This window comes from Pteronotus mesoamericanus, unplaced genomic scaffold (assembly GCF_021234165.1).
Source record: "Pteronotus mesoamericanus isolate MK-2021 breed Mesoamerican mustached bat unplaced genomic scaffold, CSHL_Meso_final contig_164, whole genome shotgun sequence".
Lineage (NCBI taxonomy): Eukaryota > Metazoa > Chordata > Mammalia > Chiroptera > Mormoopidae > Pteronotus > Pteronotus mesoamericanus.
In genome coordinates this window covers 414,724-558,191 of record NW_026555065.1, presented here as the reverse complement: position 1 = coordinate 558,191, position 143,468 = coordinate 414,724, and the positions used below count along the sequence as shown (strand labels likewise).

Below are 143,468 nucleotides of genomic sequence, written 5' to 3'. Positions count from 1 at the left end.
CGTGAGGGTGTGTCCAGGGTCGGCGCACTGGTGGCAGAGCTGAGACGAAACCGGGTCTCCGGACTTGAAGCGCTGCCTTCACACCGTGTGTGGGAGTGTAGAAAGGGGTCCCCAGAGACGGCGCTGCCTGGTGTGGACAGAGCAGGGCCTTGTCCTGTCTCCTGCGGCCCAAAGCTTGGCATAAAAGGGGCGTGGAGGACCCCTCGCTCTTGGTTTCTTTCTCCTGGTTATCAGTCCAGCTGTGTCTCATCACATCTAAGCTCTCCTGACTGTCCAGAAGGAAGGGACCCAGAAAACCACCCAAAGGTCTACCTGCATGTTTCCCAGTCACCATGTTTAAAGCTAGCATTTTACCTAATGAAAACACATTTTAGGAGGGAAAAAACACCGTATCTTAAGAAGCCGATTGCTTCATAAACTTGAAGGAAGATAGTTTTATTTTGTTCCCCACGGAAAACCCAGGGTGAGTCTTCACCGCTGCGTGGCTCCCCAGCCTTCCGCTTACACGCAGCCTGGAGAAGGGTGAAGACCTCTGCTCACGGCTGGGGGAGGGGCAGCCATTGCCTCCCCTCTCCACGCCTCCTCGGCGACTGCTCTGGCTGTGTGCACATGGGACTGCAGGGGCACAAGTGGGAATAGAGTGATCACTGCAGGGACTCCGTGAGAGGGCAGGTGGCCAGGGCTGGGGTGAGGTGGTGCGATGTGGTCGCATGAAGGATACGTGGCAGAGCTACTGGGCTGGCTGTGCAGGGCGAGGGAATAACAAGGAGTCAAGGGCAGAAGGGCCACTGGCTGAGATGGGAAGTCTGGATGATCAAATGGGTCTTCTAAAGACTGAGTCCCCTCCTGGGCCTAAGAGCAATGTCTTTTCCCAGGGTATTGGAAGGTCTAAGGAAGAAGCGGAATGGCGGGGGGGGGGGGGGGGGGGGGGCCGGCGGAGGGGGTGGTGCGTGTGTGTGTGCGTGTGCGCGCGTGTGTGTGTTGCGTCTCTTTATCCACCAATGGGATTTCACTCTTGCCTCTGTAATCCTGGGTTCACATAGCCAGCAGAGACACTGTTTTAGAATAAAAATCAGATGCTTAAAACTTTCCAATGTCTTTCCATTGCCCCAAAACAGAATTCAAACTCCTCACCAGCCAGCTGGCAGCTCCTGGAGAGCCAGCTCTGCCTCGCCCTGGACTGGCCCTGCTTCCAGCCTCTCCCCATCACTCACTGGGCTCAGCACTGAGGACTTCTTAAACTGCCAGGCCCCACCGTGGGACTTTGCACTGCCTCTCCCTCTGCCTGGGACTCTGTTTCCCGATTTTTCATGGCTTCTTATTCAGTCATTACCTCCAATGTCAGCTCCTTGGTGAGATCCCTCAGGCCACCCAGCTAAGGCAGCCTCCTGTGTGCCCTTGCTTCCTCCGTTTGCTTAGCCTTTCTCCCCTACAGAAATGGACTTGTTCCCATGCGGGTTCCCCTGTGCACAACCCTGCCTCCCCCACAGAACACAACCTCCTTGAGAGCAAGAGCTTGGCTCCGGTCTCCGCCTTATTCCTAGGACCTAGCAAAGAGCTCCGCCCATAGAATGAGCTCCATAGATGGTGGATGTTTTATTAATTGGTTAATGAAAGCTTCCAAAGAAAGAAGGGGACTGGGAGCTAGCCCTCTCCTCGCAGCACTCTGATGGTGTTCTTTATGCCCTCCAGCACCAGCATGAGCATCAGCCAGGAGCTTCCTGGAAATGAAGGATCTGAGGCTCCATCCCAAATCTACTGAATGGAGGTCAGCACTATATCAATGTCCCCAGGTACCCGTTGTGCACATTGAAATTTCAGAAGCACTTCCTAGAGCGCGGATCTCAGGCTTGCCTGCCCACTGGAATCCCCTGGAGAGTTGTACTAACCACTGATGCCTGAGCCACTGTCTGCAGGGATTCTCCTCTCATCTGTCTTGGTGTGGGCTGGACTGTGCAGCTGGTAATCATGTGCAATCAAGGTGGAGGAATAGCTTGTGTCTGGTGTTGTTTCCAAAGCTCAAGGAACAGACAGGGGTAAGGCTTGAATCACACGGGGTTGGAAAGGAAGGGAAATGTATGGTTGCCTCTCTGTCTTTGGCTCAGCCTTTGCCAGGGCACTTGTTGGCCTCGTTAGTTGTATTTGTGCACCATTCTCTCTGTTCCTAAGTTGCTCTGGGCCCTGCTTTCTTCCTCCTCAAGGGGTTCCCTGAATAGAGGGCTGTGGCTACCCCATCTGACTAGGGCATCACCCAGGGTGCGGCTGAGCCCCAATCAGACAGGCACCTCGCTAAGGCTTTCATTTTCTGCATCCCCCCAAAACAAGCCAGTTCCCCAGAGATCTCAGCACGGAGTCCCATGGTGGGGGTCAGGAGCAGGGCGAGCCCCAGACGCGTGTGTGATTGTACGTGCGTGTGCGCTCCAGCACACAGCGTGTGCTCTGCCAATCCCCTTGGGGAACCGAGAGCGCCGCCTGCAGACCCTCCGGTCAAAAGTTTCCAGGAGGCTGCATTTATAGAAAACTGGGAGAAGTCAGGAAAATCCCACCCACCTGCGGTCACTTTAATGGAAAGAAGAGCCTGTGCCCATGCTAGGACCACCCAGAAAAAGTGCCGGGCTGTGCGTGGGTCTCAGAGAACCATTTCATTCTCAGGTGAAGAAAAGGGATATGGTTTTGAGAACAGGACCTCTGCCCCTCCCCCAAATCCACCTCACAGACCACATTCCAAAGTTGTCCTCCACCCTTTCCTCAGCCCCAGCAAGCCAGCGATTGGGACTCGGCCTTGTGACTGAACTAGGATTCCAGTCAAAATGCAGAGGTAACTGTTTCCAACGCTTACACCTGGTGTAAATGGAGTAACTAGGTCCTTTTGAAAGAGTCGTTTGCTGGGAGGCAGCACGGCCAGGGGCCCCTGGGGCTAGGGTGCAAGAGACCCAGTGCGGCCCTCACCACCTGGCCCAGTGCCCTCCCTGGCTGACTGCGGCCTCCAACCTGCAAAGCTTGTCTCCCTCCCAGGCTCTGTGTCCTTCAAAGCAGCCTCTTCATGGGGGGAGGAAGTCATTAACTGAAGGCTTTCTCTCTGGTTCACAAAGTCACTTACTTTGCCTGGCTGCCTTAAATCAATGCGCCCAGCCCTCTGGTGACAGACGCAGCGCCTGCCTGTGCTCTAAGCAGATCTCACAGTGCATTAATATTTTTAATTACCAGCTGAATTAAAACAGACTGAGAGGAAAAGGTGAGCAGAACTTGGCCCTGGGTCTCTCCTTTGCTAATTGCACAAAATTTCTCCAGGGACCAGCAGAGACACCACCCCCCCCACCCCCAACCCGCACTCCCTACCTAGTGAGGCCTCTTTCAGGAAAGAGGGGGAGACCCTTTGGAGAACTCTGACAGCCAGGGACTCTCTCACCAGAAAAATGCTCAGAGAATCTTAATACATTTCAGGCCTCGTGGTTCCTGTCCATAATTGTGAAGCCCCCCAGGGCCCGGAATTTTATTCAAAGATCTGGAGAGGGTCCATGAAACCCAACTGGGAAATCAGTGCATTTTTTTATATTTAAAAATATAAACTCACAAGCCTTCAGAAACCTGGCAGTTAAAATATTGTAAATGAATAACTGGATCAGTGTGTGATAAGGAATGGCGGGAACTATGGCTAAAATTAAGCATTTAAAATTTCAAGTTTAATTTCAAAAGTTAAATTTTTACTAAATGGACCAAACAAAATACATCTTTATACTAGATTTAATTCAAGGGTAACCTTTGTATTGTTTTAGGATTTTTCAGGTGTTTATACCTACCCTCACCCTCCAACTGATAATGAAATTGACCAATCATCTAAGCCTCTTTCCCCTCAGTCTTACCGGGTGAGAATTCTCTCAACTGTTTCCTCTGTGCTGTTGCCAGTTCTTCCAGGGCTCTGCTCAGCTCCAAGACGCTGCTCAGCTCCAAGATCCAAGTTCAACAGCACCTCGGCCGTGAAGCATCCTGAGAGCCAGGGCTACAGTGTGTTTCCTGAGCTCTGTCTGACTCGGTGGTCAACATCCATTCCCTAAGCCAGTGGTCCTCAACCAGGCAAAATTTTGTCCTCTGGGAGGCATTTGGCAATGTCTGAAGGCATTTTCCACGGTCGCAGTTTGGGGGAGAGGTACTACTGGCACCTAGTAGGGAAAGGCCAGGGATGTTGCTAAACATTCTACGATGCACAGGACAGCCCTACAACAAAGAATGGTCTGACCCAAGTGTCACTGGTGCTGAGGGTGAGAAACCCTGTCGTGAACGGCCCTGAATGAGCTCCTTAAGGGCAGGGCTATGTCTTGGTTAGTGCCATGCTCCCAGCGTCTGGCACACGGTAAGAACTCAACTCAGGCCTGCTGATGAGATGGAATGGCTAGAGGATGGGCCTGAAAAAGAGAAAGATCCCGTCTCAGCCCAAATACCAGACGGCTGAGTCAGGAAGGCGAGCACCCCACTCACACGCTCTCCTCTACACAGACACCTCAACCAAGGCTGACGACTGTGAAGTGGGTCGGCTGAGAGCGCTTCATGTGTTTGGGGAAGGAGCATTAGAACTGTGTGTTTAGTTCGGCACTTTAAGTTGTGAGAACAGATTACACCCAGGGCTTGTTGAGAAGTGGAGCACGCACTGCGGAGAGAGATGTGAACAGGAGAGAGATGTGAACGGAAACGCAGGCCTTGGGAAAAGCCGCGCGGCCGCAGGAAGGCTGGGCTGGGAGCCCTCTCCCTGGAACCCTCCATTCAGAAGATGCAGGTAAAGCTGGGTCTGTGCTCTCCACACCGCCCCACCCCTTCCCAGCTTCCGACGGTCCTGCTCACCTCGACCTGCACTCTTACCAGGGCCAGCTGCTTTGGTAGTCAACGTGCCTAGGGCCCACAAAAATGTTTAATTTTCATTTCTTTTAAGATCAGAAGAACAAAAAAATATTATAATAATGAAATAAAATAATGAATCTAGCCTGGATTATATTCATCTTTATACCAATGCAGTCACATTATATTTAATACTATATTTTAATAAAAAGAGGGGGCCCCCCCAAAGACACTGCCTGTCACCCCCTCCCAGTGTCTCTGCACTATGACCTCTCAGGTGTAACTCCTGCCACTGGCCACTGCCCCTTGTTTCTTAATGAAAGTCCCACAGAGAATCCACTGGGGACACCCTGAGTACAAACATGTAACTAGAGAGTATGTTGACTTTGATGAATTTTCCTTGGGAAAGGGTTTTCCGGAATGGACTCCATTAAGTCAATTTAATTCCCTGATCAATTTTCTATAAAGCTCAGTTAAGCTATTTCCAATTTTTTCGCTTTTTCATTTCGAGTTCACTGATGCTATTTTCACTGGGACCAATTCTTTTTTTCACTTAAATTTTATATCAGAAATTTGGTTTATAGATCGAACTTTTGTCAATATCAGATTTCACTGATGATAGCTTCTGTCACAGCAGGTTTTCTCTTGTAACTTTTACTGCTACCAAGTCCATTTTCTGGGGTCACATTTTATTCTAAACCTTGTCATGAGCATTTGATTCTTTAATGAATTCTAGTAGATAACAGCCTAATTGAGCCCTCTAAGTTTTTCTATGCATTGGATAAAAGATTTTAGAGTTTATAACTATTTCTTAGCTTACACCACAAGAAAATTTTGACTCCATCTATGAGACAGAGAGAAAGGGCGATGCGGAAGGGGAGGCAGAGTGACCAGAGGTCTTGGGCTACGGGCAGAACAGTTTCCTCCTGGACAGTTCTCTCTCTGTGTCATGGAGCGTTTACTCATGGTTATTTTACATGATTTCTAAACAGCACCATGGGGCAGGCAGCATCGGCTTTGATTTACAGATGACAAAGGAAAATTAGGCAAGTAAGGTGGGCCCTCTTGTTTCAAACCCAGGATTCCCCATGAGGCCTCACAGCCTGTGGAAAGGCAGCCAGGGAGGCTTCTCCATAACACATCACAATCCACAAAGGTCTTCAGGCTGGCCCCTGACATTTCTGGGGCCTGAAGAGTGCAACTAGAGGCCTCCTACCCTATGTCTAAATATTTAAAAGGTATTAATAAGGCTCACAACCCCTTTAAAAAATTTTGTTTTTCTTCTCTTACCTTGACAAATAATACCTTAATAATGACACAATTGAAAAATAGTGTTTTTCGGCCCCGGCTGGGTGGCTCAAAGTGGTTGGAGCATTGTCCTGTGCACCTAAAGTTGGCAGGTTCAATCCCCAATCAAGACACACGCCTGGGTTGCAGGTTCAATCCCCAGTCAGGGCACATGCAGGAGACAACTAGTTGATGTTTCTCTCTCACACTGATGCTTCTCTCTCTCTGTCTCTTCCCCCCTTCCTTTCTCTCTAAAATCAATAAAAATGTGTCCTCAGTTGAGAATTTTAAAAAAGTTAAAGAAAAATGGTGTTTTTTGTATGACTGGAGACTGGTTTTTATATGGCTGAAACTTAGTAAAATATCAAAGATGACAGCATTTAATCAGCACCAGGTATGTCTGAGCGTTCTGTTGATGAGCTAGCAATGTTTGAAAGAAAAATAAAATAGAAACACATAAGTTATACATTATTTCTTTATTTCATAAAATTTGTCTCTTTATTCCCACAAAATTACTAATTATGTTGTTGTAATAAGGCTTTTTACAAAAGTTTTGTTCTATTGTCAGAAAGGCGAAATTAGACAATCTTTCTTGAGTTCTTAGGCAGTTTTGCTTTAAATTCTGTATGGAGATGCTTCAGTTCTCTAAAACTATAGAAACTGGAATTATCAATATACTCCTTAAAGCAATACTTAGATTCTGAAGTGAACCATAAATTGTACAAATCTTGTTCAAACGTTATAATGGGCTTTTATATGATAACTTATTATTACAGGAAACATTACATAATATTCTAATGTTTCCATACAAATTTCTATCACTTACAGATTCAGCCTCCCTTGAAGCAGGGCCTAGCTTGGAGCTACATGGAATCCATTCCTGGATATGCTTGTTGCTGGTCTCTGACAAGATTAGAAGGCTGTGCGAGACTGTTCCTGTAGGCATGCTCCTTAATTCAGCTGGATTTTTCCACAGCAAGACTTTCTTGATGAAGAAAGCAGCATGTTGATTTACATTTCTTAATTAGCATGAAGATTCCATGTGGCATTTCTGAAGTTCTTTCACATTTTTCAACAGTGAATATTATAAAGAAAACCAAAAATGCCAGTACTTTGTTCATTTGTGCAAGTCTCTCCTCAACTGAGGCTCTGCCTTCATCTATAAAGACTGGAAAATAGTCTCTATATGTGGGTTATTTGAATGTGAACCTTCTTTATAGTCATATGAGTATTTTATTTGTGTTTCCTAATGTCCTTATATTTTATTAGTATATCACTTTTATTGCATATTTTATATGAAGTTTTATTCTATTTACTTAAAAAATTTCTCTAAATATTAAAATCTATTTTCAGTCCTTTAAGACAATTTAGATCTGGTTTGTTTGTTTTTTTAAATCTTTTGCTAATATTATTGACAAACAACAGTTTATACCAAATAACTATGGGCAGCACAAATTTTAAAATTAATTTCATTTTCTCTTGAGCACCGTGATTTGCTCTTTGAGGATCTTCTGCTTTTTCACTGAACTCTCCTAATCATATTGTATCTTGTCCAAATTACTTCTGATTCCTTTAAGAGCATTTGCTGGCCTTCCAATCAAGTGTCTGTGAGCGACTGTAAGGTCGAATTTGATACGTGTTTCATCAAGATATTCTGCCTTGGGACCGATCCAGAAAATATCACATGTAATTGCTGGATGTCCAAAGAGTGCCGTTGCACCGGCACCGCCGAACTGAGGCCGTGAGCCGTGCCCAGCACAGAGGACGCTTCTTCATTTTCATTACATTAGTAGCATCATCAGAGGTTTACCCTTGAACATTTTTTAAAAGTAATGCCTGTAATTGAAAGCTGTTATTCAGTTTGTCACTTTAATCAAAGCCTATCTTTTCATAAAAGGCATAAAACAAAAAAAATAAATCCCTTAATTTTAACTCTTTTGGTAGCTCAAAACTCATAGAATAAATATTAGTCATTCAATGTATTTTTTTGTCCCTGATACAACCTAATTGATCAGAGTAATATTTGTTTTTTAAAAATTTTATCTTCAATTTCTTTTCTCACTATTTACCCTTCAAATTAATAATCTTATCCTGAATTCTGCATCCTAGATAATTATTTGTTTCACTTCTTAAAATTCCATCTTATATGTTTGCCTATTTTAGCATCAAAATTTAGAGTCGTTTCTACTCAACCTCGCCTTTATCATTTTGCTTTCTGTGTTGTGTCAACGGTGCCTCTCCCCCTGCCCCCGAATACAACATTGTTTGGCTGAATACAGGGCACATCGTTTTACTCTTTAAGAACATCCCATCGATGTTCCTTATTGGTGTTTACTTTTTTCCTTGAAAACTGTCCACACTTGGTTGTTTAGTCAGCTCCTTTTCTATTTCTAGTAATCGTATGAGTGTTTTTTAGGGGTATAGGTAAAATCTGCTCACCTCTGTTGGCAGTTTTAAACGTTTTAAGCAGAAATAGAAATAGAAAATTCTTTTGCCTCTTTTGGCTCAGCTCCACATTCATAATTGCTCTCTCTATCCTGATCTCTAGTTGTACTCATTCTCAATGATCCATGGGATTAACAATAGAATCAATTACCTCATGAATATAAAATCTGAATATGTTTTTACCATAGTAATGTAAATTAAATCAATTGTAAAAAATGAAATTTTTTGAAAAAATATGTAAAAAATAACTTTTTTCTAACATATTAAAAAGCTTCTATTAAATTTTAAGGGCCAAATACAAATTATAAGTAATACTATCAAAACTCAAAATCAAAATGACCCAAATTTGGAATTCTCTATTTAATTTTTAAAAATTATATCTTAACTAGTTTAGAAAAATAAAACCACTAGTGATTCTAGCATTCAATGTCCACTTCATTGACAATATATCCTTTCCTGATTTTGATACATCCTGTGTGCTGAGTAACAAGAAACGCTAACATTTATTAAGTAAGTGCTTTTTGTGTGTCCTGACAGCACAATGAAGTAGGAAGAGTTATTCACATTTTTAGGGAGGGAAACAGAAAAACTAAGGACTTGTCCAGTGTCATCAGACAGTGAGGGGCAGCATCAGGAACTGACTCACCACAAACTGAGTAAGTACCACGCTTGGGAAAGCCCACAGAACAGGACCCCCGAACTGTTTGGGGCAGGTGGGCAGCCCCCAAACCGAATTTTCTCTGTCTTCACCCTAATGCCACAGCAGCTACTTCTGACCCCTTCGGGCCTGAGGCCTGGGGTCCTGCAGCCCTTAGCTTAAGGCTCTGTGCGGTGCAGCTTAGGGATCAGACATCTGGCCACAGGTCCCAGCTGCTGCAGAGCAGGACCAAATCCATACCATCTCTTGAGCTGGCATGAAGGCGCCACCTGCAGGGCAGCCGGAGCCCTTCCTGAGCAAGCCAGCTCGCATCAGAGCAAGACCTGGGCATGAAGAGGCCTGGCCGGGTCAGGCCCACGGTGGACCCTGTGAGAAGGAAGGAAGTTCGGATGAATGCAGCCAGGCAAGACTCACACTACTCTCCCCATCGTTAACTGTTATCCCTTTTCACTTCTTTCTAATGTCTAACTTCGATCCCTAGCAAAGGAACCCCTTTCACAGCAAAGAAACATAGTAAGACCAAGCAGTCTTTACAGATGCTTCCTAGGGTTTCAGGAGATAGACCTCTGTGGAAATGCATCAGGAGTTCCTGTCCTGCCCTGGCTGGTGTGGCTCAGTAGATTGAGTGCTGGCCTGCTAACCAAAGGGTCTCCGGTTCAATTCCCAGTCAGGGCATATGCCTGGGTTAAGGGCCAGGTCCTAAGTAGGGAGCACTCAAGAGGCAACCACACATTAGTGTTTCTCTCCCTCTTTCTCATTCTCTTCCCCTCTCTTAAAAATAAACAAAATCTTAAGGTAGGAAGGAAGGAAGAGAGAGAGAGAAAGAAAGGCAGGGAGGGAGGGAGAGAGCAACAAAGGGAGGAAGGAAGGAAGGAAGGAAGGAAGGAAGGAAGGAAGGAAGGAAGGAAGGAAGGAAGGAAGGAAGGAAGGAGGGAGGGAGGGAGGGAGGGAGGGAGGGAGGAAGGAAGGAAGGGAGGAAGGAAGGAAGGAAGGAAGGAAGGAAGGAAAAGAAAGGAAGGAAGAAAGGATAAGGAGTCCCTGTCCCACTCAAGCCAACCTGGTCTCTCCTCCTACAACTCCACATCAGGCCCATCTTCTTGCCTTAGGAAACCTCCTCAGTTTGTGTGTGTACTTAGAATTCTGCTACCAGATGTCACCTCCGTAGCCCTCAGGACACCCAAGCAAGATCAGGATGGTTACTGGTTACAGATGATGAAACTGAGGCCTGGAGAGATGGCATGACTTGTTCTAGAGAATCAGGGACAGGCCGGAAACAAGCAGAGGTCCGATCCCAAGCTTAGAGCACACCTCCCCCTGTGGGAAAGGAGTATGGTGTAAAGGTGAACTCCTCCATCTCCTCTGTGTGTAAATGGCGATGTGCGCTCATGAGCATCCAGCCCCAGGGTGTAGATTCATGAGCTTTGCACAAGTGCATGAGTGACTGGGACAACTAGACCTGTATTTGCAAAACAACAAAAAAAAAATGACCTCCCACCTACCCTGCATCTTATACAAAAATTAACCCCAAAATAGATTATAGGGTGTTTTTTTTTAAAGATTTTGTTCATTTATTTTTAGAGAGAGGAGAAGGGAGGAAGAAAGAAAGGAAGAGAAACATGGATATGAGAGAGAAACATTAATTGGTTGCCTCCCAAATGTACCCAGACCAGGGACCGAACCCACAACCTAGGCATGTACCCAGACTGGGAGATGAACCAGAGACCTTTCACGTTGAGGACAACACCCAACCAACAGAGTCACACCGGTGAGGATTAGATCATAGTCTTAAGTGTACGATGCAAGTCTATTAAAAATTCCAGAAGATACAGGAGAAAATACTTGTGACTTCAGGTTCAGCAAAAAGTTCTTAGATACCAAAAACATAACCTGTAAAAAAAAAAGTTGATAATAAATTGGACTTCATCAATGTTAAAAACTTTTGCTTTGCAAAAGACACTGAAAAGGAAGACAGCCTGGGAAAATACTTACAGATATTTCTGACACAAATTGAATATATTTTAAAAGTCAGCAATAAGAAATAACCGAATTAAAAATAGGTAAAGGATTTCAAATGATATTTTACCAAAGAAGAAATAAGAATGGCACATGAAAAATGCTGAACATCATTCGTCTGAATGTAATGTAAACCAAAACCACAGGGAAAGAACTCAAATGCTCAAAGATACCGTAGTCTCCCCCCTTATAAGCCGGGGATACTTTCCAATGCCCCCAGTGGATGCCTAAAACCACAGATAGTACCTGGACAATGTACATACTGTGCTATGTTTTGTCCTATACATGCATACTTATGGTAAAGTTTAATTTATAAAGTAGGCACAGTAAGAGATTAACAACAATAACTGAAAATAAAGTAGAACAATGATAACAACATACTGTAGTAAAGTTACGTGAGTGTGGTCTCTCTCTGATAACTGAGCAGGCTACTAAGTGACTGACAGGAGCCTATGCGTAACAGGAAGGTGGGAGATTTTATCACGTTACTTAAAACAGAGCATCATTTTTAACTTTTGAATTGTTTATTTCTGGAATTTTCCATTTAATATTTTTGGACTGAGGTTGAACACAGGTAACTGAAACCACAGAAAGCAAAGCTATAGATAAGGGGAGATAGCTGTAAGAGTATAGTTAAATTATGGCACATTTCTACAAAAGTATATTATCCGCCTTTCAAAAATTATATTTTGCTCTTCAAAATAACATAAAAATACTTACAGAAGAATATATGAAGTAAAAGAAATAAGATCTAAAGATGAAAAACAAGCATTACCTCAATCTGAAGGAAAATCGTGTGTGTGTGTGTGTGTTAAATAGTTGTATTAAATAAAGACTGAAATACATAAAAATATAAATACGGCTTGTTTCTGAGTGTGGCAGTTATAGGAGACTTCCGTTTTCTTCCTTATACTTCTCAGAATTCTCCAAAATGTTTCCCAACATACACATATTGCTTTTACCAATTGTCTAATGAAGTCGAGAGAGAAAAAAGTGGCTGCATGTCTATACCCCTAAGCTATCCCTAATCGTCCAGTTCTTCACAAAGGAGATGCCACCCAGCTCCCTACAACCTAATCCAGAGGTCCCTCTTGACACTCTGCCCTGGCGCTGCTGGCTTCCGGTCCTCCTGAAACAGCCCCTCCCCAGCATTGTCCTTGCTCTCCGCTCTCCTCCACCTGCTCCCCTTTTGTGGATACTCCTGCTGCCCCCCTCTACTGCCTTTTCCTTCCTGATCTTCATTCTGTTCCTGTAGGATTTCATTCACTCTGTGGCATCAGCAAGGGCACCCAGGACACCCACATCACCACGTCCCACCTAAACAGTTCCGCCAGCTCCAAACCCCTGCTCACTCACCCATCCATTCAGCATATGTTCGTTGCAAATCTATTGCCAGGCGCTGCTCCAGCAACAACAGCAAAGGTACAGCTTTCACAGCCCTGACATTGTAGCAGAGAGTTCAGGCAAATAAACACAGCAACAAATAAATGAGCGAATAACTGCAGAACCTGTGTGTTAACAAGATCCCCGGGACACTGAATACACATAAAACGTTGGAGACCCCGCTCTACACTAGCGGTTCTCAAAGTGTAGCCCCCCCAGACAGCAGCCTTAGCAGCTCCTGGGAGCTCATTAGAATGCGAATTCTCAGCTCAGACCTGCTGAATCCGAAAGTCTGTGGATGGGGCCCTTGGTGTTTAACAGCCCTTCCAGAGATCTTACAGGGCCCCATAAAAGGCTCCTTAAGGTTAGGGACCACATCCCATTTATCCTGGCATCATACTGGTTTCCCATTGCAGCTCTAACACATGACAACAAAGTGGCTTAAAACAACACAAATGTTTTATCTTTTGGTTCGGCAGATCAGAAGTCCAAAATCGGAGACTCTGGGCTAAAAGCAAGGTGTTGGTGGGGCTGCGTTCCTTCCGAAGGCTCTCAGGGAGAATCCATTTCCTTGCCTTTATCAGGTTACAGAGGCTGCTCACCACACGGCTTGTGGCTGCATCGCTCTGCCCTCTGTTTCCATCGTCACTCTTCTTTCTCTGACCTCTGACCCTCCTGCCTTTCTCTTACAAGAATCTTTATGACTGCAAAGGGCCCACCCTGATAATCCAAGATAATCATCCCATCTCAAGATCCTTCATTTAATGACATCCGCAAAATCCTGTTCACCAGGTAAGTAACATAGTCACAGGATCTGGAATCAGCCTGTGGCATTTCCCAGCTAACCCCAGCATCTGCCACAGAGCAGGTGCTCAGCAAGGATCTCTATAAAGCATGACTGAGTGAGCAACGGAAGAAAGAAATCAGGGGCCAGCTGAAGCCTGCCCTTCCCCACTCTATGAGCCCAAGCTCACCTGTGAGCTTCTGACTTGGTCCTGAGGCCATGAGACCCCACAATGCTCCTGGGCACATTGGTCCTTCAGTTCAAGTGGACAGGTGCCATGTGCACTGGGAAGGTGAGGCCCAAAATTGAGGCTCTACCAGCCAGGACGGAGCCCTTCAGGGGGCACTCGCCACACGCTGGGGCAGGCTGAGGGGTGAGCCAAAGGTTGGCTGTCAAGGGAATACTAGGGTGCCAGCTGGGCAAGCTGGGTGTCTGGGGTCAAGAGAATATGCACTTGGGTTCAAGTCCTAACTCTGCCATTTTCCAAGTACATGAGCTTGACTAAGGCATTTAACCACTCTGCCACTCTTGCTCTTCAGCGGCTTCATCTGCCAAGTGGGGTGATAATACCAGCCTTACCAGGGTGTCATGAGCACTAGAGAAAAGCAATGAAATCCAGACCCTGGGGTGGGGGGTGGGGGCAGGGATGCTCCTGCTGATGAAGAGGCGACACAGGGAGCTGGAACCCGGTCCTGAGCTGGCAGGGTGGGGCCGGTACTCCCTGTAACTCTGGGTATCCAGGAATTAGGTCCCACCCTGGCCACCAGCCCTGACAGTTACGGCCGTGAATTAGGCTTTAGGTCTTACATGGCCTTGTCTCTGTGCAACTTGCTGACTCCCTTTAGTGGTTCATTACAGGGGAACTGGACTCCAAGAAGAGGGGAGTCATAGGGACCTGTGATCTGGCGGCGGCCCCCGCCAGATCTCTTTGTGAACCCCAAGGTGGCATGGAAATGCTCAGAATCTGGATGGAAAAAACCTGAGCTCAGCACTTAGCAGCTTCCCTAACTCTTTAAGCTTCAGTTTCCTTCCCCATAAGCGGCGATGACATAATCTGTCCTACCTCTCCCTTGCCCCTTGGTGATGAGGATGTGCCAGGGATGGGAAGGGTAACATGGGTGTGGGCTGGGAAGAGGGAGGGAACAGAGCATTCAAGTAATAGAAAGAGGCTCTGTCGGGAGTCTTCTGACCAGGGGTTTGATGTGAGTCTGAGAAAAGCTGTTTGCCGTTAGTTGGAGTCAGGAATATTATGATAAAAACATTAATGTTCTGTAATTAAGGATACCAGCTTGGGGCTAAATTAAATATTTACACAGCCTTCAACTATCTTCTCCCTCTCTTTAGCAACTCCCTCTCCATGCTAAAATATTTAGCAGAGATTTCAGAAGTATTGTCAAACGCAGCTATGGGTCCGACGGGAACTTGACAGTGAGGGAGATGGTGACCACCGTTTTTAGCCGACGCCCAGCCGCTGCGGCTGCTATCGGAGGCCAGGACAACCCACCGGGCTCGCTCAGAACTATGTGTTGGAAGAAAGTCCTTGCACTTGGATCTTTTAAAGGCTAACTAAATAAACCGTGTAGGCTGATATAACACAGACTGGACCCGAAGGGACTTGCTAGTGTCAGAACCCACCCCAAAAATAGTTACACAAGAATTTTTGAGGAGGAAGAAAGCCCAGCAAAACAGCTGGCAATATAAGGCAATTTCAGCCTTTAATTCATGGAATGGCCTCAGAGAAGTCACTGGCCCTTTTAGGATCTTACCTTTCCTGAAATAGCTGATAGATCTCTACCGCCCTATATTCTAATGTATGAAATTGACTATAAGTTCTCCATATTTCCCGTAAGCAGACAATTTCTCAAAGGCTTGACCCTGTGAAAAGCTCAAGATTGGCTGGCTAATGTGAACTGAAGTCATATTTTGACTGTTAGCTATAGAACATATGTTGTGGTGAAGACATGTTCCAGGAAAAATTATATACATATTTTAAAGTTTGGACTTCGAAATGTACCCTCTGATTAATAAGAAAGGCAGTACCGCAGCAATTGAAAGCACGAACTTTGGGCCAGTTTGAGTTGAGTCCCCGTTGTGTACCTTGTACAAGTCACCACCTCAACTCTCCATCTCTGAAATGGGGATAATGACAGGCACGGGGATTGGTGAGCCTTCAGTGAGATACTGTGTCTGGCCTGTAATAATAAGAGCTTGGTAAACGCTGGTTGTGACTATCCCTTTAAATCCTCTTGTTAAAATGAAGCCTCCCTGCCCGGCTAAATGTTTTGTGTAAATCTGGGTTTCCACACCGTAGCAGCCTGGGCAGGCCGGCGTGTTCGTCGGGGCCGGGGCCAGGGCCAGGGCCGGGGCTGCGGCTGCCGCCACTGCCGCCGCCGCCCTGCCAGGCCCCAGGAGAGCAGCAGGGAGCACTCCTGCCTCCCACCGCTAACAGCTCCTGAGCTGGGTGTGGACAAAGAGCACTGCGAGGCTTCCTATGTCCCTTCCTGAGAACACAACTTCAAAAGGCCCACACCCAGACTATAAGGGAGCCTTGGGCCCAGCGCCAGCCCCCCTCTTCCTAGGGTTAGCACTCTGTCTCGGCCCTATTTCTAGAAGTGTCCTTGGCCATCCAGGCCGCCACCGAGGAGGCTCTGGAGAGCACTGGGTCACCCCTCTACCCCAGGGGGAAGCCCCAAAAGCAGAGGGCAGGAGGCCCTTGCCCCTGACCGAGTCCCACCTGGGTTCAGATCTCAGCCCTGCCTACACTAGCTGTGGACCCTCAGCTCCTATCTTACCTAGTCCATGTCCCTGCCTGACTCCACAGATATTCTTATTAATGAACAAAATAATGTCTGGTGGGGCTCAGGGGCTGGTACCTGTGAGCTCTGTCTCTGCTGCCCCCACGAGGTGGGCACACTGAGCCCGGAGGCCTGGGGGCGGGGCAGCAGGGAGAAGAGGGCTCACCCACAGGTGGGGACCGCAGGGCCTACCCCACCTGTAAAGTAGCGCTGCCACCCAGGCCTGAGCACCACAGTGTGTCTGAAACTTCAGCTTCTTACACACGCAAACACTCCACAGAGGCAGCCCGCAGGGGGACCCGTGCTCGTTCACACCTGAGCTTGAGCAGGCACATTCAGGAGCCTTTCCTGAGTGCAAGGTTAATAATAATTACTATGACACGCACATACAAATATGTATTTATTGCAAACGTGTTACCATAATACCAGAAATCAGAAAAAGAATCACTCACAATTCCAGACCTAGTCAATGAGAATTGTTGTTTTCCTTTTTCCCCCAATTCCCCTCCGGCCCTTGTACATGCACATATACAACTTTTTCACAACTGGACTCCTGCCCGATGCAATTTTGCACTCAATACCATATCATCAGCGTTTTCCCTTGTTGCAACAGTCTTCACAATTAGCTTTTAAAATGGGTGGGCTGCTACATATCAGCACTCCGGAGCTGGACTTTTAGGTTGCTTCAAGTTCCCTGCTGTTAGGTATAATGCTGGAACTTTGTTCAAAGAGCTTTTCCATTGTTTGAGGATTATTCCCTCAGGATACATTCTTAGGTGTGGGATTGCTGGGCAAAAGGTGATGAATGTTTGCGTGGCTCTTGAAAGAGAGCTGAGTCCAGGTTTTGTCTAGAGCTTGCAGACAGCTGGTACCTGGGGACTGGGAGAGAGCTAGGGGTCAAAGAGGGGATCTCTGGGTCCCCTGGGGCCATAAGGATTTTTCAGGGGCAATCCTTAAAGGCCACAGCCCTGGAGGAGAAGCAGCAGCCTCAGAGGTTGGGCAGATACCAGAGACTGCCCAGAGGAGCTCCCTCCTTCCCACTCCCCCAGCATGTGCGGCGTCCACAGAGGGGGATAAGGAGGCTGCGAGGGGAAGAAACCCAGGGAAGTGGTGAGCCACGTGCACGGGATGGCCCAGAATTCAGGCAGGAAGTGCAACTGCAATTGCTGCTGAGAAAACCCACCACCGCGGCGCTGGGCTGAAGTGGCCAAGGCAGGCTCCCCGTGCCACGCACACACTTCTTTGCATATACAGTATATTTGCTGTGTGCTGAGTCCAACCCAGGGCACTGTGGGGCAGGAGGATGAGGACACAGACGTGGTCGCGGCTCTCTAGGCGCCCCAAGAATCAGGCAGCTGAGGGAGGGGGACTGCCTTGGGGTCTCCATGCTCGCTTCACATCAGAATCACCTGGGGGACTTTAAAAAGATCTGTTCCCACCTGCAGAGGTTCAGATTGAATTGGTGGCTGATGCTGACATCTGCCAGGACTGAGGACCACTGGATAGATCAGGTATTACATTTTCTTGTTAGAGCATTTTTGGGTGCCTGGACAGAGACCCTCGGAGGCTAGTAGGAGAAAACAGGCGTTGTTGCGGGGCAGCGATGGTGCATGCAGGGGGAGGGCGAGTTAAACCCCCTTCGTAATCTCTGTGTGTACCCCTTCCCTAGCCACCCAAATAAACCCTCCACCCAAGTAAAACTTCTCTGTGCCTCTCTGAAATGTGGCTTCAAGACCAGTCCCCTACAACTCCCCCTGCAAGCAGAGGGCTGCCCAAGCCCCTTGTATGGAGGGTTGCAAGCCTTGGGCAGCTGTGAAGATACTCCTCGGGGCTGGGAAGCTGGCATCTGCGACAGAGGCGGCCCTTGGACACCACATTTCAGCTGGCCCCCCTCCCGGCAGCGCTGCTTCTTGCTGAGCATCTTTACGACTTAGGTCAAATGACTCTGAAGGCCTTTTGGAGTCTCCGGCGCTCGATGGACACTGGCACTGGGCAAGCCCGGGGCTTCCTTTAGGGACCTGAGATGTCGGGCCCTCGTGGTCTCTCCCTAGGGAGGCAAGGGTTCAAGCCTAAGCATGGTCCTTTGGCCAGGCTCTGGCCAATGTGAGCCCCAGTCAAGGTAGGTCACCCTGCTCTCCTCCTAGCCTCTCCCTTCCCCACACACACTCTTCAAGGGCCAGCCTCTCATGCTCCGCCTCCCTGGACACTACCCTGAGAACAGGATCCACACCTGGGGAGGGACTGCTGTGCCCCCCACTCCAGGGGGCTTTGCCTGGCAGGCTATGCTCTCTGCACAGAATGCAAGGCTTTGTTGCTCCCTGGCAAAGGGCTGTCAGCACCTGGGCATCAGAAGAAGAGTTGGGGCAAAGAGTTGGGTGAGCACATTCTCCAAAAGGAGCGAGAGGGCAAGATGCCTTCCACAGATACCTCACGATGGAAAGATGTTAGAGGAAGGGGCGCAAAGTGTGCTATTGAAACAGCCATGGTCAGACAGTGAGATGGTGGCAGAGGAAGTCAAAGGGGGGGTGAGTCCTCTCACTCAGTGCCCCCAGCAACGTCCCCACATGGCTCTTGTCTCCTTTCTCCTCTGTAACAGGACCAGATGGGAAAAGATGCTATAGGAGGCTCTCTCCAGGCAGGTGAGATGAGGTGAGAGGTTGAGGGAAGAAGGAAAGGAGGAGACTGACCTTGAAGGACCACCAGGTCCTGCCATTAGGAGGAAAGACACTGCAGTGGCCAGTGTCCCCTTAAAAGATAAGTCCATGTTCTAACCTCCAGTCCCTGTGACTTTATTTGGAAAAAGGATCTTTGCAGATGTAATTAAGTTAAGGGTCTCGAGATGAGATCATCCTGAACCCAATGACTGGTGTCTTTATACAAATAGGAAAGGACACAAAGACACAGAGGCAGAGCCCGGAGTCATGCTGCCACAAACCAGGACACTCCCAGAGCCACCAGAAACTGGAAGAAATAAGGCACATTCTCCTACGGAAACTTCAAAGGGAGTGTGGCCCTGCTGACACCAGGTTGGGGACTTCGAGCACGCAGGACTGTGAGAGAGCACGTTTCTATTTAAGCTACTGCATCTGTGCTAATTGGTTATGGCAGCCCGAGGAAACTAATTACAGCAGTGACCGCTTGTCTGAGCGCTGGGGCTGAAAGGAGCTCCCGTCGGCCACGTACGCGCCCTGAGCAGCCCTGTCTTCCTCTGTACGGTGAGGCTAATACCCCCCGGGCCTGAAGGGACGATGGCCGGGAAAGGGCCTCGCCAGCGGGGCAGTCCCGACGGTGCAGGCGAGGTGATGGTTCTAGACCAGCCCTGGCACCTCCCCCAGCCTCAGTCTTCTCATCTACCAAGGGGAGCAGTAAACCCTGCCCCGGTGACTCCTTCACAGAGGAGACAACAAGAGGGAGAGGGCTTACACGTTGAATTAGGGTTGGGTGCTAGATGGCCAAGAATGCATGAGGGACGGAGTCCTGCTATTAAGTGAGATGATGGTCCCTCCCACACCTTTCCTGCTGTGAGACGAGGCATTTTGAACGAAGAGGACAGACCGTCTGGGCACACCCGGGAGGTGCTGGTGAGCCTCATGGGGAGCAGGCGCCTGGTTAGGAAAGTAACTTCTGATTCTGTGCACCCCGAACGCCTCGGTGCCAGGAGGGGCAGATGCAGAGATGGGAGACTCTGAGTCATATGGATGGGGCGTGACTATTTCCCCCAAAAGGGTATTTGAGTTACAGCAAAGGTGTGCCAAGGAGATGTGACATTTATGGCTGGCATTCTCCTTTCTTCCCGCCCTCCAGGGGTCCCTCTGACCATTTGCAGATCCCCTCCTTTTGTGGTCCAGGCACCCACTGCCATGAAGAGACACGCACAGCTGTACCCAGCGTGGGTCCGTTCCACAAACGTTTACTGAGGCCCTTGAAGGAAACAACCAAACCCCAAATGTTAAGGTCACTCAGCACTCTGCAGTTTATGGAGCACTTCCAAATGCATCCTGCGGTCCCCGTGAGAACCCTAAAAGAAAAGATGTTATGATCCTGACTCTATAGATAAAGAAACCGAGGGTCAGAGAAGAGAAACAACTGCTCAAAGCCATTTGAATACAGGTTGCCTGACTCCTGGTGCTTTTTCCATGTCACCTTAGTAACTTCCTGACATGTCATCTGCTGCCGCATTGGGTAATGCGGGGCCTGTGCCTCTCCGGGAATATCCCATGCCCACATCGCCCCAATGACTATGGCCTCAAAAACCCTGCAAGCGCCCCCCCTTCGGCTCATTCCCACCTCTGTGCCTTGGCTCAGCTCCTTCTCCAACTGGAATGCTTCTCCCAGTCACTGGTACACATCCCAGTCCTGCCTGTGCCTCACATTGCCTTGGGCTGCACAGAGGGCCCCAGACCACCCCCTCCTTGCAGGCTCCCTCCCTTCCCATTCTGCTCAGCCTTCCCTGTGTGCTCACCATCCACAACAGCCTCGCCTTGCTCCATATCTTTCTCCAAAGCGTTCCTGTTTAGTCATCCAGCTAGATTTTAATCTCTTTAGGAGCAGAGCTGGGAATCTGTGGCACCTACCAACCAGGTGTGCAGCCAGGACATGCTGATAGGTTGGTTCATTGGTAATCCACGGACCACCTCCCTTTAGGTTGGGAGCTTGTTGATCTTCCCTCTTTAGCTTCCCAAGGTGCACACAGGGGCCTGCAGGGGGCTGGAGTCCGGCGAGGCACTGTGCTCTGTTCACATTGCCAGTGCGGGGAGTAGTGGTGAGTACACGCCTGTGCTGTGCATGCTGCAGCTTCTATAGGGTGGGAACAAGGCCAGCACTAGGCTTTGAGCACCTTGGCTCCTCTCTGCCTCCTTAGTCCATCACTGTCACAGGCATCAAATGATGACATCAGAAAACACATAACCTCTTGCCTTGCCCATTCAAAGGGCTTCATATCTAATATCTCAGTTAGCCCCCAACACCTTTGGGAAGGCAAAGGGAGGATTATTAATGAAGGACTTGCCTGAGGCCACTCTGAATTCAGCATAAGCTGGAACCAAGATTTACTTCCCCAGTGCCAGCCATTCTTGTCAAGCTCTGCTTCGCACAAGAAGACCTCCCTGTTCGTATGCCCTCAGTCACTTTCCCTTCAAGAACTTAAGTCTGAGCCCTGGCCAGGCGGCTCAGTTTGTTGGAATGTCATCCCGTATACCAGAAAGTGGTGGGTTCGATCCTAGGTCAGGGCACATACCCAGGTTGCAGATTTGATCCCTGGTCAACTGATCAATATTTCTCTTTCTCTCTCCCTTCCTCTTTCTCTAAAACCAATAAACATACCCTTGGGTGAGGATTAAAATAAATAAATAAATAAATAAATAAGTGAAAGTAGGTTTAAAACATGCTTCAGTTAAAAAAAGAATTTAAGTCTGAAAGGACAAGCTAATCTGAACTGAGGGTCACACACACAATGCACACACAGAGATGCCTTTACAAGATGTGCAGCCACAGAAAAACTTGCAAAGCAATATGCCCCATAGCACAATTCAGAATCCATAAAAAGGGCCTTACAGAAAATCAGTTGAAACCCACTCACTGCAAATAGGAAACTGAAGCCCAGAAAGGGACAGAAACTTGTCCAAGTTCCCAGAGCTGAATGGAGGCCTCTGGACTCCAGATACAGTGCTCCTTCCACTCCCTGTGCACTTAGCAAACAAGGCAAGGCAGGGAGCAGAAGGAGCTCAGACAGCCCGGGGCCCCAGGGGGAAATGACCCCCCCACCCCACTTCAGTCAGGGAGTTTTGTCTAAGGGGTGGATTTTCCAGAAAGGCAGGGTCGAGGGGGCCAGAAAGTAGCTGCAACCTGTTCCTTCTGCACCTGGGAGCAACCACAAAGTCTAGGTCTTAGGGACCAAATGTTTCTTTGTCCTCTGTGTCCCTTCAGCTCTTATCTCTGTGTCCACTGAGTGGCAGAGGCCCAGGCCCAGCACCTTCCAGACCTGGGAAATAGAAACCTGGGAGACAGGGTGAGGGGGAGCCAAGCAACACCTCCCTCACCACCTCGACCGACTTCTTGGCCACTCCGAAGAGAGCCAGGTGTATCTGACAACAGGGCCAGAACAGCCAGCAGCCTCTCCCACTGGAGAAGAACAGCACAGGAGGGGTGTGGCTGCGGGTACCCAGTTTTGTTTTGTTCTTCTTTTTTTTTTCTTCCCTGTGCTCCACCCCGCGCATTCTTCTGAAGGGCATGCTCAGGGGCCTGGCCCTCAAGGAGACTGCAGGCTCCCGATCCTGCACCCTTGAAGTGGGGGTGAGCAGAGGATTACGGAGTGAGGGGGCCTATGCGCACCCCCTGGGCCCAGGGTTTTGGTCGCACCTCAGCCTGGCGAGTGGTGGGGGCGACCCTTTGGAGGTCACCGAGTCCAGCGTCAGTGGCTGGCTGGTTGTTAAGTGCGAGCCCCGAGAGGGGAGGGTGCCCCCCGCCAGCGGCTCCTCCCCCGGCCTCCCCGCCCCGCCCCGCGCGGCAGGAGATCGCGGGCGGGACCGGAGGGGTAGGCGCGCGGACCGGCCGGGCCAGGTGCAGCGCCCGCGTGTCTAGGGGTCGCTACGCCCAGAGGAGCGCCCGGGTCCACGCGCCCTTTCTGCTGGACGCCCGTGACCCTTGGAACCCAGGTAACCGAGGGCGGGACTCCTCGCCGGTGCCTCCGCGTGTCCCCGTACGCGCCCTCCTTGTTCCCTGTCCACACGCACCCAACTCCGCGGCCTCCCGCAGCCCCCTTGGAGCCCGCCCGCCGCTCCGAGGGCGGGTCTCCGAAAGTTCGCGCCGGACGGCTGCGCGCCGGGCGTCAGGGAAATGCAGCCCGGTTCCCCGCACGCGCTCCGCCCGCCTCCTGCTGCGGGGAGCCGGGGCCACGGTAGGGCGGCTGCCGCGAGTGCACAGGGTCCCCGCTGAAATAGGTTGAGTTTTGCCTTCTCACTTTTCCGATCTCTCACTCTTCAGAGCCTTTGCTGCCCTCCCCGTACTACCCAATCCCTTGAAAAAAATTTGGGATGGGGACTGAAGAGTTGGTGATGTCTTAAAGGGTGTTTACATTTACGCTTCCCTCCTCCTGGGGCCGAATACACGCTAGGACACTTGGCTGAGCGAGCAGAGGTGTGGGTGAGGTGGCAGCCCTTAGGCCAGGGAGGTCCGTTTGGGCGCCGTTGAAAGTGGGTGTCCAGCCCAGGTGTGTCCTGGCTTCTGTCCTGTCTTGTGGCAGGCCACAGCCCTGGCTGGGCATCCTTGGCTCCCCTAGTCCTTTCCAAGCCCCAGAGAGATGAGCCAGGAGAAAGGGTGGCCTGGGGCGCCGCAGGGACATAGACCTAGGGCTCAATAATCCTTGCTGATTGGAGCAGAATGGGCTTCCTTCAGCCAAGAGTGTAAGGGGGCTCAGGGTGGAGCAGGGGGTGAAAGATGCCCCTTTGCACGCAGAACCAGAGAGAACAGGTTGGGGAAGGTCAGTGGATCAGAGAGGAACTACCAAGGACACATCTCTGATTCATTTTACCCCCAGCAAGAAACCAGTGCCCTAAGGAGGTCTTATTCCATTGGCAGATGAGGAAAAAGAAGTTAAACAGTTTGGTCTTGAAAAGTGGTGGCCGTGGACCGCAAACCACAGTCTCCTAGAGCCAGATGGTTGCTTCTGGACATTTTTGCTGGGCCCCCAACTCAGCAGGGGTATGTTTCTTCTCTCTCTCCCTTGAGGTTCCTCCCCTGGCAGGGGTAAGCCAGGAAAGGGGACCTCCAAGAAGAATTAAAATCTGGCTAGGAAGCTCATCCAAGAGAGTCTGCTCCTTGCTCAGCTAAGAACTGCAGGAGGGCAGGGCCCTGTTTTGTTTCCGGTTGCAGCCAGAGTACCTGGAACAAAGGTGCTCAACAAGAGCTGAATGAATTAACCTGAAACAGCAGCAGTTCTTTCCCAGCTGACTGCTCCCTGCCCTTGGTGAGCAGAAGAAAGGGCACTCTGAAAAGCTGGGCCAGAAAGGGGCCACCACCACCAAAGGCCTTTGACATCCTTACCCACTTGGAGGCATTTTGGCATTTTTTTAAACCGTGCGCACATCCGCAGTCCCATGTAGTCTCCCAGACAGGCTTTTTCTTTACCCCCAGTCCACTTTTTGTCGGGGGGGGGGGGGGGGGCGGGGAGTGGAGGAAGCTGGGCTACAAGCCCAGCGTGGCCTGCCCTGGGTTGGAGGCAGAGGACTGTTGTCCCACCTACACCCAAGCCTTACCTGTCCCTCCAGAAAATCTTATTTGGAAATGTTGATCTTCATTGCCTCCTCTCTCTCATTACCTCTCCATGGGGCAACCATGGACCGAGGGAAGAGAGCTTGGTGTTCTGGGCCTTCATCTCCTCACCTGTAAAATGGGGACGACAGAATGTGCATGGTTTTATGGGCGAGTGAGTGGCCCAAAGGGCCCCGCAAGCTTCAGAGCAACCACAGCCATCCCCTCATGTGTGTGAGTGCCAGCCTGACTGCCCAGGTGCGCTGCGGCTTCCTCTAGGAAGTGACCCTGCGCCTTAGAATTCCTCAGAGAGCCGACGTCATCCTGAGCACACAGGAGGTTCACAGGAAGTATTTATTCATCAAAAAACAGTCTTCTACAGGATGAGAAATTGCTAAAATTCATAGTAAAAGGGAGAGTTTTTAATCCCTCTTCCCCCTCCCCATGTGAGATAGGGGACAGGCTACCACATAGAGAGGGTCCGGGCGGAGGGACAAGAGTGGTGTGAGAGCCGCTTCAGGTGGCAGTGGTCATTGTCTTCTTGTTTATCCAAAGCCAGGGTCCAGTGGGGTGGCTACGGAAGAGGGCCCTAGAAGATTTTCCGTGGCTGTGCCCTGGAGACCGAGGCCCTGCCAGGAACCCATAACCCCCTGGGCTCCTCAGCAGAACCCAGTGGCTGCTTTGGCCCACGGACACATCAGGACACCCAGAGGTGGCCAGTTCTGTTCCCTAGAGGAGGCCGCTGTGAGCTGCACCAGCGTGCTCCCCCCACCCCCCAGCTGCCCCTGCGCAGTTCCCCACGGCCGGCTCCTGGGCCTTAGCAGGAGCTTTAGACTCAGGATTGCAGCTGCAATCAGCCTTAGAGGTTATATCCCTACACCCCTTCTGGCTTTGTTTTCCATAGTTCTTATTACCGTGTGACATCCTGCATATTTCGCTTTTTAGAAAAAATCTTGTTTATTGTCTGTCATCCGTGTAAGAACATCAGCTCTTTGTGGGCAGGGCTTTTTGTCTGTTTTATTCACTGCTCTAGCCCCAGGGATCAGAGCAGTGCCTGGTGTGTGTAGTGGGTGCCTGGTGATACACGCTGAATAAGTGGTGCATCCAGCCTGCCCAGCGTCATTGTACAGGTGGGAGATGGAGGTCCAGAGATGGGTGGTGTTGGAGGCAGCACTGGAGCTTTTCTTGATTGGACTCCAGCGAATCCAAAGCTGGGTCTCTGTCGCCTTGGCCAGGTTGCTAGGGGTGCTTCTAGCCAGCTGCCTCCAGTCACCCAGAGGTGCAGCTCCTGGGCTGAACAGAAGGCCACCCACGCAGGGCGGTTTGAGAAGGGGAGGGTTGCTCCGGGTCAGACCCCCATTCTGAAAAGGACCCTCCCCATGCTGCCCTCCAATGTGGGCAGTTCCTGTTAGTGGTGAGAGTTGCACCCTCTCCAGGTCTCCTTTTAAAGTCCTCCAGGGCACTGGAGAACCCAGGAAGACCAAAGCCAAGTCCCCGCAGTCCTGGGACGAGGGTGGAGCTTCATGTCTCCTGGGCCAGGGACAGCAAACCTGTCTGAGAAGGTGTAGCCAGACATGTGGGCCAGGGAGAGGGAGGACATTCTTCTCCCCTAGGCCCTGGGAAGGCTTGGGGCTCTGAGGCCTCACTTAGGAATCTGATAAGGTGGTTCCCTTGGGGGCCTCAGGAGCTTGAATGTCTGAGACACTGTGTATAGAGACAAGCAGGATGGAGAAGCTCGAGTGTAGGGTGTGGAGGTGGAAGTCCGAGAACTAGGCCTGGGTAGAAGCTGGAGCTTTCTATGGGATAGGAAATATGGGAGACACATCCACACACATCAAGCAACTTTTCCCTCCCCTCCCCCTCATTCTTTCAGCCAACCTTGTATCAGCAGAGGAATATGATCTGTGTTCTAAGGCAAAACTCTGGGCCGTGTGGAGTTGATCGGAGGGGAAGAGGCTGGTGGCGAGGAGACTTCCCGAGGACACTATCGCAGGAGCATAGACAGCAGACGGGGTCCCTGGAGGCATCTCTCCTCCTCTGCTCCCAGGAAATATAGACCCTGTCTTTCCTGATTGCTTGGGGGGCTACATTTTTAATAAGAGTAAAAACCTTCACCAACTGTGCGCTGGGTGTTAGGCCCTGTTCTAAGCACTTTCCATGTATTAGTTAATCTTTACAATTACTCCACGAGGTTGAAACTATATCATCTCCGTTTTATCGATGGGGAAACTGAGCCTCAGAAAGGAGGTATAACTTTGCCCAAGATGACACTCGTAGGGCCAGGGGGGCACCAGAACTAGCCCGGACAGTCTGGCACTGGACCCTGCAGCCTTAGCTTCCATGCCATGCTGCCTCAGTCAGCCAGGCTGCCCATGCCCATGGGCCAGAGGGCCTGGGGGCCAGGGCGGTGGGCTCACCCCTCACAGGGGAAGCGGGTCCCATGCAAGCCCACACAATACATCCATGGGAGCTTTGGTTTTCCCAAGCCCTGCTGTTGACCCCCACATCCTTCTCCACTGTCACTGTGGCTGGCCACGTTAAGAGTTGGGATGCACCTGAGACTTGGTTTTGGGGAAGAGGCTCAGAAGTTGGGCCTTGAAGGGTTCGTTGGAGTTGATCAGTTTGTTGGAAAAACAGGAGAGGAAGGGGACAGGACAGGTGGCAGGAACCATAATGATTCTTAGCCTGAAGAGATGAATTCGTAATGGTGACTCCTTCTGTCTCTGAAGCCACTGTAAGTTTCCCGTCCCAATCCTTGCCACCCCCTCCCCGGGTTCCCTTCCCCTGAAGAGGCTGAGGCCTTGGTCTGAGACATAGCTCATGCGTTTCTGTCCCCTGACCTTCCCTTTATCACCACCATCACTACAAGTCTGGTGGCTTTCAGCAACAGTGGATGGAAAAGTACGGCTGTTGTGACATGATGTGAGTCAGTCCTTCATAAATAATGGGGTTGCACTGTCAGCTTCGATGCCTGGCCCTGTGCCCTAGTGTCTGGCCCAAGGCTGATGTTGGCTCCTGGGGGAAAGGACAAGGGTGACTTGAGATGTTACTGGAAAATTATGCAGGATGGCAGTGAGGAGCCAACAGGTGTCAGAGATACATTCATTTTTGGCATCTAGGAAAAAAAGACAGCGTTCCCCAAAGCAGTAATCTAAGGTATAATTCCCACACATGCCCTGTCCTCTAAGCCAAGGTTTATCTTAAAGAGTTGTGCTTACTTCTGGCTTTGACACCAGGCTGGGATCACCCCTACTATGTTCTGTGCGGACTTGAGCGGCAACTTTTTCCTAAGCCTCGTACAGGCATTTTTTTTTTTTTTTTAATTCTCATGCAAGGACATTGTTTCATTGCTTTAGAGAGAGGAAAGGAGAGAGGAAGGGAGAGAGAGAAACATCGATTGGTTGCCTCCCATCCTCACCCATACTGGGAATCGTACTTGCCCAGACCAAGGATCAGGGATTGAACCTTCAGCCCAAGCATGCGTCCTGACTGGGAATCAAACCGTAACCGTTCAGGTACAAGATGATGCTCCAGCCAACTGAGTCACATCAGCCAGGGCTCAAACAGGCATTTTGCCTAGACACACTATAGACCCTTAAGACACTCTTTCTCTGTGGTTGTTTGGGAGCCCCAGAAGCACAGAGCCTAGCCATCATGGGCTTCTAGATTACGTGGTCCCAAATTCAGCCACTCCACCAACTTGCCACCGGTCTTTGAGTTGGTCACTCTTTTTTTTTTTTAAATCCTTGCCCAAGGATATGTTCTTTGATTTTAGAGAGAGAGGAAAGGAGGAGAGAAAGAAACATTGAAATGAGAGAGAAACATCAATTGATTACCTCCCATACACTCCCCAGCAGAGAATCGAACCCACAACCTAGGTATATGCCCTGACTGGGATCAAGCCTTTAACCAACTGGGCCAGGGTTCTGTGCACTCGTGGGAGCTGAAGGCTGATGTGGCTGGTGGGAGCCTTGGATTCTAATTCTGACACTAACTCAGTTAACTTTGGCTCTGTCCCTTTCTGGGCCTCAGTTTTCCCATCTGTGAAAGAGACAGCTTGGCTTAGATCGAGGACTGGGTGCGGCTCTGTCGTGGGGCTGTCCTGAGCACTGCCGGACGTGAGGCAGCATCCCTGCCTCTACTCAACAGATGTCTGCTCACCGCCTCTCACTTCCTCCTTTACAACCAAAAATGTCTCCAGACAATGCCAGATGTCCCCTGGGGGCAAAATTGTCTCTGGTTGGGAACCACTGAGTTAGATGATGTCTAAATTCCCTCCCAAGAATTACTCTCAGGACCCAGGATGCAGTTGTCTCCTGCCAGCCCCTGTTTCATAAACGTGGACTGTGCATAACTCTGTGGGTAGGGGCTCCAGGGCCTAGAGGGCGGGGTGTGAGGAAAGGGAAGGCTCTGGGCTTGCCGGGCCTCTTGCTGAGAGCCAAGACCAAGTTCTCTTTGCTTTCCAGACCTTGGGTTAGTTACATAAGAAGGTAGGGGGCAGGGGGGAGGCCTGTGGCCGGCCCACGCACTAAGGTCAGCAGCCTTCCAGCTGGTGACTAATCAACCCTGTGTTCAAAGGACTCGGCTTCTCCATGGGCCTCACTCTCTGTCCTAGAAGAGAAGGAAGAGGACAGAACATGGCGATGTTAGATACAAGGGCCATGCACGCTTGCCCCCACCCAGCCCTGGTTTTATTTTGTTTATTCCTCCCAAGTTAGCTGTTTATTATCTTTGTCCACGGAAGCCCCTTCTGACCCTGTTGCTTAGTGGAAGGGTGAAGATTTATCTTTTCCAGGCGTGGGAGGGATTTGTCGATGAATCTTGGAAGTATTCAATAAATCACTGTTCTCAGGACAACAGGCTGTGAGATTTGGAGTAGTATTAACCCAAAGTGATTGATTTGGGTTATTTATTCTTAGAGTCCCCATTGAAGGACTATAGACTGCTCTAGACCCACCGAGGGCGCATTGTAGGGAATTGGGGTGCGTGGACGGGGTTTGGTGAGGTGGTGGTAGCATGTAGAGGTTTTCAACACAAAGAAGTGGGTTTAGGTTTTGTTTTTGCCTTTTTTTAAAAAATTGTGGTAAAATAGACATAACATAAAATATACTATTTTTATTATTTTAAAGTATACACTTCAGTGTTTTTAAGTACATTCACATCATTATACAACCATCGCCACCACCCAGCTGTGGAACTCGTCACTTTACGAAACTGAAACTCTAAACACTAACTCCCCTGCCTTTCTCCCCCAAGTCCCTAGCGACCAGCATTCTTCTCCGTCTCCATGAATTTGACTTCTCTAGGTACCTCATGTAAGTAGAATCATACAACGTGTGACCTTTAGTGCCTGGCTTCCTTCACTTAGCATCATGTTTTAAGGTTCATCTGCATTGTAGTGTGTATCACAATGACCTTCCTTTTTAAGGCTGAATAATCTTCCATTATGTGGATAGACCACACTTTTTTTTTTTTTTTGCACACTTTTTAAAAAATTTTATTATATTTTTTAATTTTTATGCTATTATAGTTGTTTCCGCTTTTTTTCTGCTTTTCCCGCCTTCACCCAGCCCTACCCTCGCCCTCCCTCAGCCAATCCCCAGGTCGCTGTCCAGGAGTCAAGCGTAAATGTTCTTTGGTTAATCCCTTTACCATCTTTCCTCCAGTTCCCCTCCCTCTCCTCTGCTCCTCTGTCGGTAGACACTTGGGTTGCTTCCACCTCCTGGCTGTGTGAGTAGCGCTGCTATGAACATTTGTGTGCAAATACCTCTATGAGTCCCTGCTTTTAACTCTTTGGGGCATAGAGCTAGCAGTGGAAACACAGATCCTATGGTAGTCTATGTTTAAGTCTTTGAGGATCCACCACGCTGTTGAGGAAGAAGTGTTTGAACTAGACTTTCAGGATGAACATGGGGTCTCCAGGGATCTAAGTAGAGGATGGGGAAGGGAAGAGAAAGGGGGAGGGTGTTAAGAGGACAGGAAAGAAGGGAGAAGGGAGGGCCCAAACTGTGGCATGACGCTGGTGGCACGGTGCTTGGGACTGAAGCAGGGGTGTGACTGGTGATGAGGCCTTGGAGGGGAGAGTATGAAGGGTCTTGGGCCGGGCTTGGGAACTTGGCCGCCACGCGGTAGGCAGTGAGAAGCGTCGAAGAGTTTTTTTTAATCAGGAAGTTATATGTGCCATTTGCAACCTTAGGAGGACATGGCTGAGAGTGATGTCACAGGTGGACCGGGGGGCAAAGAGGCTTAAGGCAAGAACCAAGTGGGAGAAAACTGGATAACACTGAAGCCATGTCACTGGGGTGGACGGAGGGAGCAGGTCCAAAGGGCGGATGTGCCACACAGGGGCGCCCAGGTTTCGGGCTTGGCGGCTGGGTGAATGGGGGATAAACTAACAGGAGGAGCGGCCAGTCTGACAAAATGATGAGGCAGTAGGCTCGGGCCCAGTTCGTTTGGAGGGGCCCTGGAACCACCTGCGTGGAGAGGAGGGTTTGTGGGGTGTCTGTGTAGAGCTAAGTGCTGCAGCACAGAGAGGAAAGCTGGTCAAGGGCAAGGTAAGGACTGCTGCCGGCCAGCAGAGGACCCTGTGGAGCTGGAGGCCAGGACCCAGGGCGGCACCTGCTCAGGACAGATCAGCCCCTGCCTTGAGCATCTCACGTCAGCCCATACCTTTTCACTGCCAAGGTCAAGGTTCTAAGTGTGAGGCTAGTCATTAGAGGATGGAGAGAGAAAAACATGAGCCAGTGACTTTAATCCACTTATTTACCCCATAAAGCTTAGAAAATGGAACTTGGCCAGTACCTTTGCACAGTTAAATATTTAATCACGATCATGATAAGTGATATACAAGAGAAATAGCATGTTAGAAAAGTGTGTCAGGGGACATAATTTAGTCTAGGTCAGTGCTTCTCACCGCTGCACTGTGGACATTTTGGGTCAGGCCATTCTTTGCTGTGGGGTATCCTGTGCATTATAGGATGTTTAGTAACATCCCTGGCTTCTACCTGCTAAATGCTAGTAGCCACAGACAGGTCCACGCCCGCTGTGCAAACAGTGTCTCCAGACATTGTCAAATGTTCCCTGGGGGCAAAGGCATCCTCAGTGGAGATCCACTGGTCTAGAAGTTTAGGGAAAGTCTCTTGAGTCAATGATGTTCATCTGATTTTTTAGAAGACAGATAAGCATTAAGATAAAGCTGATGTGGAGAGTGGAGGAGAGTGTTCAGGGCACAGCTGTGTGCAAAGGCCCTGAGACAGGAAAGAGCCGGGGGAGTGGGTGGGGCCCCTGAGGAGGCGCTCAGTAGGTGAGCGGTGGCGGAGGGGGAAAGTGGGCAGACAGGGGGCACTCTAACAGGAACACAGGCAAGGAGGCCTCCCAGGGGTGCAAGGTGCAACGGGCTGGAAGCTGGTGAGTTACATTTTGATTATGTCGGGTTGGAGATCCCTGGGAGACACCCAGACAGGGCCTTGAGCTGAGAAACGAGGTCTGGCTAGAGCTGTGGATTTGTGAGTGACCTGCACATAGAAGGTGAGTGAAGCCCCCGGGTGGAGGAGCCGTGAGCACATGTGGATCAGGAAGGGAAGACGGGAGGCCTAGGAGTGAGCTCCAGGGGCATCCTGGAGAGTGAGGATGAGCTTGCAGAGATCGGAGGAGTCCCAGAGAACAAGCAGAGGAACCCAGATTGTGTGGTCCCCCGGAAGAGTGTCCGAGGGACAGGGCCTGGCCCGCTGTGATGTCTTGGGAGCTCCAGCTCTTCAAGTAAGATGAGGACTGGGAAGCAGCCACTGGACTTAGAGACCAGTAAATGCCATGAGGGAGATCAGACAAAGGTAGCTGAGGAATAGGGCAAGAGGGAAGCTGGATGCCAGGAAGGGAAGTGGGTCAGAGAGGGTTTTGTTTCATTTTTTTAATCTTGGATGCCCTCTTCCCTCCCCCAGAACACACACTTTTTCTTTTTTCCTTAGAAAAGAAATGTACATGGTTCAGAATTCAAAAACAGTAGAGATTTTAATGTGAAAAGTCTTCACCCCCATTTCCCTTGGCCTCCCAATTCCACCTCCCCTTGAGAGGCAACTTCACGAGTTTCATCCAGATTCTTCCAGGGGTACTTCATGCATGAATTGGTAAATGTGTAGATTGAGTCTTGCCCTCTCATGGTAGTGCGCTGCATGTGGCCTCCTGCCCCTGATTCGTTCTCTTCCCAGTTAGCTACCTTGAGATGCTTCCAGATCAGTGCATAGCTTCTTCATTCTTGTTTACAGCTATATAATATTCCCCTAGAACATGGATAGCATATAATTTAACCTGTCTCCTATTTTTTGGACATCAAAAACAACATCCCATTGTACTACCTGTGCTTTAGTTATTTTGCAATGTAGGTAGATGCATGTGGAATAAGGTCCCAGAAGTAGAATTGATGGGTCTGAATTATTTAAATTTGTATTTTGAAAGATATCAGTAAATTGCTCTCCAAAGAATTGCTAAGAATGTGTAACCCTACCAGCCTTGTCTGAGGATGCTCATTTTTCCACACCCTCTGGCATACAGTGTTACCAAACTTACTGATATTTGCCTGTCTGGAAGACAAAAATGATTTCTCAATATAATTTTAATTTGCATTTTTCTTGCTGTGAATCAAGTTGAACATGCTTTGGCAGACATAAGATCCATTTCTGTTTCCTTTACTATGAACTACCTATGCATATGTTTTCTGTCATTTTCTATCAGGCTCTTGGCCTTTTTTTTTTCCCTTATTGGAAGGGAGGTGATCTTTAGTCTTTCATTTAGAATATAAATTATAAGTGGTTTCCCCTCAAGTTTATCAAGGAGTTTTTGCTGTTGCTACTTTTTTTTTTTTTTTTTTTTTTTTTGAAGACTTGTGAATGCTGGTGGGAGAGGTCCACCAGGTCCCTGAGGAAGCACGGGGGTACGTTCCAGACTGGAAAGTCCGGGAAACACCTCTGCTGTTGTAACAGGCAGAAGCAGGGGAAGAGCGTGCTGATGCTGGGGGCTGGTGGCCACAAGCTGAGGGGGAGAAGGCTGACAGTTGAGCTCACCCAGGGATGGGGTTATGTTAAGGAAGCACCAGACAGTTTGAGGGGCAGGAGAATTACTATACTGGCAAGAGAGTGACTGGATTAAAGAAGCCTGGAAGCTGAGCTAGTTGAGGGGAAGTGAGTGGATAGGAGTTATACGTCTGCATTGCTTCTGTCTGTCTGGCACCCATTAATCACAGGTCCAAACTAACGGCCAAAGTTGTTTACACCTCCCTTGTGATTCAGAGTCCACGCTCTGAACCACCTCTTTATCTCACTCTTGCACACCAAGCCAGTATTTCCCCTGCCCTCAACCAACCCACGGCAGGTACCAGACAACCCGTGACAGCTCCTGTGCCCCAAAGGCCCCTGGAAGTATTCAAATGAGCCGGTCCTGAGCTGTGTAACCTGCCTGCCTTGCCTTTTCTATGGAAACCTAGTAACATCTGGCCTAGGCCTTCCTTCCCTCTTACTTCTGCCTCTTAACTAAAACCTAGTGCCCCCGCACCGGCCCCTTGTGCGCCTGTGCGGTGTGATGCATCCCCTTCCTGTGAGAACTGTACATAAGTAGTAAGTTCTTCTTTCAATGGCATTAGCCTCTCCAGGCGTCATTCAGTCAACTCCATGAATTAAAATCCTGCAGGTACAATTGAGACATCAGCGACCCTTGCACAGGCACAGAGTATGAGGGTCAGTAAACCTCAGGTCTCAGCCAAGCTCCTGAACTATCACAGTGTGGGTGGTTGAATAAGCTGCTCTTGGGGCAGGCTTCCTAGAGGAATGGGGCTGGAGATGAGGCAAGGCCTCAGGGGGAAGTACAAGACCACAGGCCAGAAGGCACAGGGGTGTATGTTGGGAGACGTCAGTGATCAGAACAGAATCTTTTTGGGAGCCAGGAGAGAATTTGCCTATTCTAATAATATTGGCCTAGATTCCAGTCCTATGTGCTGTAAGTCAATAAATCCACCAAAAGTTCACAAACGCATGAACACAATTGGCAATGACTCATGCTACCTTGTTATTTTTATTGTTGCCTGGAGAGTTATTTACCTTCTTGAGAGTGGAATTTGGGGGGAAATATTCTCACACTCAGCAAGTGCTTACCCATTTCTTATGATCTCTGACTTGGGCCCGGTGCTGTGGGTCTCACAGGTTTGTGGCAGGGAAGACAGTGAGGAGCGACCCTCCAATGCAGCCCCAGGTGCCAGTGCAGGGCAGCAGGGGAGGCCAGCTGGGCCGTGGTTGGCAGAGAAGACTTCTTGAAAGAGGAGGAACCGAAGCAGACAGTGGGTCTGGAACAGGTGGTGAAGGGGAGGGGAGGGGAGGAGAAATGAGGTCCAGTGAGGAGGTCCCTTGTTTCAGGCGTTCCCCTGGCCAGATGTCTCTAGGGGAGATTGAGCATCGGGCCTCCTAGTGACAGGAGGAGGACGATGGTCACCCTGGGGCAACGCTTGAGCCATGTGAGCCTCTAGAACGGAGGCGGTGGAGTACCTGGGGGCTCTGCCATCGGGGAGATCGCGGCTGGCTAGGCCGGGAGTTCCGGAGTGGAGGGCCCCCCCACCCCCGAGCTAGATGGGAGAGGTTGGACCCAGTGGCCTTGCTTCTCTCCGAGGGACTGTGAGGCTTTGGAAACTTCCACTGGGGGTTTTTTGCCTCCTGAAGGGTCCCTCTGCTGTCCCCAGGGCAGGGAACACGTGTTTCCCTAGATCAGGGCTCCGTACTGCTCTTCTGAGAGTGTCCTTGTGAAAGGCGGGTGGGTGGGGGTGGGGAGCAGCAGCCGTGAGAAGTGCGCCAAGAGGGGAGGGCTTCTACTTCTGAAATATGGGGCCTCAAGACTTTATTTCTTGAATGTTTTTGGTATACATCCTCTCTGGAACCTGACCGATGGGTTAAAAAAAAATTAAGTGATCAACAAAAAGGAAATTGTGTGAAGGAGGATGAAAATTTGGCTTAACCATGAGGTTGGGGGGAGGAGGCGGAGGAAGGGAACGTGGCTGCCTCTACTGCCTCCGCCCTCCTTCCCAGCCTGCTTGGGTTTAGTCCTCACCATCCTCCCAGGGACAGTTCCTCCAAGTCCCACAGATGCCCAGAGAATGGAATGTTGCTTTTGAAGAGTGGGGGCATCGGGACTTACCCTAGGCCCAGCCCGCCTGGGAGCCTGAGCAAGCTGCCCGACGGCCCTGGGCCTCAGCTTCCCACCTGGCTTCTCTTCTGGAAGCATCAGTTTTGTCTTTTAGGTGCCTTTAAGGCTCCTCCAAACAATCAAGTCTTTGCTTGTCATCCTCAAGATTTCCTTCAGGGCCTGAAATGAGCAGAAGAGAAGGCTAAAGAAGTTAATTCCAGGGGTCAAGCTCTTGCAGGCCCGGGCGGGCGGGGAAGGGACTCCGCCTCTGGCTGGCCTCCGCCCAGCTGCCTGGGTGCTCTGTGAACGCCCCTCGTTATCTGAAGGCTTCAGGTTTGACTTTCAAAGGGAAGGCTCCTCTCCTGATAAAGTGGGCCTTATTCCATCAAAGGCGGCTTTGTCTGGGCTCCCCGCTTGTTTTAGACCCAGTGTCCCATCGGAGTGAGGAAGACAGAGCTGACCTGGGTCTCTCGAGGGTTAAGTGATTCCTGCTCTGGGTGAGCTAAAGGGTTTCTCACACCTGGCGGGGCCCAGCCATGCCTTCAGCATTGTTTATGAGTGCCTGTGGGTGCTGGGCAGCTATTGCCATCTCCATTTTCTCAGGCTGGGGTGGGGAAACTGAGGCACAGGAAGGTCGTGTAGCTTGTGCACTCGCTTGGGCCTCTCAGGGACTGCTCAGTCAGACTTGAGCCAGGTCTTTGGACTCCCTGCCCAGTGCTCTCCTCCCACAAACTGTTCATGACGCACCCTAACACAGTGGGCTTCCCTCCCCTCCGCTTCACCTATTCTGACTGACTTCCCGCAGTGCCAGCTGCCGCCAGTTAGTGTGGGAATGAACGCACTTTGCTCAGGTAGGAAGATCTGGGCTCCTGTATGAAAGATGAGAGGAAACTAACTTCCTCTAATTTCAGGGAATCATCATGACATCCCCGCTTCTCATTGAAAGTACCAGCATGTTCCTGAGGGCCCTTCCTTGAAGGCCCAAAGAAATGAATATGTAATGGTGAAATTTCCAGCTTCAAGGTGTGGGGGTGGCCCTTGATTCATACTACTGAGGTGACCACTTTTCCGCCTCCTGGTACAGATGCCAAGCACAGTGGGACATTCCTGGAGCCAAGAAATAGAGACCTCCATTCTAGCGTGTTTCCACCTTCACAGTGCTCCCTAACACAGCGCTCTGTGGGACACTACAGGGACACAGATCTGGGAGGGCTGTTTTAAGCATGAAAATGTTTTTTTTTTCCCCTTCTCATTTTTCATATAAGGTTTGGTTTTCCCTCCCTGGACAAAAATGAATCATTTTCCACAATAACCAGTGACTATTGGGCCTTTGTGGGGCAGGAAGGTATGACCAAGACAGCTTCAGCCAGAATACCCACCCCTCCCACGCTACTGCCTCTGGGGCCAGCCCTCTTGGGTCTGGGTGGACCCCAGAGCAGGGGGAGGTGCAGGGGGGACCAGCCTGGAGCCCAAGGGGCGCATGGAAGGCAGGCAGGGGTTACTATTTCCACCTTCCCAAGCTCTGGCTGTATGTTCTTGGGGCTGATTCTGAAGGACCCATTATTCCCATTCTTCATGGGTTTTTGAATAATGCATTTGCCCCAGCCCTTTAAAAAAGCCTGTGCTTAATAATGCTAGAATAATGACCTTGTGTCACATTTCAGCCACTGGGGCTCTTAATCCACTGCTGCATTCAAATGTGAAATGTGTTTCTTGTGACACAAGGTTAGCAGGAAAAATACCATCCTCACGAGGAGGAAGGAGAATCAGTCCGCGGTTTACCGTGGAGCCTGTGGCAGGCCTGAGGAGGGTCCTTCCTCTTATCATCGCGCAGGTGCCCTGTTGAACACCCACTGTGCCCCCAGCCCTCGCACGTAAGTTCTTGTTAATGTTCCGGACAGATGAAAGAGGTAGTCTCCCTGGGGATTATAAACATGCTCGCCCAGAGGCATCTTGTGAAAATTCAGTAGAGTGTAAAATGCCCATACAGGGCTTGGAATAGACTTCCATAAATGGGATTCCAAATCAATACCATCATCCCCATTTTGCAGCAGAAGAAAGTGAGGCCTGGAGAGACTTCAGGACTCAAAACCAGGTTGCCCTGACCCTGGGCCCAGATTCGCACACCACCGATGGGCATGATTGTATGGCAGGGAGGCTCCGTCTGTCTGAGCTCCTCATTGGCTGTGGGGCTGTTTGCCAGTCAAACCTATTCCCACCTGGGCCTTCTGTCCTTCTCTGAAGTATCCTCTACTCTGCAGGTTAGGGCATATTCCAGTCCCCTGTCTGGTCGACATGACCTTCCTTCTGCCCTGACCATTTCCCCCTCACCTGCAGGGTGTGTTTTTTGGGTAATAATTATGTGAAATGGGTCACCCAGTAATTTGATCAGTTACCAATCCCTCCATTCCTGCTGGGGGGAAGTTCGGGTTAATTTTTGCCAAGGAGAGCTTCTGAGGAGTGTCAGTCCTCTGAAGAGGGAGGCTGCCCTGGACACCCTGGCCCGGGGGACAGACCCACCAGGCGGCACCGTGTCCTGGCCAGCTCCCTGTGCCCCTCCCATCTGCTGTCTCTCGGAGTTTGGCACCAGCAGGCCTCCCTGCTCACCCTCTGCCAGCCCTCTTCTCCGCTCTGGCCTTTGCTCTAGAATTCCTCTCCATGCGGGCCCCTTCCCCTCCTCTCTGCCAAGGCAAGTCTTCCCCGCCTTTTGGGGTCCACCTCAAGCGCTGTCGCCTCCAGAAGCCTTCCCTTGACTGCCCCAGCATCCTTGCTCTGGGTCCCTTCTCTGCGCTCCTCCAGGATGCTGGGCAAGGGTTTGATCACTCACAGTGTGTCAGACGCCACGCTTGGGCCCTGGGACCCCACAGTGAGCAGGGTGCCAGCCTGTGGTCCAGGAGGGGGAGAGATGTGCTCCAGGGGCATGCGTGCAGCCTGAGGTGCGGCAGGGGTGCTGTAGGAGTTCCCGATGACCCAGGGGCGGGTGGGAGGTGAGGGGCACTGGAGTCTGATGTGCGGGTTGGGTGTACACGGAAGGGTAAGTGGAATTTTCCAGGCAGACGAGCAATGAGGGTCAGGACGCCTCGAAGCAGAGGGGGTCAAATAAGGATTTGGGATTCAGGCTCAAGGCACCTGTGAAGCACCCAGTGGGCCCGTCCAGAAGGCAGGTGGCCTCTCAGAGAGGTCTGTGTCCTTCCCTTCTGTTGACACCTTGCGGTTTTATTACTAAGTGTGTCTGTCTCCTCAGAAAGATGGGATTCTCCTTGAGGGCAGCCGCGTTTCCTTATTCCGCTCACCAAGGACCTGAGCACGGAGCACGGAGATATGGAACTGTAGCTGACACTCACCCCCTTCGGTACCTGTCACTACCAGACTCCCATTTTCCCCCCGCCCCCGCTCCCGTGCCCCCCGCACCCAGCTTTTTCGCCTCCCTGCTGGTTCAGGTCCCTAGCTCCTGTGGCTCTGTGCACCTTGGGCCCTGAGCACCGCATCCGCCAAGTAGATTCTAGGCCACGGGAAGATGCACAGTCACCGAAGCTCAGGGCAGCTGTTCCAGAACTGGGCCATGTGTGGGAGTCACCGTGAGAGCTTGATAACCAGGCTGCCCCTTTGGATTCTCATCCAGAAAGCCTGAGGGGGGCTCACCTGGTTGGTCTGTTTGCAGTAAGACTGTGGAGTGATATGGATACGTGGTTGGGTTGGGGACCTACTGATAGAGAGCTTTTCCAGGCCCCGACCTCTACCCCTAACTTTGCCCCCTTCCCAGGAGTCAGCACCCCAGACCCTACCAGGACATTTTCTGGGTAGAGCAGCCCTCCCTCACTGTCGGGGGCAGGGCCTCTGTGGTTCCCATCTGGGGGTCTTGGCTCTGTCCTCAGGGACTGCGTGGCCTCCTCCAGCTTTCTAAGCCGGCATCCCCAGGATGTGGGGAGGTATCTGCTGCCCCATCTTCACTGGGTCCCCCTCCTTTTCCTCCTTCTGTGGTCTGGGCTCTCACAGGCTGCCAGCCTTATCTCAGACTTGAAGTTCCTGATCAGGTTAAAAGCTTGGGACGGGAGGTGGAGACAGGGGTGGAGATAAGATCGTGCCTACCCCAGCAGCCTGACATTTCCCTGCTGGGGGAGGGGAACCCCAAGAGTCAGAGCCTGCATTCACCCTCCAACAACCTGGCAGGGACTTCACCCTTTCCCACCCTCGGGGGAGGGACCTGCCCGCTGTAACCACCCTGGAGGCCAGCAAACCGTCGCATAGTCTCCCTAGTCCTCCTGCTGCTGGGCTCAGTGGCAGGCCCGCTCTGAGGAGGGTCTGCCCTCACCTTGGCCTAGACTCCCAGCAGTCTCAACCCTGGCTGTGAGTTACAGTCCCCTGGGCTCCTCCTCCCTCCCTGACCTTTGGAGAGCCTAACTTACCTGAGCTATAGTGGGCCTGAGGATACAGTATGTTCTAAGGTTCCTCAGGTGGTTCTAAGGTACATCAGAGTTGAGGACCCTAGGCTGGATGCCCAACACCCACCTGTCCAGCTCTGGCGATGTGTAGAAATAGTTATACTGGAGTCAAATAATCTGGACCGTCTTACTCTGTATATCACATGGTACGAGAGTAAATCTTTGTATTTATGAAAAAAGGTATTTAAAAATTTACATCAGTAAAAACAATTATTAAACAATTTTTAAATACAAAAATATATAACAGTTTAGAATATCAAGTAAATATAAATTTATGAAAATAGACACTATAATTCTGGTATATATTAGATAAACAAAAACAAAGTATTCAAAACATTAAAATATACACACTTCAAAAAAACAAATTGAGTCATGAAAAATTGAAGATGAACTATTATATCCCTTTTAAAGTAGAATCTTAAATTCCGAGGACATTGGCAGTATCATTATGCCACAAGCATGTTTTTTCCTGTACTTTTTCTAGGAAAAGCTTTTCCTCACTCTACACCAGCAAGGGAATGATGAGAAGATAAATCTGTGAGATATCTTTGAATATTTTCTGCTGACAAGGCCGTTTGACTTTTTTTTTTTTTTTTTTTTAATCAGAAACTGCAGTCTTTTATTTATCAGGAGCCATAGTTTTTATTTCTAAAGCATTTCCAGTTTGTGCTTAAGTTCTTTAGTTTCATCTTGTTCATACAGAGATTCTGAGGCAGTCTTTCTTGTATCAGTTTTAAAACTGTGTTGATATTTCATATGTTAGGGAAGTTTGTGAATAGAGTAATAATTATTCATGCAACAGACTTTTGCATTGTCTACTGCCATGTCTGTCAAGAACTCAAGACATATTTCACATTTCAGGGGTATTTTTTTTTTTGACATTGTGATGGTCTCCTTTTAAAAATATATACAAAAATTGAGAGATTCTTATAATGAGCTTCTATGCCTGGCCTCGACATCAGCTCATGGCCAACCTTCTTCACACCGCTCCTCACCTACCAGTCCCTCTCCCAAGCAGATTCTGTTGAAGCAGGTTTAAGACTCCTATCATTTCCTCTGTAATTTCTTCAGTACACTTCTCTACATGAAAGGGCCCTTTAAAAAATGTAACCGTAGTGCTGTTATCGCACTTTAAGAACTGATCATTCTCATTTTTATGAAATAGCCAGTGTTCAGATTTCCCCAATTGTCTGGCACATTCATTTTTTTTTTATAGTTGGCTTGAGATTTCAGATCATAAAAATTCTGAAATAAAAATTTTGAACCAAGCAAAATACACCATTTTGTGGCACTGAAGTGCAAGAGTCATGAACAGAGCTTGGCCACCCATGGGTTGAAGGTCTACAGAAACGGGCCACACACTGCCTCTAGGGGTCAGAGCGGGGTGGGTGGCAGAGGCCATTCAGCTGCTCCGCGAACAGGCCCTCGTTCAGCAGGAGCACTGCGCCCAGCGAACCAGACAGACTCGGCCAGTCTTCACCTGCGGGGAACCAGGGCGCTGGTATTACACTGTGAAGTTGGCACATGGGCTGAGGTAGTCCTTGCAACTGATGCATGAGTTTAGGCATGAATGGGTAGAATTTCTTCAAGAAGAGAAAGTGGAGGAAGAGGTGTCTCACCTGAGTAAACAGCAAGTGCGAAAGCATGGAGGTGTGAAAGCTCTCTGTGTTCAAGGACAGAGAGCAGTGATGGTGTGTGGCATATGGCAGGGCTGGTGGGAAGTGAGGCTGGGGCTGGGTGGGCTATGGAAAGCTTGAGGATATGCTAAGGAGCGGGGCCTTCTGGGACCTTCTGGAGAGGACCCACCAATTTTGCTGTAGGAGCATGAAGTATGGACCCCGAGTCAGGAGAGCAGGGTCTTTCAGGAACTCTGAGGAGATGGGATTTCTAAGCCCTTCCTCGAGTCCTGTATATACCAGGCCAGGAGTCCCGAGGGGGCGGCCTCCGTTTACCTCCATTCCCATGTGTCTCCAAGGCTAGCATGGAGCCTGGCACACCAAACGTGCTCAATATCTGTCTATTCACTGACTGATGACCTTCAGGGCTCCCAGTGCAGGGCACTCCTGCACACCTCTGCCTTCACCGTGGTTATGACAGAGGGGTAGTACCCTTAGGCCTTTGGCTTGGGAAAGGTGGTAGCTCACACATTTCCAAAATGTGTGAGCTATTTGGCTTTAGGACCTGGGTCCCAGTTACTCTGAATGGAGGATTACAAGGCTATTGTTGCTTTAAGCCAGCAGGCAGGGCAGAGGCGACAAGCTTCTCAGGTAGGCATGTGAAGAAATGCCACTACTTACAATGGATATGCAGATATTTGCAGTATAAACTTGCTGTGGGTTTGCTCTCACAGCTAGTTTCTTTAAGAATGGCCAAAGATTAGAGGACTCATTCATTATTGTTGCTTTGCTTAAATAATAACAACAACAACAATAACAACATACTCATTGTAGGCAAACTAGTGTTATAGAAAAATAGAAAGAAGAAAATAAAGCAAATTCCTAGAGCTAACCACTACCATCTAAAGAGAACCACTGTGCACACTTCAGGGAACATCCTTCCAAACACTTTTCTGTCCATAAATACAAGCTGTTAAATGTAACACAGTTTTATATAGATGGTGTTACGAGATTTATGCTGTTCCATAACCTGCTCGTTTCATTTAACAACATGTCACGACACCGTTTCCTGTCAGTAACCACAGATCCATAACATTTTTAATAGCCGCACAGTACAATTTTGCATGGGTGTACCATAACCTAACCAGCGGACTCTCTAGTGCCAGAAATTTGGATGGTTTCCAATTTTTCTCTGCAACGTGCTAAAGAATATTGTGCAGCCTTTTTCAAATGTGCACAGATTGCCTAACAGTAAATATCTAGAATAGCTGGGATAGCTGGAACAAAGAAAAGGTTCAGGTCACTCACTGAATCCGAAAGCCAAGCTGGAAGGTCGCCATGGCAACCCTTTCCCGCAGCACACGGAGTGCCCATTAGTCATAGCTCCAGCCAGGGAGGTGGGTCAGAGCCAAAGGGGAACAGTCTGTTTTCGTGCAAAATTACAAACCAAAGGCAGACAGAATGTGAGGTAGCATTAATGCAGAATTCAGATGGCTTGGGGTGCAACGGCGATAATAGCCACCATTTATTGAGTGCTTGTTATCTGATAGATCCCAAGATGTTTCATCCTCACAAGAGCCACTGATACTTTCATTATCTTCATTTAACTGATAAGAACATTCAAGTTTAAGAGATTAGGCAATCTGTCAAAGGCACACAGTAAATGATGGAGCCAGGATTTGAAATTGACAGACCTCCACTCCTCAGAATTCTCCTTATCCTTCTCCCTCTTGTCACCATCCCTGAGATCCCCGATCCTAACTCCCCAGCCCCCCTTAGTCTTCATCTGGGCTCTTCTTCAAGACCGCCCTGGCCACCTATCACTCCACACCCTCCACCACCCCCACACTGAACAACAGACAGCTCCTAGAATTAGGTGCTCTCCTGACCTCTATGCCTTGGTTCCTGCTGTACCCTTAGCTCAGAATGCCCTCTCCCGTCCACGGCTGCTGTGCTCCCATTTAGTCTTCAAGACTCAGCTCAAGTTGCATTCCTTCAAGAAGTCTCTCCTGACTCCCTACTGTGATGTCCCTCCTCTGTGTTCCCCCAGAACATCTGATTCTACCTACTCATCCGATGTGCTTTGTGTCCATTATTTGTGTCAATCTCTTGGAAATGTCTTGTCTGTTTCTCCATCCCCATATCCTGCCTTAGCCTTGGACACAGAGCAGGTATTCAGTAAACGCATGCTGTGAATGAGTAAGTGATAGAGTATATTCACGTCCACTCCCCATTCCTGCTCCCAGCCCAAGGGCCGGCTGTCCCCCACCAGCCACCCCCTGCCTCGCTGCCTCTCCCCTGGCTCGTTCCCCAACATTGCCCCACAACACCTCATCCTCCTCAAGACTGGCTCACCCCTTTCTCTCACAGTTGCTGTTCTTTCCATTTCAGGGAAACCGAGGTAGTGGGCGAATCCTCTGCATCACCCCTCTGCCCTCACCCCACCTTGGTCCGCGTTGCCCCGTCAGTCCCACGAACCTGGCTTTTTCTCATCTCTTGGGTCCTCTGTCTGTGCTCCTCTCCTCCGGGAGGCCTCAGAGCTTTGAAACTCACCTCTCTGCCTCCTAAATTGATCTGTAGCCTCCACTTCACCTCCAAGATGTGGTCACTTGTCTTTAAACTGCAAATCTGTGCAAATCAAATTCAACTTGTCTGAAAACTGCTCTTGTCCTCCCCCCTCCCTTCATGGGCGTCGCCACTTCCCAGCCCCCGGGAGATGGCGCCCCCAGATCCCAGCTCTCTCCCTGTGCCTGGACGCCTGACCTTTACCGCCAGGACCCCAAATGCAGGGCTCCCAGCCGAGCCTGGCACGGGGGTGGGGGCTGCCCACACTGCACCCCGAGCACTTAGCCCTTGGGAAGGAGCAGTCGCTGGTTACTATGTGCAAATTTGCCCAGGGCTGTAGGTCTTGAGATTTGTCAGATTTTTTTAGGTGAGGTCCATTAATGTTTTTAATGTTTGCCTAGTTTTGTTTTGTTTTGTTTTTTTCTTAATAGACTTTGTTTTTTAGAGCAGTTTGAGGTTTATAGAAAAACTGTGCAGAAGATACAGAGAGCTCCCATATGCCCCTTTCCCTCCTCCCCCAAGTTTCCTCTGTTATTAATATCTTGCATTTCTGTGGTACATTTGTTACAACTGATGAACCAATATTGATATATTGTTATTAACAAAAGCCCCTAGTTTATACCAGAGTTCTCTATCGTACGTAGGACGGGCTTCGACCAAGAATGTCATGTATCCCCCATGACAGCATGATCCCGTTACTGCTAAAACACTTTAGAAGCCCAAAGTCTCTGCTTCCCACCCTCTTTCATCCCACTCTGCCCCTTGTGTTCCTTGTCTCTGCCACAGTCTGTGTTCACCCCTTCTCACCTCTCTGTGCCCCTTGGAGTTTCCCAGCTCCGCACGTGGACAGTTCCTGGTCTGTCTTATCTGTGACAGGTGAGACATGAGCTCCTGGAGGCGCTCAGAGAAGCCTGAGGAGTCCAGAAGCCTGAGTCTCCTCAGTGCCTAGGACGTGGCTGGAGTGCTTTGGGGATTCACTAGGCGCCGAGTCAATGCCTGTACTGCTGACAGCAGGCAGAGAACATGTAGTAAGGGACAGGGACCTGGGCAAATCTCAAGTTTCAGTAGCTGCAGGGAGGAGTGAGCAGGCGTCCCGGCAAGCAGTTGTAGGGAGGGGAGAGCCGGGGACAAGCCCAGCTGTGGGTGGCAGGATGCTTGAACCCCTAGCAGGAGCGAGCAGAGGTCTCCAGGGCAAAGAGGAGGAGCTGCCTCTATGGAGCGCCCTCATGCCCAGCTTTCCCTTCCCTCCTGCCCACGCGCAGCCTCCTGAAGGAACGTGGGTGAGCGAGCAAGCATGGGAAACATTTGAGAAGGAAAATAGAAACTTCTCCCTGGTGGGGCTGCCCTCGCCCCCATGGCAACCTGGGCTCCCTCCTACCACCTCCTGCATAGGCACACAGTCCCCAACTCTGCCCCCAATTAGCCAGAAGAAGACACATACCTCCCACTCTGCTAAAGGAGCTCAAAGGGGTGACTTGCTGTTCCTATAGCCTGTCTGTGTGCCTTTGTGCAAGCTGTTCCTTCTGCCAGCTGTGCCCTCTCCAAACTGACAGATTCTTTCTGATCTCTTATGCTCCCAACAAATATCTCCTTCCCTGTAAAGCTGTAGCCTGCCCTTGCTTCTCCCCAAACCTGACTGCATCCCTGTCCACATAGTTCCATACAACTCTGTTTTCATCTTGCACACAGCGTGTAGAGCATCTAACCCATCCAGTCACAGGTCTGAGCATCTCCCTTGTCCTGCAGGGGCTCCCCCAAAGCTCAGCTTGTGGTCCCACCACTGTGTCCCCAGCTCTTGGTGCAATGCCTGGCACAGAGACTCACTGTGTGGATGGATGGGTGAAGGGATGGACAAATGAACGAGTGGAATGACTGTTCTAAGTAAAACAGTCAGCAAGTTTGTATTGTCTCTTCTTTTATATAAAAGCAGATCCAGGCCCCATCTTTAAGAAATTTAAATTGTGGCCACTGAAACAACCAACCTAAAGAATCAAAGAATATGTAACCAAGATAATAAAAACGGCCGTTCACTGAGGTGCTACGGGCCAGGTACTACGCACAGAACCTCATGTACATCATTTCATTCCCTCCTGCAACTTATGAGTTAGGGATGAGATACCAAGGCTGAGAAGTTCAGCAACGTGCTCAAGGGTTCCAGCTGGTGCTTAGAGAAGCCTGCACTGGAACGCAGCTGGCCTGGAGTCTGTGATTGCCACCCTCCCACTGTGCCTGGAGGTGCTCAGGGAAAGGAGAGAGCAGGGAGGTGGAACGGAGAGGGCTCCTTCCGGGAGGGCTGGACCTGGAAGGCAGCCGGAGAGTGGACAGTGAGAAGGTGTTCAAGACCCCCGGCCAGGCTTCAGGCCTGGCCAGAGTGGGGAGATTCCCAGCCCGGCCTGGCTGACTCTGGGTGGCCCCCAGCCGGCAGTGCCTGCCGGTCCGCCTGGCCTGCCTTCCCAGCCCCGCCCAGGGGAGAGCTGGGTCTGCACTGAGAACAGTGAGAACCACTCCCTTTTTCCCCCAGGGTGGGGCTCGGCTGGTCACCCTGGGCGTGGACATTCCTGTCTGAGAGCAAGGCCAGAGCAGCCTGCAGATCCCGCCCTCCGGAGCACACCTGCTGAGCGCGTGCCTCTCCCAGACGGCAGGGCCAGCTTCCAGGGCAGGGCAGTGGGGGCAGGAGCAGGTTTCCGCAAAGGAACCCTGCCCTCATTTGCCGACTGGTGGACACGACCCAGAGGACCCAGCTGCTTCCCGCCACTCGGGGCCGGCCCAGTGACTCCTGGCCTTGGAGACGGAAGTGGTTCTGATCCTTCCTAGCTCACTGAGACAGCGCTGAAAGCCGTGGCCCTGTCCCCAGTGACACAAGCACACATGTTCGTGTACACACATGGGCCCATATGTGCACACACAGAATTTTACCTATAATTATTAACCTCAGTTACAAACCCCCATCCTAGGAATTGTTGCAGCTGACGGTCCACTCTCCTGAGTGTGTTGTTATTTATAGTAATAGTAGCAGCACTACTACTGGGAGTAGTAGAAACACTACAGGCATTTATTTAGAATTTGTAGTAATAAGTATATTCACACCCATTATTTCATTTTAGCTTCCCACAGCCCTGACGAGGTAGATATTAATATCCTTATTTCACAGAGGACAGCAATGAATCAGGGAGAACTATTTAGCCCAGGCAAGGTCATATCCAGGAGACGGCACAGGGCAGACCTGACCTTGGCGGCCATAGGTCCCAAGCCCCATGCGCCTCCCTCGTGTCACACCGCATTAGAGGCTCTGAGAGGCTGGGATTCCACAGTTAGAACATTCTCCAAGCTCACGTGGGCAGGCTACTTATTACAACATACCAAGGAATGTTCGGAGGGGCTTCTTGTCCAGCCATTCTTCTGTCTAAATATCTAGAGACGTTGGTCCCCCAAACCCTGTAGATGCATCATGGCATTTGTTGATGAAATTTTTAAAAGCCATCATTCCTTATAATCAGTACAAGTGTTCTGAGACATTAATGCATTTTTTCAAACTTTTTTGACCGTCACCATCAGTAAGAAATACCTTTTGTCATAACCCAGTACATATGTTGGCACACATAACATAACAAACAAATATATATAACTTAACATACATAACAAACAGGAATATCACAGAGCAATACTTACCTTCCCTCTTGGCAATACACTGATATTTTGTTCTGTTATTTTTCATGCTATTCTATTTTTAAATGCTAGTCACAATCCACCGAATCGATTTTATGATCTACTGACAGGTTGTGACCCGCAGTTTGGAAAACACTGCATTAATAGACACAATAATCACAGTTTTAATTAATAGCGAGCTATTTGAAAGTTGTTTGTAATGTTGCCGAGGTGGACATTTGACCGTGGCTGCAGCCAGGCTGGAGTTTATGTGCACATCATGTGTAATGTTGGACAAGTCCCCTAACGTTTTGATACCTCAGTTTTCCTGCCTGTAATGTATAAAATCAATTTTCTATGTGAAAATTAATAATAATAGCAAGTATTTGTTGAAGTTTTATAGCAGTCCCTTTATACGGCTTCTCTGTCTTAAATCATAACCCTATGAAGAAAGTATTACTGTTATTTCCATTTTACAGATGGGGACACGGAGGCATGTGGAGTTAGGTCCCTTGCCCAGGGCTGCAAAGGAACTGGCAAACCGGTCTTTGAATCCCATGGCTTGAATCCAGTACCCGGGTCTGGATTAGCAGGGAAAGACCTTCTCTGCCAGCTCCCTGAGAGGGCACGGTGAGGGTGAACAAGATGAAGCAGGTGGCAGCGTGACCTGCACAGGCTCAGTGCAGAGTGGGTGCGGGCCACCCCCCCTTCTCAGGGAGACTTGTGCTTGTTAGTTGGTTCATATCTGTCGCATCTCTCTTTTTATACATTTCTTGGGAACAGGGACTATCGTATTCATCCTTTCTTCCTGTGTGACAAAAAAAAATTAGAATGGTATGGAAGATGCCCACTTCCCTCACATCTCTGTATCGCAAACCCTTACAATTTTTATGCTCATTAAATTCTCAACGTTTCCTTCAAGCTGCAGCCGCCCGCCAAGAATAATGAACTGTCCATTAGCCCTTACCCTTACTCACCACATGATAAAAACGCAGTGAACATTGGCTGAATGGAGAAATGGCTGAATCATATAATACTTTTGTTGCCTCTCAGTTTCTTTTATTTTATTTTTTCAGTTCCAATTGACATTCAGTCTCAGTGTTGCTTCTTTATGTCCTTAGTCATAGGGGTTCTATTCAGCTAGTCTTCAAATGATTCTCCAGGTTGTTTGTTCTATAATTTTGATGTGGTCGTGGCGGGAGGCGAGCACAGCATTTACCACTCTCCCATCTTGACCGGAAGTCCTATTACCCCTCACTTTTGATGTTTCGTCTGGTCATCCTAACTGGATAGTGCGTACCGTGACAGTAGGGACCATTCTTTTCTTCTTCGTGCCCATGACATTCAGTGGACTCCAAGGAGGACCAGAGGACCAAGGAGGGCAGGTCCGTAGAGACGCAGCTGTGGTCCCAGTACTGTTTGTGGGTTTTCTGGTGTACGTGAGACCGCCCAACCCTGGACCTTCACCTTGTGTCCTGCCACGAGGGGAATTCGTGGAGCGTCACCAGGTGAATTTGTGGTGCTCCTGGCTTGGCGACTTCGGCCTGGAAAGCCAGGAGAACCACTGTGTGCCATGACCCACTCACACCAGCGTTGTTTGCGAAGTATTAATTTTTGTTTTTTAACCTGGGTAAAACGTACATGTGCTTTAAAAAATTATTTTCTTTATTATTCTGTAATTTGGAAATATATAACTTTTTTATTGTGATAAAATGTGCACAACATAAAAGTTACCATGTTAACCATTTTTAAGTGTACAATTCAGTGAATAGTCGCTTGGTTGTTGTGCAACCATTACTACTACCCATTGTCAGAACTTTCCATCGCCTCAAATGGAGACTCTGTATCCATTAAACAATTCCCTGTTCTTCCCTCCTCCCAGAATTTCTTTCTCTCTGAGAATTTGCTTGTTCTGCGTACCTCATATAAGTGGAATCATACATTTGTCCTTTTGTGACTAGCTTATTTCACTTAACGTTATGTGTTCAAGTTTCATTCTTGGGATGGCATGTGTGAGAACTTCATTCTTTTGACAACTGAATAATATTCCATTGTATGTGGAGACGACATTTTGTTTATTTGTTATTTTGTTTATCCTTTCTTCTGCTGATGGACATGTGTGTTGTTTCCACCTTTTGACTATTGTGATTAATGCTTATATCAGTGTTTTAAGAAAAAAGAAAAGCAAATTTATGACAATGAAACATAAATACACTAGATTTTGCTACATAGTTCCAGGTAACACATAGAAACAAATAAAAAAACTCTATTAAGGAACAAAAGTATAACCAAACTACAAAAACCAAAACACACTTGAAGTTCAAAGGATGACTAGCGTTGCTTTAATGAATAGAATTAAGTAAGTGTTTGATTAAGGCCCAGGATGAGCCAGGCACCCACCTGGGTTTCCGAGCATCCCCGAGGGTCAGTGGGGGAATAGGCCTGGGCACGTGGCTTCCCCTGCAGGCAGATATGGCGTGGACAACAGGAGAGGCAAAGGCAAGGTTTCCAGGCCTTCAAAGCCGGGGACAGAACCCCTGGGGTGCGGTGGAGGGGCACCAAGGAGGTGGCAGATTTTGGCTAAATGATATTGGGGGTAGAAGAGGTATTCACTATGGTACATTCTGAGCTCTGCTCTTTCTTTGCTAAACCCAGCTTGAATTTATCTGTTTCTTAGGCCTGTCCTGGGACCTCGGGTTTCTCTAGTTCACATTAATCACAACTATTAAGCAGTCTTAATCCTGAATTTAAACAACCTTGTTAGTCCAAGTTGCTCTGTCTCCAGCAAATGCAATGGATTTGCCTGACCTGGTTCTTCTGTGTATCTCAGGACAAGCACACTCTGAACAGCTTCCGGAAGAGCTGCCACCCTTTGGGTGATGGGGAGCACAGCTGCCACCCTTTGGGTAATGGGGCAGCACATGGTGCAGCGGAAAGTGAGCAGTCCCAGCCCTCCCCTAGCCGAGCCACCTTGGGGAAGTGGCTCCATCCTTCTGACCCTGCTGTGCAGTGTGAGGGGATTGGGTGACCTCTGTGGCCCTCTCTGGCTCTACAATTTAACGATTGCCATGTTCTGATTTAACCACTTCCCTCCAGTGCTCTTGGAGTGACTCAGCAGTCTGAGAGTTTGGCTGTTGTTTTTAAGGAAGCCTGATTATTTTGCCCTCTCAAGCAAGCATATGTTCCATAAACAATCTAAGTCTTGATCCAGCTGGAGTTTGGCTGGCTGACTGGACTTCTTCACTGTGTCCTCTTTCAGGGAAGCAGCCCCAGTCCCCGCTGCCAGAGGCTCCCCAGGCCATGTCAGAACTTTGAGCGAAGACTGGTGACAGGGAGCGGCCGCCCCCGCCTGCCTCCCCAACAGGGCTTCAGGATGCTGAGCCTGAAGCTCCCCAGGCTGTTCAGCATAGACCAGATGCCCCAGGTAGGTGCTCTCACTCCAGCGGTTGAGTTCCAGGTGGTGACGAGGAGATGGCCTCTGCAACAGGGCCAGACGGTGCTGTCTTCAGCCAGTCTGCTCTCTTCAAGGAGTTCCTCCCAGACTCCTTGGGGGATGAGAGCTTCCTATTCCCCCACTTACACCAAATCTGGAATGGAAATGCTTCTGAAGCTTTTTGTGATACAGCCCCTTGCTGTGACATCTGTATTTCCTCTGAAGGGAACTCATTGAGATGACCGGTTCCAGCTGAAGCAACGAGGCCAGCATCATCCTGCTGGAGAGGGCTTTATTTTTAGGACCCTCCCATGGGTACTTGGGCCCAGTCTAGAGGTGAAGACACCCTAAGACGTGCTTTGCTCTTATCCCCCATCACTTGCAGGAAGCCCAGGCCAGGCAGGGGTCACGATGATGAGGAGGGTTGTTGAGTGAGCCTGAGCCCTGCCCCTGGTCTCCAGCGCCTGGGGACTTAAGGGAAGTCATCCCTGAATGCCTGATACTCATTGGCAGTCTGCATTTCAGATAAGCCTTAGGTGAGGCCGGTCTTCTTATGCTCCGTGCCAACTGGTGCAAGCCCTCCTTCCCTTTCAAAGAGAACATGAGTTCATGATGCCCTTGTTATGGTGTCCAGTTTCCTTGCACTTTGACTGGAGAAGTGTTATTTCAAAGTGAGACGTTTCATCTGGAGCGTGTCCCAGAGGGAGGGGAGAGCTCCTGTGCACTCAGATGACCACCAAGCGCTTACAACACTCCTCAGCAGTATGAATGGAAAATAAAAAGGAGATACACTGTCAGATGCCCTCCCTAAAGGCCAGTGAAGCGAGGTGATTCCAGCAAGAGGACATTGAGGAGCAATCAGAGGCGATGCAGAGCTGTTTGGTAGGAGGAGGTGAGGAATGCAGCAGGCAACAAATTTGAAATGAGACTGGGTTCCCCGACTGTTGTGCAGAGCACCTGCCTCGGGTCTCAAAGGGCTGTAAACTTGCCTTTCTGGTGCATGCATTTCAGTGGTTGATTCTACCCACAGGGCACGAGTGCCTGTGATTAGTGGAAACAACGGGTGATGGTCACAAGCGTGTGTTTTGTGATATAGGCTTTGCTGTAAGCCAGCCTTCCATTGCCGCTCGGGTCGTCAGATCCGGGCCTTAAGAACCAGAAGCACTGAGCTGCCTATATGACCACAAGTCCTACAGGTGACACCGGCATGGTGAAATAACAGGGAGCCAACGTAGGTGACTGTGCTATTCACTTGGCTTTTATTAATGCAGATTCACTTAGCTTTTATTAATGTGAATTCACTCAGCTTTTATCAATGCACATTCACTCAGCTTTTATTAATGCAGATTCAATTCAAATCCATATTAACCTAATAATAATAATTACTTAGATGCTATTAGTAATAACATTACACAAGAGGACTGGGGGATAACGAATCCGAGTCCCAGAGTCTCAGTCTACGGGTCCGAGAGACAGCACGGTAGGCAGGGGCCGTCAGCGTCTCACAGGGCAGGATCTCCAGAGCCGGGCTGGCAGCGGGGCAAGTGAAGTCCTCGGTCCAGCAGGGCAGACCTCCGGCAGCACAGCAGTCAGGAGATCGGCATGGCGTGGGGCAGCACGTTGGTGTGTGGAGCTCAGCTGTCTCAGTGTTGGTCTAAAGTCCACCCCAATTATATCTAAAAACCTGGCTCTCAAATGAGCTGTTAATATTGTGGCTCGCAGCCAAGAGTCCCCCAGGGGCCTATCAGTAGTTGTGCCTCTCTTCAGACACATCTGTGTGTAGATATTTGGGGTGTGCTGTCCTGAAAGGCATTTGGCGGGGCGGCTGGTGTGACTTAGGTAGTTTTCTTCTTGAACCGAAATGTCATGGCTGACTGGCAGCCATCTTGGTTGACATGAGTGACACTATCTTGCTTTATATACTTTATCCTGTCTTGACCAGACCAATGCCATTTTATTAGTCTGCTCTCCACAGCAATTCTTTGATTCCTTCACTCATGAAATTTTTATTGATTGTCTATTATGTGCAAGGTGTTACTCTCTGCAGAGCCCAGAGAATAACCACATGTGAATTCTGCCCATGCACAAGCACTGCCATTGCATAGTGGGTTAAGATGTGTCCCAAGAGAGGGACAGATAGGTCCGGAGGAGGGATTGGGGCACATCCATCAGGGCAGAGGAAGGGATGAGGGATGGTCCAGTGAAGAGGGCCCCCTTTAAGATGGGTTGTAAGGGTGGGTAGGATTTGGGAGGTGGGGAGAGGCTTCCAGGTGGGAGGAACAGTGTGAGCAAAGGCCTGGAGATGGGAAACCTCAGGGCAGGTGTGGGACTCTTGGGGTAGGGATAATAGGGGCCTGCTTGGGCATCCGGGGTGTTTTGGTCAAGGTCAGGTTCGGACTATGTGTGGGAAGGAAGCAGGGAGCAGTCTCAATTGGTACTTTTGCTAACCTGCTGAGATTCCAGAGATGAGGAACAGAAAACCTCAGAAGGTTGAAGAACATGTCTTCTCTGTCCCGTTCTTGTAAATGATGGAGATGACAATATCCTTTTTAGTAAAATGGCACAAGTCAGAGGTGGAGAACCAACATCAAAGCCTTCCTTGGGCTCCCACATCCACTGCTGAGCTCCCCAGCATCATGCCCCTGAGGTTCCTGCTGTCGATGGGAAAACAAAGTGCCTCTGCCCACCTGAAGGGTGGTTTTATAGGAGGATTTGGTGGGGGAAGGGGAAAGGCATTTTTTGGTATTAAAATGAATATAAGTATATTAAGGAGAAAAATGCACAATTTGCATAAATATTTAAGTTTGGAGATTTCATGCAAATGTTAAGCTTACTTTTGGTGGACTCCGTGGGTCCCGAGACAGTCTGCAGAGGGCTTTGGGCAACGTACTTAATCTGCCTACCTCCGTTTCCCCATCTGTAAAATGGGGAGTAGTATCTGCTCCCTAGGATTATGGTGAGGATTAAATGAGGGTGTAACTCCTCTTGACATTGTCAGGGTTATAATTCTGACATGTTCCTGGCTGATAGATTACTCACAGGAAAGGCCAGTCCCTCCCTTCCCTTAGAAGGTAGGACTTAGGTATATGCCTCCAGTTTTTAGTCTCCCTCATGCCTAAAACAGGCCTGGACATGTTAGCCAGATATTAAAGATTTGAACAAACAGACCCTGGCCAGTGTGGCTCAGTTGGAGCATCATCCTGTGAACCAAAAGGTCATGGGTTCCATTCCCAGCCAGGGCACATTCCGGGGTTGCAGGTTTGGTCCCCATTCAGGGTGTGTACAAGAGGCAACCGATTGATGTTTCTCTCTCAAATCGATGTTTCTCTCCCTTTCTCTCTCCCTCTCTTATCCTCTCTCTAAAATCAGTAAGCTTGTCCTAGGCTGAGGATAAAAAAAAAAAAATTTTTTTTAATAAACAGCCAAAGGATGGAAAAAATATCTAGGCATTGATTCCTACACAGACCTAATTTAAAGACAATACAGAAACAGCTAGATAGCAAGTTAATATGGAACACAGCATGACACTTTGACACGAAACAAAGGCATTTTGTGTCAAATTGAGAATCTTTTATTAGCGCCAGCCTTGGCCAGCAGGCTGCAAGTAAGCACATGACATTGTCCCACATGCCTTATTAGTTCAGTGGCACAGGCAGGAGGCTTCCCTGAGGTGCTTTGCAAGAATTTCCCAGCTTTGCACTGCAGCTCTGCTGCTTACTGTGGGAACTCCAGCAAGACTGGTAGGTAACTCTCTAAGCCTCAGTTTTCTTACCTATAAAATGGAGATAGTATCTGGTAGGCCAGTCTCACAGGGCTATTGTGAACGTCCCAGAAGAATTAAATAGAACAGTGGGATTATTATGAAAGGAAGGAAGCATAGGCAGGTAAATTGCTGGGAATGGTTTTGGGTAGGTGGGCTTGGGCACCTAGGAGCAAGGAGCCATCGCAACAGGCAACTGGTCCCTCCAGCCCAGGATTTCTGAGTGGGTGCTTGGATCACCACCTTCAGAATTACCTGGGGGCTTATGGAAATACAATAGCACTCTGATTGCAGGCATCTTGGTGGTGGTCTTGATTTTAATCAAAAGGAATGCTTTCAAAATGTCATCATTTAATATAATGATAGCTCTGTGTGTGTGTGTGTGTGTTTGTATAAATAATCTTTATCAGATTAAGGATATGCTCTATTCCTAGTTTCCTAGGATTTTTTTTTTTTTGCTTTAATTAGGAATGAATTTTACAGAACCTTTTTTTCCTATCCATATATCTTGAGTTGGTCTCATTTAAGTTGTTAATGTGGTGAGTTATGCTGATTGATTACTAATGTTAAACCAACCTTGCATTTAAATACAATTTGGTCATGTTGTAATATCTTTTTAATCTGCTGCTAGAATCTATTAACTAATATTTTGTTTGGAACCCTTAAATCTATTTAATGAGTTGGTGAGTAATTTCTCCTTCTTATACTGCCCTTGCCTGGATTTGTGATTAAGATTATGCCAACCGCAAACAGGTTTGAGAATATTGCCTATTTATTCGGTAGAAAAAATTATACTATTAGAGCTACACATTCCTGAGTGTTTAGTAGAATTTATCTGTAAAATGTGTGAGCAGGGCCACCATGTTGCGCACTCCAAGGGAGTACCATTTGCCTTTTTGTCTACATGAATGGCAACCTGTAAAGTTATAGAGGGGACATCTCAATTCTATAGCTGAATTTCCTTTGTGGAAAGATTTTTTTTAATTTGTTGAGATATAATTCACATACAGTACAATTCACCGTTTAAAACTATACACACTTCAGTGGGTTTTAGTATTTTTACACACACAAAGTGTGTTGCACAGAACCATCACCACAATCAATTTTAGAACATTTTCATCACTTTAGAAAGAAACTCTATACCAATTAGCAGACATTTCCCACCCCCCGCCCCCTCCCACACCCCATCTCTGCTCCCAGGCCTATGGCAATCACTAATTTACTTTCTCTGTCTATGGATTTGCCTATTTTGGATATTTCATATAAATGGGATCATACCATAGGTGGCCTTTTGTGAATGCCTTTGCTCACTTAGCAAAATGTTTTCAAGGTTCACCTGTGCTGTAGCATGTACTAGTATTTCCTTAATTTTTTATGGCTGAATAATATCCTACCATATGGCTATACCATGGTTTTTTCTTCATTCATAAGTTGATGGACACATGAGTTGACTCAATTTTTTGGTTATTATGAATATTACTGCTGTGAACATTTGTGTACAAGTCTTTATGTAGACATATTTTTAGTTCTATTAGGGACACACATAGGAGTGAACTGTTAGGTCATGTGGCAACTCTATGCTTAACTTTTTTTATTGTAAAACATACTTAGCATAAAATTTGCCATCTTAACCATTTTTAAGCACACAGTTCAGTGGTATCAAATATATTTACATCGTTGTGCAACTGCCACCACCAGTCATCTCCATCATTGTTGTATCTTGTAAAAGTGAAATTCGGTATCTGTTAAACAGAACTCCCTGTTTCCCCCTCCCCCAGCTGCAGCCAACTACCCTTCTACTTCCGGTCTTTATGATTTTGACTGCTCTAGGACCTCATCTAAGTGGAATCATACAGTATTTGTCCTTTTGTAACTGGCTTATGTATTTCACTTAGTGTAATATCCTCAAGGTAGATTCATTTTGTAGCATATATGTCAGAATTTACTTCCTTTTTAAGGCTGAGCAATACTCCACTGTACGCATCCACCACGTTTTGCTTATCCCTTCCTCCATCGGTCCACACTGGCCTGCCTCTTTTCTCTGCGTTTTAGCTGTTGTGGGTAGTGCTGCTGTGAACATTGGGGGTGCAAATAATTCGGAGGCCCCATATGCCCAGAAGGGAATTGCTGGATTATTTCATAATTCTGTTTTCAGGAGCCACCTTACTCTTTACCACAGTGGCTGTGCCATTTTCCATTTTCACCAACAACTCAAAAAAAGGGTTCCAATTCCTCACCAACATTTGTTTTCTTTCTTTCTTTCTTTTTTTAAATATATAGTAGCCATCCTGATGGGTATAAGGTGGTATCTCCATGTAGTTTTGATTTGCTTTTCCCTAATAATTAGTGATATTGAGTATCTTTTCATGTATTTCTTGGCCATTTGTATGTCTTCTTTGGAGAAATGTCTATTCAAGTCAGTTACTCATTTTTAAATTGAGCCATTTTTGTCTTTTTGCTGTTGAGTTGTAAAAGTTCTTTAATATTCTAGATACAAGTCCCTTATCAGATATATGATTTGCAAATATTTTCTCCCATTCTGTATGTTGTTGTTGGGGTTTTGTTGGGTTTTTTTTTTTTTTTTTCACTTTATCAGTGGTAACCTTTGAAACACAAAAGTTTTAAATTTTGATATTACCTATTTTCTTTTTGTTGTTCCTTATGCTTTTGGTGTTATATCTAAGAAACCTTTGGCTAATCCAAAGTCATGAAAATTTACTCTTATATTTTCTTCTAAAATCTTTTTCTTTCATTTAGGTCTTTGATCAATTTTTGAGTTAATTATTGATTGTGGTATGAGAAAGGAGTCCAGATTTATTCTTTCATTTTATATGTATCAAGTAGTTCCAGCACCATATGTTCGAAGGACTATTTTTCATTAAGTTGCCTCGGCACCTTTATTGAAAATCAGTTGACTGTAAATGCCAGGGCTTATTTCTGGATTCTAATTTATATTCCATTGATCTATTTGTCTATTCTTATGCCAGTACCACATTGTCTTGGTTACTTAGCTTTGTAATAATTCTTGGGAAATGTGAAACTTCCAACTTTGTCTTTTTCAAAATTGTTTTGGCATTTCCATATGAATTTAAGAATCACTTGTCAGTTTCTGCAAAAAAAAAAAAAAAAAGGCAGCTGATATTTTGATAGGATTAAATTGAGTCTGTTGATCAATTTGGGGAACATTACCATCTTAACAATATTAAGTCTTTTAACCCATGAATAATGGGTTGTCTTTGCATCTATTTAGGTCTTTTTTAATTTCTTTCAGTTATGTTTTATAGCTTTCAGTATACAGGTCTTATACCATTAAATTAATTTGTTAAACTTATTCCTAAGTATTTTATTGTTTTTGATGCTGTTGTAAATGAAAATACCTCCTTAACTTCATTCTCAGACTGTTCATTGCTTGTGTGTAGAAATATAACTGAGTTTTTTTATATTGCTCTTATATCCTGCAACCTTGCTGAACTCATTACAATACTTATAATTTTTTTTAGCAAATCTTTAAGATTTCCTAATGTAAGATCATGTCATCTGCAAATAGTTTTGCTTTTTCCTTCCAATTCTAGATGCCTTTTATTTCTTTTCCTTTTCTAGTTGACCTTGCTACCCTTCACTATGATATTGAATAGAAGTGGTAAGAGCAGGCATCCTTGTCTTGTTCCTAATCTTAGGGGGAAAGCTTTTCATTTTCCATCAAGAAGTTAGCTGTGGATTTTTCATAGATGGGCTTTATTAGGTTGAACAAGTTCTATTCCTATTTTCTTGAGGGTTTTCTTATCATGAAGTTGTATTGGATCTTGAGAAATGTTTTTTTCTGCATCTACTGACATGATCAATGATTTTTGTTTTTCTTTCTTAGTGATTAATCTTGTCAGTTTGTACTTTTTAGTATTTGAAAAGAAGCAAATTTGGGCTCAGTGGAATTTCTATTTTATATCTCTAATGCCTATTATGTTTAATTTCCTACTTTGGGTTTATTTTGCTTGCTTTCCTCCAACTTCTTAGGTTAAGCACTGCCTTCTAATATAAGCAATTAAAGATATATATTTCCCTCTAAGTATTGCTTTAACTGCAGCTCACGTGTGCTATTCTAATTAATTTCTAATTTCCATTTTGATTTCTTATGTGACCTATGATTCCTTAGAAGTGTTTATTTTTTTAATTCCCAAATGTAAAATGGAGTTTTTGTGCTATTTGTTTAACTTAATTGATTGTTCTCTGAGAATGCCCTCTGTTATTCCAGTCCTTGGAATGTGTTCAGACTAGCTTTATGGCCTAACACATGATCAATATCTGAAACTATTGTATAATCTCCAATTGTCAGGGGCAGTATTCCATATAAGTCCCATAAGATCAAATATTTTTATATTATTACTAATTTTGTTCAACCTGATCTACCATAATTGAGATGTGTTCAAAATCTTCTACCATGATAGCAGGTTTGTGAATTATTCCTTATAGATAAATAAATTTTTACTTTATATATTTTGAGCCCCTGGGTTTGGTTTTTTGTTTGTTTGTTTTTTTTAGGTATATGGAAGTTTATACTTGTTATATCTTCCTGGTGAAGTAAATTTCTTATCATTTCATAGGAATTCTCTTTACGTCCAGTAATACTTTCTGTGTTAGAATCTGACACGGAGCCACCCCAGCTTGGTTGTTTTTGTTATTTTTCTGGTTTCTTCCTTTCCTTCCTTTGACTCTCAGCCCCCCCACCGACTGTATATTTTAACTGTGTCTCCTGTAAATGACATATTGTTGGATTTTATGTAGTTTGACAATATTTTTTATTTAACTGGACGGTTTAGTTCATTTATATTTAAAATGGGCATTAATATATTTTGCATTTATTTCAATCATCTTAGGTGCTTTCCGTTTGTCCTGTTTGTTTAGTTATCCTTCTTTGCTTTCTTTGGATTGACCTTTATATTGTTTCCTACCTTCCTTTTAACATTCTATTTTCCCCTTCAATTCTTTTGTAATTCTATCTAGAAATATGCTCTACATTTATTAGTTTAGTGGCTATTCCAGCTATTTTAACATGAGTTTTGTACTAATCAGGCTAGGCTATGCGGACTTTTAAAATTCCTCCAGATAGCTCAGTGACTTAACATGGCAAAGGTTTATTTCACACTCACATTACATAACTAAATGCTCAGTGGGGAACTGTGAGGGACCCAAGCAGATGGAAGACCTACTGTCTTGTCGCTGCACCGTCTGGAACATGTGGCTTCCTGGTTTACCCCAGAATGGAAAGGAAGTGCAATGTCTTAGGTTGGGTTCCCCAGAAACAGACTCTGAGCAAAGATTTGTGTGCAGGAAGTTCATCAAAGTGAGTACTCAGAAACAACACCTGTAAAGAAGCGAGGGAAACAGGTCTGGGTAGGAGAAGTTGTATTAGAGGCCTGGCTGATCACACAGAGTGCTCTGGAATGGGGTTTGCCCTTCAGACTTGTCCCAAATGAGAAAAGGAGGCCTGGACTTTGTAGCCATCATTAGTGAATATGTGCTGGGCATATATCATGGTCAAGGTAGTGGCCTTTGGCCAAAAACAATTCCCACAGAGGGAGGAGTGGCTTAGTTCCAAAGAGGGTAAGAGTTCCCTCCTAAGTGCATCATGATGTCTACTACAAGAAGGCATACTGCTTTTAACTGTCCTGGCCTAGAGATAATGTTTCTGGAACATAAACCAGAAATAGCCATATGGCCCCAAGCTAACTGCAAGAAAGCCTGAGAACTGTAGGAAGGTGCATGAGATATTTGGTAAGCACCAACTGTTTCTGCCATACCTAACTTAACTTCCTGGATCTGAGGACTGGGACTTTCAGCAACTCTGGAACTTTATCAGTTATCTCTTAAAATATCACAAAGAAGACCACTGTGCTTTTCTCCTTCTGGAGAAATATTTTCCATGTTTCTTACTTGCTCTTTCATATTTTCTCTCTCAGTCTCTTTGGACTGCATTTTGGATACTTTTGGGAGGATCTTTCAGTTGACTAATTTTCTCTTCAGCTGGGTCTAGTCTGGTGTTTATTCTTCGATGACTTTTTATTTCAATTATTTTTTTAATCCTCATCTGAGTATATGTTTATTGCTTTTAGAGAGAGAGGAAGGGACAGAGAAAGAGAGAGAAACATTAATGTGAGAGAAACATTGACCCATTGCCTCCCACACACACTTCAACCAGGGACCAAACCCACAGTCTAGGTATGTGCCTTGACTCAGGATAGAACCCACAACCTTTTGGTGTAGGGGATGATGCTCCAACCAACTGAGCCACCCAGCCAAGGCTATTTCAATTATTTTAATTTCTAAAAGCTATATTTGGTTCTTTTAAAATTTATTCATTTCTCGTTCATATTTTTAAGCTTTTTCTTTAAACATACTGAGCATAGTTATTTTATATTTCAATTTCTGTTCTTTGAGCTCTCTTTCTGTCCTCTACTGTTTTTGCTGTTTCTCATTCATGGTGTTTTGTTTCCAGGTATGTCCATGCTTCTATTAAAGTAGAAACCCTTCAGAGGCAATTTGCATTTGCTTTTGTTATTTACCTGAGGGAGCTTCAAAACTTTGACCTCTGTTTATAATCAAAGAAGTAGTGTGAATTTGGATCAGAAACCCATATGAGAACGAGCCGATGATTTGGAATTCTTGGGAGAGATTTTTTTCCGAAGAGACAGCTCCTCATTGTCTCCTTCTGCTTAGTGGGATTGATTTTGCATTCAGTTATCTCTAGAGTTCTAACCTTCCTTATTGGTGAGGTCGCCTATTAGATCCTCTGTCTTTGATGGACCTTAGGTTTCATCTCTTACTTACAAAGTCTGACAGCAGAATCTCTGGTTGTGAAAGCAGCTTACCTCATGGAGTCCCTGGTTTCTTTTTGTCTGGGGGCTTTGTGACTTCCCTGCTTTTGTGCTTTCTTGCATTTATCCAGTGTACGATGCAGACTTTGTCTAGCATTTGAATTGTTTTAGTCAAGAAGGATCCTTTATGACATCTAATCGATTATCATTTTGCCAGAGCCAAAAGTTCCAGCCATTCTTCCAGGTCCTTCTTTCATCACTTAGGGTCTAGTGATCTCTTTGTTTTGAAAACTTTGATAACACTTAGCATTTCCATAAAATGTCTATAGCAAGCTCTAGTTCCAGTAGGTTGGATGTAGTGGAGCTGCCATAAGGATTTGCTTTCCAGCAGACTTCGGTGGCATCTTGATTCTGCTATTAATTATGCCGTGGGTACTTGTTTTTTTTCTGGGGGTGGGGCAGCGGCGTGAGTGGTGGTGGCTGCAGCAAACAAGGCATGAGTTAAACTCTGCCTGGGAATTGATCCGGAGCTGCAGCAGTGAGAGCACCAGATCCTAACCGCTACGCCACCACGAGCTAATTATGGCTTTGGAAATGTCATCTCTCTGAGTTTTAGCTTCCTTGTCTATAAAATCAGGTTGACAGTCCCTACCTTGCAGTGCTCTCATGATGATCAAATGAAACAGGGTCTGCCCCTAGCATGTGCTGGGTCCTAATCCAGAGAACAAATAGAGGCTACAGACCATATGTCTAAATATATAAAGGTTACAAACGGCGCTAACAAACAGATGAAGCTAGCAAATAGTTATATAAAATGGTTATATTACTACCTTGACAATATCCCCTCATAACGACAAAAAACAATATATAAAGCTCTGATTTTTATATAAAGTGAGCAAAATATCAAAGATAACTAAATTCAATTATTGTTGCACATCTGGATGTTATAATGATGGATTAGTGATGTCTGGATGAGTAATAAAATAAAAACATACATAACTTATAAATTATTACATGTTTATTACATAGTTTTCTTGCTTTTATTTAAGCAAAATTATGAGTTGTTATAATGAACGTTATCACATAATTTGTGTTTGATTAACAGTGATACCAAATCACACCACTATTCTTGAGTCATTGAATCTTTGTTTGTTTGTTTTTTTAAATTACTTTCATTTCGAAGAAATTTCTGCTGAGTTTCAGCTCAGTTGTGCTGAGGTAAAACCGGAATTACCAAAAAATATTCTTAAAGTCATATTTAGAATGAGAAACAAACTATAAATTTTACATATCAACTTTAAACATTGTAATGCATAGTTATAATTTAGAAGAAAATTAAGTATTTTAATTTCATATGGATCACTTTTTTATATAGCTCTTTTTTCTCTCAATATCTAGATCTATACAGTACTGATTTCATTTTGTTTTTTCAAGAAAAAAGATATAAAGAAAATTGAAAATAGCATTCTTTTGCTAAGTGAAAAATATACCTCAATTTATAATACCCAGAAAAATTATCTGTATAGAAATTACCTTCAGGATTATTTGTAAAAGGTGAAAGATTTATACGATCTGAAGAGAAACTAGAGTATAACTTCAGGATTATTTGTATGTGAATATTTTATTTCATAGCTTATAGATATTTTTGTTTCTTCTTTGAAATTTTATTTTATCTGAATGTCATTTTTTTTGTTGTATATTTCCCATATGGCTCCTTTGGTTTAGAAAAGTCCTTTATGCATTTAAAACGATAACTACATATTTTTAATCCCTTTAAAAATAAAATAGCCAAATCTATATTTTTTTGTAGGTTTTTACTAAAACATAATAAATGTCTGTGGAGAGCTCAGATTCAAAATTAGTGTCAATTTCCACCAAAAATGGGATTTTCTCTATATTCAAGGACCTTCTGTTATTTCACTGATTTCTGCTAGTCATCTTGTATCTTGTCTAAATTAAATCTAAGTGTTTAGTGGCATTTATCTGACATTCCCATTGTGTGACTAAGAATAGTTTACGGTCAAATTTGTTATGCATTTCCTTAGTATGTCCCATATTGAAGAAGATTCAGAGAATGTCCTACATTATCTTCAAATTGTTCCAAAAGAAGTCATCAATTCTCCTAGTAAGAAATTGAAAGCATGTGCTGCCCTTTCCAGCTCTAAGATTGTTTTTGGATTTTTGGTCACATTCTGACCTTGTATTAGTTTTCTATTGTTGCCATAACAAATTACTGCAAACTTGGTGGCTTAAAAAAAGAAGATAAGTTTATTGTGGGTCTCCTTCGACTAAAGTCAAGGTGATGGAGGTTCTGGGGGGAATCTGTTTCCTTGCCGTTTCCAGCTCCCGGAGACGACCTGCGTTCCCTGGCTCCTGGCCGCGTCCTCCCTCCGCAAAGCCAGCAATGTTGCCTCTCTCGACACTCCTTCCATAGTCACATTTCCCTCTGCCTCTCTTCTTCTGTCTGCTCTTCCACGTGTGAGGACCCTTGTGATCAACTGGGCCCACCTGAAAAACGCAGATGCTATTCCTATTTTAAGGTTAGCTGATTAGCTACTTTAATTCCATCTGAGACCCTAACTCCCCTGTGCCCTGGAACCTAACACAATCATGAGTTCTGGCGTTTAGGATGTGAACAACTTTGGGGGCCATTTCTCTGCCTACCACAGACTTTCTAATCAGGTTATATTGTTACCACAAGCTTGCCCACGGCAGATTTTTAAATCAATGCCTATAATTGAAAATCATTTTCCTAGTTCTTAAATCAAAGACTTAATCTTTACAACAAATGTAAAACCGATGCAGTGCTCCATTGTTTCAGCTTCCTCATGTTCGTCTTCTGTAGGTCAGCTCTCTATGTAATGCTAGTCACTCAGTGGGACCTCCCTCCCAGATACCCCCTAATGAACTGAGTAATATTTACTTTTTAAAGACACCTTATGTCTTTTTTTCACTTTGTTATTTATTAAATTACAAATATACTTTAGATGCTCCATCCTGGATAGTAATAATTTGTTTCATTGCCTTTCATCCTCCTTATATTTTTGGACAGGGGAAATTTACCACCATCTTTTACAAACACTATGTTGCTTGTACAAAAAAACATCCTTACTGGATGTTGAATAGTTATTTTGTAAATAATATCACACCAGTGTTCTAAATTAGCATTTACCTATAATGGCTTAATACCAACAATGGTCACCTATTAATTCAGCATATTTACAATTCAGGTAATTGCATATGACTTATGTGCAAGTGATATTTAATCGAGAACCTAAGCGTTCTCTCCTGCCAGGACCAAGCATTGTCCTGCATGAGACAGTGCTTAGTGTCCAGCCCCGTGCACTGCGGGCACTCACTAAATGACAGGTTGGAACTGCTGCTGCGGCAGCCTGTGCCCTGCCTTCTTCCCTCCCCACTCTCTCTGAGCTGCCTGCCTGCAACACTTCCCTGGACTCCTCACTGGTCTCTATCTCCTGCCCCGGCTTTTCATGCCCAGGTTTTTGGGTTCATCTTGTCCCCCTTACCTAAGGGAACCTCCTCTCTTGTGATGTACTGGATTCTAGGCAGGGAGGCAGCACCAGGATGTAGAGGCAGGAGCCCAGGTTGTGAAGCTAGAGGCAGCTGCAGCGTCAGCATGCCCGGGGAGCTTGTGAGAAATACAGACTCTCACCCCAGCCCCACCCAACAGCAGTAAGACCCCCGGGTGATCTGCAGGCAGCTGCAGAAGAAAGTTGGAGAGGCCCTGGCTGAGGGACTTTGTCACCTAACCTTACCACTTTTGTGTTAGGCTGCTCGGACTGCCATAACAAAGCACCACAGGTTGTCTGGCTTAAACAACAGAAATTTATTTTCTCATATTCTAGAGGCTGAAAGTCCAAGGTCAAAGTGCCAACATGGTTGGCTCTCCTGAAGGTACCTCCTTGGCTTGCAGAGGGTCACCTTTGTCACCTTCTTACTGCTTCTTCATGTGGTCTTCCTCTGTTCACACACACCCGTGTCACCATGTGTCCAATTCCCTCTTCCTATAAGGGACACTGGTCAGATTGGAGTAGGAACCCCGCTAGTGGCCTTGTTTTAACATAATCACGACTTTAAAGACCCTGTCTCCAAATACAGTTACATTCTGAAGTACTGGATATTAGGGCTTCAACATAGGAACTTTGTGGTGGACACAATTCAGACCATAACACCACTTTGAAGAAGAAGAAACTGAGGCTCAGAGACGTACGTGTCAGTCCAAAATCACCCTGTAGGCCAAGAGACGAGAGCTTCACCTCCGACAGAGCCCATCTGAGCAGCAGCGATGGCAGAGTCAGAGGCTGGGGAGATGGAGTCTGATGTTTGCATCTAAGTTCGCGCTTTGCTCCCACTATTTCTGGGATGTTGGATACTTGCCTTAACCTCTTCAGGCCCTAGTTCCCTTTTCCATGAAATGGGGACAATAGAAGGCTCCCCCTCACAGAGCCATGGGGATGCCATGCGATTTGGACAGGACACGCAGGCTTCCGCACTGATGGCACCTGCAGCCTCCTGACCCCGCTCTGCCTCTCCCCTTCACCTGCTATTAAAATCCACTTATTTGCCACCAGCCAGAATGCCCGATTATTTTCCCCAGGTGATTTGCAATTTAATAGCTAGAAAAACCAAGGGTTTAAAACTGTCACGGTGGAATGTCAGGCATCAGCTGGCAGGTGCACCGGGTCTTTTGTGGAAGGCAAGCCCGTGGCCGGCACTAAAAGGAAAACCTGCTGACGTGCCCTTCCACCCTGGTGCCTGGGGCTTCTCACTTCTAAATAATAGGCTGTGCACAATTTGATTTCATTTCACTGTAAATTGCCCAGCCTGCAACCAGGGATGCAAGGCAGAGTCCTACAAATCAATTCTGCTGTGCAAATAAGCTGGCGCCTGCTAACCTGGGGGTGCTTAGAAATGAGGTCCCGCTACAGAGCATTAAGGCAATGATTGCAATTTGCCTTTTGGGGTCAAACTGGGTGTGAATACAAAATTGTTTTCAAATGTTTCGTTTGTTTAGATTTATGTAGCATGCACTCTGTTAAGATCTACTCTATGCAGAGTAGTGCTTTGCCAACGCTGGCGTGCGCAGATGGGGAGAACGAGCCCCCTTCCCCGGGCTCAGAGGGGGCTCGGTACTGGCGTGCACCTGGCAGTGTGACCTAATACATCATGGGGAACGGAGGGCCGGGCCAGAATGTCACTGTTCTTGGACAGAGCGACTCTGTCTTTCATCTGTCCTTTATCCTTCTGTACTTTGCGGGGAGGGGGCTGCTTTAACTCCTGCCCCCATGGCAGGGTTCGTGTTGGCTTCCCACTCACGTCCGGCATCGGGACAGCAGCTCAGAGGGCTCCGATGATAAGCTACCTCTCCAAGTTTGGGCCAGATTCTTCAGTGTGGTCAAGGTGTCCGGTTTGTGTATTTCTTGGCCCTTCTATTCTCTCTGGCTTTTGACTATGTCAGCACCCTTTCTTGCCTCCTGAAATTCAGGACCCAAAGAGAAAAGGACAGTAGTCACGACACCTTGAGTCACCCTGGACAAAATGGAGGGGGTCTCCCTCTCTGGCTAGTGTCCATCCACGGCCCACCTGTGGTCCACTGTGTCCAGCTGTCCTGCAGCCCCACCTTGCTTCCTCCCTCTGTGCCCCATCGCGCATGCCCAGGGGTCTGTGGGGCCCTTGTCACGAGACCTGCTGCACAGGATCTGCTAAACTCCTCCACGGGAAGAAGTGCGTAGTAACCATTGCTTCTTTCTGGAGTCTTTGCATTTTAACAAGTGGCCAGTGCTTTAATTTAAAAAAAAGAATTTTTTTTAAGGAAGAAAGAAAGATATGTAAGAGGTGGAATGAAATATTCTACCCATAGTTTCTACAGGAGGGCCTTCTGAGTACATGCCAAGCCCGTACCATCCTCTCACATGGATCAAAGGCCGAAGGCCGTCGGCCATTCACCTCCTTGCCGGCAGCCCTGGTGGGGGGGCGGCTGCGAGCCAAATCCCCGCTGCCCGTCGGGGAAGCCTGGCCACTGTAAGCCAGGATGTCAGCAGAATTGAATGGTGAATCTGAAACTGGAACAAATCGCTTTAATTAGCTAAGACCCAAATCTAATTCAAATAATATTCCTTCACTGAACCGAACTATGAACCAACGTCATTATCCTCCTCCCCCGGACGACCAGTTTAACCCACAGTTGAACTAAGAAGGGGGCCTACTGACCATCCAGCTAGCTGACGCCTCCCGTTTCATAGGGGAGGACACTGAGGCCCTGAGGGGTGTGACCCAGCTCAAGGTCATGTGGCACCTTGGTGGCCTACATTTGACTCTTTACTCTAATAACCCCCTATTTCTCCTCTATTTCAAGTGACCTCTTAACATAGAACCTCAAGAGTTGGTACAAGTTATGCTCTGTAGTGTGTATTTTTGAGTTGGGATCCTCTCTAAGAAATTGGTAGCTCAAATGAGAGATGAGTGGCTCAGTTGGAATCCTCCCAGCCTGCCCTTCCTCCCACAGTCCTAGAAAATCAAAGAGAAAGACTTAAAATTTATTGTGACCTGATGTGTATTATGATTACTGATATTATCATTATTATTTGCCTTGGTTATCTACTCATTTTAAACTTACCTTTTAAAGGTTTTAACAACATTCACCTAAATCAGTGATTCCTAACTGGGGGAGATTTTACCCCCAGAGGATATTGGCAATATTTGGAAACAGTTTTTGGTTGTCACAACGTGGGAGGGGGGTACAGTGTATGCTACTGGCTTTTTTTTTAAGGTTTCATTGATTAATTTTAGAGACAGGGGAAGAGAGGGTGGAGGAGAAACATTGATGTGAGAGATAAACATCGATTGGTTGCCTCTCATACTTGCCCTGAACAAGCACCAAACCTGCAACCCAGCCATGTGCCCTGACGGGAATTGAACCGGCAACCTTTCATTTCGCATGATGCTCCAACTGAATCACACCAGTCAGAGCCTAGCACCTTTTAGGGAGAGGCATGGACACTACTAAACAACGCCGAGGACAGCCCCCAGAACAAAGAATTATCTGGCCAAAAGTGTCAATGGTGTCGAGATTGAGAAACTCTGATCCCAATCAACACAAAGGGGGAAAAAGGTGTCCTACAAATCCTGCTACCTCAGCAAATGAAACTCTCCACTTTTCTGTTGCCTCCCAATCTCTGCATGTACTGAAATTTCTGTAGTTCTTATAATCATGGCCGGAATACAATTTACACTCTACTCTTTTCACCTAATATTGCCTCCTGAGCTTTCATCCCTCTTGCCTCGGTGTCTTCACAATGACCATTTTTAATGGATGTAACGCAGCTCTTCAGGCATGTTGACAGCCCGTATTTTACCTGACAGCCCAAGTCTCTCATGGGGACTTGGCTACTGAGAGACATGCCACATGGGCTGTGTTGGGGAGAGTGGCTTATGTGGGTCTGCAGTGGCCAGCTCTCTCCTCTACCTCAGCCCGGGCTGATGCCATCATAGTCTTCATCATCAAAAGGCCTTTATGAAGCGCCTTGGTGAATATATTCAAGAGGGATCTTCTGCAGAGACCTTCCCACACCCCCCTAACATCTGGGGCATGTCAGCTCAGACAGACAGCACATATGTGAGCCAGCCACAAGGGCATTGAAGGACCAGGCTGTAGGCCCCAGGCAGAGGGTGCCAAACCAGATTCTTAAGCAATATTCATGACAAGAGTAAGTGTGTCTGAGAATGGAAGACAGACTGGATTTCTGAAGGGAGCCAGGGACTTGAATCCTCTCTGCCAGCTGGCTGTAGGCTTCTTCAAGGACGTGGGATTTTAGAAGCTATGATTGGGGGGGGGGCACTTTGACAGGGGTCGTGTTCCAGGCTCAAGTACTCAAGTTCTCAAGTGCACAGCCTGGGAGAAAACAAGATGCTACCAGAGATGTCCCTCCTGAGACCTCCCTACCACCCTCTTGTGTCACCTCGGTGCCCCTTTTTCGCCCCCTACAGGTGTTCCATGAGCAGGGCATCCTGTTTGGCTACCGACACCCACAGAGTTCCGCCACTGCCTGTATCCTCAGCCTCTTCCAAATGACCAATGAGACCCTCAACATCTGGACTCACTTGCTGCCCTTCTGGTACCTTCCAGCCCCCTTGACCAGCCATCTCATTCGGGAGCCCTGGGAATCCGGACCTTTTTGAAACACAGCTGGGGTTGGGAGGGCTGAGATTTGGGGGATTCCCAATGGTGGGTGGGTGTGGAGCTGAGTTGAGCTTTAGGTCATGGATTGTGGTAGGATTCGTGGGACTCCTGGTGGTTCCACAGTCTTCCCTGCTCCCCTGCTCCTCTGCTCCCCTGCTCTCGGGCCTGATTTGATCTTATCCCCTCCAGTCTTGAAGGCTTCCTGGGTCTTCCAGAAGCATTGGGCACAGAGCTGTGGGTGCCCCATAACCATTCTAGAAACACAGCAGCTGCAGGCAGTTGGTCAGGCAGCATTTGAATCGAATAGCTAAGATCTAAGCTCTGGGACGCACACGGACGCACGAACAGGAGTTGCAAGGAAGGTGAAGAGAGCAAGGTCCTTGCTGAGAAAGTAGGCGGGGTCCCAAGAGCAGCTCCACATACCTCGTGCTTTTACATAGCGAGGGGAGAGTGGAGATGAAGTCAGAGGCCGAATCATTGTATGTCAGCGCTGGAAGGACCTCAGAGGTCGTGCTGGCCACCCTCCCACTCAGATTGCCATGGGCAGACAAAGATGTGGCCCAGAGAAGGGGGGTGGCTTGCATACATTACACTGTCAGAGCACAGGCTGGTCCTTGGACTCCCCTCCAAATCATGTTGAGAAGCCAACAGAGTTTGAGGGACCCAGAGCGTGCGCAGGTTGAGATGGGCCCATAGAAGGCAACGTGCTCCATAAAGGCAGAGACCAACCTGGAGCCACAATGCAGGGAAACGTGCCCGAAACCTTCCCGGGGGAGGAGAGAGCATTCAGGCCTGTGGTGCACTAGGGCGATCTGTAAGGAAGCCTACATCCTGCTGACTGGTCGGGGCGGCAGCGAGATCCTGCCCAAGGAGGCTGTTTGTCATATTGAATGTAAGTAAACCTTACTTAGCAAAATCATTTGTTAGCAAAAAGTCTAAATGCTAACAAATGATAACTTGCAGAAGGGAACAGAGTCACCGTCTCCCCTGGCCCCTCTTCTCCCTGGAGCTGCCAGGTGACCTGCTTCTCGTGCATCCCCCCGGAGCTCTTCTAGAAATAGGGGCACCCGTGACATGTCCGTCGCCCAGAGCCTAGTTCTTCCCTTTGCCCCTCTTCCCCTGCTCTGCTTCCCTGGGGAGCCCTGACCACAGCCTCTCAGGCTTTGAAACAGCTGCATACGGTCCATTTTATGGATGAACCACAGGTGATTCAGGCTGTTTTAAAGTCTGAGCCGCTAGCAGGGGTGTCCAACCTGTGGCCCGCGGGCTGCATGCAGAACAGGATGGCTATGAATGCGGCTGAATGCAAAATCATAAATTTACTGAAAACATGATGAAATTATTTTGTGATTACATTTTGCAATGTATTTAATGTGTGGCCCAAGACAATTCTCCTTCCAGCGTAGCCCAGAGACACCAAAAGTTTGGACACCCTGCGTGCTGACCTGACCATCCTGGTTTGTGCGGCCTGAGCCCTGTGGGCAGACCCTGTGGGATGACTGCTTAGCCGTCTGACAGCTGAGCGGGCCTGCACGGCCAGGCCCGGCTGAACTACGCAGAGTAGCAGGAGGGCTCGGGAGAGCTGGGAGTAAGACGCCCTAAGGAAAAGACACTAGGGAATAATATCGAGGTGATCAAAGGATATGTTTTGAGAAACAGCAAATAGTTGAAGCTTCATTTCCGCTGGAACAGGATGAAAAAGATCCCAAGTACAACCAGAGGATTTAGTGATGCCCTTTGGGTTCCTGTATGAAAACCTTGTAGTCTCCTTCTCTGGGAGAGTTCAAGGGAAGGGGTCTGGCTCCTTAATGGTGGAAGCGGGCAGGTTGGGAGAGAGGACCCTCTTGCGTGGGGTTAGGCAGATCTGATGCAGAAGTGTGCAGTATTGCTGTGTGGAGATGGAGCCCAGAGACCCAGGCTCATCTGAGACTCAGCACGGGCCTTGGCCACTCAGAAAAGTGACTGCAGTGTTAGTGGAAGAATAGTGTGGGAGGGAAGGGCGGAAAACATCCGGCTAGTCACTGGACTTTCGGGGCCTCGCCTGGGGGATGGCTTCTGATTGAGGAGCCTTCTGTAAGGGGGACACAGACAAACCCCAGAGATGGTGACCAGGTCAAATGTGGATCCTGGGAGGAATGGTTGAATGCACTGGGGTTATTTCATGTGAAGTTCAAAGAGGTGGGGAGGGGTTATGAAGACTGCCTTAAGATATGTGATGGGCTTGTTTTCTACAGTTCTGTCTGGAAGGATTAGGGCTGATCAAATGGAGAGAGACTCCAGGGAGACAGGTGGCAGCTCAATGAAGAACTCTCTAACACTCAGAACTATCTTAGGAGGTGGTGAGCGCCCCATCCCTGGAAGCATGCAGGTTGAGGCTGGAGAATCACTTGGCAAGATGCTGTTAGAGGGATCTGTCATCACAAACAGGGAGAGAGGACTAGACTAAATAAAAGACTCTCTTTTTGCCCCTTCTGCTTATTTCCAACTAAAAAAGGGCCATAATCACCCTCCCTTGCTCCCAGCATTTCACAAAAGTGAGAACTTGTAGGGACTGGCAATCCCAGGGGAGCAGAAGGTAGAAGATAGTCAGGAGGGGAAAATAAGAGGAGCCCCAGCCACAGGGACTGAGTGGGCCATGATGTGTTCCAGGTTCTTCATGTGGAGGTTTGTGACTGCACTGCTTGTGATAGATGTCCAGAATGACAGCTACTCCTGGCCTCTGCTTGTGTACATGAGCACCAGCTGCGTGTACCCCCTTGTGTCCAGCTGTGCACACACCTTCAGCTCCATGTCCAAGAATGCCCGACACATCTGCTACTTCCTGGACTATGGCGCTGTCAACCTCTTCAGCCTGGGTACGTGAGTTCTTGCTCTCAACTTTCCTCTGCCAGAACTGAGCCATCTGCCCCTTCTCCTGGGAGCGGGGGTCACCACCAGGGCTTTGGTGGGCTTGAGAAGGGTTGCAGGAATGCAGTGCCCCATCAAGGTTCCCAATGAGTGTTTTATAAGCAACTTTATAATCTTCCCAAAGATGTGCTGGCAATACTCAACAACTGGTTCTCTGGGGACAAAAGCCCTGATTTGTGGCCTTTGCTGATTTGTCGTATAAATACTCCCATATGTTGTCAGACTTCAAGCCACCACCATGATGTCACTGAACACAGGAGTGGGGAGAGAGACATAGTAGCACACCATGACGTAGTAATTCCTCTATACTAACACAGTGATGGATTAATTGAATAGTTATTACTTTTGTTAATATGACTTACTTAATTGTAAGTTTACGTCAGTTAACTTTTAACAATGGCCGTGTCTAACAATGGGCTCGCAAGTTCTCTGAAACTAACAATCTGCTCTCACAGGCCAGGGTGGGCCAACGCACACATCAGTGCCGGTCTGCCTTGTGTCTGGCAGAGAAGTGGAGTGGTCCTGAACCCCATGTGTCCAGAGGCTGAGAGGAGTGATTTTCTCAAAGTGCCACAGGAACAGAGTGGAGAACCCCAAGCTAGTGAGGTTGGGTGTTGACACTTCTACCTTCTTATGTTTTCCTTTAACTACGATGTCCCCTCCTGCCGTCTCCTCTCCTCTCCACCATTGTGGGCATCCATCTGTCCCTTTGCCTCCCAGTTCTAGCCTCTTCTCCCTCCTGGTCCTGCTCTAGGTAGGAAAGCAATGGCATTGTCTTCTCTTCTCTAAGAGGGGGTACATGAGGACCCCATCCCTATCCCATTTCCTCTTTTTCTCCACAAGTTACACATAGACACACACACAGACATACCACATGTACACATATATACACACATAATACACATATGCACACACATGCACACAGGGTCTTTACTGCCTCGCCTCCCACTCCTCAGTGCTCTGCTGCCCAGCCCGCTCCATTCACTAAAACTGGTTGCTGAGGCCCCATCCTCTTCCTGACTCGTTGGGATCCGTGCAGCTCTGTGGACTCTTCTCTCCAGCCGTGGACGCAGGGGCCCCCTGTGCTCCTCAAAGCCCCCCTCTCTCCCTGGCCCCTGGTGCATCACTCCCTCCCCTTTCTCCATCTCCTTTGCTGGCTGGCCTTTCTCAGCGCTCTTCCGTATGTGGGTGAGCTCAGAACCGGCCCCCTCCGCTCTGACATGGCCCAGCTCCCTGGGTGATCTCCTCAGTGCCACACCATCCCCCAACACATCTGGGGGCGGTGCCCCCAGCCCCCATCTCTACTTTAAACTGCTTGCTTGAGCTCCATCCCTCGTGCTATGACCTAGGCTGTCCTCAGTCTCCCCAGCCCTGCCTCCAAGTCAGAAATCTGTAAGTAACCCTCCGTTCCCCCTCCCTCTTGCACCAGCGCATCCCACTTCTACTGTCCTCTCTGATCGGCATATTCAGTTGAGTGTCGTCATATTGTTCAAACGAGCTCTGCCCCACTGGCGTGGCTCAGCTCCTCATGCCTCCCCGCTGCATGTTACAACAATCCCCTCTCTGCCCCCCAAACCCAATTTCCACCCAGCTGCCCGGGGGAGGTCTCTACAACACCTCTGACCAGGGGACCCCTCCCACTTAAAACCTTTAAGGGCTCCCTCCTGCCTGGGATGAAGTCCAAACCCCTTAGTTCGGGAGCTCCCACAGCCCCGGATCGCCTGCCCAGACTCACTATGGCGAGGGCGGGCATACTGGAGTAATCAGCACGAGGCAGGCTCTGAGCTGAGCACCTGACACACACCACCAAGGGGTGGCGTAACACAATGCTTGGTGGCCCTCCTGTCACCATGCCTAATAGTTTATGCTCTTGGGCAAAGTTCTTAAGCTCTTCATTCTCAATTCTCTCATCCACGAAATTGGCACAATGTCTTCCTCATGGGAGTGTTGTGAAGATTAAACACATTTGGGAAGTGAAGCACTTTGGACAGTGCCTAACACTTCAGAAACATGGGAGGGTAGCCATTACCATGGTGATCTAGGTACCCAGACCGCAGTCCCCTGAGGTGGGGACCATCATTGTGCCCACACTATAGGCGAGAGTAATGGGGCCCAGTGAAGGTCAGTGGCCCGGGTCACACAGCTTGTCAATGGCAGAGCCAGGGCCCCGGGGCTGGACCCACCTCCATGCAGCTCTCGTCCCCAGCCTTGTCAGTGGTCCCTGCATCTCTGCTTCTCGCCGGGAATAGCTCCCAGAGGACAGACGTGTAGCTTTCACATTTGGCCTTCCAGCCAGCAGCCCAGTGCCTGACATGGGCGTTCAGTAAACAGGAAAGGGAAGCCCAGTGGTTGAGAGAGCCTGCGGGTTCCTCTGGGACACCAGCTCCGTGTCTACAGCCGCCTGCCCTCCACACGCTTCTCCACCCTCCAGAAACCCTGGGTCCCTGGGCAGCGGCTCTGCTCCCGCTTCCCCTGATCTCCAGCTGCTCCTCCCTCTACGCCATCTTTGCACTTTCACCGTCATCCCCACTCAGAAACCTTCCGGTTACACCTGACACTGATACAAAATACTATTGAATGTAAACTGTAATGAAAAAATTTTTTTTAAGAAAAGAGGCCCAACTGGCGTGGCTCAGTGGGTTGGGCATCGTTCCACAAAGCGAAAAGTTGTCAGTTCGGTTCCCGGTCAGGGCCCACGCCTGGGTTGCAGGTTCGGTCCCCCGTTGGGGCGTGTATGAGACGCAACCAGTCAACATTTCTCTCATGTCAATGTTTCTCTCCCTCTCTTTCTCCCTCCCTTCCCCTCTCACTAAAATAAATAAGTAAATAAAATCTAAAAATATATATGTAGAAAAAAAAGAAACCTTCTGGTTGCTCCCGATTTCCTGAAAGGTGAAGTTCACTTTCCATAGTCTGGCGTCCAGCACCATCTCCTGCTTCCCTGGGAAGCTCTCCCTACCCGCAGGCCCCTGACAGACTTCCCCACCTTCTAAGGCAGCTTCCGACACCAGCCCCGGGGCTGTACGCCCACCTGTCTGGAACACCCACCTCACACTGCAACCTGCCTGGAGGCTCTGGTCCAGTTTGCTTCTCACTGCAGTTCCTGGCAGGGTCTGAGGCTCCTCGCTCCTGTGCCACCCACGGATCTTGGCACCTGGGCCCCAGACAGCATGCACACAGCGAATGCGCCCTGGTCTAGTGTCAGGTGGAGAAGGGAGCGTGTCCCTCAGAGGAGTTCCCAGCTGAAACCCCGCAGGTGGCCTGCCAGAGTGGGAAATATTGTACCAGAAGGTGGCAGTTCTAGGTCCTTTCTGCCCATGTGACCCTGCGAACACCAGTTGGCTTCACTAGACTCCATCTGTCAAATGGGATCGGAGGCAGAAGTTGTGTGGCCCTGAGCCCTGTGGCAGCCTTGAACTTGAATTCCAAGTTCTCTGTCTTTGGAATAACAGGCGACCTAAGGCCTGACCCCTCAGGCCCTGGGCTGATGGCCTGTGGCTGCCCCTCCCAGAAGGCTGCCCGGCTCCTTCAGCAGGTGAGGATGCCTGGAGAGGCCACCTGATCTAGGTCTCCAAACAGGGATCTCCTTGTTCTTTCAGATAAAAGCTGCAGCAGACAGATCTCATGAAGTTCCTTAGTTAGCCCTTCTCTCACAGACGCCAAAACCGAAAACAAAACACCCGAGGCTAGCCTCTCGCATCCAGCCCCTCTACTGGCGGGGCCTGCATCCTGCGGAATGATTCGCCTCCTCTCAGCAATGGTCCTTCCTCCCTGCACCTTGATCTTTCCGTGAGGAGCACCTTGTGCCATCAGGCAGATGGCATGTGTACCCTCACAGCAAAGCTACCATACTGAGTGTCACCATGGACCATGGCATGTAGTTAAAAGCAGGGACTGTTGCTGAAATTGCCCTGCGCTTAAAGCTTAGCTTTGCTGCTTTCTAGCTGTGTGCCCTGGGTGGGTTACTAAACTGCTCTGTGCCTCCGCTTCATCATCTTTAATGTGGTGGTAAGTGCCAGGTTGTGCTTTGTAGAGGTTATGTGAGTTCCTGGCTGGGCAGCTCAGTTGCTTAGAGTGTTGTCCCCATCTGTCAAGGCTGTGGGTTGGATCTCTGATCAGGGCACACACAGAAAGCAACCAATGATTGGGTAAGTACATAGAGCAACAAATCCATCTCTCTCTCCACCCCCCTACCCCCAAATCAGTAAGTTTTTTAAAAAGATTATGTGAATTAATATATGCAAAGCCTGTGGAGCAGTGTAAATTCTCGGGCTAGGATCTGGGTCGGCAGAGGAGAGGCGGGCATTCGGGCGGGGGTGATGGCCCACGCGAGGGTGTAGCAGCGGGACTGCTCGTGGTCAGTGGGGGTGATGAGGCTCTGCCACATGCTCGGGTTGGCCTTCCCGACCAGGTCAGACAGTGTCAAGTAGTGGCCTCTTGCCCAAGGTTGATTTTTCTTCCCCAGGCTCAGCCATTGCCTACGGTGCATATTCGTTCCCTGACTCCCTGGTGTGCACCGCCTTCCGTGACTACTACCTGACGCTGGCTGTGCTGAACACCATCGTCAGCACGGGCCTCTCCTGCTACTCCAGGTACCTGGCTGCTGTGTCTCAGATAGGATGGGGAGGGGGCCTTGTGTGCATTTCCACGGGCTGTGGGAGGGGACAGTGCAAGAGGCGTTCGGAAGTCCAGTTCCATATGGACTTCCTGTGGCTGGACAGGACCAGCTTTGTGGGCACACAACCTGTGTAGTGGCTCAGTGCCCCATGATCCAGAGGGCTCCACTCTTGGTGTGGTGGTCTGCTATTGCTGTCCTGAAATTCTTAATGACTTTTGAACAAGGGGGCCCTACGGTCCCGCTTTGTACCGTGCCTTGCAAATTATGTAGCTCATCTTGTTGTCAGACAGTTGCTTATCCTCCTGACCCTCAGTTTGCTCATCCTAAAATGGGGCCAACATCCACCCTGTGAGATGGATGTAAGGATTATAGGTAAAGTACATATGTACCCAGAACACCTAGTGCAGGCCTGGCCAGAGGAGCACCGCATAGACGGGCAGTCTGCTGTGCTTACTGAGTGGTCCCTCCTCTGTATATGCATGATGGGTGGCAGATGGTATTCCCATGTCAGATATTTCAGAGCCCACGCGGCTGGAAGGGGAAGCCCCGCGGCCATGAGCCACACCCAGCTCACGCTAATTCCCTCGATTGTTCCCCCTTTCACTCAAGAAAGCTTATTGGAATGAGAGCCAGAGACATTGTTTTGAGGGTAACTACTCTATCTAGCCCTTTGTAAAAGTGACTGCCCCAAAGCACCAGTTCCCTAAATTACTTAGGAAACCTCTCAAATGGTGGTGTCAGGACAATAGTCCTTCTAGAAGATGTTGGGGTGGGGTGCTGGGTGCTTCAGTGGTGCCAAGGTCGGCTGACAGGTCACATCTACCGTCAGTCCCCCTCCTGAGATTCCCGTGAACTGGTCCGCGTCTCCCTGTTAAACTGCAGTCCTCAAAGGACTGCTGTGGCCTCCACCGTGCGCCACCCCCCAGCAGGAGAAAACGGGGAGGGAGAAGGTGCCGCTGCAACCTCACCATGATTTGACTCCAGCTTTCTTTGGGTGACATTTATGTTTCATGGTACCCAAGAGGTAGGTCAAGTTCACAAACTTGACAAACTGGTTTTCTTCAAGAATGGAAAGGTAGATTCTTAAACCAGCACAGGAATACCTGCCCTAACATGCCTTCCACTTACCTGTCCTAGGACAGGTTGGAGCGTGCAGTTGCTTTCTGTGAACATCTCGTTTCTAGGCGCAGTCTCCACATCGGGTTTTGTGTTGCTTCACCCTGTGGAAAGGCCTGGGCATAGGAGTTGGGGATAAACTCTCTCTTCCTTCTTCTTGGAAATCACAAAGCTCCCCTAAAGCTGTAAGGAGATAGGGTCTCTCCACAGAGTAAGAAATAGAATCAGATGTCATGGGGTGATTATTTCCTTCCTTATCTCCCCATCCCTCAAGGACACTGGTGATTAAAAGCTCTTTCTGAAGTGCCAGGCCGGAGCTGGGAGGGCCACAGAGCTGATGGAGAGAGGAGGGCGGGTCCCTGCCTTGGGGGAGACAAGGAGTAACACACATAGAAAAGTAACAAGGATGCCAAAAACCACTCAAGAGAGGTGAAGCATACCTGCAAGGCATTGTGCTTGGGTGCACAGGCTCACCGAGGGCCAGGCCCAGGGACCCAGACACACCTGGATCTGGTCCTGGGACTAGTCCCTCTCCTGTCGGATTAGCCCCTGCAGGGCCACGTAGCCCTGGTGTCTGGAATTTAGGATCAAAGGGCAGAAAGCACTGTGGGCTGAGGGAAGGCTTTGTGGCAGTGGGAGGAGTGGTCCCAGAGCACAGGACCTAGGACCGCCTTCCCATGAACTCCCAGGGCAAATCCTTGGGACATTTGCTGCTGCTTTTTTTTTCCCTAAAGCTTTCCGAGTTACCTGTAAGCCACCAGGGTAGACTGTTTCCTTCTAGCCAGCAGCCCCCCACCCCACCCCCGATTGTTCAGATACAGTGAATGGGTGTTCTGCGTGGGGCAAGCCCAGTGCCTTTGGACAAACTTGTTTGGCAGGGCCAGTTGGCTGGGAACCTCTTGAATGCCCATGTTTGGGGGATTTTCCTTTGTCAGTGGAATGAATTATCCCTGGTTATTTATGAGCACATCTATGGCTATTCCATCCACCTATCTATCCAAATATCCATCGATATATCTAACCATCTATCCATCCATCCAGCCACCTACCCACCCGTCCACCCTTCCATCTGTCCATCTATCCAACCAACCAGTCACTCAACATGTTTTACATGCCTGCCATGTTCCAGGCATCGCGTTAAGATCTGGGGATACCAGGTGTGAGGCACAGTCCTTGCCCTCAGAGAACGCCTCGTGCCTTCAGAGAGGCAGGCTGCAACCCCCTGGGGAAATAGCCTTTAAAGTGCAGCATTACAGAATGTAGCATAAACAAATAATGATACTACAAAATGGCCCCCGCGTGGATAACCAGGGTTCTGCGAAGTGGCATTAGGACTGAGTTCTGAGGGAGGCTAACCACTTAAGCTGGAGAGGAGAGGAGGACCTGTGGACACAGCAAACAGCCTGGTCAAGGATCGGGGGGCCGGAGGGGATGGGACTGGACTGGGAGGCAGCAGGGGGCTTCAGAGCTGCCAGAGCCCACATGGCTGGAAGGGAAAGAGCAGCTAGAGAGGGGCCCAAAGGTGGCTGGGGATTTGAAGTGCCCCTTGTGTGGGGACTGGCCCTGTGATCCTGAGGGGCTCTCAAGTGTGTTAACCACAGGCGAGGGGGCTGTGCTGGAACAGAAGGGGAGAAAGGGGGCAAACTCCACATTCTCTGAGCCAGAGGTAGAGCGGCATGTCCCATTGTTCAGGCCCTTAGGCTTCCTCCTCCCCTGTCCTCTTCCTTTCCGCGTTGGTGGCCTCCCTGATCTTACAAGGCCTGTCCTCTTTGTTTTCAATCCCTGTCTTCGTTGTCTTCCATATTTGAGGAGTGAAAAGAATGACAAGGGCAGCGAGTGACTCTGGCCCTGATTAACTTCAGGAGAAGCAGGTAGAGAGGAGGGTGAGGGCCATCTCCCGGATTTCACAGACGTGCTATGTGGCCATCACTGCCCCTCTGGGCATCGGTGTCCACACCTCAGGCAAGGGCATCTGAGAAGACGTCCTCCGGTTCTTTCTGGCCTGGGCCTTCAACTACGCCGGTGTCTTTTCCAAGATTTCTCTCCTGCCTCTCCCTCCTGCTCCTTTAGTCTATGGTATGGTCAGGAGCCGTGAAAAACCAACCACCTTCTCCTTCCCTGAGCACAACAGGAGACTGTGAAGCCTGTTAGTAGCTTTCCACGTAGTCACATGCTCACAAGAATATCACAGTCTAAATGCCATTCATTCCATCACAGTACACATTTACCTTATCCTTAAGGTAAATCCCCGCACAGAGAACTGTGGACTCCCCTGGCTGGGTTTTTGGTCCTTATTACCATGGAATTTATTTCAAATGAACATGTTCCAGAAAATTGCTTCCTTGTTCTGTAGCATTTGAGAGGGGAAATGAAGGGATGTGTGACCTCTCCATGGTTCTCAGAGCCAGGTGGGGTGATGGAGGCCCAGCCTGCTCTTGCCTGCGGACCACCCAAGAGCCCAGGAAGGTGCCACTCCCTTAGGGGTTACACAGGGTTTTCTGTGCATCGCAAGTCACTGTAGGGACCTTCCTCGTTATCCGTCCAAAGCCTTCAGCCTTTGGGGGTTTATTTGACAGTATTTGCTCTGTGTAATGCCTCGTGGTCAGCGCTGTAAGGAACAGAAAGGGGTTGTCATCCCCACAAGAGCCACACCATGGCCTGGTGCCGTGGCAAGTCTGAGCCGCGAGGAGGGGCCTGGGCGGGGGTGTGGAGGTCAGAGCTGGAAACAGTAGGCTCGGCAGACAGTAGTTCTCAAGGCACATTGGAGGTCAGGGGGCTCAGCCAGATGACAAAATGCCACCAGGGCCAGGGCCAGCACGTGGAAATGTCCACGCCCCTGCAGCGTCACCCAGACAACAATAAAACAGCCGTAACGATGCACGCACCCACGCACGCGCACACCCTCAGCATTAGCATGGTGTTTCCGAAGGCCCACTAGTTTGAAGCACTAATTCCAGAATTCACTGGCAAGTCCTTCCGGCTTTGTTGCAACAAGAATGATCAGGTTTTAAAACAGGCTGGTAAGTCATCGGTCCCCTCTTGATGAAGCCTTCTCCTGAAATCTGGTGTTTCCTGGTTCTAGGCAGAGGAGGCCTGACTCCCTGCAAATTGGCCCTCAACCCTAGGGTGCAGGGACTGCCTTGCCAGGCGGGGCTTTGAGGCGTGGAGTGCTTGCTTTGCAGGAGCCTGTGGCTCTGGCCCTTCCCCGGCAGAATCTCTGACTGTGGCGACACCCTGTGGCCTGGCCTGGAATTGCACCTTGGTAGTGGGAGGCCCCTCTCTGTGGCTGCTGGCCTTTCTGCTTTTTATTCTCTGTTGCTGTCTCTCTTCTGTTCTGCTTTTTCTCCTTTTTTCCCCTGTAGACTCAGCATTGCAGTCGGAGAGGCTGATTCATTTGCCCCTGGGAAAGCACTTTATCGGGCTGGTTGAAATGTTGTCTCAAGTCACAGAAAATTCATGCTTTGGGAGATGGCCCTCACCAACCAGAGCCAGCTTTCTTCCTGTGTAAGTGGCCGCAGAAAGAGCATGCTTTCACAGGGAGCCCCTCTTAACCCAGGAAGGACGGGGTGGAAGTGCGTGGGGATGGAGGGAGTGGGCTTGCTGTGGTTGACTGGATCTGCCAGGGGAGATGAGGAGGCTGTTGAGACCTGCCCTGGCTCCTGGGGTCGAGGGGTTATGTTCGGTTTGCCCCCTGGGGCAGAGGGGCCTAGGTAAGGACAAACAAAGGCTGGGTGGTGCTCTGAGGCCTGCTCAGCCTGCTGGAGGGTGGGGGTGTGAGATGGGAGCCAGACAGCCCTGGGTTTAAATCCTAGCTTTGCTTCTGATTAGTCATCTGTCTTTAGACAAATCACCCAGTACCAGTCTGTTCCGTCTTGTTTTATTTTCTTGTACAACGTGGCTACAAGATGGGAAAGTAGAGAGAATGGGTCCCATGACACACCTTGTTGTAAAAGCTGCCATTTAGTGAGTGTCACTCTGTGCTATGCACAGTTACAAGCTTCTTGATCATTTCATCACATCTTCGCGGCAAGCCCGTGAGGGGATACAGTTGTTGTTTCTGTTACACACAAGGATTCTGAAGTGCACAAAGGTTACATGACCTGCAGTCACACGGTCATGAAGGGCAGAGGCAGGATTCGAACCCAGGCTGTCCAGGTCAAACACTGCATGCGAGGTCATGGCACTGTGCTGCTCCACCTATCCTGGGGTTTGTGGTTTACTCCAAGGCTGGGGTTCTTGTTTGGGGCGATGATGAACTGAGGTCCCTTATTTCTCTTCCTCCCTCTCCTTGAGCTTCTCTTTCTTCTCCACTTTGTGTGCTGCCGTGTGCTTTTTTGCTTTATGAGCAGGGCCAGGAAAGAAGGACAGATATGCCAGTGAGCTCGAGTGAAGTTGGAGCTTGTCTCTGGAGTCTGTGAGGCTTCTCAGGTCCCATAACAGAGATCCCCGTGCTCGGCTGCCCTGAGGGCTCGGCAAACACAGCCTGGCAGACTGTGTCTTCTGCCCAGGACCTCACACATGCTTCTGAGCTGCATTCGGGAAATCCAGACCTGGGCAAACCCAGCTCCAGCCCTTGAGAAGGTTGCCAATCACCCAGGAGGCAGATGAGGGAGTCTTTGCCATGTCCCACGCCTAAGGATATGGGCAGCAACGGGTACTGATCAGGCACCTGCACCGGCTTATAGGGCACGTGGACAACCTGGCTGGGGAAAATGGACCTGGGCTCGGGGGAGCAACAGACCTTGTCTGGGGGAGAAGGTGCAGGCTTGTGGGCTGGGCAAGAGGTTTCGGGGAGCAGAGGTGAGGCACGGTGGCGGGGCACAAACCCTGTCCCCTCGGGAGAGCATGACAGTGGTCAGAAGAGTGGGGAAGGCTGAGAGGGCCGAGGGCCTCCATCGTCCTACAGAACACACCAGAACAGATGCCCCATGAGCCTTGGCATGCTGGCCTGCACATCACCTGTGCAGCCCTGTGGGCACCGAGGGAGGACCCAGCCCTCCACAACACACCGCGGTACTGAAGCGGGCACCTGCCCCGCCACCTGTCCCAGGTGCATGAGCAGTCCTGTACCTGAGCCCCAGTCCAGAGCTGTGGCTCTGCGCGGGCATTCTCCTTGCCCCTCCCATGCCCTCTCTGCCATCTGTGCTGGTCTGCTCCTCCCACCCTTAGCTGCTGCCCCGGCTCCAGGCCAGGCCCAGGTCAGCCGAGGCCCTGTCCTGTTCCATCCCGGAGGACCTGCCTGTCTGTGACAATCAGCACAGTGCATGTTAATGTTGACCTCACTTGTCTTTGGGTTGGAAGTGGGTGAGGATGGTGATAAGGAGAGAAGGAAAAACCTCATTGACTCAGTTTCCCCGGGCCAATAGCATCCCTGTGTGTGGCATTAAATATTTTAGGAATTCCTCAGAGTGATTAAACACCTAATTGAAGCAAGGCTTCTGCGCGGTAATCACCTTGGTGACTCTGACTAATTGGGCATCTCAACCTTCACAGATGTGCTCGCCCTAGGGGCCTGGGCCACTGCGGCCGCCCACGCCCACACGTCTCCCTGGTCTGGTGGTCACTGCTTTCTAAAAGGCTCTTTGGCAATTAGATAACTTGGTGCTTGAAGGGCTCCTGCCGAATACTCCTCGCTGGTGTTGTCTGGGTACCATGGCTTCTCATGGTCCTGGGGGACAGATTCCCCTGAGATCCTGTCACCTCTGACACTGAACCACACCCATGGGAGGTGGGAGGTAGGTGGAAGGAAAAGGCTGGAGGAGAAGCTGCTGGAGGAGGTTGTACAGAAATGCTCACCTCCCATTGGGCAGCTCGCCCTTGGTTATTTTTACTTTGCATTTGTGTGTAATTTACTGACACCCTTTTCATTCCCATTTCTCCCCAACCCTTTTGTCCCCGATCTAGGTTTCTGGAACTCCAGCAGCCCAGGCTCTGTAAGATACTCCGTGTCCTCGCATTTGCTTATCCCTACACCTGGGACTCGCTCCCCATCTTCTACAGGGTAAGGGCCCTGCTCCACCTGCACCGCCTCCTCCGCCCATTGGTGGCAGTAGGGGGCCAGTTGTTCCCTGAGCTCCTGGGGGTCAGAGCGCCATGCTGGTCACCATAGGACACACAGGAGTGGAGGCCCGGGTGCTTCCCTATTGGCACTTGCAGAGTAGTTAGGAGACAGCGTGACACAGAGGCCTTGAGGAACCACAGGAGCCGTGCCAGCCACGGGCACTGCCTGGGGGCTCAGGAGCAATCAGTGGCAGAGGGCTGGGCACGGGAGGCAGCCTGGGGCTTAGTGGAGTGGCCAGGAGAATAGGCTCTGAAGACAAATGTCTAACACTGACTCACTGGAGCCTTCGGGCAAGTTATCCATCATCTCTGTGCCCTGATTTCTCATCTGTGAAATGAGCATGGTAACACCTGCCGTCACCAGGCTGTGGGAGGGTCACATGAGATGGCAGCAAGAGTCCCCAGAGAGCATTATTAAATATTATCATCAATGAATGTATTAATAGTAATGATGGGAAAAGAAGGTCTTAAAGGAAAGAGGGGAATTACATGGAGAGCACAAAATAAGAGGGTGTAGGAGGAAAGAATGGAAGGAAGGAAGTCCATGCACTCTCAAAACAGATGGGCCTGAGTTCAAATCCCAGTCCCACTGCTCACTGGCTGTGTGACCTTAGACAGTGCACATAACCTCTCTGAGCCTCAGTTTCATCTGCAAATGGGACTAACATCCCCCACTTCCCCGGCGGGTAGAGGGATTAGTCAAAACAGCAGAGCGGTGGGGCTCAGCGATGCCTGCCACACGGTCAGAGCCCAGTGAGTAGCACTCCCCTCCCCGAGGCAGCCTGTGGGCCCGGTGCCGGCCACCGAGATGGCAGTGCCAAGGAGTGAAGGGGAGGGGCAGAGGGGCTCCCCCAGCTTGAACGCTGATTGCGTACCCTGTGCTTCACTCGTGTGGGCCTTGGAGAGACCCAGAGATGGGGGCGCAGCCCATTCCCCTTCATTCCTTCCTTGGGGACACAGACCATGCACAGGAAACTAGAGCAAAGAGACCAAGCAGGTCCCACGTACCACCAAACCGCACAGCTGAGGTTCTGCGTTATGACCAGCACAATGGGCTCCTGGCACACAGCTGCAGAGGGCAGTACGGAGGGAGGCCTGACCCTAAATGGTGATGTTGACGAGCACACGGGTTCTGGAATCAGTCTGCTTGGATCCAGATCCTGACTTCACTTCTCATTAGTGGTTTGCAGGTCACCTCCTAGCCCAGCTTCCTCATCTGCAAAATGGGGAAATAGAATCTGCCTTACGGCAATTGTTGAGATGCCCATGAAATGATGCAAACAAAAGGCCTGGCCTTGTGCCCTATGAGGGTGGTGGCTGCTGTGGTTATTTATAACAATAACACAAAAACTATACTTAACTCTGAAACAGTATCATGGCTATAAGTAATACTTTTTGATGACTCAGAAGGCCTTTGAGGAATTGCTAAACCTGGAAGTCTTAGTTAGGAGTATCCATTCAGGGGATGTGCTGGTTAGAAGTGAGTTCAAATGTGAAATGATCACTTCTCTTTTAATGTATTTTTTAATCCTCACCTGAAGATATATTTATAAATTTTAGAGAGAGAGGAAGGGGGGAGAGAAAGAGAGAGATGAAGAACGAGAGAGAGAAACATGATGTGAGAAAGAAATAGCAATTGGTTGCCTCCTGTACGCGCCCAACCTAGGATTGAACCCACAACCTTCTGGTGTACGACAACACTCCAACCAACTGAGCCACACGACCAGGACTAAAATGATCACTTCTTACTAAACTTACACATTACCTCAGGAAAAAAGAATAGGAATGTACCTACTGGGGTTTTTCATTTCATTTCCTTTCCTGTTCTCTTTTGTTTTCCTTCCTTTTTTCTTTTTTCTTTTTGTAATTATCTCAAAAGCTTCTCTTGAGCATTTGGGGGATTAAAATACAATTGCCTTGGATCTCAACGGCTCCCTCTCAGAGTAGGAATTCTGCTCACACCTTCCGTGAGAGTTCCCTTTCCAAGCCACAGCCCTGAGGAGGTGGGGGCCTTGGCCTGCAGAGTCCGCACACGTGTGCCAAGATGCCTGCAGGTGATGACAAGGAAGGGGGCCTCTCTCAAGACCTGATGTTTCTTTTAAACACCTGCAGCTATTCGTGTTCCCAGGGGAGAGCGCACAGAATGAAGCCACCTTGTACCACCAGAAGCACGTGGCCATGACTCTCCTGGCCTCTTTCTTTTACTCTGCACACCTGCCAGAGCGCCTGGCCCCTGGATGCTTCGACTACATCGGTGAGTGTGCAGTCACTCTGCGCCGTTACCCTGCAGCCCGAGGAGGGCTCCCATCCCTGGCGCCAGTGATGCAGCTGGAGAGGGGAGGTGGGGCAGGGAGAGAAGCAGGCCTTCAGGAAGTTCTCCAGGTGCAGGCCAAGGTGAGTGCAAGTGTGAGTTCACAGCATCCAGAATGTATGTAGCCAGCAAATGGCCAGGGAAGACGGGAGAGCAGATGGATCTGACTCGAAAGCATTCCTTTGGGCCCAAGGTAGTCCAATTATCACCTAGAATATGAAATCCCATTATTAAATGGCCACTGAGGGCATCCCTGGGGAGGAAGAGGAAAGACAGGGTACACGTGGCTCTGAGGGCACCAGGTGCTGTGCAGGGCTGTGCCAAGGGGAATGTTCCTGCCTTTGTCTTGTTCAGGTGGGTGCGATGAGGCCAGGAGTCAGGGTAGAGGGGCGGTTTCTCAGGTATGGTTCCCAGACCAGCAGTTTCGGCGTCGCCTGGGAACATGTAGGTTCTCGGGCCCTATGCCAGACATCTCAAACCACAAACTTGGGAGGTGGGGCCCAGCGCTCACTCAGAGGCTGTGTGATTCTCTCGTGAGCCTGAGCTCACTAAAGTTAAAGAAGTGATGTGGTGACAAGGAGGTGTCAGAGCCACAGGGTTTACACCTGTTGGTAGAGTTCCTCACCCCCTCTGTCTAGGGAAGTGGGGCGAGCACTGCTGAATGCGACCCCCCCGCCACCACCGTGGCTCTGGGAGGAGGCCCTGGGGTCACTTCTGGTGAGGCTGACGTGTGCTGGGAAGGGAGCCCCTTAGACAAGCTCTCATGGGGACCCATGCGGTGGGCAGGAACCTCGCTTCCTTCCAAGCCCATTCTGTCTGTAGTTTTTCCATCACCTCCCACATAAGACACAGGGCCAGATTTGCTTTGTTCATCCTGATTAGAGTTTTATCATCTTTACTTAATCTCTCCTGCTGGAAAGATTACAACAAACAAAATGCTTAGAGCAGATTTCAGAAAAGAAGGGAGACAAGAGGGCCAGGGCCACCTACAGGAACCCACTAACCATACCCACCGCCCCAGCCCCAGCAGGATGAAGCAGCGGAGACTGTGGATGAAATCTGGGGGCTGCCAGAAAAACAGCCCTGGGCCTTATTTACCATCTCCCTGGCTTAGTGACATTTTATTTTTTCACCTCTATCCTGTCCTCTTGGGCTAGTGGTACAGAGCAGAAAGACATCCCTATAGGGAGAAATTCGCCAGACAGCAGTTAATGGCAGATCATTAAATCACTGAGTCCACTGGCTGTGGGACTCCTCCACCAGCCCGAGTGGGAAGTGCTGGTTAGTGTTGGCCCACAGGAAGCTCCTCCCTATTCCTGGCAGGTGGGGTTGCTGAAAGCAGTCTTCCTGCTGCAGCCGCATTTCCGGTACGTCCAGGGCTCAGGGCTCTTCCGGCTTTTCATGGAGACAGGTTTGAGCCTCCTTTGGCGAGCACAGCTAGCCACCTCTCTCTGCTTGGCCCTGTGTCCTTGGAGAGCATGACTCTGCTGGACAAAAAGCCACTTTGCTGCATCACCCACAGATTTTGGAAACTGTACACAGCCGGTTGGTACAGTGTGAGTGAGGCAGGGGTGGTACCTTTAAACACACCTTCTTCGCAGGGGCTACTCCCTGCCATAAGAAACTCATCGACCACGCGGGGGCACTCTCATTTCCAACCCTGCTTCTGCCCAGCTGTGCAGGTGGCCAGACTGGTCCCTTCCTGGTTAAGTCCTGGGGTACAACACTGAACCCTTTGTTTTTTACTGAAAGACAATCCTTACTTAACTCCTGTGTTGTATTAGTCTCCTGGGACTGCCATAACAAAGAACCACAGAGAGGGCAGCTTAAACAACAGAAGTTCACTTCCCCACAGTCCTGGAGGTTAGAAGCCTGAGATCCTGGTGTCAGTGGGTTGGTTTCTTCTGAGGCCTTTCTCTTCAGCCTGTAGACAGCCGCCTTCATCTCTCATCACGTGGGCTTCCCTCTGGACATGTATGTCCACATTCTAGTCTCCTCTTATATAAGGACACCAGGTACAGTGGTCCCTGCCCTAGTGACTTCATTTTCACTTAACTATGTCTAAAAGACCCCATTTCCAAACATGGTCACATTCTGAGGTGTTGGGGGTTAGGACTTCAACATATGAATATGGAAGAGGGAAGACAGTTCAGCTCATGACACATGTGGTCTTCCCATCTTACCCCTGGTTTCTGAAGGTTGTCTCCCAAAACAGTCCCCAGCCCTGTCAATGGTCTCCTTTTCTCATCAACCAGTGAATTCGCTTGTCCCTGCCCACTCCCAGCACCTTCTACTGAGCCCCCTACCCTCTGTGAAAGCATCCGGTGAGCTGGGGTCTTGCAGGCCATGGGGAGGAAGAGCTGCTGGCCATGTCTGCGATTAGCGAGCAGTAGGAAGTGGACGCCCTCATAAATGGCCAACAGAGACTTCGGTGGCTTCTTCTTTGGCACTGAGGTCAGAATCTCAGCTCATTCGCACTGGCTCTTGCAAGATGACCTTTGGCAGAACATGATGCCTAACTTTTTCATGTGGAAAACAGGACTGGTGAACTTGGTTTGCTCTGATGGCCTTTTTATTTTTCTCACAATACATTTTAAAAATAAATTTATCGAAGCTTATTTTATATATCACATAATTCCCTAATTTTAAGTATGATTTAATGATACTTTTCATATATTTACCAAGTTGTACAACCATCACCATAAATGAGATTTAGGACATTTTTATCACCCCAGTAAGACCCCTCATGCCCATATGCTATTCATCCTCACGCCCACCCCCTGCCCCAAGCAACCACCAATCAACATTTTGTCTCTATAGACGTGCCTTTTCTGGACAAGTGATATGAATGGAATTATACAGTATGTATCTCTCGTGTCTGGCTTCTTTCACTCAGCATGATGGCTTTAGAATACAGGCCATAGTGTGTATCAATAGTCTCTCCTTTTTTTATTGCTGATCTTGGTGGCCTTTTGTATACTTGCTGTAGGTCACAGTCACCAGCTGTTCCATGTGTGTGTGATCCTGGCTACGCACATGCAGATGGAAGCCATACTTCTGGACAAGACCCTGAGGAAGGAATGGCTCCTGGCCAGCTCTGGGGCCCTGTCTTTTCCTCAGATAGCCGGAGCCTTACTTCTGTGCCTCATCTTCAGCCTCAGCAACATAATTTATTTCTCAGCTGCTCTGTATCGGATGCCTGAGCCAGAACCACATAAAAAGGAAATGTGATTCAGACCCTAAGCTTTTTTGTGCCAGATGTCAACATTAAACTACAACATCCTAACCACCACAAGCCAGTTGTATGGTACCAGCTTACACTGGCCTAAAATATTCGTAATGATTGGTGTCTTGGCATTTTTGAGTGGGTTCGTATCAATAAGGCATTTAATGGGGGAAATTTCTCTAAATGTGCACTGATTCTGTAATGTGTGGTTTTAAAAGGGGAACATGGGTTCAAGCAAGTCCTTGTTCAAGCAAATCATTAATATTTCATTGAGTTTTAAATTTATTTAAAATAAGTTTTGCAATTCTATTTTAACAGTTGGGTTGAGCATACTGACTTTGTAGCTTTACTGTTAAACAGTTAGATTAAGCTTTACAACCCTTGTAGTATTACTTTTTAAAAATGAAACTTGCTTCATTTGATGAGTTTCATGTAGCAAAACCTCTCCCAAGAGCTCCCACAGTGGAGGAGGATAAGCCAGGAAGGTCAGGGGGCAAGGGACCTTAGAAAGAGGGACTTGGGTCTGTGGGAGCACTGGAGACTGGAAAGCCATTCCGGAATGAAGAAAGAGACCTGGATTGAGAAGGGGGTCTTCTCTCTTTTCCCACCTAGTGAAGGGCATGAATAGAAAGAGAGCCCTCTTTTTTCTCAGGTCTGTTTTGCTTCCAAGTGCAAATTCCCATGTCAATGGATTTGCATTCTGGACTATGTATTTGGATTTTCTTAAAAGTCCACACTTGTCTTGTGTTCTGTTTTGCTCTGACTTCTTGTTGCCTGTTGGATGCTGCAAAGTATTATGCAATGAAGGCAAAACATGTTACACCATGGGAGTTGGCTGAGTTCATCCCTGTTGGTCCTGCTTATTGGTCACCTTTTAAATCAATGACAGCACTGTATTTAGGGACGTCATGCATTTGATGTTGCTTCAGCACTTCAGATATGCGCAAATGTTAATGTTCATGTGCAGAGGATGCTAAAGACCTTGCCAAAGGGTTGGTCAAATGTGGTGATTTTTCAAGCTTCCCCAAGAATCTGAAATGCTGGGTGAGCTTGTGACAAATGCAGACTCCCAGGCAAATCCCAGGAAATTCTGCTTTACTACTGTAAAATGTAGGTTCCCGAGAGGGAATCTGCACTGGAGCAAGTCCTCACGTGGCTCTAATGAAGAAGGGCCACAGGCCAGACCTGAAAAAAATGCTGGTGTCAGGAATCCCAGAAGGCACTGACTGGGCTTATCAGCTTTGATTTCATTGGTGTAATTTTTAGCAACTCACCACTTAAGGATGTGTTCCCCATTTTCTACTCTTCATAGCACTGAAACACTGAGCATTTTCTCATCTGTTACATTACTGAAGTTCAGTATTTCGTGGTATTTTCAGAGGATACAGAAATGTTGACGCAAAGCAATTGTCAGCCGAGGCCCATCAATCCCTAATCTGCACTTGCTAATGGCTGAGGGGCTGTGCAGCGTCCTCTTTGCTGACTCAGGAACACCCCCGTGTCTTAGAATGCCGCCTTTGTGGTTAGTTGGCCCAGGTCGAATGGCCTTGTAGATAGCTCATCATCCAATCTTCTGAAGACAAGTAACAATTTATATTGGATGATAGTGATCAAGAAATATGATTTCATTTGTTTTATTATCTGTTTACTTCCTCTGGGGAAAGTAACCTGACAAAATTATATGGTAAATTTTTGATATCAATACATTAATTGCAAAATGTTGTAAATGACAAAATTTGGTGTTTTAGCAACAATCTCAAATCACTGGTGAAATTTTATTCCAGCAGGGTAAGTGGGCTTCCGTTTCATCTTACTGTAACTTCAATTTTATAGTGAAAAAAAGGAACAACCTTTAAATACCCTATTTTAGTAATGCCAAAGACATGAAGGCTTTCAAATTCTCTTGTTTTTAACAGTACAGTCATATTTTTCTTTTAGCTTAGACATGGTTGGAAGATAACAAGTGATTAATCTGAAGGGCTTTTAGATTATTCAATCTTTGGTTGTGTTTATTTTGTCAAGCCTAATGATGAAAAGAAAAATTTCAATCAACAAAATAAGATCCAGTGTTTCACAATGTTTTTATAAGTTTGGTAAACTTAGTTCCATTGTATATTTTTGGACAGTGTTACAAATTAAACTTTTATAACACTTTGCATTACACTGATGTACAAGCTTCTAATGTGTAGTGAGAATGAGTTCAAATATATGAATTATCATTAAGTATTAAGTCTGAAGTGGGTATCGTTTTGCCTAAGTCATCCCAGAAAGTCAAAAAGGTTGGCAGTGGGTCAGTGGAAGACCTCTCTGGGAAGAAGCTTTTAAATATAGTTCTCAAAAAAATCGTAATGTCTCAGTGCACTTCAGAGATGTGCCACCCTCCCAAGGGTGTCAGCTGCTGACCTGGGCACTGTCCTAAAAGGGATGATGATGGGGGGCTGGGCAGGGTCACTCCCAATGGGATGCCCCTCTTCCCCTACCCCCTGCTTGAGAAACAGAACTCTAAAATTTACCAGCCATTACAGTTGTGATAACACTTAACTGAGTTTGAATGAGGCCATATAGTCAACTGTATCTCCCTTTACACATCGTAGAGTTTAATTTTCTCTTGCTCAATTTTCAGAGAGTAACAGTCCATCTTCTTTGTTGAAGTGTTCGTAGTTGTTGATTAGAATTAGAAGTGGGAAATTTAGAAACTTTTGGGAACAAAGTGAGTTAAATATTTTTGTTGCAATCTTTTTCAAAGTTGTTTTTTTGGTTTTTTGTTTGGTTTTTTTTTTGTGGAACCCTGGTCATATGAGAGGTTCTGAGGGAGGGGAGTGGAATAGAATGGTATTGTCAGATACACTGGAAAAGCACTTCATTTGGATCGACTGTGTCCCAGACTTGTTTTGGCCATGATACCCTTCTTAGGTGAAGCATTGTACTCTTGTTATATGAATGCCAGCCTCTGATTTTCTGGTCAATGGTCCATAATGGATGAAAAGGCAAAGATCCATTTCTAAACTCAGAAATGTACTTTCAGTGTCTGGTTTCCTTAAACTGTGGGAGAAATAAATAAAGTTTATTTATTATAAAACCGTTGTCTTGTTTCCCATTTGATTTGGTTATGTTTCATCTACCACACTGCAGACACGTTCATTTACCTGTTCATGTGGGCACTGCTGAATCGTTCAGTGAATACTCAGTGCCTGGTACATATAGAGCAAACATTGTCCTAGGAACTGGGGACACAAAAGTGAACAAAACCCACCCTGTCCCTCCCTCACAGAGCTCATGTTCTGATCAGTCAGTCAGGCAAGATAAATTCAGATCATGGTAAGTTCTATAAAGAAAATAAGTTTGCCCCGGCTAGTGTGCCTCTGTAGGTTGAGCACTGGACTTCGAACTAAGAGGGTTGCAGGTCAGGTCCCTGGCTGGAGGTGTGTGAGGGGCAACCAATCAATGTTTCTCTCGCACATTGATGTTTCTCTCCCTTACTTCCCCCTCTCTCTAAATAATAATAAAACCTTTTAAAAAGAAATAGTCTAGCGAAGGAACAGGGAGGGATGGGGTAGGGCAGGTGAGAGTGGATGGTCGCTCTGATAATCTGACATCCAAGGAAAGACAACAGACAGAAAGGCACCAGTGTCCGGGGAAGTGTTTCAGGTTGAGGTAGCAGGGACTGCAAAGGCCAGTACGCACTTGTCCTGTTGGAGGGATGGAAATCTGGCCACTGATTCCTGACATAACTCCAGAAGATGTCTGGATGACTTGATGTTGGAAGAAGAATTTAATTTCTCCTGAATATTCTTCCTGGAAGATTGCTAAGGAGCTTTCCTATGCCCCCTTAATAATGGTATGAATGTTCCAACCCTGTATATAAATGTACTTCAAAGAGAGTTATCACACCTATTCTCTTCATTTCAGCAAGAGATTTCTGAAACTAGCTTAACTTTTGCAACCTCCAAGGCATAGAACAAGGGACCTCAAAGATAATTTAATCCAGGCTCTCAAAAATGTAGTTGATGTAAAATGCACATTCTCAGGCCCAAACGAACAGATGAATGAATATTCAAGGGTTTAGGGAGGGAGGTTGGAGCTTTAAATTTTTGTCAAAGCCCCAGGTGATTTTTAATAAAAGGGAATTTAAGAGGCAGTCCAACCATTTTTTTTTTTTACGTAATTTCAGACTTAGAAAAATGTTGCCCAATAGAACAAAGAATCCCCAGGTACTGTCTACCCTTCCCCCTTTCAATATTTATATACAATAACTCCTCCCTAACAGGGAGAAACTCTTCTGCTGTTATCCACAGTGTATTTACTTATTTGCTCAATCCTATAATGTACGCGATGTCATTTCAAAATTACCTATTTCTGAAAAAAGCCTAATTAGAATTCAATATATGTTTCAAGACCTTCCTGCCTTGAGCCTGAGGGCATGTAGTAAATAATCTTCATTATTTGGGTTAGTTTTAGCCCTCTTTCTCTGTATGTTGTTCATTTGAAACTGGTTCAGGTCAATTGTTTCTTGTATCAATTGTATAGTCCCCTCCCCCAAAGTTTGTTGATTTTATTAACTTATTTTCTTAGTATATAAAATGTTGACTTCCAGTCAGTCATTTTATAAATGTTCTGGGAAAGTGAGATGGTGTTTCCAAGGCCCCCGAGTGAACAGCAGGGCAAAGGACAGAAGTCTCTCCCTCGGGTGCTGGGCATGTCCGAGCCCCCACCATAGTCCTGTCTCCATTGTACCACCTTCCCTCAGACACTCTGGGCTTTGACAGATTCTGGTCATTGCTGTTTATTAAGTATTTCTAGCTGTACTTGCTTTGCTGGGTGCTTGGATTATGGTTTCAAATCTGTGTAGTGTTGACTACTCTTCAATGTTTTGCATAAGACCCTCCCAGTCCACTCTGGCAGTTTCTTACAAATTTAAACTTACAATACCAGTACTCCCACCCAAGAGAAATGAAAACACATATCTTCAATAAAAATCTTTGTATAAATAATTATACAAGTTTCATTCATAATCACCAAAAAACAAAAACAACTTAAACTTCCATCAAACTAATGAATGAATAAATTGTCATGCATTTATGCAATGGAGTACTACACAGCAATAAAAGGGGAATGCATTACCAGTACATGCAACACAGGGATAAACCTTAAAAGCATTATGCCGAATTAAAGAAGAAACATTCTGGAAAAGATGAAACTGAAAGGAAGTTAGGAAAGTGGTTGCCAAGGGCTGGGGTAGGGGACAGTAATTGACTACAAGGGAATCTTTGTATGGAAATATACTTTTGATTGTGGCATTGGTTATAGGGTGGTAGATGGTTGTCAAATATGTAGACAGTACAACTAAAAAGGGTGAATTTTACTGTATGTAAGTTATACCTGAATAAACCTGCTTTTTATAAAAACAGCCTTCTAATTCTCTCCCCTCTCCTACTCATCTCTGGTCTGGATCTCTAATTCTAGGGGGAGATGTAAATCTTTTAGTGGTTATGGAAGCCCTTCAGGGGAAAAGATGAGGATGTGTTAGGTGTGAGGTGCCTATGGGAAACCAAAGAAATGATATAATGAATTGGCATCTTAAGGAAAACTAATAAGCCAAGGAGCTTAATATGAATAGAAGTGAGAAAGGAAGAAAAAATTGGCTTGAAAAAAAGCTGGGAGTGATGCAATTTAACTAGGTCCTCCACTGGGGTGGCCTCTGAAGGGATAGATTCATTCATTCCTTCTCAACTCAATGGAGTAGCTGCATTGCCAGACACTGGGGGTGTAACAGTGCCATCTAGTGAGACTAGGGATAACCTGGAGAGGAGACAGTAATAAACAGTGATTGTAAATTGGGACTTGCACGCCAAAGCAAATCCGCAGGCACAGTGACTGGGGGAGTGCAGTGGACAGTGGATGTAGAGCAGGGGGCCAGCGTCCAGATCTGCTGAGAAATAAGGATAAGGAGACATTGTCAGAGGAAGGGAGCAAGGAGAGCTTGACAGCAAGAGGAAATGTTGTGTGAGCCCAGTACTGAAAGTCAATATAGTGGCGGAGGCCGGGGGCGGGGAGGGGGGCAAGGGTTAATGATAGGTGATGGGCTTGAATAGGAAGAGTCTCTGGGCCCTGTTGAGGGCCTCCAGCAATGGGGAGTTACTGCAGTGTTACAAGCACAAGAGTGACATGAGCAGATCCATGATTTATAGGTGAGCTGGCTGCAAAGAGGGTCCCGGATTGGAAGGTAGCAGCAAGGAAGCCTGTCAGGATAGTGCTGCAGTCATCCAGATGAGAGATGGTGGTGGCCAAGGGAATGAAGAGAAGTGGAGAGGTTCGAAGGCTATAGGTAGAACTGTCAAGATTTGGTAATTGAATGTTAGGATGGAAGGGGAGGCAAATGTCAAAGACACTACCTTGGACTCTGGTTTGGGTGAGTGGATAGATGGTGATGGGAGCAGGCTCGGAGGAAGAGATCAGGGTATGTCAGGTGTGAGCTGGGTGGGGGACACCCAAGTGGAGAATCCATAAGGCAGTTGGCTATATGAGTCTGGAGCTCAGGAGAGCAAATATGAATGGTATGTGGTGCCATGGGCATGTTGGGAGCTCCCAGGGAGAGGGCCCAGCTAGTAGCCAGGTAAAAACCCTAAGTCACAACATTTAAGGGGGAAAAAAGAATGCACAAATGAGGCCAAGAAAGAAGGGCTAGAAAGCCAGGAGAAAAAACAAAGGCATAGGAGGAAATGAATGAGAAATACTTTTTAGTGCCATTAAGAGGTCAAGTAAGATAAGGGTGGGGAAGGCCGATTAGATTTAGCATCAAGGAGGTGGTGATCTTGGTGAGAAGAGTTCCAATGGAGAGAGTGAAGCCAAAACCAGATTGCAGAGTAACTAAGAGGTAAGCCAGCAGCCAAGCCCAATTTCTAAATGATACAGATCCCAACCTTTCATCTGAAAACAATTAAATTCTAATGGTTCAAGACTTAAACATAAAAACAAAGCAGGAAAAGCACTAAAAAATCTAAGATATTTTAAAAAATTATCTCAGTGGATAACACTTTTCCTAGTATGACATAAACCAGAGGACAACAAAGACAAGACTGATAGCCCCAGCTGGCGTGGCTCAGCTGGTTGCATGGTGTTCCTCAAACAGAAAGGCAGCCGGTTCAATTCCTGGATAGAGCACACGCCTGCATTGCCGGTTTGGTCCCTGGTTGGGGCACATACAGAAGGCAGCCAATCAATGTTTCTCTCTCACACAGATATTTCTCTCCCTCTCTTTCTCCCTCCCTTCCCCCTTCTCTAAAATCAAAAATTAAAAATAAATTTAAAAAAGACTGATAAATTTGGCTATCTAAAGATTTTTCTGAACTGTCACAAAACAACATTAAACAAAAACCAAAGTATGAACTATAAAAATGTTTGAATTCATATTTTGGATGAGGACCAATTTCCTTAATATATGAAGAGCTTTTATAATTCAATAAGAAAAATGAACAATTCCATAGAACAAGGAGGCGAAGGAACACAATTCATTGAGAAGGAAACACAAATGGCTCTTGAATATATAAACAGATACCCAACTTCATTCATCATAAGAGATAAGAAAATTTAAGCTACATTGTGATTTTTTTTCACCTAGTACATCAACTGTGTTGGCTGAAAATTGTGTATAATCAGGCAATCTCATACACGGCCAATGGGATTGTATGTTTGGACAAACTCTATAGAGGATAATTTGACAATGTTTGCAAAACATTATGCACTCATATATTCTGACTCAGCAATTATGCTCTGGGAATTTTATCATCCTCCAGATTTACTTGCATTGTGTAAAATTATAAATTCTAAGTCTATTCACTGTAACTATGTAATTGCAAAGATCGGAACTATCTTTACGTCAAATAGTGTGGGCGAAGGATATTACGTTATGTCTATCCGTATTGGTGTCTGGTCCTGCAGGAAGTTGAGGAGATGGGACTAGAGTTCCTTGAGAACACAGATGTGGACGTATATTTGACAGTCATCGGTTTTAGGGGCAGAGGTCGGGATGAGATGGAATCAGCTCATCAGAGAAAAAAGTGGTTCTGGACTTTGCTCCTCAAGGACAAGGACCAAATTCCATTCATTACTGTGTGCCTATAATCAAACATTTTAAAGAAGTCAATAAAACTAATGTGTGTGTGTGTGTGTGTGTGTGTGTGTATATACACACACATGAATGAAAGAGCTAACGAACCCAGGAAAGGTGAAGAAGAGAGAGAAAGGAAGCCAAGATGGGGTGATGTGAAAGCCAGAGGGAGCATCTGAGACTGCCCTGGGCACAGCACAAGAACGGGACACTCCTGGGTCGGAACGACAGTGCTGACTTCTGACTCAGTCCTGGACGTGCTCTTCCATAGGACTTTTCATGCTGTAGGAAAATAAACGCTCACTTTCCTTATCAGAAACGGAGGGAATTGTATTTCGTATTTGAGGTCCCCGGTCCAGCCCGGCAAAGACACCCAGACTCCCCGCGCCCTGTCCCCGACGGGTCGCCTAGGAGACGAGAGCCACTTCCGGAAGAGTAGTCACTTTGCCGGAGGCCCCGCCTCTTCGCGCGTAGGCGCTGATTGGCCCGTTTGAAATGCGCCAGGGCGGTAGTTCACCTGGGCTCGCGGCGGCACCGCTAGGTTTCACTGAGCACAGGGCCTTAGCCACCGAATCTGGGTTGCCGCGGAGCTTCTTTGCGACCTGACGACCTCGCCAAGCCTCACAGTAGAGCCCGGCGACCGGCGTGTGCACCTGGGGCAGCTTGGAGCTTGCTGCCATGAAGCCAGCGTGAGTACGAGGCAGAGGAGCCGGGCCGCGGTGCTGGGGCAGGCCCCCTTTCACGCCGCAGTCCGCCGCGGGCCGTGCAGCCTACGCAGGGCCGCGGCCCCCAAAGTGGGAGCCCCCAGACTCCCGGAGCTGGGCGCCCATCGCCTGGCCCTGGCCTCCCGCTGCCCGGAGAGGTCAGCCCCAAGTCGGGGAGGGGAGGAGGTTATTGTGGCCACTCTGGTTCCGGTTAGCTGGGCTGCCAGACCCCCTGGCCCGGGGCCGCCTCCGCCAACCCTTTCCTAAATTTCCCCGTAACCTCCTGGCCGCCTGCGCTCTCAGGTGCGTTTTGCTGAGTTATTGCGGGGTCTTGTCACGAGTAGAGTCGAGTGTTGAGCTCTGGTGCTGGGGTTGGTTATGTGGTCCGAAGCCCTGGAGAGAGCCGTGGTAGTCGTGTGCACAGCGTGCTTTTCTTATCCCAGCGCCGTGGCCTGGAGGCCGAGACCATCCCATGGTATAGGCCGGTTACTTTTGCCTCTTTTTCGGCTGCAGACGTACCCGCCCACATTCCTCACTTAATCCTGGACATTTTCCGCGCAGCAGAATTCCATGACCTCTACTGGTAAAGAAATAATTATGCAAGGAAGAGGGTCGACTTTATCATTATTATCATAATCAAATAGTTGTTAGTTTGCAAAAGGCAACTTGTTTTCTTAAGAAGCCATAGTCAAAATCTTTTTTAAAAACATGTAAGTTTACATACACCTACCATAATACCTTGCACTTAAAACACTAATTTGTTTCCATTTAAATTGGGAAAAATCTTGAGGAAATATTTTAATCTATAGGCCAAGCCAATAATTTCACTTCATTTTGGTGTTAAATATTAATCCAGCCTATAGATAAATTGGGGATTGGGGCATGCTGGAGAAATGGTGAAATAAATCTAAATAGTTTTTTCTATTGTTCCTACTAATAAAAGACTCAACTGAGGAATTTTTTAAAAATCTTACTGGGTTTATTCGACAGCTCATGTATTGGGCGGCATCTTTTTAGCAACTAGAAAAATATGAGGAGCTGTACAAAATGGGAGGTTTTTATAGGCAGAAAGGGTCAGGGACAAGCAAAAAGCAGATTATTTCAGGCATGGGCACCTTCCTTTGATGGACCACCAGGGTCTGTGAGGGAGTTCACCTCCTTAGTGCAGACCTGGAAATCCCTCGCTGACTGGCGGAGATACATTCCTGGGAGAGACCAAAACTTTAATTAGGTTAGCTATTAAGTCTTGGTTTGGTGATGTAGGCCTAGCACAAGTGACTCCATTTGGGGCCTGTTGTCTCTTTTACACTATTTAAAAGAGCAAGAAATTGCAGTTTAGGGACCACACCTTGTTTCAGGACAACGGATGATAGGTTTTAAAAATTCAATGACCAGCTGTTCCTTGAAAGTATGGACATGAATTCCTCCATCTGTTTTTATAATTCATTGAAGCTAATCACTCGTCAGACTACCCTGGGCAATGGCTGTTAGTGTAATGTGTATGTCTTTACTGATAAGTGTGGTCAGTCATCTTTAGATTTTTCAAACTTGTACTGCCTCTGTAAAATTGCTGCTCAAGAAAATATCCAAGCTATTTTAAATACGAAGTAGGTACATTTAGTACCAAAAAGGTCTCCTTAACAAAATTTTAATTATTTTTAGATTATGCATGCCATAAACACTCTTCTACTAATGCAATTTAGTCTTACTCATGTTAGTTATTTAGGGTGTAGTTTTGGAACTGTCAAGGACTAATTTTTAAACCAATGGAAGTTTGTTTCTGTATGAATTATGAGGTTTTGAATGTTAGTATTTAACTGGAATGTTTTGTTATTTATTTTTTAAAATCTATTACCAGGAGGACTAAGATGCCCAGGAAACCTATAGTGAAAAAAGGATCCCAAACGAATCTTAAAGACCCAGTTGGGGTAAGGTCTCCCTGTGAATTTATGTGTGTGTATTCTTTCTTCATTCCTTTTATGTCTTATGTGTATACTTGGAATGGATGGAGATGTGGAAATGGAGTCAAAGAACATTTAATTAAAAGAACTCTACTAAATTGCTTAAGGCTGATTATAGCTTTGAAATTTTGTTTGTATATAAGATTCATTAATCTGATAAAATGAAGTTTTTGTCAACTATATACTTCCTATAATTAATTAAAATTTGAAAAGTTAGATAATGAAAAATATTCAACTATTCCAGAGAATTCTTCATACTCTATAAGGTGGGAGAAAACTTTCTGCTTGGATGAGCATCCTCTCCCATCTTTAGGACTGTTATACACCAGCTGATGACACACTTCATGAGGAAAGTCCCAAACTCCATGCTTTATCGGACCAACTTTAAGATTTTGGTGTACAACAGTTTAATTCAATCTAATGACTGCTCATAATTGCATGTACTTCACTAGTTTCAGGCTTGAGAACTTGCTTTTAAAAGCAACTGTCAAACACAAGAAAGTTGGCTTGCTCTGCAACATTTACATCTCCCCTTCACTGGTGCTGGAGTGTGTCTCTTGGTCTGAGTTGAGGGAACTAAATGCTTTTGCCCATACAGCTGAACAGTTTTTCAGCCTTGTCACTGATTAAGAAAACCACATTTCAGATCTTGCATCTACTTATTTATTTATTAAATATGAAGTTGGTAAGTTTTAACTGACATCCAATTCCAAAGAATTCTAACAGATTTTCAAATAATTCTCATTGTATGATATGTTATAGATTTTTAGAGAGTTTTAAATTAGTGGTATGATTTTATAAATTTGTGCCACTACAGTAGTGAAAAGAAGCTGTGGATTTTATGCTTTTGTTATCAAAATATTTTAACTTTATGTGCATTTAAAATCTAATATCTGTTTGCATATAACAATCTTGGGTAGCATGTTTTGCTTTTCATATCTCTAAGTTTATATTGATCTCTTAAATTAAGATACCAAATGTTCATTGAATGAATAGGAAGCTTAAATGAAAAGTCAGGTAAAAAAAGCAATCTTTGTTCTTTAAGCAGTTTCCTGTATTTTCAGGTATACTGTAGGGTGCGCCCACTGAGCTTTCCTGATCAAGAGTGTTGTATAGAAGTGATCAATAGTACAACTGTTCAGCTTCATACTCCTGAGGGTTACAGACTCAACCGAAATGGAGACTATAAGGAGGTATTCCCTATTGAAACCAAGCTGTTTTTACTTGATATGTTCTTTCCTGAATGGCTTTTCTATTTTTTAAATTTAACAAAATTCATCTGTTTCCACTTTTTCAAGAGATTTATCTGCTGCACTGTAACCACCATACCTAAAGTTTTTAATTCCTGGGATATACAGACACACCTTTGATATACTGAAGTTAGAAGATAGCTTCTTAGACAATAATTTCTTATATGGGGTATTTATCGCCTCTTAGGGGATATGTTAGGGCTAATTCAATGTGGAATGATAAAGGATCGTGCTAGGAGGTTTTTATATATGTGCAGACTCCAAGTTTCATGTGTGGAGATGCAAATAACATTTAATAGGCATTGTGTACTTATATCTAGACTGCTTATGAAGTGTTTCTAGTTTTACTGAAATGTTGAACAAAATGAGTTCAATTCAGTTTAACAAACAAGTGCTAAGCTGAAGGGTAGAAAGAGACTTAAAAGTAGGTGAGACACAGTCCTTGCCTTTATGGAATTTACAGCTTAGTGGGGGGCATAGATGGTAAACATGTAACCGTCAAACGGTTAAGACAGAAAGATAGATGTGCTGAAAGAGATGACTGCATTCTTAAATGCAGATGAAAGGATTAATTCAGGCTATGGTGTCTACTTTCAAGTTGCCATTCACTTTTTTGTGCACTTTACTCTGGTGAAAATGCTCATGAAAAGCCCATCAGTGGCCTCTTCACTGCTAGATTCAATGGACACCTCTTTGTTCTCATAATCTATTTCTCAGGAGCACCCTCCTTCCTGAAACACTCTCCTGTCCCCCGCTGCAACCTTGCTTGTTCCGTCTCTCTTGGCCACTCTTTTCAGGCTCCTCCTCCGTTTCCAACCGCAGCCTTTGAGGTTGGGCTATACCCAGGGCTCTCTTCTCTATCTATACTTTTCTATAGTTTTAAATGTTGAGTATATGGTAATAATTCTGAAATTTTTACCTCTAGCTTAAACCTTTTCTCTAGCTCTAAACTTGAACACCCACTGCTTGGATGTCACACAGGCATCTCAAATTTTACATGTCCAAGAGAACTCTTGATTGTTTTCCCCTCTAAATCACTTCCTCCCTTATCTTCTCAATAGATGCTGCCACCACCTATTTATTTGCTCAAGCTGGAAACCTTGTTCCTACCTTTCTCTGGTTCCCTTCAAATTCTATACATCAGTGGGCCCTACCACTTCTACTCCAATGTATATCTTGAACTTGTCCTTTCACGTCTATCTCCATTGCCACCATTCTTGTTATTAATAATGGAGACCAGTGTTTCTCAAACTCTGGTGAAGGAACAGCACTTTTTTTTTTTTTTTTTTTGGTAATGAATTGTGACTGATATATTTATGCAGCTTTGCCACTTAGAACTAACCATGTCGGACAGCAGAGACCCTGTTTATCTATTTAGTGAGATAAACCTATTGATCACATCTTGGGATCTTGCAGCCATGCCAAATGGCTACAAAAGTTTCTAAGCATTTCTTCTCAATGCCTGCAATGTCTTCTGCTAGACTGGAAATGAACAGTTTTCAGAGTGGCAGGATTTGCTGACCTTATTCTGAGCATCATTGACAAGACTGTTGAAGCCTAACTGGACTGGTTGCTTGCATTCCAAATCTTCTCTAATCCATTTTCCACAGAGTAACCAGAGTGATCTTTTGAAGCATAAATCAGATCTCACCATTTCTATGTTTAAAACCTTCAAGGAATACAGTTTTTAAATGGGCATAAGCCTGCTTAATCTGCCCTCCTGTCTGGCCACCTCATCTCTTAGTATGCCTCCAATCCTGGGTTCCTTAAATGAGCCAAAACTCTGCCTCAGGGCTGCTCCATTGGCCTTGGTTTTTCCCTTAGCTCTTATCATGGATAGCTCCTCACCTTGTTTCAGTTTAAATATTATGCTTCATGTTTTGTGTCTAGACTACCCTATTGGAAGTTGTACCCCTCCCTCCTCCTTAGTGATCTACACTCTTATGTGCTTCCTTGATAGCACTTACCACAATCTATACATTTATCTACTTGTTTATTGTCCCTTTCCCCTGGTATAATGTAAGCTTCAAGGGATGTTGCATCTTCTTTGTCCTGTTTGCCAAACAGAAAATATGGATTAAGCATAAGAGAATGGTCCAGGAAGGCTTCATGGAGGAGTAGGCCTTTGAGGATGTAAAATAGCTGAAAGCTGACTTACTGAATTTTACTTATTAGAGTTAATTTCAGGTATGTGTAAATAGTACAAAAGGTTTGGTGGAGATTAACATTGAATAATGGAAAGACTGTTGGACTGGAAACAGCTTTGATACTAATTAGCTCCATGGACTTAGGGCAAGTTCCTCCTTGGGACCTCACTTTTCTTCACCTGGAAAGGAGGGGTTTGTTCATGAGGACTTGGAGGTCATCTGACTAGCCTGTCAGCACTGAACTGTATGTATTCTTCCTCCCTCCCTCCCTGCCTGCTTCCTTCCTTCCTTCCTCCCTTTCTTTCTGAAAAATAATCATTTTATTTCATTTAAAATAGCAGGACTTTGGACTCAACTTAGATAGTCAGGGTTTTCATAACAATTTTATACCTGCAAGAAAACCTCGCACTATGTTTTGCCATAATGGGAAGTTTGTAAAAATGTTTTTTCTTCTCGTGGACAAATGAGGAGCTCTGTTTGCACACTCGGCCTGGGCCAAATTATAATCTGTAGTAAAAAACAAAAACAACTCCTGTTGTTCTTTTTATGAATTCTAGAGCTGTTTCACAGGAGTGGAATACAAACTTCCACAAGGTGAGGGTTAGCCTAGAAGAAGTAGGTGTGTGATCTTTAGCAAGTTATACAACAGGTATAATAATTAATAGCACCTACATCAGAGGTTGGAAGAATGGAACGATCCACTGCCATGCTACGGTAGTGCTTGGGGCACGGGCCATGCCAAGGGTCAGCTGTGGTGGTGGTGGTTATATTTGAGTACTAATGTAGACACGTCTCCTTCTGGGTGACAAAATTGCTAATTTTAAAAACAAAAGGGCCATATTGATATCTTTACAGGTTCAATTTAAGGTAAAGGGTGTAGGACAGGAAAATGGGAGCCACATCTCAAAGACTGTTATCCATAATGAATTCTAATGGATAATTCTGTACCAAATAACTCAGTACTGACATCCATGAAGCAAAAACTGCAAGAAATTCAGGAAACCTGCAGAAACAATTGTATCTACAATCCCATAAAACTAGAAAATAACAAAAATAGAAATAATAGTAATAAAACTCCAGCCCTGGACAATTAAGACATTTTAATTTACATAATTTATACCCCAGTCTTCAATCTGATTTTCCAAATAGAGGTTTGGTGATATTTTTGGCAATATGGTTATACTTCATAATCATATTTTGAAAGAGATTTGATAATTGATGTATTACTGCTTTCTTAAAGGTCACAGTATATTTAAAATTTATGTAAGAACTCAGATGAGTTTATATTTATGGCTCATTGCTCGTTTAAAAACAGTACATCAAATCACTTAGCTTCATGCTGCCATGACTTTGGGTTTTTTTTTAAGATTTTATGTATTTATTTTTAGAGAGAGGGGGAGGGAGGGAGAAAGAGGGAGACAAACATCAATGTGCAGTTGCCTCTCACACACCCCCAGTGGAGAACCCAGCTGCAACCCAGGCGTGTGCCCTGACTGGAATCGAACTGGCAATCCAATTGTTCTCAGGCTTGCACTCAATCCCCCGAGCCAAACCAGCCAGGGCACTGCAGTGCCTTTTTAAATGACACCTTTATAAGAAAAAATAGCAGTAAAATGAGGTAATATGTGAGTTTTTTTATAAGTCTGTGACTGAATCATACTACGTTTTGACCTTCTTGGTCATTTAATTAAAACAAAGTCAGCCTTAGTCTATGAAGGATTAGTGGGCCTAAGATTTTTCTACTTCTCTCCAGTAGTTATAACTGTAAATATTTAACATTTATAATTGGTATAATTAGGTAGGTCATGACTTCTTTAGGGGTTCCAAGTTTAAAGACCATTAATGCTTTTTCTTCATACATCTAGGTAGTAAATGTTCATAAAGAAACATCTGGGAACTGACTGTGGGAGAGGGGGGTGGGGGTCGGATGGGTGGAGGGGGCTAAAGGGGTAAAAACTGAGACAACTGTAATAGACTAAATATGATTTATAAATTAAAAAAATAAAAAAGAATGTCAAAAAAATCCATTCAAAAAAATTTAAAAAAAATAAAAAGAAAAAAAAAGAAACATCTGAATAAATTTAAAACAGATGTATTTCTAGCCTAGGTATAGTGGAATCCATTTATGTGCTTTTTTTTTTTTTTCTTCTTCACAGACTCAGTATTCATTTAAACGAGTATTTGGTCCTCATACCACTCAGAAGGAGCTCTTTGATATTGTGGCTAATCCCTTGGTAGATGACCTTGTTCGCGGCAAAAATGGTATGCTTCTTGGAATTTTGTTGGATTTTTCTTTTTCTCCTTCTCTGATAAAACTTTTTGGTACTTACATATTTGGTTTATGTTTGGCCTTCAATTCAGATTTGTTAGGATGGTGTTAAACCTTTTTTGAGCTGGTTAATTTTTAAGTGTTTTTTAATACAACGAATAAATACTACAAATGGAGGACGTTTAAGGTATAACCTAGCGTGACTTGCTGTGTTGTAGGTCTCCTTTTCACATACGGTGTGACGGGAAGTGGAAAAACTCACACCATGACTGGTTATCTAGGGGAAGGAGGGCTGCTTCCTCGTTGTTTGGATATGATCTTTAACAGTATAGGGTCATTTCAAGCTAAAAGATATGTAAGTATAATTCTTCTATGTTGTAACTATTTCACTTGAGGACATAGGGATGGACCAAGATACCAGTGGATACAGTAGTATTAAGAGAGAACTAATTGGATACATTTTAAAACCTTAAATATGTTTAAATAAATGTTTCTCAGTTCTCGGATATGTTTCTTACTATTTAAGTCAAATTCTCAAAATCATGGTCTGACTTTCGCCCCCACTTCAGGTTTTTAAATCTAATGATAGGAATAGCATGGATATACAGTGTGAAGTTGATGCCTTATTAGAACGGCAGAGAAGAGAGGCCATGCCCAATCCAAAGACCCCTTCTGGCAAGTAAGTAATTACATTTGTATACAACACTGACCTAAGGGGAACCCTTGTCCGATGGGTTGTCGAGCACAGAAACAGTGAACGTGAAGTGGAGAAGATGGCCTGACAGTTGATTTTAGGGAGCTCTAAGATGAGGAATGTTCTTCAGTAACTTTATGGGCTCAGATATCCTCTTTGTTTATCAGAACACTGCATTTGAGTTACTACTTAAGAGCAGGGGCCACTTGGGGTGGGAGAGGGTGTGAAAGCCTGGGCTGTGTGTCTGGGAGGGCACGGGAGTACTGCTGGCTGACTGTGCGTGGGAATAAAGTTGCTTTATGCATTTCTGCTGGTAAGGCAAGTCCTTTATATCTTTTAGTTTCCTTAGTTACTTTTGATATTAATTCATAATATAGAAGATCAGACTTTTTGGGTTTTCCCCCCCTTTTTCAGGCGACAAGTAGATCCAGAGTTTGCAGATATGATAAATGTTCAAGAATTTTGCAAAGCAGAAGAGGTTGATGAAGACAGTGTTTATGGTGTATTTGTCTCTTATATTGAAATATATAATAATTACATCTATGATCTACTGGAAGAGGTGTCGTTTGATCCCATAAAGCCTAAGTAAGTAGTAAAAAAGAGCCCCTTCTTAACTATATAATCTTGGAGAAGTCACTTCACCTCACTGAGCCTTACTTTCCTCAGTTACAAATAGGGAGAATGCTTATTTTTGTTTTAAAAATTGAAATGTAATTTGTGTATCATGCTTTTGGTCCTTAATAAGTCATTTCATTATTAACTAGATATGCAGGTATATTAGGGACGCAGTGGAAGAAAGAACTGACATTACTTTTGGAAAACTCTTGTCTGAGCTATATTTTAAGACGGGCCTTAAGTGGATAAGGAAATGTCCCTGTAGATATACCCTGGTGCTATGTTTCAAGGACCTAACACTGAGTGTTGGGAATTAGTTGCCAGTTTAACATCTGTCTTGGTGACCTCTACCGAATGGAGCCTAAAGCTGTTGTCTATACAACACTCACAGAGCTTTCCTCGTTGATTAATATGAAGTCACATCTGTACTGTCATTCTGCCAGAGTTAGACTACTCCCTAGATTTCCCTGAGTCTTTCCCTGGTAGAAATGAGGAGCAATTACCTCCTGGCATCACAAACAATAAATCTGCCCTTGTGCCAGAGTTAACTCTGGAATCTCATGTCTAATATTAATATCTTGTTTCTTGAGTTGATAGTTTTGTTCTTGAGCTAAATGCTTATCTTCAATGCCCTCTTTATTAGGGCCTCTCAGGACGTAAATAAATTGAAGACCTGTGTCGTATATACAACTTTTGTGTGTATATCTAATCTGACACTATTGGAGAAAGGGTTGGATTTAGAAAACCACTAGACTGAGGACAGGTGTCAGTATATCCATTTTTATTTACATTAAACAGTGAACGTATAGACTAATTACTTTCCCATTTGCTTCAAAGTGTCAGTTCTGCATACCCATGTCCTTAAACTTTTGTGATGTCATTCATCGTTACCAATCAGTTTCATGTCTGCACATGTGCCAAGTTTTTGTTTGGTTTGTTCTAAGTGAGATTATTTTCAAAGGAGCCTATTATCTTGGTTTTATTTAGTTTCACAAAAGGACTGACATATATGACTTGTAAGCCTTGTAACCTTTCTGGTAACTCCTTGAATGGACTCACAAAATGCATATTTGGCACTGAGCTCAGATATAATGTTAGGGTGGTATATACCCTGCTTTTTTGAGCTCGTTAATGTTTAGTGTTTTGTTTTTTTTTAATACAATTAAGAAATATCACATTGGATACGACTCATCGTGCTTGTCACATACTGTGCACTGAACATATTACTGTGAGATGGCTGCTGTGGAAACAGTAACCTGTAACTTATACCTTATTCCTTTGGTAGGTGGAACAGTTGCAGCACGCCCATGAGGAACGCAGACTTTGTGTATGTGATTGTGTTGACTCTTTGCTTAAGGAGAAGGGTGTAGTCATACTAGTGTTTAGCATCTGTGGCATGTTTGCATGTAGGTAGTTTTTCGTTGGCAGTGGGCTATCTGCTACCTGTAAGCCCTTCCCTGCTCCTTGAAAAACCCGCCATTTACTGGACGATGGTGTCTGGTAAATGTTTCTATCCCCACCATTCCCAAGACCGAGGGCAGACAGACAGCACACTTTCCCATCCTTGTCTTACTATCTTACATCTTTATCTTGCAAGACCAAAACTTGACCAGCCACTTTGGAAGGATTGCCTCTTCTGGTATACACCAGCTCTTTCTGAATTGGTGTTTTTGCTGACCCTGCGGTCAGAACCAGCTCTATCTGTATCTTTCAGTGTATGATGTTGCTCTGCTACTACTTGATATCTAATTGTTTAGAAAGTGTTGTCTCATGTGCTTTGTTAGAACAAATTAGAGCAAAAAATTTTAAAGCAAAATAGATTCTTGTAACTAATCCTGACTATATATCCTTATCCTTAAAGTTATTTGTTTAATATTTTTGTGGGTTCTTGCTTGGGCTTATTGTCATAACAATGGATGTCATGTTGCCTGGCATTTTAGTCCTAGTCTTGAGATAGTAATAACTCATAATTTAGGAAACTTATATTTTTTTCTTTTCCATAGACCTCCACAATCTAAAGTGCTTCGTGAAGATAAGAATCATAACATGTATGTTGCAGGATGTACAGAAGTAGAAGTGAAATCTATTGAGGAGGCTTTTGACGTTTTCTGGAAAGGTTAGAATTAAAATTAGAAAACTATACAATGATAAATATATTTGACCAGCAGTACTTTTTGGTTTAGTAGAAAGCATGTATAATGAAATGGCTGAGTTCAGTTTTGAGCAATGATTTTTTTTTTCCTGTTGTTATAGGCCAGAAAAAGAGACGTATTGCTAACACACATTTGAATCGTGAGTCCAGCCGTTCCCACAGCGTGTTCAACATCAAATTAGTTCAAGCTCCACTGGATGCAAATGGAGACAATGTCTTACAGGTAAATAGTCATGTGTGGAGCTTTTATTTTTCTAACTGAATCCTTAATTTTTGGAATTAGAATTAAGTCAGGGAGGTTTCATTGCAATGAAGATTTCCCTAAAACACCAATTTTCAACCAGTGTGGTACAAGAATTTTTAAAACATACAATACCTGACTAGTCAAGGACATTGACCTCTTTTCCTTTAGTTGTCAAATAAAAAATGATAACAGCCAGCACAACAATAGCCATCCAGTGTGAACGAATCAAAATTATACCTTTTTTTTTTTTTTTTTTTTTTTTGTCAGATCGGCAGAGCAATGTAATTTTTGGTGTGGCACAGAGTTTTAGTAATTAGATTGTGTGCCATGAGATGAAAAAGGTTGAAAGTCGCTGCCCTAGAATTAATAATATATGTAGGGGATGGCTTTAATTGTTCCATTAAACATGTTGTTCTAGGAAACTGGCTATTGAATCTTAGAACCTGGATTTTTGCTGTGAAAAAGGTTTACAAATCTTCATAAATCTCTTTAATAGAGGAGATACAATAAGAAAAATGTGTAAGTTATTGTTTTATCTCTGAAGGCTCACTTTGAATGTGGAAATTCTGTTAATGGTTTTAAAATGTCAGCAATTAACATGCCAGGGTAGGTATAGTTTAGGAGATGGTCAATTCTAAATTGTTCTCTTGGCTGATAGGCCAGTCGTGCTCCCCCACCCCCAATCTGCTGGTCACTGTTTATTGCTGGGCCTGTCACGTTAGAAGGCTAACATCAATTAGTAACCGCATTTGAGCCCAAATATAAATGATCTCATAACTTTAAGCTATTAAAGTATAATTCCATTCAAAATGTATTATGAAACTGGTATCATGAATGTTTCCAGATGGCAGGAAGAGATGGTATGGCGTGGTACTGAAGGCCTCTAGGATTTGAATTCTGATACCTATTAATTTACTAGCTACCTGACCTAACTAATAAAGTCCTCATCATGTTGAGAGGATTAAAGAACGTAGTGCATGGAAAGTTCTTAGTCCCATGTTTGGCTTATAGTCAGCACTTGATAAATGTTAGCTAGAAAATGCTTTTAAGTCCCTTTCTCAGTCCCCGGCCATCTTGGCAGCTGCTCTTGGTTGGGGGCCGTCCCACACCTACGGCAGGAAGATGGTGGCCAGAAAGAAGACAAAAGAATCAGTGGAGTCAATGAACTCGAGGCTCCAACTTGCTATGCAAAGTAGAAAGTACATGCTGGAGTACAAGCAGACTCTGAAGAGGATCAGATAAGGCAAAGCGAAACTGGTCATCCTCTCCAACAACTGCCCAGCCCTGAGGGAACTAAAATAGAGTGCTATGCCATGTTGGCCAAGACGGAGGTCATCACCAAAGTGACAACGATACTGAATTGGGCACAGCGCGTGGAAAATACTGCAGAATATCACGCTGGTATCATTGATCCAGGTGATTCTCATATCATTAGAAGCATGCCAGAAGAAACTGGTGAAAATGAAGTCCATACAAACCTTATTTTAAAAACAGAAGGGAAGGGAAGGGAAAGTGCTTATAAGTCAAGCTTCCATATACACTGAATTTCCTTTGAATCACATCTAACATTACAGTATCAGTTATGAACCTCTTGATTTTCATTTCTCATAAAAATTCTTAGCCTATTTTGAAATTATTAGATTATAAAATTACTAAATATTTGCTTATAGAAAATTTGGGGATAGCCTTGTTCTAGACTCACTATTTAGCAGATATTTATGGAGCTCCTGCCAAGTGCTAGGCACTGTGCAAGCTGCTGGAGGTGGTCATTAAAAGGCAGAGTCCCTGCACTCAGCAGAATTCACAGCGTAATGTAGAAGACCAGACAATGGGCAAGTAACCGTTAATGTCTTGAGTGTATTTATCATACGCTTAGCAAACTTTTCCCCCAAAACTTGTATCCTTTGCCCCCACCAGTGCATTTTGTATTGTGCGAATATTATATCTGTAATACAACAATTTGTTAGTTTGAATATATTTTTAAAACATTGTAAATGAGTTATAACCCATGTCATGTTATTGGCATTGTGATCTTCCCTTCAGGAAAAAGAACAAATCACTATAAGCCAGTTGTCACTGGTAGATCTTGCTGGAAGTGAAAGAACTAACCGAACAAAAGCAGAGGGGAACAGATTACGGGAAGCTGGTGAGTACAGTGTAGTATTTATCTATTGCCACAACTTTTAAAAGCTTGCAGTGCTAGTTTATCACCTGCTTACTGATAGAAGGTTTAAGCATAATTGCCTACAGTTTCATAATTTACAGGCTAAGTTTAGTGGTTAGTGCTATTCCTTTAGTTATGCTGATTTGTTATCTATTACAATGCAGTGATTTCTTTAAGAGCATGGAAAAGTAACTAAAGTAAATACAAATTATATTCATACTGAAAGAGTCTACTGTATCTATTGCTGGTATTGTCAGTACCGGGTCCTTACAATGAAGTTATGTAACAGTTATTCCAGCATTCATATTGGTAAAAATTGGCTTCTGGATGTAGGAAAAAATCTTTTAACACAGAAGCCGATTGAAAGGAAATCTGTGATTGTTTTTTTTATTTATTCTTTCATTTTGTGTTAGCTATTCAAGTTATGTTTTATGTTAATAACATTCATGGAGTACCTACTGTGTGCCAAGGCATTCATTAACACAGATATAAAGGGTGGAGCCCTGCCCTGCAGAGCCCAGTCTAGTGCAAGAGGCAGGCAGATAATGAGACTGTTTCAGTAGAAGATGATGGAAGTGAGCGCAAGGTACTATGGGAGTACAGAGTAGAACTGCCTCATCCAACCTGAGGAGGGGCAGGGGAGTGGGGATTGGAGGGAGAATTCATGGAATTGACATTTAAATTGAGCAGTGAGCTCCATGAAGAAGGGTGGGGCTAAAGGCACCGTCCCTGGCAACCACTTGTAAACAGACCAGTCCGGAGAGAACGTGGCAGCGCCGAGGCAGCTAAAGTGGAAGGTGTGGGTTGTAAACTGACAAAGAGGCAGGAGAACAGGGCAAGGTCATGAAGGCCCTTGTCTATCATTAAAATACCTGAATTTTATCTTCAGGGAATAATGGTGACCACCAATTATTAAGGGATTATTGTGTCTCATAGTTTCTACTATACGTGGGCTTGATTTTTCTTTTTTTACTGATTTTTTTTTTCTTGAGAGAGAGACACATCAATTTGTTGTTCCACTTATTTATGCATTTTTTGGTTGATCTTATGGCTGCCCTGACCTGGCATTGAACCCACAGCCTTGGCGTATCAGGGTAACACTCTAACCAATTAAGCTATCTCACCGAGGCATGGGCTTGATTTCTTGATTCTGACTTTCCAGGATTGTATCATACTCATTTCTCAGATGAGAAAATGGGTTGGAAGAAGTCATTTTCCCAAGGTTGAACTCTCAAAACTTGTATCTTTCTACCATTATATAGTCTCCCCATAAAGTCAATGAAGGATTAGTCTTTTAGAAAGATCATTTTCTCAGTATAGAGAATTAATTTACCAGGGGCAAGTCTAGAGATGAAAAGCAATTAGGAGCATTTCACTATAATTCGTATGATTGGGAGGCAAAAATCAGACAAAATTGAGAGTTAGTTAGGAATTAGGTCCCCCTGCATGTGGAGAGTTAAGAGGAGGAAGGTCTTGATTGAGGAGAAGCAGTTTGAGGTGCAGGTATGGCAGTTACTGAATTTTGTATTAGATATATTCAAATTTTTCAAATGGAAATGCCTAGTAATTGAATGCAGAGGTACATGGATTTGGAAGGTGAAAGATTTGACTTGCTCGAGGTTTTTAAGTTTAAGTTTTGCCAATAGAGAAATGATAGAGGCAATGGAAGACTTGAGATTATTCATGAAGAACAAATAGGAACAAGTTGAGGGCAGAGCCTTGAACAAGCCCTTGATGATTAATTTAGAGAGCCTGGGAAGGAGACAGAAGATAACTTACAGGAGTATGGAATGACTACAAAGTATACACACACACGTTATATATGTGTATACAGTAGTCCCCGCCCCTTATCTGCCATTTGCTTTCCATGGTTTCAGTTACCTGCAGTGAACTGCGGTCTGAAAATATTACATGGAAAATTCTAGAAATAATTCATAACTTAGAATTTTGCACCGTTCCAAGTAGCATGAAATCTCGCACTGTCCCACCTATGACCCATCCACATTGTGTATGCTATCCACCCGTTAGTCACTTAGCAGCCACCTGTTATAAGATCGACTGTCCTGGTATCATGGTGCTTGTGTTTAAGAAGCCCTTACTTTACTTAGCAATGCCACATTCACATAGTTTTTATTACAGTATATTTTTATTAGTTATTCATTTCTTACTGTGCATAATTTATAAGTTAAACTTTATCATAGATATGTATGTGTAGGAAAAAACAGTATATAGGGTTTGGTACTATCCATGGTATCGGACATCCACTGGGGATCTTGAAACCTATCCCTTGTGGATAAGAGGGGACTTCTGTGTAATAAGATAGGGAATCTGGAATTCATATCACAAGAGGAAAGATTAACCTTGATGGGGAAAGAGGTGTAATTGGATTGGGGAGAAGGTAGAAACCTGAGGGTTCTGACTCTTAAGAGGGGAAAACAGAAAGGACTGTCATTGTTAATATGGATGAGGAACTGGTATGACAAAAGGTAGGGAGTGAGAACTAGGAGAAAAGAAGACCATGGTTGGGGCATATGACAAGCCTCGAGGTCCCGGAGATGGTGCAGCCCTGGGCGATGTAGTTCAGGCCGTGGCCATGGCTGTGCAGCTGCATCGGTAGGGAAACACAGATTTACTGGAATTGAGGTCGGGGCCCTCTGGCAGCATGTTAGAGTGACCCTTCTCACAAATGCTGAAGTGACCCGGGAGCTGGCATGTAGGAGGCACGTTTGAAGGCAGCCACAAGGAATTAGGAAAATATTGTCGTCCACCCTCTCCTCACCATCTTTGTGTAATGTCAGGCTTTAGAAAGCAAGCAACTTTTACTCAAAAAGACTCCAGAGCTACAGGGGGAAGCATTACCCTTATGAGAAAATAAAGGTAAGGTTGCAGGGCCTTATGCCATGGGTACAGGGTGAAGCCTGCGGGCCATTCCCGGAATATATTTCTGAATGTGTGACATAAAATGTATAGGGTGATGAAGGAAACCAATTAGAATGAGATATATTTTTTAAAAGTATTCTTAAAACATTTGACATACAGTGATTTATGTGCTGCTTTACTAATGCCTTAAATAAAAACCCACCAGCAGATCTAATAACTACAACTACATAGTTTCAAAGTAGCAATGAACATAAATATCTTGAGATTAGCAATAAACTGTTAAGTGCTATAAAAACCGATGTAATTTATTTCCCCATCCAAGTATGCAGACTCCCCGAAGAGAACCCAAGGACAACATGGACACCTGGCCCCTAGGGAGAGAGTTTAATGGGTCCTTCTGTGAGAGGATTTAGGGAAAGCTATTAGCAAAAATGGGTTCCCGAGAGCACAGTGGAAGAAGAAAGGACATTGGGAGTTGGGGTAAAGGAAGGTAAATCACCAGTCATGGAGTATTATGGGGGCACAGATGAGCCAACATGTGTTCTGAGAGGCAGCCAAGGATGAAAGCATGGTAGAAGTAGTCAACCTAAATCAAAGTCCCAAAATGAACAAATTCTTAAGTACTTTTGGGGTCTGTGCAGGTGAGATCTCCTACATTATTGGGTGCTTGATTAATCTGTCAGACCTGCCTGGGTTCAGAAATCCAAGCAAGAGTGGTGAAAAGTAACAAGTATGCCACCTAAGAAATACTTGTTATTTTAGACAGAGAGGGGACAAGAGTTAACTGGATCCTAAGACACTGTTAGAAACAGGAGCCTCTCCGGGAGCAGGAGAGAGATTTCAGTGTGGATGGAGCCAACTTGTAGCCTGAAATGATCATGCTTTAGAGATAATATTTTATATGAGGATATTAAACATCTACATCTAATATATACTCTTTCACAGAATTTAAGATTTGGAAGAAACTTAAGATTTGAAAGAAACTTAATGGGTCACGAAGTGTAGTGTTGCATATAGCGGGGAGTTCTTTTGATAGAATCCCTGAAGGATGGTGCTTAACCTCTCCTAACACACTACTTTTAAAATGCTTTAGAAATACTGCTAGACCCTGCATGGACAGCTCTTTCAACTGAGCCACTAAAATTTGTTATTTCTATCTAATAGTTCAGTGCAGTAGGGATTTTATAGGCAAATGGACCACACTCTACCTACTCTTGTTTTCAGATGTCTTCTATGTATATTTTTCTGTCAGGTAACATTAATCAGTCACTAATGACGCTAAGAACTTGTATGGAAGTCCTGAGAGAGAACCAAATGTATGGAACTAACAAGGTAAGCAACAGTCTTTCGTTCGTATAGTTTTATTTGTGTGCCTTTTTTTGCCTTAGGTATTTATTTGGATTTGAATGTATTTCTAGATGGTTCCATATCGAGATTCAAAATTAACCCATCTGTTCAAGAACTACTTTGACGGGGAAGGAAAAGTACGCATGATTGTATGTGTGAATCCAAAGGCTGAAGATTATGAAGAAAGCTTGGTAATTTTAATGTATATATTCTATACAGTCTCAGAGTTTCTGCAGAGAAAACAACTTTATAAGTATGAAGAATGACAGTTTGAATATTTTAAAAACTGATGTGGCACCATCAGTTACAGAGATGAGCTGATGCTGGTGGTTAATATTGTTTCATTTAGTAATTTCTGAGGAAGGACTTGGATGTATTCATTTGTAAAAACACACACACAAAACCAACTCCATTTGTTTTGTATCTTAGCAAGTCATGAGATTTGCAGAAGTGACCCAAGAAGTTGAAGTAGCAAGACCAGTAGACAAGGCAATATGTGGTTTAACACCTGGACGGCGATACAGGAACCACGCTCGGGCAGGTCCAGTTGGAGATGGTATGGTCTGGGGTTAGATCATTTGCCCACGGATGAGTCTGTGTCCCTCTGTTTTTAATCTATTTCACATAAGAGAACTGTTTACTTTCCTTCCCCTCAAGAAGCAAGTGCACCAAAAAATCTGAACCAATGTATAAATGATATTTCTTTCATTACATATAACTTTTTTTGACAGCTAATTTTTTAAAACATTTTATTTATTTTTAGAATGGGAAGGGAGGGAGAGAAACATCAATTGGTTGCCTCTCATACATGCCCCAACAAGGCATATGCCCTGACGGAATGGAAATGGCGACCTTTCGCTTTGCAGAACAACGCCCAACCTACTGAGCCGCAGCAGTCAGGACACAGCTAATTTTTAAAGAAGTGTGATTATGACCACTCAAGAAAGTACATGGTTGATTGGACTGGGGCTGTAATCACAGTGTTAAACTTGTTTATATAAGCTCCTTCTCTCCTAAGTAACTTTTTATAATTTTTTTTTTAATTCAATACAGAACTGCTGGTTACAGAAGTGGTTTTACAGAGTTTTCCACCTTTGCCATCCTGCGAAATTTTGGACATCAATGATGAGCAGACTCTCCCTAGGCTTATTGAAGCATTAGAGAAACGCCATCAGCTACGACAAATTATGATTGATGAGTTTAACAAACAATGTAAGGACAAAAAACTGTTTGCAGTCATTTTAACTCCAGAAATTTGCAATGAATCTGAGTTCTGTGGTGGGATGGATCCTTAAGGAAGGGTTATTTTGTTTCTGCACTTTATAGTCTTCTAGGCATTGTTTAATGAGTCTGACAGGAACTTTTTCACAGCTCTTTTTTTCTTTAAATTAACAGTGATCTACACAAAGGAACAATAGCTACTTTGTAGTTCTTACTAGTTACTTATTTGCAAGGTACTTGACATATATTACATCTTAATAATAGTACCCTTTGGCAAATTACTTAATCCTCTATTTCTTAGTTTCCCTGTCTGCAAAATGGATAGGAAAATTGTAATTGTTCCTACCTCAGAGGGTGTTATGAGAAAATGTATGAAAATCTGTAGAAGAGTGAACAACCTGGTACATAGTGCTCAGTGAATGTGTCTGCTATTTTGAGCATCGTCTTCAATTCATTTTAACCTTCACAAGAAAAGGTGTGAGATAAGTGGTATTTAAATTCCCATTCTGAAATGGGCTTGGAAAAATAACTTGCCCAAATCACTTATCTAGTAAGTGGTGCACTAGGAATTCAACTTGGATCTAACTGTTCCTCAAATGAATCTACTATTATTTCTGTTTTTGCATTTGTTCTGAAGCAAATTATTTACCTGTAAGGGCTGGGAAGGGAATGTCATAGTGCAAAATGAAAGACTATATAGTATTGGCTAATAAAAGTTTATTGCATTGGTTATTTTGGAATTGGAGTAAACAAAAACCTGCATGCTTTTGTTTCAGCTATTACTTTTAAAGCTATGTTGCAAGAATTTGACAGTGGTGCTTTAAATAAAGAAAACTACATTCAAGGAAAACTAAATGAAAAAGAAAAGGTGATCTCAGGACAGAAATTGGAAATAGAACGACTGGAGAAAAAAAACAAAACTTTAGAATATAAGGTTGGATTTGTAATTATTTTAATGGCTATTTTACTACTGTTCTCTGACTTAGCCCTTATGCTGTCCTGGCCTATGAACGCTGCTTACTGAGAGTTATCACTCAGTTATTTACTTATCTTCATCCCACCCGCCCAAAAAAGAAGTGTGAATGAAAAGCATAAAAGAGATATTGTATTCTTTAATTTTATAAGTTAGATGTTAGCAGTGGAAGGGAATGTTTTCTGGTCCAAACAAATGAGATTTCTAGAGGTTAGTTTTGGTTATAGCTTGGTTTTTGTACTTATTACTGGATAATAATATGTTTATTCCCTCATTTACAGAGGGTCATTTAGGGGGAGTGCTCATTTTACAGAGAAACTAATTTCAACGAATACAGTATTCTCTATTTCCAAAATAATCTTAAAAATAAAATTTTAGGCCTGAATTTTAGGGGAAAGTAATTTTTACATTAAGTTATTTGTAACTTAGTCTTTCAGTGAGGAACTTGTTTAAAAGTTCTCATTTCTAGGAATGGAGGTGGGAATTCAGATGAAATTTTAGAGGCAAATGTTTTCTCTAGGATTTTTTAAAAATATTTTATTCACCTTTAGAGAGAGAAGAAGGGAAGAAGAAAGAGAGAGAGAAACATCAATGTGTGAGAGAAATGTCCACCTGTTGCATCTTGCACTCCCCGCAGCTGGGGACCTGGCCTGCAGCCCAGGCATGTGTGCCTTGACTGGGAGTCAAACCAGCGACCTTTTGGTTCACAGGCTGGTGCTCAGTCCACTGAGGCACACCAGCCAGGGCTCTCCATGATTTTTCTTTCCATAACTATATTTGCATAAACAAATTATAAAAGAGGTTATTTTTTAGCTACATGAAATATTTACATACCAAATATCGAACTTAATGGTCTGCCTTCCAGATTGAAATTTTAGAGAAAACAACTACTATCTTTGAAGAAGATAAGCGCAGTCTGCAACAGGAACTCGAAGCCCAGAATCAGAAGCTTCAGCGACAGTTTTCTGACAAACGCAGACTAGAGGCCAGGTTGCAAGACATGGTGACAGAAACAACAATGAAGTGGGAGAAAGAGTGTGTGAGTGTCATTCCTGTAGTACTTATCACAAAGACAGGTGATATGTTTCAAATTGTAGTGTTTTGAATGGCTGTACTTGGTTAGGGCTCTGGTGGTGGTAACAATAGTTAACAGTTCAGTTAATTCCTTTCTCTGCCCTTGGAATTCATTAGCATTATGAAATATAGTTATCTCAGGAAGAATTGGAGAACTATCATTTTTAGAAAATAGTGTTTCAGTAATCTGGTGTACTTATTTGGTGTAATTGAATTAGAATGTATATTGGCATTGGTAATCTGTAAATTGCTCTTGATAATCTGTAGGAGCGTCGAGTGGCAGCTAAACAACTGGAGATGCAAAATAAACTCTGGGTGAAAGATGAAAAACTGAAACAATTGAAAGCTATTGTTACCGAACCCAAAACTGAAAAGCCAGAGAGACCCTCTCGGGAGCGGGACCGAGAAAAAGCTACTCAAAGATCTGTTTCCCCATCGCCAGTGCCCGTAAGTTATGTGTAGTTGCGTAGTAATTTAGACCTTGATAAAATTTGTTCAGATTAGGTTATTAGTTCTATGATAATAAACTTTTTATTTTATATTACTTATATTTCTCAAACTTCTATTTAATTTTTTAATTTAGTATGAATACAAATTTAGTACAAATAATTATAATATTATCTTCATGTGTTAAATTGCAGAAAAGTAATGAATTGTTTCTCTCAGTTTTTCAGTCTTGCTTATTAATTTCTTTTCAATTCTTTTAGCTTTCTGGTAACTATATTGCTCAGATTTCCAACGGCCAGCAACTCATGAGACAGCCGCAGCTGCATAGACGCTCTAACTCTTGCAGCAGCATTTCTGTAGCATCCTGCATTTCGGAGTGGGAGCAGAAAATTCCTCCGCACAACACACCTCTCAATGTCACATCCATTGCAAGGCATAGGCAGCAGGAGCCAGGACAAAGTAAAACTTGTATTGTGTCAGACAGAAGGCGAGGGATGTACTGGACGGAAGGAAGGGAGGTGGTTCCTACATTCAGAAATGAGATAGAAATAGAAGAGGATCGATGCCACAGGGTTAGTGCCAGTATTATTTTAAAGCATTATAGCAATAGATTTTAATCTTGTGTTTTTGTAACTTGGTTCAGAAAGTTGGACAAAAAGTTGGTTAAGCTCAAATATAAACAAGGTCTAATTTTTATGTTAATTTGAAAGATCACATCACCCCAAAATGAGGCCCAGCTCTTCAGCTAAAAAAGCCTAAAAACATTTGGCAATAGAAATACGCCCTGTGTTCAGCGAACACAGGGCAGCCGGTGCATGCCAGTGGGACCCGTGCTTTTTAGTTGCATAAGCTAATGAGCATGTGAGTATGATTGTCTTAGAGCACGTTTTCTTTTGTCTTTTTCCCCAATTAGTGGTTTGTGGGGTTTTTTTTTTCTGCTTTTGAGCTTTCACTTTTAAAACTGTTTTCCAGCTTTTGAAAAATCTCAAACCCAGTGAAAAGTTGAAAGAATGTACAGTGTCATCTCTTCCCCCTTACCTAGATTTACCATTGTTACTTTTTATAGGTAACAAGCATTTTTTTCTTTGAACTTTTGAAAGTAAGTCATACTTCATGACATGAATAAGGACATTGTCCTGTATAACCACAATCTCCATCACACCTGAGAAAGTTACCGTTAGCTTTGAATAAATATCCTCTAATATACAGTTCGTGGTTACATTTCCCCAGTTGTCCCAGGAACAGCTCTTCTTTTTTTCAATCCATGATCCTGTCAAGGTGAATGCACTGCATGTGTTTGTTGTCTCTAATCTTTTAATATAAAATAGTCCCCTCTTTTTGAATATTCATGATATTCACTATTTTTGAAGAGTTGAGGCCAATTTGTATTGTAACTACTGAAGATTTGCATGCCTAACAAATTGCTTTTAATCTCAAATTCTTTATTTCAGTTTATAAGAGTTCTGCCTCATTTAAGGGTGTTTTTAAAAATTCACAATTATATTTTCTCCTTAAAGATGAAGGTAAATTTCCCTCCTGGGATCTGAATAAATGAACCAAGTTACTATTGTGAACTTACATTTAGTAAAATTTTAATACATAGCTCTTTTAAAATTTTTCTTCTAAACAAATTAATCTTATAGTAACTATTTGCTTTAGGTTTTCTTATATAATTCAGTTTCTTTCAGGTGGCTCTCATTCCTGATTAATAAGGAATGGTGGTGAATTACAGGTTTATACCAAGGCAACAGAGATTTTTAAAGTCTCTTAAGTTATATACTTTGCAGATATTGCTTTAAACCTTTTTAGGGAGCAAATTATGGTGACTGGTCTTTCTGATCAACTCTTGTAAATCCCCTTTATTTTATGAAATCTTATAGACACAACTATTCAAGGCTTGCTTATGCCTGGTCAACATTAATTTAATACCTAATTTGGCTAGGAGATATTTAAGAGGATTTACTAGAGATCCTTGAACTTCTCACTTCAAATCAAAATCTCTAAGAAGTGCAGCAGAAACATTTAGGCTAGTATCTATGCTTCTAGTTTGTTGGTCAAAAATTATGTTCAGTGGACTGGACTTATACTTCAAAAATTTTAAGTACTGTTTACTTCATAAATCGTAGTAAATTGTAAGGTCTATCATCTTTCCAAAGCTTATTTCAGAATGTATTTAATAGTACATGTGTTCAAGGAAACTATCACTTTTGCTAAAAGGTAGATTGTGAGAGCCAGACTGTCTTGTTCAATGTTACTTGAGCCATTTTAACTGTGGAAAGTTTCCTGCTTGCTGAGAGGCTTGGGCATCTTTAGGGGCAAACCATGTTGCCCATGTTTGTTTTTGTTTTTAAGATTTTATTTAATTTTTTAGAGAGAGAGAAAGGAGAGAAATATGGATTGGTTGCTTCTTATAGCCCCTGACCCACCATGGATGGAACCTGCATGCCAGGCATGTGCCCTGACTGGCAATCAACAGGCGACCTTTTGCTTTGCAGGATGACACCCAGCCAACTGAACCACACCAGTTAGGGCAGTATTGCCCATGTTTTAACACTGTTGTGATGTCACTGGTGCTTCATTTGTTTTTTCTAATTATATAGGGAGAATGCTTTTAGTTCTCCAGATACACGTTTTGAAGCTGAGATCTTCATACTTGACCAGCTATGGAGGATCTGGCCTGTGGCAGACTTTCATTTATGTCCAGTTTTACAAACAAACATGTTTGCAAAATACCAAAGATAATTCATTGCCTCAAACTACTAACTATCTCTTATATGGGAAGTATTTTTTCTTAGGTTGAATGTTGAATGACATTTGACTAGAAGCAACTAGTTTATTTATTGTATGACAGAGACTGATTTGATACTATATTCTTTATTTGGTTCTTGGAACCATTTATGAAATGTTTTGGAAAAAAATTAGTTGGTGTGTTATAGCTATTGTTGTATTTGAATTTTTAATGAAGTTTAGAAATTTTAAAATTTCAGAAAGTACTCAGAAGTATTTTATTAACATTCTTTAAATCATTTTATACATATTCTTAATTATCCCTTATGTTCTTTAGCATTTTGTACTATACAGCCCAATCAGTTTTTATATTTTTTTTGTCTTTGTGTAAGAAGTGTTTTCTCTTTTGTTTAGAGGCCTATGAGATGTTTAGATTTTTACTGTTGTTATTGACATTTTTCACATAGTTGTGGGCCTAATAGATTATCTCACAATAGCAGGCACAAATACAGGTTTTTGATTGAGAATGCGAAATGAATTATTTGTCTTAAATACCACCTACATAGGAAAGACTAGCAGCATTACCAGAAATTTTCCTTCCATTCTTTGTTGAAAGGGACGCTCCCTGGTAGAATACATAATATACAAGCTGGTGGTAAAAGATGTTTGTTGGTTTTGTGTTTAAAATCAAAGAGGATATTTAAATCATTTGAATACCATATTTAGCTTTTGAAAAGGTTCATACATTTGTTTGATGTTGTCACAAACTAATGTAGCCAAACCTGCTGCACTTCTAAATACCCCTAAATTAATTCTGGGTTATGCTTGTTTCTTGATTCCTTTTAACTTGATCAGAACGCACCACCACTTCGTCTCCGACACAGACGATCACGCTCTGCAGGAGACAGATGGGTAGATCATAAGCCTGCCTCTAACGTGCAAACTGAAACAGTCATGCAGCCACATGTCCCTCATGCCATCACAGTATCTGTTCCAAATGAAAAGGCACTAGCTAAGTGTGAGAAGTACATGCTGACCCACCAGGAACTAGCCTCCGATGGGGAGATTGAAACTAAACTAATTAAGGTAAAAACATATTTACACAGGGAGAAAAAATATATTCAGAACGTCAACAAAGAAACCATGACACACAGGAAGTGTCTATCGGAACATAAATGGGTATCTGATATAAGCGCTTTGTTAGAAAACTAAAGTAACTGCTTCGGGTGTCAATGTGTAAAACTGGGACTAAATTTGCTTTCTATTGAATGAATCTTAAATTCTCAGTTTTGTTAGGAATTCCAGATTTATAATCTACTTTGAATGAGTGTATATTTAGTTTTAACCCCTACTTAAAAAGTAAACCTCAGCAAAAAACTACCTTCGCTTTCTGTCAGTTCAAGATAAAAAGTCCACATTAAAATTTGACCTGTTAAAATTATTTGATATCAAGCTACCCAAAGCCCTTTCCCTTCTGTCGATAGGAGATTTTTCCCCAATGATCATAGCGAGTCAATGAATAATCAAGGGAAGTAAGAGACAAGACTGGAAATTTTTTTTTTCATTTCACATTTAATTTAGAGGATGGTTCTTATTGTAACTATAGTTTCATATAAGACTGTACTGTCCTTTGAATATGAGGGTGGTGGCACAGCCAGAGAGGAAAGTATAAAGCCTTAAAACATTTAAAGATTTTCTGGTCTTAAGCATAGTTTTTGTATTATAAGTCAAATGAAAAAGTATAATTTTCGGCAATTAATAATGTTACTGATTATATTGCATTGGACTTCTTTTATTTAGTGAGCGATATGTACTCAAATTTCTAAAGTATTTAAATAGTACATACCCAGCAGCCCCAATTGGACACTATCTAGTTTTGGGGATGGGAGTTTCCATAAAACAGTAGTCTTAAATTAAGTTTGAAATATATATATATGTACGTTTATCATTTGGATGTTATCAAAGTGTAATGGTGTTCTCTTTTGGCTCTAGGGTGATGTTTATAAAACAAGGGGTGGCGGGCAATCTGTTCAGTTCACTGATATTGAGACTTTGAAACAAGAATCACCTACCGGGTGAGTGATCATCAAATGTATCTCTTTTTTGACTGCCATTTTCTTAAATGCTCATTCTCAAGGAACAGAATAGCATGTAAAATGTATCATTTATTCTCTGAATAAGTGTAGTGGTATTTCCCTATTTCCAATATGTTTTCTATTAGATGCAAAAATAATTGTTGTATCATGTTTTCCCTTTTTCCATAGTCGAAAACGAAGATCTTCCACAGCAGCACCTGCCCAACCAGATGGTGCAGAGTCTGAATGGACCGATGTAGAAACAAGGGTAGGGGTAAAAATTAAATATTTGTCTGATTAATAAAATTCAGGATATCATATTTTAAGCCTCACTGCTGTTGTTTTTCATGCTCTTTGAAGCAGCTGCAGTCTGATCTCACATTGCCAGTGCAGCCTGTAGGCATTTCCTAGCAAACCTACGAAGGTATTTATTTGTATTTCTTCAGGTGGTTGGCTCAAAGCCCCTCTTTTCAGTGTAGTCAGATAGGGCCCAAGGCCCAAGGATCAAGTCAGAGAGCATCACCCCAGAACAGCAATTTTCAACTGGTGTGTCACACGAATTTTTAAAACATGAGATACCTGACTATTTAGTCAAGGGCATTGACTTCTTTTCCCTTAGACTATCAAATTTGAAAAAACAACAGCCAACACAACCAATAGCTGTCGGTGTGAATGCTCTGTCTTAAACCATAAATATAAAGGCCATAAAATAAGAGCTGCATTTTATTGGTCATGTTGCCAAATAAGGTTTTATCTGATTGGTTAATTTGTAGTACCAGAAATCCTTATATACAAGTATAGGCACCTGGTTTTTTAAAAAGTTACTTTGGAGCAAAATAGGTAACTACTATTTTTATATTTTTCAGTGTGCTGCAGAATTTTAGTAATTAGTTTATGTGTGCCAGGAGATGGAAAAGGTTGAAAATATCTGCCCTAGAATAACAGGAATTCACATCAAATAGATGGGAATCTGCCAGAAGCAGAACTTTCCTGTGGAACTGTTATTCCTAATGAGAGGTTCATATGGAAAGAGTGTGGAAAGGTGGGGGCTAGGGGAACAAGCTTTGGCCACTAACTTTCTCAGGAACTCCTTTTCCTTATCTACACTGGGGAAATTGAGCTGGATGATCTCTAAAGACCATTCCAGATCACAGTCTTTGTGGTGTGTGTCAAATACACTGCAAGTATCTGGTATTTTAACAGGTACCTGTGCTAACTACAAAGCAGTGTTGGATTTCACCTTGGTGGAACCTATCTGAACAGAATTGTGTTTTATAGACTGCGAGAGGAACTGATCTTTTCCTCTTCTGTAATTTTCCTATCAGTGCTCTGTGGCTGTAGAGATGAGAGCAGGGTCTCAGCTGGGACCTGGATATCAGCATCATGGACAACCCAAGTGAGTTCTGGGTAATGGGGGCCTTTCTGTGCATGTTTTCCCTCCAGTATTTGCACCATCACTCTTCCTCCCTATTATCCACTTTCTTTAAGAAGACATAAGTGGTTTTTGTTTACCCCTTGGAATATCTAGGCCCGTCTGGCAGATTGCAATAGGCAGCAGTGCTGGGGACCTCAGAAGGTTTGATAAGAGGAATTAGAGCTGCAAGAACAGGAGGTGATAGGTTATTGACTCACTCTTGTTCACATTTCATCAGTGCTCAAAGTTTTTGGAGACCAAACTGAGATTACCTATGAGGAGGGGAAGCTAAAGGCTTTAGTCAGGGATAGCAGCTCTTCCTGTAATTCATTCTTTCCTAACATGCCTCTTGGTTATAGGAATTAAGTGTTCACCAAAGTAATACAATGCTGGGGTTTATGGTTGGGAAAGGAATCATACTTTAACCTCTTGTATTAAACACATACCCAAGAATCTGACCCATTCTTTTGCCATACTAGTAAAACTCCTTCTTTTCAAATACCTACTTATATAAGGCCGTGTGTCTATTTTTAACACCTATATCTCTTAGGCAACTTGTAAAATCATTGCAATGGGATAAAGATGGGAAATCCTGTCTTTTAAATTTAATACTAGGTAAGCATACTTTGTAACAGTTATTTGCATTCTCAGAAGGACTTGAACTTTTCCCATGATAAAACCAGGAAATCTCTTAAAGTCCTCCTAGAGATTAAATTGCTGCGATTGTGTTATTGATTGCAAAAGTCAACATTAAATGCTGTTTTTTTTCATTTTAGGCGCAAGAAACCATGAACTGACGGTCTCAGTGATGAAAGAACATTTCCACTGTGTTGGTGATTTGTCCAAAACCGTGCCAGGAGTCTTCTGAGTCATCTTGTAGAAGTCCAGCTTTGTTGATTATATGCCTTGCCATATTTAATATTTGTAGCAGAGAAAGACCCCCTTTTCTCATTGCTGTATAAACTTTTTAATAATGCTATTTTTTGTATCTTTCTTGTACACTTACACTAATTCATGCAAGCGTTTGTCTTGGGTGATTAAGAAAGAATGTATCTAGATCAGTTTATTTTTTATTTTTGACTTCCAGCTCTTGCCTGAATATTTCTTAAGGTTTTATAAACAAAACAAATGCTGCTACTGGTTAGCTGCAAAAATGCACTTTACTAGTTGACAATTCAAGCTTTCAAAATAAAGATGTCAGTGACTGGCCAATACTGAAACCATTTTAGGAAGTTATTTTGAATTTTGTGTGTACATATTCACTTTCTGATACTTAAATATGCCAAAAGAATTGAAATAAAAAGCACTAAGAAATACGCAGTTGTGTGACAGTCATAACATTCACAGCACCCAGCATTGTGCCTAGCATTTAGTTGGCACTCATTTGTGGGATGAATTAAAAAGTGGAATGAAATTCAAAGAAAGCACTAGAGGTTTCTCACATTGGGGCTACTTGATTTAGCACATAAAAAAATTACTTTGAAATGGGGTGTTTCCCCTGCCTAGAACCAGGGACCCAACTCGTATGTATAACCTGCTGGTATGCCATGGCTCAGGAACAATCCTTAAGAAACAGTGTTTGACCTAGAATCTCCCCCAATCCTTTTTTCTTAATTCAGTTGATTTGCCAGGGTTTCAGAAGCAGCGTTCATAAATTACCAAGTATCAAAAATTTTAATTCTTGATATGTAACTTAAATCCATATAGAAAAAGTAAAGAGTGATGTCAGCATCGTGGCAACATAAGTCCTGTTTTTCTCTTCCCTTTGACTTACAACTAATTAATTGGTCATTCATAGCTGAAAAAAAGGGTGCCTGCACATTACACCAGAACATACAAGAGATTTCTACCTACATGTGCTTCAGAAATTAGGTAGATGGGACCTCAGATGGGGCTTTAGATCCAAGGGAGTCAGTGAGGCTGTCCCACACCCACCTGCAGTGGTTAGGAGGTGGAGTAAAAATGGACAGTGCAAAACAGGTGGATACACAAGGGGGAGAGCATTTGTGGAGGTCCAGCCAATCTGATGGGAGAATGAGGCACATCATCAGATGGGATAGAAACCTGTTTGGAGGCGAGGAGGCCTGGCTCAAAAACGTACTCCCAAGGGGACACTGCAACAAGCTGGGCTTTCACCAGCAGTGACAACAGCTACCTCTCACAGGAGGTGGAAAGAAAGTATTGAGTGACACCATGAGCTCTGAGCTGGAGGCACCCATTTCTCTTCAGTCACAGGAGTTTCTGAGGGACCACATGACTGGGTGGGAGGACAGGAAAGGGAAGGTGGGTGACAAAGATCAAAAAGGGCACTGAAAGAACCATTGGGTTTCATCAGGAGGTCTACATGAACCTCTGAGAGTACCCCCATTAGAGGATGCCCCTGCCAGACTGGGCAACACAAAGCCCTAGGTGCTAAGTCCACACTTAACTCTGCCCCAGATTTTTCTACACATTTTTTTTTTTTAATTCCTTCCAGAGTGCAGCCAGCCCCAGAGCCAACTCAGGAAAGGAGAAACCAAAAACTTGAGCTATTTCGCCACCTCCTGGAAAATAAAAGGTTCCTAATTGTCAGTCTGTGAATTTTTTTCCTTTATTTTTATTTTTGGGGTGGCATCCCACACACCAAAAAGCTGTGCGTTTGATTCCCAGTCAGGGCACATACCTAAGATTGGGGCAGGTATGGGAAGCAATCAATGTTTCTTTCTCTCTCTCCCTCCCTCCCTCTCTTTTTTTAATTGTTGTTCTATTAGAGTTGTCCCAATTATCCCTCACTGTTCTCCCTTGCCCCACCCATGGCCCGTCCTCCCGCCCCCCCCCCCCCCCCCCGCGTCAATCCCGACCTTGTCGTGCATGTCCATGGGTCATTTATACTTTGTTGTTTAACTAGGTCCTTCCCCTTCTTTACTCCTTTATCCCTCTCCTCCCTCCCTTCTGGTCCCTGTTAGTTTGTTCCTTGTTTCCATGCCTCTGGTTCTGCTCTGTTCATTATGTTTCTGTTGTAGGTGAGATCATATACTATTTGTCTTTCACTGCCTGGATTATTTCACTTAGCATAATACTCTCCAGTCCCATCCATGCTGTCACAAAGGGTGGGAGTTCCTTCTTTCTTTCTGCTGCATTGTATTCCATTGTGTAAATGTACCACAATTTTGATACACTCATTTACTGATGGGCACTTAGGCTGTTTCCAGCACTTGGCTATTGTAAATAACACTGCTATGAACATTGCGGGCCATGGGTATAATCCCAGCAGTGGAATTGCTGAGTCAAAAGGCAGTTCCATTTTTAGTTTTTTGAGGAAATTCCATACTGTTTTCCACAGTGGCTGCACCAGTCTGCATTCCCACAAACAGAGCACTAGAGTTCCCTTTTCTCTGCATCCTCACCAGCACTTGTTTGTTGATATGTTAATGATGGCCATTCTGACAGGTGTAAGGTGGTATCTCATTGTGGTTTTAATTTGCATCTCTCTGATGGCTAGTGATGTTGAGCATCCTTTTATTTGTCTATGGGCTCTCCGTATGACCTTGGAGAAGTGTCTGTTCAGGTCCTTTGACTGTTTTTTAATTGGATTGTTTGTCTTCCTGGCCTGGAATCATATGAGTTCTTTATATATTTTGGAGATCAAACCCTTGCCCAAGTTATCATTGGCAAGTATGTTTCCCCATACGGTTGGTTCCCTTTTCATTTTGATGATGTCTTCTTTAGCAGTGCAGAAGCTTTTTAATTCAATGTAATCACATTTCTTTATTCTTTATTTCCCTTGCCCTACATGGTATATTGATGAAAATATTGTTGTGTGGGATATCTGAAACTTTACTGCCTATGTTTTCCTCTAGGACTTTTATGGGTTCACGGCTTATATTTAAGTCTTTTATCCATTTTGAATATATTCAGGTGTATGGTGTAAGTTGGTGGTCGAGTTTCAGTTTTTTGCATGTACCATTTCAGATCTCCCAGTACCATTTGTTGAAGAGGCTATTTTTACTTGATTTTATGCTTCTGCCTTCTTTGTCAAATATTAAGTGACCATAGAGACAGGGGTTTATTTCTGGGCTCTCTATTCTGTCCCATTGATCTATGTGTCTGTTCTTATGCCAGTACTAGACTGTTTTGATTACAGTGGTCTTGTAGTATAGTTTTATATCAGGTATTGTGATCCCTCCTGCTTTGTTCTCCTTTCTCAAGATTGCTGTGGCTATTTGGGGCAAGTATAAGAATCAACCAATGAATGCATAAATAAGTGGAACAACAAACTGATGTTTGTCTCTCTCTCCCTTTCTCTATCGCTCAAATCAATCAATAAATTTTTTTTAAAAATGACCCATCCATAGCCTGTTTATAAGAGATTCACTTCAAATCAAAAGACAATACAGACTGAAAGTGAAGGGGTAGAAAAGAAAAGTAAGCTGGGGTAGCAATACTCATATCAGACAAAAATAGACTTTAAAACAAAAAATGTAAAAAAAGAGGAAAGATATTACATAATTATAAAGGTGTTAATCCAAGAAGAGGATGTAACAATTGTAAATGTCTACATACTCAACATAAGAGTACCTAAATATATAAAATAATTGTTAATGAACATAAAGGAAAAAATCCTTGTCATTAAACTAATGTTAAGGGTTTTTAATATCCCACTCTCATCAATGGATGGATCATCCAGACAGAAAATTAATAAGAAAGTAGTGGCCTTAAATGTTACATTAAGCCATATGAACTTAATAGACATTTATAAAACACTTCATCCCAAAACTGCAGAACACACATTTCTTCAAGTGCATATGGAACATTCTCCAGAACAAATCACATATTAGGCCACAAAATAAGCCACAATAAATTCAAGAAGACTGAAATTATCTTTCCCAATCACAGTGGCATGAAAATAGAAATCAGTTATTGGAAAAAACCTGAAAAAAATAAAAATACATGGAGACTAAACAACATACTAGTAAACAACCAATGGATCAAAGGAAAAATAAAAAAACTATCTGGAAACAAATGAAAGTGCAGACACAACTTTTCAAAGTTTATGGGATTCAGCAAAAGCAGGCCTACCTCAAGAAACAAGAAAAGTCCCAAATAAATAATCTAACTCTAAACCTGAAGGAACTAGAAAAAGAAGTACAAACAAAACCCAACCCAAACAGAGGGAAGAAATAGTTAAGTTCAGAGCAGAAATAAACAGGAATTTTTTAAAACAGAAAAGATCAATAAAACTAAGAACTGGTTCCTTGAAAAGATAAACAAAATTGGCAAACCTTTAGCCAAACTCATCAGGGAAAAAATAGAAAGACTCATTAAAGAGTACTATGAACAACTGTATGCCAACAAACTTGATATTCTAGAAGAAATAGAAAAATTCCTAGAAATATATAACCCTCCAAGACTAAACCAGGAAGAAATACAAATCTAAACAGATTAATTACTAGCAATGAAATTGAATCAGTAATGAAAAAACACCCCAAAAATAAAAGTCTAGAACCAGACAGCTTAACAGGGGAATTCTATGAAACATTCAAAGAAAAATTAATACTTACCCTTCTTAAACAATTCCAAAAAATTGAAAAAGAAAGAGTACTTCCAAGCACATTTTATGGAGCCAGCATTACTCAGATACAAAAACCAGACAGACATTACTAAAAATGAAAATTACAGGCCAATGTCCTTGATAAACATAAATGCAAAAACTCTCTACAAAATATTAGCAAACTGGATTCAATAATACATTAACAGAATTATACATGATGACCAAGTGGGATTCATCCCAGGAATGCAAGGATGGTTCAACAGCCATAAATCAATCCGTGTTACATCATATTAATAAAATAAAGGATAAAAACTATATGATCATCTCAATAGATGTCAAAAAGCATTTAAAAAAATTCAACATCCTTTTATGATAAAAACTCTCAACAAAGTGTATATAAAAGGAACATATCTCAACATAATAAAGGCTATACATGACAAACCCACAGCTAATATCATATTGAATGGTAAAAATTTGAAAGTTTTCCCTCTAATACCAGAAACAAGACAAGGATGCCCACTATCACCACTTACATTCAACATTTTATTGGACATCTTAGCCAATAAAGATAAAAAGTAACAACATCCAAATTGGAAAGGAAGAAATAACACTCTCACTATATGCATATGACATGATATGGAAAAACCTAAAGACTCCACAAAAACACTATTAGAATAAATTAATTCAGTAAATTTGAATGATACAGAATCAATATACAGAAATTAGTTGTGTTTCTATACACCAATAACAATCAGAAAAAGAAATTAAGAAAACTATGCCATTTACAATTCCATCAAAAAGCATGAAATACTGATAAATATATTTAACCAAAGTGGTGAAACACTTGTACTCTGAAAACTATAAGACATTGAAGAAACTGAAGAAGGTACAAACAAATGGAAGGATACACTTTGTTCATGGATGGAAAGGATTATTATTGTTAAAAAGTCCTTACTACCTAAGCAATATACAAATTCAGTGCAATTCCTATTAAAATACCAATGGCAATCTTCTCAGAATTAGAACTAAGCCTAAAATTTATATGGAACAGGAAAAGATCCCGAATCGCCAAAGAAACCTTGAGAAAGAACAAAGTTGGATGCATCACATAACCTTATTTTCAAAGTATGCTACAAAGCTACAATAATAAAAATTATGTGGTACTGGCATAAAAAGAGATATATATTGATGGAATAGAATAGTAAGCCCAGAAATAAATCCTCACTAATATGGTCACTTAATCTATGATCATGGAGGCAAGGATATACAATGAGATAAAGAGAGCTTCTTCAAAAAGTTGTGTTAGGGCTCTCTTTTCCTCCTGTTCAACAGACAGCCATGACTTCCTGTGCAATGCCAGCCATAACCCTGAGAAATGATGGTGAAATTTGGAGTTGAACAGATTTGACTGTATTGCGCAGTTGGACCCCAGGGCTGCTTTTAATTCCGACAAAATGGATATTGTCACTATCAATGGCCCTTTCACTGATCTAAACTGCGTGGCCTACATGTTCTAGTATGATTCTACTCATGGCAAGTTCAAAGGTACAGTCAAGAATGAGAACGGGAAGCTTTTCATCAATGAAAGTCCATCTCCATCTTCCAGGAGAGAGATCCTGCCAACATCAAATGGGGTTATGCTGGTGCTGAATATGCTGTGGAGTCCACTAGTGTCTTCACCACCTTGGAGGAGGCTGGGCTCCCCTGAAGGGTGGCACCAAGAGGGTCAGCATCTCTGCCCCTTCTGTGGATGCCCCCATGTTTGTGATGGGTGTGAACCATGGCAAGTATGACAACTCCCTCAAGATTGTCAGCAGTGCCTGCACCACCAACTGCTCAGCCCCTCTGGCCAAGATCAACCATGACAACTCTGGCTTGGTGGAGGGACTCATGACCACAGTGTGTGCCATCACTGCCACCCAGAAGACCATGGGTGGCTTCTCTGGGAAGCTGTGGCGTGGTGGCCGAGGGGCTGCCCAGAACATCATCCCTGCTTCTACAGGCGCTGCCAAGGCTGAGGGCAAGTTCATCCCTGAGCTGAATGGGAAGCTCACTGGCATGGCCTTCCATGTCCCCACCCCCAATGTGTCAGCTGTGGATCTGACCTGCCACCTGGAGAAAGCTGCCAAATATGATGACATCAGGAAGGTAGTGAAGCAAGCATCAGAGATACCCCTCAAGAACATCCTGAGCTATATATACCGAGTACCAAGTTGTCTTCTGTGACTTTAACAGTGACACCTACACCTTCACCTTCAATGCTGGGGCTGGCAATACCCTCAATGACTATTTTGTCAAGCTCATTTCCTGGTATGACAATGAATTTGGTTACAGTAACAGGGTGGTGGACCTTATATTTCACATGGCCTCTAAGGAGAAAGAGTGGCCTGGACCACCAGTCCCAGCAAGAGGAAGAAAAGTCCTCAGATGCTGGGGAGTCCTTGTCCCAAATAAATCCCCCAACACACTGAGTGTCTCCTGACCTCCAAACTTTCTATCTCAGATGCCCTGAGGAAGGGGCAGGGCTTAGGGAGCCCCACCTTGTCATGCATCATCAATAAAGTTCATTGTACTCAGCCCCCACCTCAAAAAAAAATTGTGTTGAGAAAACTGGACAGATACATGCAAAAAAAAAAAAGTGAAATTGGAGCACTTTCTTACATCATACACAAAAATAGACTCTAAATGGATTAAAAACTTAAATGTAAGATCTGAAACCATAAAACTCCTAGAAAGTAACAAAGGCAGTAAACTCTTTGACATCACTCTTAGCAATATCTTTTCGGATATATCTCCACAGGCAAGGGAAACAAAAAATATGCAATTAGGACTTTATAGAACTAAAATTTTTGCATGGTGAATGAAACCTATGAAATGAAAAAAAAAACAACCTACTGGAGAAGATATTTTAAAATGATACTTCTTATAAAGGGTTAATATCCCAAATATACAAGTAACTCATACAACTTAACACACACATACACACAAACAACAAGCAATCCAATTTTAAAAACGGGTAGAGGACCTGAATAGACATTTTTCCAGAGAACATATACATGGCCAACAGACATATCAAAAGATGCTCAACATCACTAATCATCAGGAAAATGTAAATTAAAATCACAACGAGATACTACCTCACACCTATCAGAATGGTTATCATCAATAAATCAACAAATAACAAATGCTTGTAAGAATGTGAAGAAAAGGGAACCCTTGTACACTATTGGTGATTCCTGCCACCAGTATGAAAAGCACTATGGAGTTTCCTCAAAAAATGTAAAAAATAGAGCTGCTTTATGATCTAGTAATTCTATTTCTAGGTATTTATGAAGAAAACAAAAACACTAATTGGAAAAGATATATGCACCCTTATGTTCATTGCAGCATTACTAGTAATAGGCCAAGATATAGAAGTAACCTAGATGTCCATCAATAGATGAATGGGTAAAGAAGATGTGGTACATATATTCAATGGAATATTATTCAGTAATAATAAAAAGAAATATTGCCATTTGCAACAACATGAATGAACCCATAGAGTATATAATGGAATATAGTTCAGCAATAAAAAAGAATGGAATTTTGCCATTGGAATCATGCCATTTGGGACAACATGGATGTACTTAACTGGTATTATGCTATGTGAAATAAGTCAAAGAAAGACAAATACCATATGGTCTTGCTTATATGTGAAATCTAAAAAACTAAAACAAATGAATAAATTAAACAAAATAGAAACATGCCCATAGATACAGAGAACAAGCTGGTTGCTACCAAAGGGGAAGAGAGTAGGAGACTGGAAATATTTTTTAAAGTCCCTACTACATGAAGCCACCTATAGAGTCAATGCAGTCCTAGTCAAAATACCAATAACATTCTTCAAAGAAATAGCATGTGTATGGGACCACAAAAGACTCCAAATAGCCAAAGCAATCTTGAGCAAAAAGAATAAAACTAGAGATATCACACTTCCTGATTTCAAACTATACTATCAGGCTACAGTAATAAAACGGTATGGTATTGGCACAAAATAGACAAATAGACCAATAGAACAGAATAAAGAACCCAGAATTACCCCCTGCTTATACAGTTAATATTTTACAAGGGGAGCCAAGAATATCCAATAGGGGAAGTATAGTGTCTTCAACAAATGATATTGGAAACAATGGACAACTATATGCAGAGTGATGAAAACGTTATCCTACACCACACACAAAAATTAATTGGAAATGGATCACAGATTTAAACATAAGTCCTGATAGTATGAAATTCCTAGAAGAAAATTTAGGAAAGAAGATCCTTGACATTGGTATTGGCAATGATTTTTTGGATATGACACCAAAAGGAAAAATAACAAAAGCAAAAATCAAAAAATGGGACTACATCAAACTTAAAAAGCTTTTGCATGGCAAAATAATCAACAAAATCAAAATATAACCTACAGAATAAGAGAAAAATTTCACAAACTACATATCAAATAAGGGGTTAATATGCAGAAAATATAAAGAACTCATTCAACTCAACAACAAAAAGAACATTCAGATTAAAAGATTGGCAGAAGATGCAAATAGACATTTTTCCAAAGAAGAAATACACATGGCCAACAGCTACATGAAAAGGTACTCAACACCACTAATCATCAGGGAAATCCAAATTAAAACTGCATGGAGATACCACCTCACACCTGCCAGAATGGCTATAAAGAAGGAAAGAAATGAGTGGGGAAGATGTGGAGAAAAAGGAACATTTATGCACTGTTGGTGGAGATGTAAATTGGTACAACCACTGTAGAAAGTAGTATGGTGGTTCTGCAAAAAATTGAAAGTAGAACTACCATATGATCCAACAATTCCTCTTCTGAATATTTATCCAAAGAAAACAAAAACAGCAATTTGAAAATATGTCTGTACTCCCATGTTTACTGCAGCATTACTTACAATAGCCAAGACCTGAAAATAACCTAAGCGTCCATCGTAAATGAAAGAATCAAGAAAACATGGTCTATATATAATGGAATATTATTCAGCCACAAAAAAGAATAAAACCTTGCCATTTGAGACAACATGGATGGACCTTTGAAGGTATTATGCTAAGTGAAATAAGTCAGAGGACTATTGTAAATACCATATGATCTCACTTATATGTGGAATCTAAAACAAAAAAAAAACAAGCTCATAAATACAGATAACAGATTGGTGGGGTTACAGGGAGGGGGTGCAGGGTAGAGAAGAGGTGAAGGGTAGGAGGTGGTGAAATAGGTGAAGGGCTCAAAAGGTACAATCTTCCAGTTATAAAAATATATAAATCCTGGGCACATAATTGTACAGCATGGTAAATATAATTAACAATACTGTTTGCATATTTAAAAGTTGCAAGGAAAGTATACCTTAATTCTTCATAAAAAGAAAAAATTGCTTCTTTTTGGCCAGAACTGTCATATTCCAGTAATTCACCAAAATGACTAACACCAAGGGAAAGAGGAGAGACATCCACTATATATGTTCTCTAGCTCTTTTAGAAAACATGGAGCTGTTCCTTTGGCCACATACATGCAAATCTATAAGAAAGATGATATTGTAGACATCGAGGGAATGGGCACTGTTCAAAATGGAATGCCCCAAAAATTTTGCCATGGCAAAACCGAAAAGTCTACAATGTCACCCAGCATGAGGTAGACGTTATTGTGAAAAAACAAAGGCAAGATTCTTGTCAAGAGAATTTATGTATGTATTGAGAATATGAAGCACTCTAAGAGCCCTGAAACAAGTGAAGGAAAATGATGAGAAAAAGAAGGAAGGCAAAGAGAAAAGAACCTGGGTTGAAATGAAGCACCAACCTGTTCTACTCAGGGAAGCACACTTTGTGAGAACCCATGGAAAGGAGCCTGAGCTTCTGGAGCCCATTCTCTATGAATTCATGGCATGATAAATTTAAAAAATAAAATAAAATAAAAGACTTCTGTACTGATTTAAAAAAAGAACGAAATTATGACTATGTACGGTGATGATGTTAACTGAATTTATTGTGGTCAAATCATTATGTTGTACGTACTAAACTAATATACTGTTATATGCTGTAGATGATAAGGGGCCACATACCAAACCTGACAAACCTTGGCGGGGAGCGAGGGGCGCCTGTATAGCGGCCTTATTAACCACAACCTAAAGTAACTGCAAAAGGACGATCTGAAATTAAAACTTATTAACCAAAAGCAATTTATGGCAGGTAGTCATGTCCTAGGCTAGAAACTTCCCTGAAAAAAAGGCAATCTTTACCTTAATTAAGCCTGTCTATTGTCCTTTTGCATCTATGATAATATACCTTTGGAATGTCAAAGTAATTTCCTTTTTCCAAACCCCTCAAAGCACAGATACCACACCAAAGCACCAAAGTGGAAATTACAAATCCCCTCATTGTTATTAATTGTTGATTGCTAACTATCCTGTATCCACTTATGTAAAAAAAAAGAAAAAGCATGTGTTTCTATCATTTTGCTTTTTATACAATCCCAGAAATTTACCCACCTCCCTAATCTATCACCAATGGATTTGATGTAACCACTTATGTCCTCTCTTTCAACTGTGATGTATAAAGCAGGGTGCAGAACTGCCATTCTCTGGAACATCTTCTCAATCCTTTGAGGTTTTGCTTCCTGGCAAATGTCAGTTTGGCTCAAATGAACTCATTTTAAAAATTCATACAGGTTTGGACGTTTCTTACATTGACAGTGTCAATTATACCTCAATAAAAAACAACATTTTTTAAATACTCTCAATATTGAACCCAAAAGAGGTTTTATTAGCTTCAAGGGATAAAAAGAATGGAATACAGCACCTAAGCCACGCATCAACTGCAGCAGGAGGTCTTGCAACATCTCTAGTGCACTTTCAAGGCATTTTCACCCAATCATCAGGTGCCTTAGTTATAAAAATTGAAGTTGAAATGGGAAGTTCCCCTACATTCCTAATATATATTTTATTCTTTGCGGGGGGGGAGGAAGAAGACAAAATTTACTCATAATTCCCAAGCACATCCCTCTCCACACACACAAGAAGGTACTTAAATTAGGAGTCCATCCAGATTCCAAATCGACTCCACTGCCCACTGTGTCATCTTGGGTTAGTCACCAGGGGTGCCCAACCTGTGGCCCGCGGGCCGCATGTCTCCCAGAATGGCTATGAATGCGGCCCAACACAAAATCATAAACTTACCTAAAAACTTTTTTTGCTTATCAGTTTTCATTAGTGTTTATGTATTTAATGTGTGGACCAAGACAACTCTTCTTCCTCCAGTGTGGCACAGAGATGCCAAAAGGTTGGACACCCCTAGTAGACCTTAGTCCTTCCATCTATAAAATGGAGATAATAGTATTTACCTCTTTTGCTGTGTGAAGATTAAATGAAACCTTGCAGCATGTGGCTCAGTGCTTGGGATATATCATAAAGCTGCAAGTTTCTCATTTCCTCCTATATTCACTTATTTTACCTGAGACGCTGTACTAGGCACCAGGGACTAAAGTTAACTAAGTAGCTCCTACCTCTAGGTGGCAATTGGGGGTGAGGGGTCAGAGCTAGGACTCATTAACTGCTGTGTGAATAGCGTCACAGGAGCTACGGTGCACAGAGACGTCCATTTACCTAGGTGACTTTTTCCTAAACATATTTATAATGTTTAGGAGCCCTGAACTTCGACCAAACCAATGGAATTAAATAGCACTGATAGACGCCTAGCAACTTCACGAGTTACGCCTTGTGCGCAGGCGCTTCCAAGGTGGTCGTTGCGAGCGGCTCCCGCCCCGCCTCTTCCGTCAAGCGCCGGCGTGGATTGGTTCGCAGGCTTCGTATAAGACCCTGCGCGCAGGCGCAGCGCCCCCTTTCCCCAGCTGCCGCTAAGGTGCTCGGTCCTTCCGAGGAAGCTAAGGCCGCGTTGGGGTGAGGCCCTCACTTCATCCGGCGACTAGCACCAGTCCCGGCAGCGCTCGCCCAGCATTCGTCAACACCATGGCCTCCGTCTCGGAGCTCGCCTGCATCTACTCGGCCCTCATCCTGCACGACGATGAGGTGACGGTGACGGTGAGTGGGGGCCTGGGACGGCGGCGGGGACAGCCTACGGGCGACAGATTTAGCCGTCCTCCTAGGCATGAGGGTTAGGTCTTTCCGGGCGTAACCGGGTCAGTAGACACCCCCGTGGCGGCTTTAGGCCGGGAGCCCTTCAGGTGGATCCACGTGAGAGTTAACCAGGGGCCTCGGCCACGTGCCGGCTGTTGGAGGGACTGGGTTGCATTTGCGGCTGCGCCCTCTATCTTTGAGAGCTTTTTCTTCCTTTCGGTAACGTATGCAGCGCGTAGATACCCTTAATCCACATCCACACCTAGTTATGTTCCAAGACACTCTCTTTTTGGTGTGACTTTTCTTGAATTTTTTCGGTTCTCTAAGTAGGCCCTGTGGAGCCAGGTTGCATGGTGTGGTGGAGAGCACATGACCTCTGGTCTGCCTCCCAGTTTTTAATAGTAACTTAAAATAGCGTGACTTGGTCAAGCCCCGACCCGTGAAATGGCCGCGATGAACTTGCCACTTTGCAAGATTCCTGGCACCACAGGAGCAGATGGCATTTCTTTTGCTCATGACAGCCTAAAAGAGTTGTAAGAAAATGTCGCCCTAAATAAACATACATAAAATAGATAAAATTTTGAAAATGGATAAACATGGTTTTGTACACGTTTTGAACGATTTATTTTCAATTTGAGTTATTTTGGAAACATTTAAGAAAGCTATAGTTTGGTTGCTGATGGATTGTCATTTTATTTGTTTTAGGAGGATAAGATCAATGCCCTCATTAAAGCAGCTGGTGTAAATGTTGAACCTTTCTGGCCAGGCTTGTTTGCAAAGGTAAGGTGAGGGTGGCAAAATGATTTGGAGGAGTAAATTTGGGAAGACCTACCAATTACTAAGTAAGGTGTTAATGCCAAACAACGTTCAAAAGTACCAGGAGGCCTGATATGCCACTGGGACAACTCTAGGTGATATTTTTTCACATTTCTATTTAAGGTTTCAGTTGTCTTTGTGACTTGACTTTCTTTACCTCAGACTGGTTTCTCTTCTGCTCTGAAACCATGGTAAAAGAATTAACCAGGTTATTCCTTCTTTAAGAGGGTCACCTAGGAGATGACTTTTATGCTATTCCAAGCAAATCCCTTTAGTATGATGGCATGCTTTAATGGAAATTGGGTGTGGTAGCCTTTGATTGACCATTTTAACTGTGTTTTAGAATAAGAGACAGGATTCCTACCCAAAGAACTTGGCTCTAGCTACCTTCTATTGCACAGGTATCTGAATGTCTGGCAAGTGAAGCTCATAGATGCTAACTATTCACCTTGTGTTCTGCAGAGAGCCTTGAAAAATTGAAAATATTGTGCCTATATCATCTTCAATAAATTCCCTTGGAAAAAGTCCTGGAATTAGCAGTTTGAAAATGAATTCACTGTTAAAAGGAGACATGGAACTGGAAGGAATCCTGGCTTAGGAAGCTTGAGGGTTTTTTGTTTTGTTTTTAACAGATTAAGCCAGCATTTGGCTAGTTGTACCTTATACTTAAATACAGAATGCAAGCATGAGATTTAAAGCTTGAGGGTTGTTTTTTTTATGATTGCTTATTTTTAATATAGCTGTGTGGGTTGCCCCAATTTAAGTTTTAGGGAATCTGAGTAGCAAACTGTTACTGGCAGACTCCAGAAAGGGAAAAGGAAAAGAAATACATATATGAAATTATATATATCATTATAAGTTTGAAAAAGGGTACCTTTTTTAAAATTTTTTCCTGGTAAGTACTATAACAAAACAGAACTGAGCATTCACCTGTGTGTGCACTTGTGTTGCAGGCTCTGGCCAATGTCAACATTGGAAGCCTCATCTGCAATGTAGGGGCTGGTGGACCTGCCCCAGCAGCTACTGCTGCACCAGCAGGAGGTCCTGCACCCTCAACTGCTGCTGCCCCAGGTAGGAAACTTTGTATGAGAGGGAGGAGTGGAGTCTAAAACTATTAGACACAAAATTGCCCTTGATTTACTAAGTAGATGATGTATAGAAATCCTAAAACCAGAAGCACAGTTTGAGGGAAGTTTGGGGGTATTTTGACCATGGAAGTTGAAGGGCCTAGGTGTCTTTGGAGTTTAAAATAAAGGCATGTGATTGACTTTTCTTTCTTTTTTTCTTAAAGCTGAGGAAAAGAAAGTGGAAGCAAAGAAAGAAGAATCTGAGGAGTCTGATGATGACATGGGCTTTGGTCTTTTTGACTAAATCTTTTTTGTAACACATTCAATAAAAAGCTGAACTTTATGGCTGCTGGTCTTGCTGATTGTCTGGGGAACTGCCATATAAAGATGATCTCACTTCTATAATGTTGGCTTTCAACCTGTTCTGCTATGACACAAGCTGGACACTGTACTAAGAATGTATGTAATATTGCAGCATTGAGAACTGCATGTGGGGAGGTAGGAGAAAGGGTAGGTACCTTGTCCAGATTACCTGTATTAATTTCATGATCACAGGGTTTGTCCTCCAGGAATGAATAAGAGGCCAGTGGGGTCCAGTCCTCAGAATTTAGAAAGCTCCTTTGCTAATTCCCAGGCACAATCCTGGCAGGGTTGGGGAAGTGGCATAAACTGGAAATAGGTTCACTTCTCAAAATGCCAAGGCACTATAGGATTTTAATTTATAAAACATTGCATATTCGGATGATGTGCCGGGCACTTGGAACATTCTGCCCTTAACTTTTATCTCCATTTAGAGAGGCATGGGATTCAGAAGTTGAAGAAAAATAGGGCTTTAGTCCCATTCAGCCCAGTGTACAGGACCATTTATGTAAGTCACTACAACCACTTGTGCAAGTGGCTATTGTAGCTTGTAAAATTGAACACCCTATAACTTGGTACATAAGGACATTAAGATATATCTCTAGGAATGTTCAGAGCACTTAAAAGTAGAAAAATCAGGCTTATCAGAAAATAAATGGTTTTAAATTACCAGCAGTGAAAAACTACAGACAGGAATTTTTGCTAATAGGTTACATTTAAAAAAACACGAGTTCCAGCCCTGGCTGGTGTGGCCCAGTGGGTTGAGCTCCAGCCCAAGAACCAAAGGATCGCTGGTTTGATTCCCAGTCTAC

The 143,468-nt window shown here is 45.1% G+C and overlaps 3 protein-coding genes and 2 pseudogenes across 3 annotated transcripts; all 5 read left to right on the top strand.

Moving 5' to 3' along the window:
• Positions 1–22,803: 22,803 nt before the first annotated feature.
• Positions 22,804–90,312, top strand: PAQR5 (progestin and adipoQ receptor family member 5). The gene is made up of 8 exons (XM_054565673.1): positions 22,804–22,848; positions 51,127–51,291; positions 69,877–70,004; positions 72,719–72,924; positions 77,442–77,568; positions 84,615–84,711; positions 86,883–87,024; positions 90,071–90,312. Exons 2-8 carry the CDS (start codon positions 51,241–51,243, stop codon positions 90,310–90,312), a joined length of 993 nt encoding a protein of 330 aa, XP_054421648.1. The 5' UTR covers positions 22,804–22,848; positions 51,127–51,240.
• Positions 90,313–99,092: 8,780 nt separating this feature from the next.
• On the top strand, positions 99,093–127,564 carry KIF23 (kinesin family member 23). Its single transcript, XM_054565672.1, has 24 exons — positions 99,093–99,103; positions 100,977–101,046; positions 102,144–102,272; positions 106,633–106,738; positions 106,964–107,100; positions 107,315–107,424; positions 107,854–108,024; positions 109,340–109,381; positions 110,058–110,170; positions 110,308–110,429; positions 112,494–112,596; positions 116,747–116,826; positions 116,913–117,032; positions 117,271–117,397; positions 117,895–118,053; positions 118,839–118,996; positions 119,901–120,074; positions 120,377–120,556; positions 120,817–121,128; positions 124,139–124,369; positions 125,276–125,358; positions 125,548–125,626; positions 126,684–126,754; positions 127,549–127,564. Exons 1-24 carry the CDS (start codon positions 99,093–99,095, stop codon positions 127,562–127,564), a joined length of 2,904 nt encoding a protein of 967 aa, XP_054421647.1.
• LOC129064131 (60S ribosomal protein L30-like) lies at positions 111,573–111,994 on the top strand (annotated as a pseudogene).
• Positions 127,565–128,965: 1,401 nt separating the features above from the next.
• On the top strand, positions 128,966–134,784 carry LOC129064435 (glyceraldehyde-3-phosphate dehydrogenase-like; annotated as a pseudogene).
• A 5,373-nt stretch (positions 134,785–140,157) lies between these two features.
• Positions 140,158–142,639, top strand: RPLP1 (ribosomal protein lateral stalk subunit P1). The gene is made up of 4 exons (XM_054565217.1): positions 140,158–140,377; positions 141,119–141,193; positions 142,183–142,300; positions 142,521–142,639. Exons 1-4 carry the CDS (start codon positions 140,306–140,308, stop codon positions 142,598–142,600), a joined length of 345 nt encoding a protein of 114 aa, XP_054421192.1. The 5' UTR covers positions 140,158–140,305; the 3' UTR covers positions 142,601–142,639.
• Positions 142,640–143,468: the final 829 nt, after the last annotated feature.

Coding starts and splice junctions, on each gene's coding strand:
- PAQR5 (XM_054565673.1), top strand. CDS start 51,241: ATGCTGAGCCTGAAGCTCCCCAGGCTGTTCAGCATAGACCAGATGCCC. Junction 51,292..69,876: donor GCATAGACCAGATGCCCCAG/GTAGGTGCTCTC, acceptor CGCCCCCTACAG/GTGTTCCATGAGCAGGGCAT. Junction 84,712..86,882: donor CGCTCCCCATCTTCTACAGG/GTAAGGGCCCTG, acceptor AAACACCTGCAG/CTATTCGTGTTCCCAGGGGA.
- KIF23 (XM_054565672.1), top strand. Junction 121,129..124,138: donor AAGAGGATCGATGCCACAGG/GTTAGTGCCAGT, acceptor TAACTTGATCAG/AACGCACCACCACTTCGTCT. Junction 125,627..126,683: donor GGACCGATGTAGAAACAAGG/GTAGGGGTAAAA, acceptor TTTTCCTATCAG/TGCTCTGTGGCTGTAGAGAT.
- RPLP1 (XM_054565217.1), top strand. CDS start 140,306: ATGGCCTCCGTCTCGGAGCTCGCCTGCATCTACTCGGCCCTCATCCTG. Junction 140,378..141,118: donor ACGATGAGGTGACGGTGACG/GTGAGTGGGGGC, acceptor TATTTGTTTTAG/GAGGATAAGATCAATGCCCT. Junction 142,301..142,520: donor CTCAACTGCTGCTGCCCCAG/GTAGGAAACTTT, acceptor TTTTTCTTAAAG/CTGAGGAAAAGAAAGTGGAA.